The following is a 144,179-nucleotide window of genomic DNA, read 5'->3' as shown; positions in this document are numbered from 1 at the left end:
AAAAGATGTGGCATTTTTGCATCATATATGTTGCATATATTTTTCTTCCAAGTAACACACCAATATAAAAAAAATAAGACTATCTCTCAAAACTAATGATTATTTACTTTCCATTTCCTATAAAAAGGGTTCATCAGGAAAAACTTTTTAAAAAAACCCAAAATTTCACACTGCTACTACTTCACACTGTAACTGCTGTAAAAAACTTTCTGAATTTATGTTTTGATTTTGTTGTAATATGTTGAAATGGATATGTCAGCAGGGGCATTTTTCTTCCTAGATTTGAAGCACAGTAGTTTTTCAGGCAAATAGCATGGGTTATTGGAAAATTCATGCTGGGCTATTTCACATTGGCTAACTTTGCATGTCATCTCTGATGTTTGTGTTGGCTGACAAAAAATGGCTCTTAGTTGTGCTTTCCATTTTCTATTCTATTATTTCTACTGCTTTTGACTCTTTCTCTGCAAAGCACTTAATCTAGTAGGCTGAAAATGGGAGACTTTAAATATTAAAAGGAAAAGACAATGGTTACATTGAATGCAGGCAAACTTCCAATCATGCTGATAAGATGTGTAAAACCAATGGTGAAATATAACTTGTTTGATGATTTTGAGAAATATTTCATCTCTGAGAAGACTGATAAGTGGATAATTTATTCTTTTGTGAGCACAAATGAACAAATACATTTTGTATTTTTTATCTTGGCAGTTCTATGAAGCAGAAAATACACTATTGCAATCTTGTTGGGGTTCAGATTCAGTGTGGAAAATCCTAAGGTGTCTTCAGAGAAAGTTCTGAAAAGTTTGCTATTTATGCTTCTCACTTGGTTGTTCTGGAGACAATACTGAGGTAGTCACAGGAAAGACAATATCCTCACTGAAATTCAGACCATAGGTTTATTTTTGCTGGGTTATGACTATATATTCCTTCTTTACAAAATAAAATCTGAGAAAAAGTTTTTGTTAAGCCCTTACAATTGTCAGCTTTCAACCTTTACCATTTGTAGGTTAAAAATATAATTTAGTGACACAGAACCTTATTAGAAGTGTGTGCTGCAGATGTTTCTCATGGATAAGTCTTTCCAGTAAAATCCTCAATGTTCCAAAATACTGTTTTTTTTTAAAATGTTCCTCCTTTAAAAAATCAAATCGATGACTCCTTCACCACCTGTTCTGAAGATAATTAAATTGATAGAGGCTTTCAGAAGAGTAGCCAGAATGTCTTTCTCTCTCTCAGTCATATTTTGAATTCTGTATATTGCATTTCCTCTTAATTTTTTGATGCAGAAAGTTTACTACTTTTTTTTTGAAATTACAATTTTGTATAAAAAGTGCTTCAATTTTTCTTAGCTGCTCCAAAAACTGCATCCCTTCAAAGTCCATAGCCCCTGGGGGAATGGTCTGTGTCATGGTTTCTAGTTTTTCTTGTGGGTTTAATTTTAAAGGATTTGTTCATATAAGAAAAAACTGCCCTGAAAGGTGGTAACAGATTTTTAAAGAAGCTGTATATAATTAAAATGGTAAATAAGAAAATTTGCTGGAATGTCATTTGAGAGTATTTTAAGCCCTCAGTCTGGTCACATCTGAGCACCTGGGGAGACCACAGAAGATTTTATCAGCTTGTAAAAGTGTAAAGTGGCTGTGCTGGGAAAGCAGATGGTGCAGGAACACAGTGGGTGGGCTCCTGGATAACATCCACCCAAAGCACACAGCCCCAGGTGTACAGAGCTCTGGGGAACACTCAGGCTGGCATTCCAGTGATACTGGAGATAATTTTGGGCTGACAGGTAAGGGCTAAGGTTGCACCTTGCTCCTGCCAGGGCTGAGATGAGGTCAAGGAAGGGTTGCAGGAGCCAGAGGTGCATCAAACTTCTGGGTTCTCTAAGCACACAGGCTCCAGGATGGGAGGAGGTACAGAGGTACCTTGTCCTGCAATTCAGCATGTGATGGACAACTTGTTCAGTCTGCCTTCAGTGAAGCTGAAAGGTGTGATGCAGGCTAATGAAAATATTAAGTGATCACCAAGGAAATATGAGCTTAGTACTTCATTCTCCCTCTTTGAATTAGATTCATCTGTCCATTTCAGTCTTTTTCCATTGATGACAAAACAAGATTTTAAAATACACCTTAAAGCAGCAAGGCATTTTTCTTATTATATATTTATAGAGTGTGTTCATGACCTGATTTAAATTTGAGGAAATTTTTGTTGTAAATGTTTCTGTTCTATGTGTCTATTTGTCTACTGCAGTCTGGTAACTGGAACTGCTGTGAAATGTAAGGAAAAGGGCAGTTTAGGATTAGTGCAGATGTAGAGACCCACATAAGTTATAAAAATCGAGTTAGGAGCCGATTAAACACTGAAAAAAGGAGCCCATGCTGAGGTCTGGCCTCACTACAGTAAAGTAAGAAGTGCCTGTGGTTGTGTTAACCAGTTTAAAATTAACTTTACCTACCCACTGTATTGGAGTTGCAGCAGTGACCACAGCAGATGTGGTTGCAAGTTTCCAGGAGAGGTCTACTAGAAATCCTTGGAAATAGCCAAATTATAAACCCCTATGTTTATTTTTTGTGTTTTTCTGTAAAAATTGGCTTCTTGTGTCAGACTACAAATATTTTCATATTAATTGAGTGAAAAGTCAAACATGCACCAGTAGCATCATTTCCTCTGCCTCACAATGCTCATGTGAAAGCAGCACTCTGACAACACTTCAGAGGGTGGTAAGCTTTTTCTGAGAAAGCTAATTACCTATATGTTGTTTATTTTATTAGCAGCAGTCTCTCCCAGTTCAGTTTTAAGTTGGCCAAAATATATCAGCTTGTTATAGCCTGGACATCAGACTGAGACATTCATGTTTATCTGAAAGTGAGGACTCATATTATCAACATCTTTTTATGACAAGGTTGCCATTTTTTGCTTTATTTTAGGGTGGGCATTTGAGACATTTGATGCTTAGGCTGTTCTTTGTCATCTGAAATGCTACTGGAATACTCCAAGTGTCCATCTGACCTGCCTGGTCAGCACAGGCACCTGAGCTGGTCACTGACTGTTGCTTTTCTCCCTCTGTCCATCAAATAAGAATGTTCAGGAGAATTTAAACTTCTTGTGAGGAGATGGCATTTTTGTTGCTTAATAGCCAGATATTTCAAAATTCTATTTAATCTTTCTTTTCAACTGCACAGGAGCTCTGGAATCTTCCTGAAGTCTCCCTTTCACATCCTGACATAGATCACAAGGATAGATTTATCCATCTATGTCTGTCTTGGACTTCTTGTTTTGGGTGTTCTTAATGTTGTTATATCTTGCTGGTCAGGACAAAAATAGGTTTTCTGTCAGAGATTCTTTCTCATGTTCCTACTGACTAGGAAGGAACAGTTTTATTAGGGAAGGAGAGGGTTTCTTTGTCTTTTTTGCCTAATTTGAGAGATGACATTGACATTTCTGAGCACTGATCAGTTCTGGTATTTGTTATACTATTGTTTCTGATTTTAAACACTGGCATTTAAACATATGTCAATACCTTCAGTTTATTTACAGCTTTGTGTGTATTAAGATGGATATAATATTTCAACTTTTAGTGAAGCCTTAAAAAAATTGTTTAAATGTTGAAGCCATGTTTTACTGTAGCATCTTTTCTAATGCTGTTAACATTGTTGTGGTTGACTGAAGTACAAATTCCATTAATAACAACAGCAAATCCACCCCTCAGGCATTGCTTCAACCTTTCACAGGATCAATGCATCAATTCACACTGCAAGTGTGATCCAGGTGGCCAAAGCTGGGCAATCTCCTCTTTCCTCTGCATTATCTTCAGGGAGTTCAGAAACCAGTGCACCAGGGGACCCTTGGGTGGACAATTGTTCTGTGCAAACAGATAAATAGGTGCTATTATTTATTATTTCTCATGGCCCACCTAAGCAGTACTGAGGGGCAAACTGTGCATGTTTTACTGCTGGGCTCAGTGTCTGACTCTGCTTGGCCACTGCCTTTCAGAGAGGGCAAAGGCAGTGGTGGGGGAGGAAGGCTGGGTTACTTCTGCTGCTGGCTGGCTTTTGAACCAGTTGGAAAATGCAGGAAATGAAATTTTTAGAGACAATGTTTGAGGGGTTATGTTTTCTGCTTCTCAGAGTCTGAGCTCTGGTTGGTGAGTGCTTCTGCTGGAAGACATGAGAGATATGATATGTTTCTCATTCATATGAGTAACAGACTGGACAAAAGGAAAGATTTCTGATATGCCTATTTTTAGGCAGTTTCCTATCCTGATTGAGGCAATATTTTGTCTGGTTTTCTTAAGAGCTAAAAATAATCTCTCCAAGGCATGGTTGCCCCCAGCAAGGACTTTTACTGTACTGTTCCAAGCTCAAGGAGTTCAACCTTCTGAAAGTTTCTAAAATGGCATCTAAAACTAAGGCAATAAAGCAGATTCTCATTAAAAACCCAGACATTTAATAACACAGTGGGGCAGGAATATCTGATGTAGGTGTCTGTCAGTTGGAGGCTGTTAAATCACACTTGATGCCAAAAGGGGCCCAAAGTCACTGAATTAATGAGAATCATTTCAGTATCCTCAGGCCACACACTCAGAAAAGAAATGCCCCTGACTGGGCCAGGCTGCTGAGTGGCAGTGATTTACCCATGCACATCATTCTCTGACTTCCTGCCAATGCAATTTCAAGGAATATTTACTACGTGCTATCAATTATTGTATTTCTGTCTCACTTAAAAAAGAAATACAGTGGCAAACTTAATTTAGCCCATGAATTGCCCAAGACAAGAAATGAAAATGATATTCCAGCCTATCAATAAATAAGTAGGAAACAGGAGGCTGAAGACACAGAGGGTGTCAGCACCTCTGTGAGGTGAGCAAAGAGGGATCCCTAAACCCAAGGTTAGTTCTGGGCTGCTTTGCTGGAAGACTGAGGTGCCTCAGATACATTTTTGGGGTATTTGTCATGAGATATTCCACAGGAAAAAAAAAAGGAAACATTTGTGGGGTGATTTTCTTTAAAGATCACTGGGTTCAACATTGCCATATGACTTTTTTTTTTCTATAATATTGAATATGGCAACAACTACAAGGACTTTCTAAAGAAAGAAGAATGAGAAGGCAACTATGTGTACTCTGCAAAAAGCAAAAATCAAAAAGCATTGAAATATTGTAGTATATTTCAGTATGGTGTGTGGGATTTAATAAGAAGATTAATACCTAAGAATAAATTAAATAATTAAATTAATACCTAAAATAAATTAAAAACTGTAGGCAAAATAAATAAATAAAACCACCCAAACTTACAGACTTGAATTCTGTCAAAGCTAGAATTGCCAAAAATCTGTTACACATACCTGTATTTTAGCTGTATGTTACTTTTTCTGAGTGGCTGCTAATCTTTGATTCTTTTCTTGATTCGAACATGAGGCAAATTGAATTAGGAGTTCTTGACATAAGAACTCTTCTCATTTCCTTGACCCATTTTTCAGTACTGCCTTGGGTTAGTGGTAGGTTTTTTTATCTGCTAACTTCACTGTAAATCTCATTTTTTCATGAGATTAGGTGGATGTAAGTTGGCTGAATCATAATTCATGAGCTGAAAAATTAACAGTCTATAAAATGTTTATTTAATATTTGGGATGCAATGAAGCCCCAAATTGATCTATAATAAACATAAGGAAAAATGTATACCTGCACACATGTTGTCTTGACTTGTCCTCAAACAATGCATGATTTCTGGTTTTGGTAAAACTAAAATACCATCAAGGCCTGTGCTTTTTACTGAGAAATACAAGGCTGGAACTGAACAACAAATAATTCACATTGGGGTAGTTTCTTTTGTCATTTTATGCTCCTTTCCTATTGATTCCTGAACACTCCAGTGTCTTGCCAGGTGCATTTCTCACATAGAGGAGCAGCCTGTGCAGAGGACTAATGGAAAAATCAAGACTGGTAGTGATGGCATGGGAGAGTCTTTTCCCTGGGAACAGAAAGGCACAACTTCTGTAGGAATGGTATTTGTAGTGGTACTTTTGCACAACAAATACATAAAAACCAACCTGGTAGCAACAAATGCTTCTCTAGTTATTGTAAACATTTTGTGCATACAATTGCACTCCTGTATTTACACAGAAATGAAATTGATTAAGGGCCGGAATGTGAATATGTAAAGGTCAAATTCAGAAAATGTCAGTTTTTAGAAACTGCAAAGAAGAAGAAATTTCTCGAATAGTTTAGGAAGGTTCATTTTGCTTGGCAGAGGGAGTTGTTTTAAAGAGATTTTATTGTTTTGTCTCATGGTAGAATTGGTGAGGCTGTAATTATATGACAGTCACCATTCTGGCTTCCACTTGATGGATAAAAAATTTACTTTCTTCATGGTACTGCTAATAGAGAATGAGGCACTTTTTGAAGGGTTTCACATTTTAAATGCAGCAGTGGTTTTTCTTCTCCACAAAAGAAAATGATTTATTTATAGTGTCATATTTCATGTTCTCTGGTACAAATATAATAACTAACAAGCTGAGGGGTGCATGCAAGACTATCACAAGGTATCAGTGAAATATAAGTAAAGTCTGATTTTATTAGGTCAGCCAGAGATTAATGACTCCAGGACAACTGCAAAGGTCTCAAGATGTCAATACTTATTCTTTTTTTAAACAATGAGAAGAGGAAAAAGCCCAACACTAAACCACTAAAGAGAGTACTGCTGCAGTTCAAATGCATTTCTTTGTCTATTTTTAAGGAGAGGCATTGTGGTAATACTTGAAAATGTGCAAAATAAATATCTGCATAATTCTCATGTAGATTTAGACAACTGAAATACTTTAGAAGTTCCATTATTTTGCTTTGTTTTTAAGTTTGGCATAAACCCTAACATCTGAGTGAGGTGACAACAGGATGCCCTTGGTATGTGTCCCTATTGTTTAGAAAATCTCAGATTATTTTGCCATTCCTCACAAATATTGATGTAGCAGAGAGATGACCCTACCATTGATGACCCCCACTTCCCTGTGGATGTTTGCTCCCAGGATGAGTTCGGACTCTGGTGGGCACAGTGACACACAATGCAAGGTGCGTGTCTTTCAACATTTTCCAAAGTGCTACTGTAACATGTTACATACACAGGTATTTAGAATCCAAAGTCTTAGAGACAGATCAACAGATCTGAAAATTTAGCTCACTTATGAGCTACTGAATTTTATATCATGTGCTGTGAAGCTCTTTGGTCCTAAAGGTACTCATCACCTGAATAATTTTATATCCTGAATTCATTTATGTGCTTCAGTGGAGCAAAAATCAATGAGAAATACATTTTATTCCACTTCAGTGATGTAGCACAGGTCCTTTACTGGTGATCATGGTAGCTTTTAATGAAAAATTAGGTAATAAGTAAGTGGAGTGGAACTCTGACATTATCAGTGGGGTTAAAAATAAGAACATCCGAAGGCAAGGAGAATACCTGTAAGAAACATAACTGTACCTCTGTGTATGTCTGTACATATAAATAAAAGAAGCTTAGAGGGATTTTATGGAGGTTTTTTTGTTGTTTTTTTTTTTTGGTTTGGAGTTTTTTTGTGGTTTTTTTTTTTTTCTTTTTTTAATCTGGTACCAAAGATACTGTGACGAATTTCCAGAATAGTGAAATAATTTTGGTCATTTTACTGCAGTCTTAGGAATTTGCATTCTGTTTTCATTTGGCATAATGCTTTTAGGTATTTTATTTCATGATATTGAAAGAATTGCTTTATATTACTTTCTGCTAGAATACCATCTATGTTCTTTTTCAAAAGTAATTTTCTACTTTTTATATATTTCCTCAGATGAGTGGCATCTTAAGTAATGCTGAAAAAAATTGCTCCAAGCCGATTTTTGCCTTTTATTGCATTTATAGTAATAGTGATTGTCCTGATGTTATACTGGTCACAGATTTTTGGAAACAAATCTATGCCAAAAAACCCTAATTTTTTTCAAAGAGCTTTTATGAAGCTTTGAAATTCTTGGGAATGAATTGACCTGAGTCTTGAAGGATGGCAGCACTTCCCTTAGTGTAGGATGTGCTGTTGTCTTCTTCCCCCAACATTTGGGGCTAATCAGCTCTTACAAACAGGAATGAGACTCTCCTAACAAAAAGGAAATGTACACTGTAACTCTGTTTTGATATTTCATAATGTTCCAGGCAAGGCTCACTTGAAAGCCAAAGGAATAAAATGCAAGTGCAGTCTTGTTCTCTCTGAATTGCTCCCTGTTTACTTCTCCAGATATGTTAGGGTATTTTTCTGTTTTATCAACTGTCATTTATTTGAGGTGTATGGTAAAAAAGGAAAAAAATAACTTTGGAAATGCTTTCTCCTGTGGTTTTCCCATTACGTTTCAAGCCATATTTTAGGTATAATTGAATGAATAGTTTCAGGATAAGAAATTCCTTTAAAACTTTCCCATTTTCCCCCAAAGTGCACAAGGGTTTTGCTATCAGTTTCTGTCTGCTTGCTCCACAAAGACACTGCCTGTGTCTCAGGACTTTTTGCTTGCACAGAACTATGTGCTTCTGTCACAGGTCTGCTGTGGGTGCCAAAAGGGAAATTGAAAACCTGTTTCTGACCTGGAGATACTGGGCAGTGAGGAGGTGATGAAAGTGAATGCCTGGCTTTCATGGAGCTGTTACCATCCTTTAGCTTCTACTAAAGGAACTTCAAAATAGAAAACATTATTTTAGTTTGTGTGGTGACAGGATTTTTAGAAGAAGTGTAAGTGCCCTGAAGCAGGAAAAAAAAAGATTTAATACACTGAATATATAAATCTCTCCTTCCCACAGGTTTTTGCACAGATGGTCTTGGGGCAGTGCCAGGAACCTGCAGGTGCAGGAGGCCTTCCCTTAGTCCTCATTCCCTTCAAGCAGCTCTCAAACTCACAACTTTTTGAACCCTGAAAGCACATTGCTTTTTCCTTCTCAACAGATGAGGTAAAAAGGTTTTGCCAGCCAGCTAGAGAGCCTGTAGCTTGAAATGCTTTAGAACACTTTGTCTTACTGGGTAAGACACAGCAGCTGAAGGAGGAGATGCACAAGTTATAGCAAGTGTCAGAAGTGTTCTGGTTGCCAGTGCTTTGCCCTGCAGGAGGAGGTGAAGCAGCTCTGCGGTGCTGCTGCAGGAGCTGCAGCTCCTGAGCATCATCCTGAGAGATTCCAGGGCCAGGAAGGCACTGCAAAGAGTGATTAATGCTGCTGTGTTTGTAAACATTTTATCCCACTGATCTGAAGGAAGCCTCAGGAGGTGATCTAATCCATAATTCTGCCTGGAGGAAAGGTGAACTCCACTTAAACCATTCCTTACAGACATTTGTCCAACCTGATCTCCCCACCAGGGATGCAGAGTGAGTAACATCCCTGAAGGATTTACTCCAGCACTCAGCTAATTTCTCTCTCTTTGATCTTCAGCTTCACATTGCCTTTTGTCATGTCACAGCTCCTCAGATTTTGTGATGTCCATATTTGTAAGGCTTGAACTGAGAGTAAAATAGGGTGGTTTGGACCTCTTAGATTAATTTAAGATGTGAATGTGAGCACCAAAAGAAAAGACTTATTTGTTTTGCTTAAAATTAACCAAATGAGCTCTGCTAGTGTGTGGAATGGGTTAAATAGGGTTACTGTGCTTCCAACTACCTAAAGAGATATGAACAAATTCTGCTTCTGAAGCACATCATGATGAATAATTTAGGGACTCTGGGACTGCATACTATACATAAAGGTATTACAGGGCATAATATATCATTAGAATATCATTAGAATGTATAGAGGCTCTCTGTAATTTGAAATAGAGAATATATACAGTATCCTAGCAGGAAATAATGTGGGCTTCATGAAAATTTTCTGTCTGAGAATTAAAGTCTTTGTCAAAATGAGAGATCAAAACTCTAATGTGAAATTTATGTTTCAATAAAATTAATGGAGCCCATCACTAGGACTTGAGAAAGCAGCTCCTGATGCTCTGATGGTGTAGTGGTCATAAATAAGCAGGATCAGTTTCCCAAGATCATCTAGACAGGCAGAACAAGTCTGCATTGCAGCACCTGGCAGCCTGGAGGGTGCTGGGGCTGAGGGGCCTGGCAGCACCCTGCTCTGCTTCTGTGAGATGTGATGCACACATTGCATGTGGGATGCAGCTCCTAAAGCACAGAGCTGCATCAGCTGCCCTGCCACAGCCCTCTGCAGGTGTGCTGGGCACAGCTTGCTGTAACTTGGAGTGTTCTCAGGCCATGCTGCTTGTGGCTTCATTATTTTAAACAAATATTGCCTTGAAAATATTTGTATCTCTTAATAAGCCAGTCAGTTTTGTGTTCCTCAGTGCTTGTTGCTTCCAGGAGTGTTGTGCTAAGGTTTTTAGTAGGAACTGGGAAGATGAGTCAAGGTTTTCCATGAGGGAAGATCAAGACACATGTGATTCATCTGTCCCATGTGAAATATTGAGTGAAAATGCATATGTACACCAGGTAGGAAGAACATCTCATTTGTTTAACTCCCTGGGAATAAACCATTCACCAAAACTTCAGACTTATGTCAGTCAAAACTAAGCTTCCATCTGAGCTGGTTCTCACTTTATGACCTTTCTATTAATTGATGTATGCTGGATTTGACCTTAAAGCATCTTTATGCACACTTATTATTCAGTGCTACTGAGTTCCATTACAATTCTAATGAATACTGTAAAATTACCTGTAAAATGATGTTGCTCCTGAAAGTTATTGCAAGCAATCACAATACTAAACTTAGTGCCACTGAGTTCTGGTGCCAGTTTTAAATCTTTGGTGCTTTTAATGGTGAATATTAGGAAAACTGGATGCATCTATATTCATAGCTATTTTTGTGGCATCCTCTTGTCAGCCTACACAATGAACAGACTAGAAGCAATACAGTTCCACTGGTAACCTGGACTTATTACTACTTTCTATGTCACTGCCCTAAATAAAGAACTTCTCTCAAGTGAAAATCATAATCTATGATTTCTGTGCAAAACACTTTATAAACAAAGGGAGGACACTGGCTGCTTTGAGTTACCTCTGTTGAATGGTACTGGGATTTCATTTTGTTTTATGAAGTTCTGTGGAAAAAGGTTGGCATGCCTTTCCCTCATCCTCCAGAGAAGTATTTACTTTATTCAATGGTGTGGTAAGACTAGGACAGGAGCTCAGGGCATGACTCTCCCCACCATGAGTGATGAACACATTTATTGAACACACTCGTATGTCAGGATGCCTTCAGGAAGCAGAACAGCACCAGAGCTCCTGAACAACTCTCTCAGTTCTGGGGCATCTCCAGCCAGAGGATGACTTGGCTGTGTTTCTGTTCAGCAATGTGTGTCTTTGAGCTTGACAGTGCCTGGTAAAAAGAATGAGAGACTGTCTGAAAAGTGCAGCTTTATGCAGATTGCATTTGGTGAAAAGATCAGTCCCTAACTCCCCAGGTAATTTTATTTTCTAAGATATGGAAGCATTTCTGTAGTGTTTAGGTTTGGGGAATGGGGATTCATGAGGACAATTGGGTGTCACTAAACCAAGAGATGCATGCAGAGGCCTAATCCTCTCTTGTGTTGAATTATGGTACAAACTGGAGCAGTTTAACAGGAGAGTGGTTAGATGTCTGTAGCCCAGAGTTTGGGGCAGACTCTTTGGATTGAACAGCTGAAGTTCATATTCACACTCCAGGACAGACACTTCGAGCTGTGGCTCCTGGTATGATTTGTGCATGAATTATGGGAATGGTAGGATGTTGAGGGGCTGAAAATAGAGGGAGATGGTAAGTATCTCTTTTCTTACTTTTTCCTTGTAAATCCCTGCATGGACTATTTAGAATTTTTTCTCTTTAAAAAAAAATCTGCAAATGGAAATGTTTTATTTTGGATAAAAATAGGTACCGTGTTGGTACTTTTCACTTCTTTTTTCATCAGTTTGTCACTGATGACTAAGTGATGGAGTTCTGAAAAGTGTGGTTTTGGTTTAGCTCTAGAAACCCATGCAAGGTTTTCTCTTCAGCAGGTAACATGAAAACATAATTTATTTCTGTCCCTTGGTTTCATCTGCCCATCTGTCCTATCTGTTTAGCCTCTATCATTGCAGATATGAATTTTTTCCAAACATTGAACATGCCAGAATTTCTGCTTCTGTTTTAGGCTGAAAGCCTACAACATCTGCAAATTAGAGCTGGCAATAGGAGAGAATGAATTGGAATGAAAATCTCTCTGTGGCTGATGTAAATCACAGTATGCATCTTATACCCATCTGAGGTAGTTGCACATGAAAAAGTCTTCATACAGTTCTGTTAATAAATTACTTCTTTTTTGAAGTCAGACTGGCTTTGATCACATCCAGAAAGGAAAATGGGTACAAAAAAAAGTTTTTAATTTTATGGTAATTCTAATTTGAATTTGAATTCTTAGCAATAAGTGTTGTGACTATTTCTAATTGTTTCAGACTCACAGAGGTTGTTCTAAGCTGTACTCCATAGAATATTTTCAACCCTAGAGTATCAGCAAACTACCAGAAGATCAAAACTGGTACACACAAAAAAAAGTCAGTTTTCCCTATGATTGGCATTAGTTTTATCATGATTTGATGCATATAAGAAGGGAATTAATAATTACACAACCAACTGATCATTTGCAGATACAGAAATGTAGTTTGATGAATATGCAAACAAAGGAGAAATGCAGATTGTGTTTTCCTGTTTGCATATGTTGCTGTCTGTGTATCTATTTCCTGGGCTTTGAGTCCTCACTCTCTGGGGTGCTGAGGTTAAAGAGCAGTCCCTGGGCTTGGCTCCATAGCTGGAATTTCCAGATGGCTTTTTTGTGTTTGAGCATCAATTCAATGAAAAAGATGGTGTAACATCCCTGATTTTTTTTGAATGGAATGCAAAACAAATCAGGCATATTTACCAGTCCAAACTTGGAATAATTAGGTTTGCAAATTTTCAGAGCTCTGACAGACTATTTTTAGCTATAGCTGGAAAAGATGTCAAGCATGGCAATGTCTTTTCACTACACAGTATGAATGGGTCACTCACAAGAAGTTTCATCTAAACAGTTTGGTTTGCAGGACTTTATTACAGCTTTTGGAGGGAAAAAATGGATTTCTGTTTCTCTATAAATACCGGAAAGATAAATTACTTTGGCTCTTATCAGTACTTTTTATTCTTGTCTAATATTTCTGTTATCATAATTAATTCATTCTGTGCTTTCGGGAAACTTATCAAGATTCCATCTTTTCACTTCTCTGTCTTTTCTTTTTCAAGTTCAACACCAGACTGATTCCCCTCTCCTCTGTTTTCTTTCAGTGCCTCTTCCCAGCTCACTTGACCAATTCAGTTTCTGTCAGCCTTCTTGCCAACCATGACCTGAGGTACTTGTGCTCTTTGTGATATTTTAATGGGTTTAATTTCTGCTCATGCTCAAAAATTCATTAACTTCCAATTTTTTTGTCAGATGCAAGAGCAGTGCTGCTTCTCCTTTTTTTATCTTGTGCTTAGCCTAGCTCTGATTCCACAAGTCAAAAGGCTTGTTAACATGCATGGTGAGTGGAACAAGGAAGGTTTTAGCAGGTTACTGACCTGGTGTCAGCAAACCAGAGAGCATCAGCAGGTCCCTGCCAGGCAATCCTTTCTTCTGTCCCCTTCAGTTTTCTTAGACTGATTTTTATAAAAGCAACACCACTTTTTTCATCCCTTCATTTATGACTCCACTCATTTCCAGTTTTGATCTTACTTTGAATAGCAATTGTAAAAGAATATTCAAGCTCATATTCAATGTCTAGGGATTTAGCAAAGTCATGCTAGAAACAGTTCAAAATGGCTCTGTATGAAGTTGGATTCAAATGGTGCTGATATGTTTTTAATTTATCTTTGTGGGAGTAATAGAAGGAAGGCACTTTATTATGCAGGTGCTGGTATCTGAAATGGATTTACATGGATGGTTTAGTAGATTAATGACAGGTTTTCAGATACTCATAGTTGTGTGATTGTTTCTAATCTTTCAACTGGGTGAATTCTGAGGTCTTGTTGACCAAAGCAGCAGCAAAAATTATATTCTGAAAACTGCACACTGTGGAGCCTCATACAGAAACATAGATGTCTGGATGGTGGCTTGACTTATGGGAATTATGTGATTTTTCAGATTCCTAGGGTGTTTCATGGTATAGATGGCTGTTCTGTACCAAGAAATGGGTTGTGCTGTCTACATCAATGTTACAGAGACAATTTAAAATGATGGCAATGAGCCTGGGCTGGAAGCAGACATGTTGCTCATCTCCTTTTGACTGGTGGAAGAATGAGGCAGTCTGCTTAAAGATGAGAACTTTTGAGGATATTTCCTTAAAACCTTTAATTGCAGAGGGGACACCTTAAGTAACAACTTCTAAGATTTGTGCTCCTGAGAGCCTGAGGAGACCAGCAGCTTTGCAGGTGGCAGATGAGGCAGGTGAAGAAAACATGACAGTGTAGGAGACAGCAAGGCAGATGTGGGGTGTCTGTGCAGCCCAGCAGATCTTTCTGCTGCAGAAGGTTAATCCAGTTCTGCCTCTCCTGGGGGCTCCAAGGGGAGGAGTCCCCCATCTAAAACACAAATGGCTTTCCAGGGAAATGCCTGGGTGAGGGCTGGGGCTGAGTGCTGCTGGATATTCTCATGCCTGAGCTTTGGGAGCAGGGGAGCTGCACTGCTGGTGGTGAATTCCTCTGTGACTCTCTGTATGACAGAGATCAAGAGTTAACTGCAAGGGTAGCTGCTGGGACCTTTCCTTTGCAGCTTTTGCAGACTGTTGCAATGTAGCCAGGTAATAAAAGCCTGTCTGGGTAGCTGGCTGAGGTCTTCAGGAATTCCTCGTTATCTCTCTGAAATTTGTAGTAATTCTTTTGTATGTGGGTGCATAATTCTGTGTGTAATTTCACTGCCATGGGGGTGAGCTTGTCCTGGTGTTATTTTGGTAGTGCACTTTGTGAAAGCAGATTGCTGCTGATAATAAATATTTCATTTTGTTAAGACTACTTTTAAAAATATCAGAAAAGGTCACTATTTTTGAGATTATATCTGAAACATATGCTTCCAGTTTTGTCAAACTTTTCCTATTTAAGTGGAAAGTTATTTTTTGCACAGATCAGAGGACATTATGAAAAATGTTGATGATGATGACTTATTTCAAGTGGCAGCAGTGTTGTGACTCACTCTTTCATGGGCATCATTCCCTACATTCATAATGGATTTTGAAAATTGGAGCTGGCTTCTGCCAACAAATGGAATATTAATGAATGCAGGGTTGCATCATACAGTTTTTGCATAGTGCAATTTTTCCAAGGAAATGAAATGGCCACCTCTTAAAAATAAACTGGGGGAAATGCTTTATAGTCTTATATTGCCGTGAATCAAAAGGTATTTGAATATTTGTGCATTGGCATATTTGTTATATACAGAGGCTCTGCAGCTTTGATGCATCAGATGAAACTCCTAAAGGTAGATTAAATGGTTTATTACAATGACTGCTGCATTACTTGTAATCACTTAATCTTACTTTTGAGTGTGGAGCAGTTCCAGATCTGTTTAAAAGTATACACTGCATAAGCAAGGGAGTGAGGATGCTGAGGACAGTGGAAAACCAGGAGTTCATCAGCACACATAAGTAAATATTTACTGAAAAAAATGACATGGAGACTTTCTTCCAGACAGCAGAAAGAGATGCTTGACTGGTCCTCAGCACTTGTCAATCAATCTATGCATCAATCAAATTGTATTTTCAGTATGGATTAAATTTAATCTCTCCTTGGTTAATGCCTAACCCTTGAAATGACAACATTTCTGTTTGTTGTTACCTAAGGCTGTAAGTAGGGATTTGGGTCAAGGCATTCAGCAGCAACTTGGGGAAAACAACTGGATTTTCTACAGCCAAGGGGAGGGTAATAAATAATAGCAAAGCCCATTAATCCTCTTTTCCATTAGTGGCAATGTCAGATAAAGCTGCTTAGTGACTCTTGAGGATTGTTACATGGATGTTTTATTGCATGTGTAGTTTTAGATGTTAAGAGTAATTTTGAAATGTGGGACCTCTGCAGACTCTCCAAGAGATAGAGTAGAATACCAGCTGAATTACAGCACCATATATGGGGCAATTTCTGCATGTCTCTTCAGCTGATTTCCCAGACTTTTCGGTTAGTTCTGGCTCCTTTGAGTGGATATGAGCCTCATTTGCTGCAGAGGCTGACAGGACAACAGGACACTTTGTGGTAACTGGAGAATTTAGAAAGCCTCTGTCTTTGATGATGCCTTGGAGAATGGGTTTCATTTGGTTATTTTTCTCCTGCCTGTTTGCTGTTTGACATATGACTATTTATAAGAATGCACTATTAATAAATTAATTTGCCTACTCTGCATTACAGTTGCAAAGAGTAGTTATGGTTTTATGAATATTTTGATAGTGAGGATTCATTTTAATGATGCATAAGGAGGAATATTTACCCTCTATTGAGGAGTGGACTAAAAATGAATGAACTCTAAACTTCCATCTCTATTACAATATCCCTATTGATTTAAAAATGCAAACTGCTTTATGCTGGGAGGTGACTGTTCCTCAAATTCTCTCCATTGCTGTTCCTACTCCAGCTGCATTTTCTTCTGGGAGAAGACTCGGCCACTTTTTTTCATTCTGCTGGAAATTCACTGCACAGAGCAGGAATGTGAGGAGTGCAGTGCACCTGCAGGCTGGATACAGCCACTTGGCAGAGCATGACTCAACCCTCCATCCTCCCAGCCTGGCATTCAGCTGGATTTGCCTTGTGTTTGACTAAGAAATAATCTGCTAGGTTCTAGACAAATACATCTGCCTAACACTTATTAACTTGATGTTTTATTTAAGGCTTTAAGATGCATTTATGCCTCGTTGTGGTTTGCTTAGATCTGCACTGTGATTGTGCTTTGGCAATCACTTTAAAACTGTGCAGTGGAAGGCAATTGAAGATGAACACACAGGAATTATTTCAAAAGTGGTTCTTTTTAAAAAGAGCTGTTAAACAGGTTAGTCAGAATGGTGAGTCACCCCAATTGAGTCATGCTCACTTTTTGGTGGCTATAGATGATCAGGTTTTCCTGTTTCTCCACGCAGCTATGAGTAATGCTGTGGTAAGAACTGTACTGCTTTGGAGAATGGCTTTTCCCTGCTCTGCCGGAACACATTTACCCATTGGGCAGCTTATAAAGTCATTTTCAGCCCATTCTCTCAAAACACTCCAGTGGCTGGTTGCATGATACAAGAGATGTGAAATCTGCCAAGTGTTGTGTTGGGGGGAGAGAAAAGAGAGCAAGGGCCCTCACTACCAACCCATGACTGGCAGCACCTCTGTGGGGCTGGCAGGAAATAGCCAGAGTTATCCTGGCTGGCATTATCCCCTGTGCACCCCCAGGGGCTGAGGCAGGAACTTGGTTAGTTAATCAGAGCTGACAAGATCTGTGAGGAGCAGGAAAAATGAGGGGGTGGGAGAGGAGAACAAATGTGCCCTGAGATGGTAACTGGGTTGGTGCCTTAATAACTGTCGGAGCTGAGTTTGGGTGTGTTGGAGGATTTTTTTTCTATATTTGTAGAGAGCATGCATCAACACAGCTGTAGTGTTAGGCATAATCCCAGAGCCTTTACAACCATCATCCCAGACATGAATTAACAGTGTGTGTACTGGCCAAGGACTTTCAGCTTGGTGGCTACCTAAAATTAGTCTGAAACTGTGTAGGTGCTTAAATGTGGGTTTGAGAGCCTGGATTTGGGTTAGAAAGAGTAGGCTGCAGTTCTTCAAGCTTCAGCAAAGAGAGGGAAGATACTGTAGCTCTGAATATTCCTGAATATGCCTACATTTAGACTACAGTATTCATTGCTCTTTTTTAATAATTACTGTCAGCATTTTTGTTAATATAAAGGCAGGATGTCCTTTCCTCGTAATCTTAAAAAAAAGAGAAAATATTACAGTCAGGTTTTAAAGGATTAGTTATTGTTTTTCACTGGCTCTGCTTCTGAAAAATTTTATGAAGACTCTAATTCTCTCTAAAAATGGATAGCTCACCTAGAAATAGAACATTTTTCTGTGATTGGTATCTTTCTGATTGATGCTGCAGAACTGCTAGACGGAAAATATCATTAAAATTAGAATGAAAATGTCTTTCCTATATTTACAACTCTCTGAGTAGTGTAAAACCAAAACCAGTTTTGTCTAGTTTATCAATGGGTCAGGGGACTTCCAATTTGAGATAGAAAATGTGATCATGTCATTAAGAACACTTGATGTGCTTTGCAACAAAAGGATTTAAATGCTTCAAAAGGGAGAAGTTATGTACACTGCCCTTCTGCAATAGATAGCAAGGTGGTAAAGCTTCTTTCTGCATCAATTTCTTTTCCACATGGTCCTGCTCCCTTTCAGCAGATCCATACAGGAAATATCCAAACCACAAATAGTTTGCATTGGGACCAAATTTATGTGAAGGAGGTCAGTGTCAGCAGCTGTTGTAAAGTGGCACAAGGTCTTCCCAGAGAAAATTTCTGCTTTCAGATTCTTTTTGAACCTTAAAATCTGTCATAAACATGGCATGAGAACACATTCAAACAAATAATGTACTGAAAAGGAGAAAACTGAAGGGCTGAGTGCTGCCCTCTATGTGCTGCAGCATTTCAGAGCTGATTGTGGAGACCCCTGTGAGATGCTCTGAGCCAGGAGAAGAAAGCTCTTCTGCAAAGTCTTGTGCAGTGAGGTTTGTCCTGGTCCTTGGAAGAGCATGTCCTCATAGGAGTTGCAAACAAGTACTAAATTTATTCCCATGAAGATAGTTGGCTGCTGTTAGAACCTCTCTGTGGTGCCATGGATGGTAAATCCCCTGTGGCCTGGCTGTGCCAGGGCTCAGATCCTGGTGTCTGCGGCAGGAGACTCCATTCCCTCCCCTAAGGAGAGGAGATGTCCTGGTGGCCCTGGCATGGGACACGTCTGCAGCCAGGCTTGGGCTTGGTGCTACCTCAGGACACCCCTGAGCCAGGCAGCCAAGCCAGCCCACCAGATAAACACACACATTAAGCAGGAGGAGTGCAGCAGGAGAATAAAAAGGCAAGAGCACAGATGGTGTGTGGTTATTTCCTCAGCTTTGTAAAGAAATTTGGTCCATGTTCCAGTGACTGCCACAGGTTGTTCTCCTCCCCAAAGTACCACTCTGCAAAATAAAATCCTTCTAAGTCTTCTCTTCTAATGAGAAAATAAATTTGAATATGTGTATCAGACATTTGTGCTTTATGACGTGCCATTCTCTTATATTTTCTATAGGATTCTGACTCGATGCCACAAAGTTGAATATTATGTAACAGAATTGTATTATTTAGTTTCTATAGAGTGTTGTGACCAGTCCTGGCTGTTTTACTGTGTTGCAAGACATTGTGCTGAGAATGGACATTTGGGTGAAATATAGTTTCCTCTGTCTTCCCCTCAATATAAAAGAAAAAAATACTGGGAAAAAAAACCCAAAACCAAATCCAACAAAACCAAAGCAACCCAAAATATATTGAAAGTTAAAAATATTCTCAGAGTTTGGGAGAACAAACTTATGTCTGTGCTGAGGAGCTGTGGATTGTGCTGGTAAATTAAAATAGTGCATGGTGGGACACAAGCACAGATCATGATCCTGCACAGAAATAGTAGCCAAACAGAGGAGGACTTTTCTAGCAGAAGAAATTAAAACAGCAAGGGGGAAGCTGAGCAGGAATTGACCAGTGACTGTGGCTGCTAATATTTGACGGCTTATTCACAGCATTTTGGTGAAATACAAGTGTAGGGCAATATGGTATAACTGATGAGATGTTTCTGATGTCAATTGATCATGATATTAGAAAAGCTGATGGCCTGAATCAGTGGGTTTCAAATGTCATTGACTACATATTTAGTGAAAAGTAATTCAGAAAATATCTTGAAAAAAAATGTAGGATTTGTTACCATGGACTTTTCATGGCAGAAATGAGAATGAGCAACTGGAGCTTTATAAACCCCCACAAAAATGGATGAGTTAATGCCCAGAAGGCCTCCCTCAGCTGCCCATCATAACTGTGTTTTACATTGGGACTGTTTGATTCTGGATTTTGCTTGTGCCTTCCTATTATATTCCCCAATGTAAGCTTTCTTTCTTTTGTCCACCACATTCTTTTCTTTTCTGACATGTGGCAGCTTTTCCTTTCCATGAGATTAAGATGGCTGGGAAGAAATATTATGTCTGAATTGGCAGCCAGGAATAAGTTGACTACATGGAGTTCTTTGTAGGATTTTTTTCCATGGCTCAGAATGGGCTTGAGAGGGGCCTGTGAGAAGCTGGATCTGTCTTGGGTTTATATTTATTGATTTAAGTTCAGAAAAGAACATAAACACATTACATCAATTTTGACTAAATGACATCAGCTTCTTCTCTGACCATACTAGCCCCTGAAATTAATAAGCCTTTGGCAGAAGAGTAACAAGATTTATATGTATAGAAACTGACTGCAGTGAATGGGGTTAAAAAGCTCTCTGTGGGATCCTGTGTCTTGCACACTTGTATCTGATGTGGGCAAATGGAGACTCTTTGCTTTTCCCTGTTTTTAAGGTAGAAAGGAATATTATCTTCAGGTTTTCACACATTTCAAGTGTTCAGAGTAATGCAGAGTAAATCTAAATCCACTGCTAAGCATAATGTGTTACTGTCTGTATTTCCTTTTGTTTCCAAAAGAAAAGCAGTTCTGGTTATTTATTATGACACAGGAGACTTAAGTTACAGGTTATACTTTTGTAACTGCATTTATTGCTATTCTCTTTCTCAACTTCAGTCACACAAACAGTAGTGATTATTCAGAGTTCTCTGAATGTGATCTAAATGCATAAAGTTGTTGTTAAGTGGCATAAGCTTCACATAATGGTGTAATTTTAAATTTCGTGTCCTGGGTTAGTTTATACATTAATAGTTCATAATCTGTCTGTATCAGATTTTCCTGCAGTGCAACAAAAAATAGAAAATAGGAAGTAAGCTCTTGAGAAAGAAAATATTCAGGGACTTGGAGAGTCTGTCTTCATACCCAGAATTCAGGCACGTGTGGTCATAGGGATCAGTCCTACTGGGCTATAAATACTGTGGCAGCATGCTTGGGCGGTGTAATTAGTAAAGCTTTGCAGGGCCCCCTAGTACAGCTGCTCACCCCTCTGAGAGCAGCCTGTGGGTGTTTTCTGCTGGTGGTCAGAGGGTAGAAATACCCAATCACAGAAAAAGGCATGAGAGGATTCATGGCAAGTCTGGTTTTGATGTTACCTGGCCTGTCCTCAGATACCAGTAGGACTAATCAGTGAGTGTCACGTTGTGCACAGTGATGCTTGGGGGGAAGGCAAGGTGTCCTCTGAAAACACATAATTGCTGGTAATGGAACTCTTGGACAATGCTGATTAAAGAGGTGCTTCTGTATGTCACTGAGAATGAGCTCTGAAATTAGACAGCAACTGCTTTAGGTAGGTTTTGATACATGTCCTCTAGATTGGTATTGATTTTGTTTTATATCATTCTGGCTTCTCTGCTGCTGGGAAGATAAAGCTACAGGTGATGAAAGGCAGTATGAACTGGTCTGAGAGTTACCTGGAGGGGAGGGAGCAAGATCTGCAAAGTACCTCATAGATAAGTGCACTGCTGCAGGCAGAGGTGAAAAAAGCCAAGTACTGAAGCCTTTCAGGTATATGATTCTGTGAATAGATGTTTGGAAATTAAAGATATGTGTGTAGTTTTCCTCTTCTTGTACTATTGAGAGAAAAAACTGGTTATGAATTAGTGCTGTGTTGAACCTAGCCTGACTATGGTGTAAGCCTGCTGGAAACAGTTTTGTCATCTGTGATGGTATGAAATTATCTGCAGGGGATCACTGCAGCTGAGTAGGAGCTCAGTCAGTAGCACCACTTGGGCTGGTACAGCTGGGCTCATCATGCAGCTCTGTGAGTGCTGGATGATGACTCTGGGGCATCTCTACAGAGATTTTCAGCAGAGCTGATGGGTCTCCATGAAACAACTTGTTCTTTAATAACAAAATTAGAGGCATGGTTCTGTATTTCCAGCTTAGCACTCTTCCTCAGACCAGAGACCTGTATGAAATTATCTGATGATGTTTGAGCAGGACACCAAGAGTGCTGTAGCCTTCCAGCAGAGCTTGGTGTGTGCTCTCTGCTCCAGCAATTCCCTGTGCTGGTGGCAGCTCAGGCATGTGTACCTGGGCTGCAGAAATGTGATCAAGCTATGGGACTGTAGTGGTCCACAATCTGCACAAAATTGTGTAGCTCCATGATATTTTTCCCTTTAAAAGAGCAAGGATCTGTGCCTTTTGAGTTACAGGGTAGATGTGCCCCCCTCAGTGCAAACTTGAGTCTACTATGGGAGTGTGAATGGGGTTCATGGGCCTCCTGTTTATAAGGCTTGAGCCAGGAATTATGTGCAGTTTGATTGCACACTGAAATATCTTGAGAAAATATATATATTCATGCCCTGAAGGTCTGTGCAGGTGCACCAAGTTTTACCCAACCCAACAGAAAGGCACCTTATGGAATTTCCCTGGACTGGATTATGATAACTGTGTCTGCACCTATGCTCAGCTGGAATATCTTCCTGCATGAGTCTGTCAGTTCATTTTGAGACACACAGCAAGATCAGCTGAGAGCTGTTTCCCCCAGGTTCCCTTCTCAGATGATGTCCTAATTAGGTCACAGAGAAAGACAAAGATGTAGAAGCTGGACTGAGTGCTCACCAGTCAGTTCCTACATGCAACTGCAGTATTTTAGTTTAATTTCTCCTGAGATGTTTGCTGATGTCTTGGAGAATCTTGCCCATAAAAAGGCAGGCTGCTCATCAAGAAAGCAAGTCGGTGAACACATGAATATTTTGAGCTGCAGCATGTAGCACTCAGTATTTATCACTACAAGAGAGAGCATGTGACTCCTCTCTCACATGGCAGCTCCTTGGTTTATGCCTTACAGATTGGAAAACAGCAGAAGCATCCTGAAGGATCACTTTTGGAGAAAGGGCAAAGCACTGGAGCCATCCCCAGTGTTAACATTTTGCTGCAGAATGATTCCTGCCTTTACCCCTCAAGAAAATCCTGTGTGTGGGAAGACAACAGACTTGCTAAAGTCAGAAATGAGTTACTGCTTCACTACCTAAAGAAAAGTCACAAGTGTGGCCTCAGAAGTAGCAGCGTGACCTGCCAAGGAAGCATATTTAGCTGTTCCTCAGAGCAGGGGAGCTGAAGGTGCTCTGTTCATGGCAGCAAACTCTGTGCACGCAAACAGGTGGGACTCAGTGCACCTCCTTGTGGGTACAGCTCCTGAGGGAGGTGAAGGATGGCTGGAGCCCTTCAGGGTATTGTTTCTTGGCAGGAACACACATGCTCCAAGAAAAACAAATTTGCTCAGTATTTTTATGAGTCTCTGAGCTCAGCCAGGTCTGGCAGGGATGATTTGACTTCATCCAGAGAGACAGTAGTGGGGAGATCATTCCAAGTTTCCCTTTATTTGGGTAGTGGAACATGACTAATTCCTTCCCCGAGCTGGAGGGTGCTGCCCTGGGCTCCTCATCCTGCAGTGTGAGTGTCACACTGTGCCTCTCACATCCTTCCATGGGGCCCAGGGCAGCTCCCTTGTATGGCCTGACTGCACTGCAAAATATGATGCAGCAATCCCAGCACAGGCACTTTGGACTCTGTGGAATAACAAATAATAATGAAGAAAATAGTCTGGCAATAAATGCTGATCACACCCTATAGGCTTGCACTGAGTTTTTCATTAGGTAGTAGATATTACATGCAAAATAGTAACTTTCCCAGAACTTAGAGAGCTTAGAGTTCTTTGTAAATGTGTAATTTTCCCTTTAAAATACAGTTTATTTCTCAGTGCAAATTCTTCATTATTCTGTAGTTAGGGTTGAAAGGCCTCATCATTTGTCTGAGTCAGAAATGCCCCGAAGGGAAAACAGTCATTTAGTGAGATGAGCAAATTCAGGAAATTGAGGCAAAGGTTCTGCTCTGCAGGTGAACCCAAAGATCCACAAGGCCTGCAGGGATGTGGGTGTGGGGGGTGTGTGACTTTTTAGACAGCTGCAGCTTGGAGACCTTCACTGCTCCTCCTTCTTTTTTATGGCATTTTGATTGCTGTTCCCTCCTGTTCTGCTGAAGCCAGAACTATTTCTGCCCACTTTTGCCTCTCTCCTTTTGCAGACTTACATTGCCTTTGTAAGGCACTCACTGCCAGCTAATGCTGAGCTTATGAACATATGATTTATTTTGAATATGTGTCTCTTTTATGTGCAAAACCAAGCTGGATGCTGTGATTCCTGCTTCATTCTCCTTCCTGACACAGCAATAATTCTCCTGATGGAACAAACCAAATAAAGAATGGAATTTCTATGCTAATCTATTTGTCAGCCATAAATAGGCAATATATTAGTCAAACTTCCAGAAGTGAATAGCAACATATTTCTGAGTCTTGGTATCTCCAAAATGTATGTAGATGTTTGCTTTGGGGATCTCTGGCATTTTTGTCATCAGCTAAGGGCTGTCATGTGATGTTTATGTTGGTTAGAGCTGCACTTGGCAAAAGAGGGTAAGAACAAAACTGAGTATAAAATGGCCAGCTTTTCTGCAGAGAAAGTGTCTTTTCCTAGACATAGGATTTGCAAAAATATGAATCACTGAAGCTGTTCTGAAGAAAAAAGGAAAAACTGATTTAAAAGCCTTTCTTTTCAGAATTTCAGAAATACATGTTCTGATGAATTCAATACAAAAAGTCCTTAGAAGTTTACCTGTTATTCAGTGGGGAAGTTCAAAGCTTACTTCACACATAGGTGTAGCTTTATTTTCATTGGGACTTCAGGACATGAGAAGCCTGGCATGACATCTGAATGTGGTGATCCAATACATCTGACACTGAGAATTTCAGTGTGCTAAAGAGTGATGTTCTATAGCATTATGGACCTAACTGGCTTGCATGTCACTATTGAAAATAAGGAGGTAATAGCAGTTTTAGGTTTTCTCTGTGCCTGGAACTTAGAAGGAAGCAGAGATGCAGGTTCAAGCATCTTTGGCTCTCCCTTGTGAGAGGGACCAGAGACTCTTTGCCTGCTCTGGTCACACCCCTCACTTCCCATCCATTCACATGGATGGGAAGCACGTGGAAGGAGCTGGGGTCAGCCAAGAGGGCCCAAGCCAACATTGTTGTTGAAATGAATTTTTTCCCCTAAAGACAAACTACTTCCATCTGGTAAAAGAAGAAAAGTTACTGTGAGTCTACTCTAGTTCCTCTCTTGTGTTCCCCAGGAGAAGAGCGGCTCCATTTATCTGACTGGGGCATTGCTCTGAAATGGGCTCCTGAGTTTGCCTGGCCTTTACTTATGTACATTTGTTATTGCTATGCCTGTTTTACATGAAATTTCATTTTGTTGAATGGTTTCACCACCTTACAAGAAGAGACTCTGCACTTACACTGATCAGTGCTATCTTTAAAACTAGTGCAACTTTAGGAGTGAGCTGCAATGTAAATGCTTCCCTAAAGGAGATGTAGCAATTGCTGTTCAGCACCAAAGTCCAGACAAGCGACAGGAAAGTGATGATGCTTTAAACTTGGCCTCAGTCCAAAGCATCCCTGCCTTATAAACTGATCTTCAGTCCTGTTATCTTCCCAGGAACAACATCAAAGCGCCGCAGTGCATTTGCACAGGGAATGAATTCACAGAGAATTAGACCTTGACTTGGGCACCCACAGATGGAGAAGTCATGTTTGTAAGAGCTCCCTTTCTTGTGGGGTGTGTGTAGGTACCCAGTCCTTTAAACTCTACTCTAGCCAAGCTGTGATGCTTATCAGTGGGATTTTGTGATAAAATGTAGTGATTCCTCCATGACACACTTGAAGTGCTGGTTGTGAACCCAGCTTAACAATTCCAAATAAGAGTCAAGTGTTCACTTGGGCATTCTGGAATATATTTCTTTTAAAAAAAATCACTTATTTTTAATGGCACTCTACTTATTGAGCATGTAAATTAAGCTTTTGCTTCCCACATCATCTAGAAGAATACCTTTGTTCAGTTGCTGTCCTGCAAATAGAACAGCAATAAAGAACTTTGTATTTGTATGGTCAGAGCAATAGAACTGGAAACAGGAGGAGAAAGAACATTTCAGTTTTAAGGCAGGATTTAATTACTAACCCTTAAGTTTAGGTTTTTTGCTCATCCTTCTCTCACAAAATGTCCTCTCTGAAGGGCAGAGGTCCCTGCAGGCTGGCTGTGATGTTCTGATCCCCAGGTAACATGCCATTATCCACACTGGCATATATGTACAAATATAAGAAGGAACAGAGCAGGCAGTGTGTGTGAGAGGCAGGGAGGCTGGGAAGGGGGAAGATGTGATGCATTGTCAGCGCTGCTGGTAAAGGAAAGCCATTGTCAGGCTGTGATTCCTGGCTGCCACTGCTGCCTGGGAAATGTGTGTCAACACCACGCAGAGGCACAAGCTGCTGCTGGGGGAGGAGGAGGAGGAGGAGGAGGAGGTGCCTCTCTTTATCCCTGCTCGGCTTGATGCTGGAGTCTCAGAGATGCCTTTGTCACAAACAGGAGTGCTCACAAGGCGTTGTCTGCTTTGCTTTCTCTCCCCCAGCCCAAACAACAACAACAACAAAATCCCATCTCTGCTGTGTAGCAGTGAGATTTGAGATTGTTTGCTGGTTGGATTTTTTTTCCCTTTTTTGCTGCTGTAAGATTTCAGGATGATCCAAGAATGTTGTTCACTGGATTTGAGGGGTGTTGTTGGAGGGGGAATTCCACTGCTGCCTCAAACCCAGCAGTTTGGAATATCCTGAGCTGACCCTGCTGAATGTATTACATCAGGTCAGAAACATTTTGTTGCGGGAGCACAGCAGCCTATTCCTTTCACAGGGATGGTTTCATCTACTTCTTGCTGTTAGCTTAATAACCTCTTCCTACTTGAACTGTCCATTCTGCCAGATTTTTTTTTTTCATAGAATCCCTTGTGTTTTGGCCACGAACTGAGCATGTAAGAGACCACTAAACAAGAAAACCTCCAGACAGCTAGCTGGGCAACCCCAGCTATTTAAGTAAAAAACCCTGCATTTGATGAGCCAATTACACAGCAAATATAAAAAGGACAGAATGCCAAATACTTGTTTGCAAACCTAAGCCTTTATTAACAGCACAGCTACAGTTATAAAAGATAATGATCTGAGCCTCACAGTCTACCTGTACCCCTGCCTGAATCCTGGGTGCTGCTGGCTGGGCTTTGTGAGTGTTGTAGGACTAATCCCTGTGGTTTCTTGATTATGAGCATGTGCAGAGCAGCCCAAGGTAGAGCCGTGCATGCAGAGCGAGCACACAGACGTGCCTTGCTATGCCATGTTTGTGCATGTGTTCCTACAACTGAGGAGGATACAGGGAGCCTGCCTGCCTTGCTGATTTATCTGATGTTTTCTTGTTTCTGTTTCAGCATTCAGGATAAGTCCTTCAACACGACAGCTTTAGCAGAGTAAGTGAACACTTTAAAGATGTCCTTATTTTTAAACAGGAATGATGAGTTTAGTTACCGTACAGAATAATTGTAAGTGGTATGCCAGAAGTCCCAAGCTATCTGTCATATATTTAGATTGGGTTTTCTGTAATCTAAACATATTATTGCCTGTATGGGAAGGATTGCATAAAGCAGCTGCCTTTAAATGCTCTGTGACTATTTAGCAGTGAAATCCCTTTTTTGGGAGAATATATGCTGGGTGCACATCACACACGTTTAAGTGCATGATTTGCAGTGTCGGATGAACCTCCTGTCAAAATATTGCTCATTTCTGATACTGATGATCCTGTCAAACACAAGCATGTCTGTTTTCTAAGGACACATGGTCTGTATTTACCACAAGCATTGTTAGGAAAAAAAAAAAATCATTAGGAAATATTTTGAAAAATCCCTATACATTATTTAGACAGGCCAAGTACCAAAAACGTCATTTCTTTGTTATCAATTCCATAAACTCCTTAGATGGCCTTTTGTATATATCATAATCATAAGGATGTATATGTTGATTTTTCTTGCTGTTTTACAGAGACAGCAGAACAAGGGAGGACATTAGAAAGTTAGGAAGGCAAACCCTCTAGGAGCTATTGCAAATGAAACGGTCTTTGTCTTATTTTAGTCTAAACCACTTCAATATTGGAGTTCTGTGCATTTTTAATTTGCATGCTTTTGATTGTTTCAAAAGCTTTTGGGGAAGATTCTGCAGCAGTAAGGAGCCAAGCTGTTTTTCAGAAGGAAAATGATGTATGGATTTGTTTGTATATTAGGTGAGCTTTACACTGTTAAAATGCTCATAATCTAAAACACCTCAGCTGGACAGTGAACTGTTTGCTGAGTGCTGTGGGGACAGGGGACACTCTGAAAGCAGGCCAAGTTATAATCATCTGAGCCATCTCTAAGTGCTATCATAACCTCTACAGGAGAAGTAATATTTCAAAGGGATCTAAAGAATTTCCCTCTCTTATATTGCTTTGCTTTATTTGCTTATATTTCCTTGCTTTACTTAATATTTAAATTTAGTCAGACTTTTTGTGTGACTGGGGCAGATATGGAAAGATTAAACTGAAGTTAATAAATCATGGAGGGATTTTTGTTTGCTTGCATGCTTGTTTGTTTTCATTTCCTGTGTTCCTGTTAGTTATGTGATGAATTTTGGTCTGTAAAATTATGGGTTGCTCCCCCTTCACAGAAAGATAGCCAGATTACAGATAATATATTTTTCATGGTTTTTTCCCTTTCCTCTGTCCCTAAGTACATCCATTGTTTCCTGTAGAGATTCCCCTGGAGCAGTCCCTAAGCCTGCTTCCCCCCTGAGGTTTCTGGGACCCAGAGGTGATGGCTTTTCTCTGTGGGGCTTCATGTTAAACCAGGAGGGTATAAAATCTGGGAGTGTGGTGCCAGCCCTGCCCTTGGGGAGATGGAGAGGGGTCGGATCTCCCTCATTTCAGCTGCTGTTGGTTCTGGTTTGTGAGATTTCATGTTTCATCTTATATTTCCAAACAAAGGGGTAGAAACGTGCTTTTAGAAAGCAAAGGGAGTGAACAATGATATCTGAAAAGCATTGTCCCATTGAACAAACTTGGTTCCGTAAGTCTCATTCTTCCCTAAATCTCATTTGGAGATGTCCCCCAACACCTGCTTTAGAGAGCTGCTGAGGATACACAATTCTTACTGATTTCAGCACTTATTGCTTGTGTTGACCATCTCTGAAAGCAGATGAAAATAGATTGACTTTTATTTAGCAGATGAAAGAGGGAGCTTGCCATGCACATCTAGACATCCTCATTTAACAATTTCTGTCTTTATTTGTGCCAAAGGCAAAGCCAGGGCTTCCTGAATAAAATCAAGGCAGTGGTAAAACACCTTCAGGAACATTTCTCCAGACAAGGAGAGTGCCTGGGGGTGCCAAGCTCGCAGCAAGCCATGCATGCAGCCTGGTTTGGGAGCTGCTCACATGAGCTCCTGAAAGGTCAAGTCAGCAGAAGGCAGCAGTGCTCACTCTGGTCTGAAATGGCTCCTGTGGGAAGGTGAAAATGGTAGAAAGTTAAAGAAGCTGGTCCCATTAACCCAGAGACCCTGGAAGGAACACAGAGACAGACTAGCCAGAGTCAGAGCAGCACTCCCTCCAGGCTGGGATCCCATCTCTGACCTGACTCTGGCCTGTGCCATAACATCAATAATGGATGTACTTACTTATAAGTGATATCCATCAGTCAGTAGCTGGATTGGGCACTGAAGGGAGAGGATTCACATCACTGTTTTTGTTAAAAGACAGCTCTTACCCAATGTAAGCCTCAACCCATTTGGATTTCTGACCTGAAGCTGCTGTGGAACATTCTCTGTTGGTTTAGGAGTGAGGAAGATGCTGCTGCAGTTTTTTGTTGGTGAAAAGTCTCTCTGTCTCTCTGCTGCACACAAACTATCAAAAAATATACCAAACTCCTGAATATTACCCTACCTATTAAATACAGGGAAAGATAAGCAACAAGATTTACAAGCTACTGATAAGAGGAAAGGAAGGTGTGCGTGTTTGTTTTGGTATGTGCAGGCAGGTGGCATGAACACAGAAGACACATTTCTTTAAGAAATCATGGTAAAAACACTCCAGGCTTCAATGCTGGGTATTTGCATTATATGACAAATTCCTCTTTTTAAAGGTCCTGCTATGATCCTAGCCTCAAACACTGTCCTGTGTGAGTGAGCTCTCAGCCTCCTGGCTATTATTTATTCTTGCACAGACAAAAATTTCTGTTGGAAATTTTAGAGTGTGTTGTTTCTGAACCTCCTCAGGATCTTTTAAATTTCATGAAGGTCATTGCATTCTCTGACTCATTATTGCTTCTCTTTCCTATCTGCTGCCATCCAATTACTCAAATACATTTTGCCACACTCACTTATGTTTATAAGTTGTGTCTTATCTTATGACTTCTGTCAGCTGCTGGGTGCTGAGTTAGGAGCTCTTCCTCTTGAGATCACCTTCTTAGGGCCAGCCCAGCTCCCCCAGTTCAGGAAAGTGCTCCTTAACTGGACTTGGCTTGGCCACTGGACTTGCTCTCAGCCATCCATTGTCCCTCCAGAGAGTGTTCCCCGTTGCCAAGGTGGTCTTTCAGGAGGCTGCCAAGTGAGGTTTCTGGTGAGAGAAGAAGGAGCAAAACTGGTGGCAGAGCTTCTTCCTCCCACCTCCTCTCTCTGAGGCGCACCCAGGAGGGAGAATGTGTTCCTTTAGGGGATTCCTGGACTTTGCTGGCCATGGCTTGGCCCATGGTGCACACCCCACCTGGTGGCATCTTCTCCTTCTCCTGTGTCTGTGCTGGGAGCTCTGTCCATCCAGCTCTGACCTTGGCACTCTCTCCTCATAATGCATTTTCTTTCTGTTGTTTCATCCCTCTGAAATATTCCTTCTAGTTCTACAGCCAGGTTCCTGGTACCTTTCACATTGGGCTTCCTGATTCAAACCCCCAGTGTGTCCTGTGCCACCCCTTGTTACTTCCTGTGAAGCAGTCAGGTATTGGCCAGAGGGGAAGGCGTCACTGGCACCCAGAGGCAACCAGATTTCTACAGTGAATTTTCTTTCCATTTTGCACATCAAGCCTGGTCTTCCATCCATCATCCCACTTTGCCATGTGGGGAAAGCTGCACTCATTGCAGGAATATTGTGTGACTAGGGTGATCTGCCACTGTAGTTCTCTGCTCCAGTTGTGAGCAGCAGATGCTTTCATGCATATGCTGATGTATTCAGGAAGTGTAAACACTTGAGTGGCCCTTTAAATATTTTCTGCTGCAGTCTGACTTTTGATATAGACACTAGCAGAAGACTGGTGGGGAAGAGGAATATATTAAACCCTTCAAATTGCAATGCAGAGCTATGAGTGTGTCACTTAATGTACTCTCTTCTAAGTGGGGCAGTTCTTCTCAAAATTAAACAAGTCAGCAGAAGTACAGGCTGCTTCCCCCATAATGAAGAGATTCCTCTGCCAGAAAACTTCAAGGGATCCAGGCCTCCTTAGTGTCTGTGCCCTGTGAGTATGAACTGAGGGTGAGGAGAGGGGCCTGACTTTACCCCAGCAATACCAGGCTCTGTGTTTGTATATTTTGGGAGTGCATGCTTATGGATGCGTGTTTATCTGAAGAAAGGCTGCTCATGGGCTTTGCAGGTTAAATCATCCTGCAAAGTTCAGCCATGCAGCCACAGTGTCATGTTCAGCTCTCAGTGGTTGTGGTTTAGCATATTTATCCAGACTTCTCTTCTGATTAGGCAGCCTTGGGACAATTCTTTTGTTTGTAACTTAAAGGAAGCAATTGATTATGACTGTTCAGGCATCTTAAAAAATACTGCTAGTTCACTTTTTAAGACTAACTCTCACTTCATAATAATCAAAGAATCAGGGGATTCTTTTTCCTGCTGCATAAAGGATGACCGGTCTATCACAGTTAATATTTTTGTGAGTTTGTGAGAAAAAAACCTCCTTAATTGTGTCTAATTATTTCTGAGGTTAATGTGAAGTATACTATAAGCAATTAGAATACAGAATTTCTTGTAATTTTCCTGTGATTTTTATGGTAACATCTGAATTCCTTGTAATTATTTCCATTTGTCGGAAAATGATATACCAAATTGTGCACACTTAACATCTCAAATCCTCTTCCTCTGAGATTTGGACTATCATGGAGCAGTTATGGCATTAAATGACCCTGTCTAAAGCGTGAGGAGAAGAAGAAATGTGTTTATAGTTTGAGCTGCACTGTAATGTTATTAAGAGCTAAGTTTCTGCAGCTGGCAGAAAACCAATAATTATCTTGTGTTCATTTTCAAGGTGTGACGGGTATTCAGACTCTGTGCATGAAGATCAAGCAGGCAGCTCCAGTCCCAGGTACTCTCCTGTAAACTTTGTTTGAAATCCATTGGGAGCAAGTGAAACTGTGACTGCTTCTGTTACACCATTAGAAAAAAGCCTTCATTCTCAAGGGAATGCAGAATTTCTGGGACATTACCTGCAAAAGCTGTTAGTATTTCTGGGAAATATGTATTTATCTCATGCACTTTTGGGTGATCAATATGAAGATTATTTACTGTTGCTATTATATATGTAAATATGTTATGGTCTGTATTCTTAACTTCACATCATACTCCTGTCATTCAGAGGCAGCTGTGGTGCTTATAGACTGAATTTTACTGTACAGCAGCTGGTGCAAAGCAGTAGTAAGCAGAGTTTTACAACTGTGCAAGGATATGCTCATTGCTGAGTGTGTCTGGGTAAAGAAATCCTTTAAATTGTAATTTAACTGAAGTATTCTTGAGGCATGCCTCTCTCATGGCTGCTAGTACCTATTGATTGCTAGCGTATGCAACTTAACCTTTCAGGAAGATCTTAAAATCAGAGGATACCTTAAAATTAGCAGCACTGGTGCACACTGTTGGGGTGCCTGTGGACTATAAAGCTGTACTTATAACAACTGCCTTGGAGCACACTTGCAGAAGGCATGGGCAGCAATGGTGTTCAACTCCACAGGCACCCTGCAAGCATCCATCTGGATGCTAATGGGCCACAGATGGAAAGTGGGTTTGGCAGCTCAAAATCCTTAGGAGAAAACATTGAACTAACAAGTTATGCTTTCTGGAAAAAAATAAATGAATCTCAGGGGGATTTAATTCAAATAGCCCTTGACTCCCTCAGCTGTGGAAGTTTCACACCAGGAGAGAGGTCATCTCCCAGCTGACCATTAGGATGCTGCCAGCTGGAGCTAACACCTGAAATCCCACCTGAACACCAACTCCAGCCAGGGGTTTGGGAGCAGCAATGCCACTGCCAGCTCCTGAGGCAGCCCTGCCTCCTGCACTGTGGTAACCTCGTGGTGCCACCGAGGTGCTCCCCGTGGAAGGCATGGGAGCAGGCTGAGGCTGGAGGGACCGGCTGTGGGTGACACTAGCATGGTCTCCTTGGACAGAACTTGCACATTGTAGTCTGGGTGGGGATTGAAAATGTCTCTCCCTGGTCCCAGATTAAGCATCCATGAGCAACAGTGTATGATAAGCCACCAGGTGTTTTACACAGGAGGATGTTTTCTCCAAACACATCCCTGGCTGTTCAGACCTTGTTTTGAGTGGCTTCCTCCTTCCCTCTGTGCAATGGCCCTCAAAGCTAGAGACCAACAGAAGGGAAGTGTGCTGTTGAGAGGAATTATTGTCTGTGATGATACTGTGAATCATTGGGTGGGGGAAGTCTTCTGCATGAAAAAGAGAGTTTCAGATTTTATCTGGGAAATGAGAACTGTAGGTCTGAAGCCCAAGAGTGCCTCTAAAGCTATCATTTAAGTAGCTTCCCAGTTGAGTGTGTAATAATGCTAACTTAGATCCATAACTGATGTGTAGACCACTAAATTTAGTAAAAGCTATATGCTATAAATAGCTAAGAACTTGTTGCTCTTCTTCCCTCATAATGTTTTGACAGATGTCTGAAATCCTGCCTGATGCATTTCAATTTTATTTTCTTACAGAGACGATGATAACAAAGAAAATTACCCGGACAACTCTGCTGTCTTAGAGGAAAGGCAGCTGCCTTTGCAAGACACCCAGCAGCACAAGCAGCAGGTTTTAACTGACTGTGCTCTAAGGCCTGAAATGGGCAACTTAAAGCTGAGGAAACCGAAGCCCATTGCAAAGCTAGAAAATGGAAAAAGCCATGAGGAAAGTCAGGTAAAAAATTAAACTTAGCAGGGGGAGGCTTGCGGCACAATGTCTAAGCAAGTTTTGAAATGCAAAGAGGGACTCCCTGGTAATTCATGGTGGGATTTGAGACCCCACTAATCCACCTTGATTTCCAAGGACCTGCAGCCTGCAACCCTCCTGTAATAACAGTTTCTTTCTGCTAGGGAATTGCAGAGAGGGTTGTGCTACAACTGTTTTCAGAAGCGAGTGGAGAGTATAGCTGAAGATATGCAAATATTTATTTAGACAGTTTCTGTTTTGTTTAATTGATCAATGATTTCCTTTACTGTATTTTGGCTGCAAATAGAGGGATTTCACTGTTTTTCCTTCATCTTAATTTCTGTTTTTCTTGTATTTAAATAGTAAGACCATAGCAGTGGAGTAGCACACTGGTAGCAGTGCTATCCCCCACCATCTTCCTAGGTGGAGCTGGGGGGAGCAGAACTGTAAATTTTGTAAAAGGTGCTAAGGAAGACTAGACATGAGGAAACTTCTGCTGCTGTCTATGGTGGTACATTTGCTCTGTTGACTCTAGAATTCCACCTCTCAGCAGCTGCTGAAAATGCCTCTGGTGCTTCCCAAGTTGTGTTGGATGTGCAGTGCATAGGGGTTGAGCTCTGGTGCAGATTTAACCCCTCAGATGGATATATTCTCATATCCAAGATAGTTAATATTAATGTTGGTAGATTTGTTGGTCTGCAGTAGGCACAAGGCCTGACATCTGCAGATACAGATGTCTGTATTTACATAAAATTGTGCATACACAAATACAGATGTCTGTATTTCCATATCTTGGCTGTATAGCATATTTGGCTACTTTTTGTCTCTCCTCTCTTCTTGCTTGTGGATAGAAATTTGCAGAGCTCTTTCTGAAGTACTTCAAGCCTGTCAGAAACTAGGAATTATTTTGGACCAAGTTAGAATGGGATTTCATCATTTCATACAGAATGTCTTACCTTCTAAGTGAGAACTTTTTGAAGTTCCTTTTTGAAGGTCCTTTTTGAATCCCTGAAGGAAAATGAAAACCAAATGGCAAATGGTATTATTACAGTCTCTTTTGGAATATCAATGTCAAACTCTTGCCCTAAAATTCCTGTCTGTTCTTCTGGAGCAGATCCAGAAATAAAGCAATAACTGGGAGTTTTTTTGCCACTGCACTGCATTCCTAGGAAATATTATTTAACCTGCAGGGAGATGAGGTGTGCATGTTTATCAGCTGAACAGAAAAAATGATGGGAATTTTGCCCTGTGAAGTGCAAGTGGAAACAGATCAGGAAGAAGAGTCATGAAGAAGCCATAAATGGGGCAAGGTCTGTCTCAGAGGTCATCTGTTGCTTTTTCAGCCCCCTGTGTGTGTCCTGCCTGTACCTCTCACCCAGTGAAAGCCAGCACAGCACAGATTTGCTGCTCTGTGGCATTTTACGTGGCCCAGAGGGGTTAACTGGAAATGGTGAAATTCTTTCATGGGAAACTTTTTGAGTATATAATTAGGCTGCCATAAAACACCAGCATGACTTAAGTATGCAGCCTCTGGAAGGAAAAACGGTGCCAGGCAGATAATTTTCACATGGCTCAAGGGTTGGAGTTAGGAGAGACAGAAGTGGTGAAACACTGTAACTGCATCAACCTTCCTTGGTGAAACCCCTTGCCACCAAGCCTCTGGATGGGGTAAATGATGTACTCCCAAGCAGCTGATAAACAGCACTTTCTGAGCACATGCATTTATGAAAGAAAAGCAGGATGCACTGCACATCATGATTGAACTGTTCATCCTTGCTTTCCTGGGATTATTGGCAGAGTGCTTTTTCAGCAGTCTCCTCACTTCCCCAGCTGACTTCTCTGCAGCATCAGAAAGAGTGACACCAGAGCAGTGACAGAATCTCTGTTAAAGGTGTTGCTCTGATAAGCCAAGGAACTCTTTGCTATTCCCTCTTATGTGTTATAAGCCCATAAGTTTCTTTTAAAGAGAATTGTCCCCTTAAAATTAGAAGAGGCTGTTGGGAGATAAGTTTGCTGCATGTATTGGAAGGATTAAAGTCTGTTTGGATGGGAACCATTTTTGTGTGCCTTTCTAGTTGTGAGAATCCTAGGGGTTTCCACTGTAGAAAGGTCAGTGAGAGGGAACAGACAGCTGTGATCAAGTAGAGGGAAGATGGGATTTTGAGCTTCACAAGACTTTCAGCTGAAGTGTGATTCCTGTGTCTCTGATATTTTTGGCACAATTGTAGCCCTGTGGTCTCGTGCCTTTGGTCTTCATGAAGAAAAGGTTATTAGATTTACACTGATGATTAAAAAACCCAAGTGTAATAAAAGAACAGCACCAGGTGACTTCACTTGACCACTTATCAGATAGCAAAATGTCACCAGGGTAAAGCTGTACTTTGCATGTTGCCTGCAGTTATTTCCCTGGGGGCAGGAGCTGCCTCTGGAGGCTGCTGTAACCTTTCCAAAGAGAACATGGGAGGAGAGGAGGCTGCTGGAATGTGACTCCACCACTGTACTCCAGATATTTGGTTTCATCTTTTCCATGGTTCCATCAGCTTCCTTAGCAATGCTGCAGCACTCACCTATAGGAAATCAAATTAATTAGGATTTATTTGACTTCAAGAGGTGAGGAAGCATATGCCCAGAACATACTCCAGGGAGTCACTGTTGGGAACAGATGGTGAGGAATAGAAAGTCTGCTTTCCTTGCCCAATCCTTTCTCCTGTCACTCACCTTTGGTGCACAGTCACGAGTATGGATTCTTGAATGAGTCATCCTCAAACTCCCTATTGATACTGGGACATATTTACAAAAGAACACCAAACTTCCTAGCTAATAGGCAGAAACAAAAGCTAATAGCAGAAATAAAAGTTCAGTTTTAAACTCTTATTATCAAGGTAAATAGCTATAAAAATGGTGGCCTGACAATCAGTGCCTAAAGATGACAATGCTGAAAACTGCTGAGTAAAGTTTTGTATTTTGAGTATAAATGAAGTGATCAAATTGCTTGTATGTCAAAGAACTTCCAATAATTTGACATTAAAATTATGATTCTAAGTGCACAGTAATCAAAAAGCCAGAGCTGATATTGGCACATCTGCTGCAAAAACACATGAACACATCAGGCAGTCTGGAAGTTTTGCTTTGGTTTCTGGGTATACTCTGTTTATGTTTATGATGCAATTTCACTGTCGAAGTCACCCTCTTTAGTGAAAAGAAACAAAAATGCAGTAGAAGATGGGGCTCTGCTGTAGGTGCCTGTGACACATCAGGATTTCACTGCTCTTTAAAAACAGAGATTCCATCAGGGGTGTTCCCCTACTGTAACTTGTTAACACCCTAATGACATGATTTTTGAGCAGCAACAAAGACATAAAAGAGAAAAAAAAAATACAGAAACAACCCAAAGTCACCCAAGTCCTCTAACATAAAGCCTGCGAGCAAGGGCTTATTGCCAGTGCTCTTGTCCTCAGCTTTCCCCTTCATCCAGCAGAAAGCACCTGGAATTGCTGTGTTATCTCTGCCCTGCAAGTTCCCATCTGAAGAGTCCTACCCAAACTTTTGACTTCCATGCATCCAGCCAAGCTTTGACACTGGAGCAAAGTCAGGTACATTGCTTTAGCAGGGAAGGGAGCTCTGTTGTTTTGCAGAGCAAATTGTATTTTAATTTTTTACACTATTAGACTAAAATATTTGATTGCAAAAGCTAATAAAGAGGTGGAAAAAAGTCCCACTTTGATTATCACATTTTCAAAGATCTTAATTAACTTGTTTCATTGCAGTGAAAGGAAATACTGCAACTCATTTCATAGGTAAGGAAATGAAGAAGTACCGAACACATCTTTTCACAGCCCTGCAACTGGTTTTCAAAAGCTTGGAGTTGAATGGATACTTTTCTCATTCCTATTCTATGACTCAGTTTTTTGGACTAAATTGGCTTTTTTTTTTTCTGTGCCTCAGATTGGGTGATGTGGCTTTTTTTCCCCTCACTGCCTTTCCCTCCTCACAGAGTAATGCTCTATTCGTAAGCTACACATATGTTAGGGAAGGGAAAGAGACAAATGGTTAAATTTTACATATTTTATTTAAGTGATATTTAACTGCACTCACCTTTGTCAGCCAGATTTTTTAATCATTCCCAAGTAATAAAGTCTTACTGATATGTGAGTAAATAATTTCAAATTAATTCTTTTTATAGAACCTCAGCTCTGAAGCTGAAATCTGTGATACCCAAGTAATAAAATCTTACTGACATGTGAGTAAATAATTTCAAATTAATTCTTTGTATAGAACCTCAGCTCTGAGGCTGAAATCTGTTATTTAAGTAATAAAGAGAAAAGTTACAGTCTGCTTTGGTTTCAGAAACTGTTTTCCAGTGAAATAACATAGTACTTTGTTTAGACTCTTCTATGTTCTCCAGTTGTTTCAAGATTATTACCAAAAAATAACTAAGATCCTCAACCAGCACCTGGTCTCATGGAGCATTTTTTCCTGAAGCAAAATACTTAGCCGAGCTTGGATTGGTACTGACAGGATACATGCAGCTTTTCTTTTTGTTTCTCCTGTGCAGGAGCTGGAGTGTGCATTGCCAGGCCTCTCAGAGTGGCAGGGGAAGGCTGGATGCTCAGCTAATAACTATGCACAGAACGTGGCTTTGAAATGCCAGGAAGCAGTGGTGAGATTCCAGCCAAGGTAAGACTTGGGATAACACAGCACGTTTCACTTCTGATGAACTGTAGGAAAGGTTAATTCATCTGCTGCCTACTGCATAAAATATTCAGACTCCTGGCTCTTGTTGGCAGCGTATTCTATATTTATACGTCTAGGAATGTTTGGAGAAAGTGAAAGGGATAAAGATAAGAATGCAAATTTCATCATTCTTTAAACCCCTTACAGCCGAAGCAGAAAGAACATCCTTAGTTTAGAAACTTCAGTTCCTCTGTGCCAAGTTTCAAAAATACTTCTCCACTTCTTTCCTTTTCTCCCCGGTGCTGAATTGCCTCTCTTTCTCAGAGCTGCATTCTCTGAGCAATGGGAATGGGAACTTCCACACCTGATTATAGCAAGGATATCCATTTATGTACAGTTTAGGCTCTGGGTGTTGTGGCAACTGGGCAACTGTGTTTTTTCTGGTGCTGGAAGGGCACTGTGTGCTCAGGTCTGGCATTAACCATGTCCTGATGGCAGGTAACTCAGCTGGTAATGAAGTAACTCAGCTCTGGTAAGTATTGGAAGTTACAGTTTCTACTTTCATCCATCATGGCCTTGCAAATGGCTACAAATGGGGTTTCAACTCACCCAACTCACCAGTGAAGGTGTGTCCTAAGGATAAGATTTAGTCCTTACTAAATCTGGGGCACAAATTTCTCATGTTGAAGTGCTGGTTTTGCTGTGCTTTTCTGTGCACAGAGTGTTTGTCAGGTGAGCCAGGTCTCTGCTCTTTGCCTTGATGTGCATGACAGCCTTGGTGCCCTGTGGCAGAGTTTCTGGCTCCCTTTGGAGGGTCTGAAGCAGCAGCAGCAGCAGCCCATCCCAGGGATGCTCAGTGGCTCAGGGCACAGCTGGCTGACAGCTAGAGCTCAGTGGATCAAGGTTTGTTTGCAGTCAGGAGTGGGACAGCAGTGACAGCTGCCATCCAATGGCACTTTGGTGCTTTATGTGACATCAACTGCTTGCTTTCTCCAAAGCTTTTAGGAGGCAATGTTGTAAATGATCTTAATTTGTGCACTCAAGGGAAGGTTTAGCAGAATGAAAAAGCATTTCATTAGCTTGGACAACAAAGTGCTTTTGCCCTCCAGTGCCTGTATGTGCAATTGAAACACTGCATCTCAGGAAGAATTTTTAATTAGGAAACCTGCCTTCTCTTCTTCTGACATTCCTTATGAGAGGAAACAATCCCATGGACTAGTAAAGAGGAGCTTCCTGAGTATGGTATCAGACCTACCCAGTGGCTCTGCTAGTGGGATGTTTGTGTATGGGTAGGTAATAAATAACTGGTTCATTTCGAAAGGAACATGATGGAAGACACACGGACTTTAAAGACAGGAACCAGAGTGGAGTGTGCATGAATAAAACAGCAACCACAGCAAAGTTCCCCTGCCTACTTCAACTGTTTGGCCTTTTTAGTCTGCCTGGCATTAAACCATTTTTCACTATGCTATTTATTCTTGTTTAACACCATGCTAGCTCCTTAGAAAGCCTGGTATCCAAAAGGGCTAAATCTGTAAAAGAAAGATGCCTGGATTTACCATTCTAAGTGCTGTGCAAGCACAGTGATCAAATCTCAATTCTGGCCATGTTTCAATTTGATTACATTATGAAAAAGAAAAAAGAAAGTATGTGACTTTACTCTCAAATAAGGAACTTCAGACATAAACAAGCATTGACATGTGGTCTCTGGCCTCACTCACACAATGCACTGTTTGTTTTAACTGACCTTGACCCAACACTCCCACCACCCAGGGCACTTCCACTCACCTATGCTGAAGTTGCCAGCTCCAGTTTGAGGATTGCTGTGTCTGGTGACCCCTCCTGAGGGTCACCAGCAGCTGCCCCCTCCCTGTGCTGCCTTGGCAGGGCCACAGCAGCTGACAGTCCACGTGTCAGCTCACAGGGCTCCCTGGTGGCTGCACCAGGCTCACAGCACTGACTCCAGCACAGGCTGGGACACTGCTGCCAGGCCATGATGTCCTGCCTTGTTTTCTGCCTTCTCTGCTGTGGGACATGCAAAGGTTAAGCATTCAGTGTTGGCAGCAGGCAGCAATCATAGCTAGATTTGGGCAGAACACATCTGCCAGCACCACAAACCCCAAGTTTCACTGTGTTCCACTGGTTTTGCTGGGCTGCTGGTAACATTAGCAGTGCTTTGGGACACAACACCTGCCTAGTGTCCCTAAGTCAGACTAAAAGCTCTCTGGTGTTTGAGGGGAGAGGAGAGGGAGACACTGCTGCAGGAGTGTCCCTGTACACCTCTCTTCATATATCAGATGTGTAGGGGGAGGACAGGAGAAGAAGGATTTATTTCTGTCTCAAATAAAGGGTCAAGGTTGATTGTTTCTAGTGCATCCTGCTGTTACTTCTGCTTTAATGGAATTGCTGCAGGGGGCTACCGCTCTGCCTTTAGTCTCATTGGGGATTAAAGGTCTAAATACCTCTGAATTCTACAGAGGTTTTTAAGAAATCTGTGAGGCAGCTAAAAACCAGATCATTTTAACCTGTCTAAATATGGATTAAAGACTGCTGAAATATGAACAACTTTTCAGTACAGTTCCTGTTAAGCAGAATAATCTAAGTTTAGGATATTCTAACAAGGGATTCTCATAAACAGATGTGTGACAGAGAAAAACAAACCAGGCCATGAAAGAGCAACAATCCACAGAATTATGATTTAGAAGTGTGTATTGTTTCTTTGAGGGGGTAATTTCATTTTATGGTAATCACTGAAACAATAAAGGAGAGTTTTGTGGGATTTGAGGGAAATGGAAGAGTAGACTTGAAGAGATTTGCAGCCCGAAGAATAAGGGAATAGTGTCTTGTTTTTGGCTAAGCTGTACCTGACCTGTGAAGTAAGGGTTTCAACCTCAAAACGTGTTTATCATGTATGATTTATGAAAATCAGCATCAATTTAGTAGATGAAATGCCATCAGCATGGAAGGGAACCTTTACACCCTTTTTCCAGAACATGAATTTCTAATACTATTGCCAGTGATTACACTGAATACTGCTCTGGTCATTGTGTGTAGCTGGGATTGGATATGAGTGCAATATAATTTGCACCTTGATAGAAGGCAGATAAAAGTTATAAACAGGTCCTGGGAACAAATAAAGGAGTTGCCTTTTTTTTAACAGAGACTAGAAAAGCCAGTGTGGAACAATACACATGATTACAACAGCTGCTCTGCCAGCTGCCTTCTCAAAGGCAATCAGCAAAACTGGAGTGGGCTGCAGGCTGTGTGCAGGTACCTGAGCAGAGCCTGGTGCTTTCCTCAGACGCCTGCTACCGAGAGAGGAGGCTGAAACCAAGCACCCCTGGGCAGTGGGAAAGTCAATGCTTCAGCAAAGGCTGCATGTCAAGTCAGTGTGGAATTCAGAACTACAGTTTGGGGTGAAGTTTTCTGCCAAAGAAAAATTCCTGAAAGTTCCCCCTCTTCATCATTCCCCAGATAAACTGGGAATGAAGTGGTTTCATTTATCAGGACTTACCTGGTCCCAGGGCTGGTCCCTATTCCATGATTCTGTAACTCTATTTTTGACAGAGGCTGTAGGGTGGCTGTGGCTGTCAGACCTGTGATCATTCTGCAGTAGAAGTGGAAATGCTGTTAGCCCAGGGCTGCCCTGGATCTTGGGCTCAGCCAGAGCCTCTTGAGGTTTCTGTGCTTCCCTGAGGGGAGGCCAAGCTTTAGCAAGGCTTTCAGTGTTTAAGTTTGCAAGGTGAGTATATTTTGAGGCTGTAGCTCAGGTGGGAACTCTTGAGGTTTCCAGGCTTTCTGCTGGACAGCTACAACTCAGAGATGAGTGGGAGGCAGCAGGGAAGCTGCAGAAGTCCTGATGTCCCCAGGCAGACCTGCATGGGTGAGGCAGAGCCTGAGAGGTTGCATTTCCTCACCTGCACAGGCAGCCAGGTGAGCAGGGAGAAAGCTGGGAAATGATTGATTGGTTCCTAAGAACAGTTTCATCAGAGATGGTGGTATTGATATACTGGTGTTTATGGTTCCAGTGATACTTCTTGTACCAAGGCAGGGAGAAGTGTCTGAGCAAGATTTTGTGTTGCAGTGCAATTAAGGAAAAAAAAGCAAAAGGGGGGATGAGGAGAGGATAGAGGAGGAAGAAGATAAGAGCAGCTCTTGCTGCAGCCCCAGTAAGGACCACACCTGCTGACTATGAGAGCTGCTTGTGGTAAGAATAACAAGGGCTGGGTGGGTCCTTACACAAGGACAGGGACTTACACATGAGGTAAGTCCTTACACAAGTCCTTACACCTGTCCTTACACAAGCACAGGTCCTTACACATGAGACAGGCACTGCTACACTGGCTGTCTGTCTGTCCTCCCATTCCAGCACTCAGGGACTGCCCTTGGGCCCTTCCAGGTGGATTTTTCTTTCGTTGCAGGTGTGCACTTTATGTTCACTCCAAAGCTTGTTGCAGTTCTGCGTTGCTTTTTAAGGAGTCATAGGTGTGCTTTTGAAGCATCCACCTGCAGCAGTTTGGATTTCATAATGCTTTTTGCCATTTGGGAAGTCTCAGAAAGGAGCCTCCTGTTTTCTGGGTGCTGAGATGTGCTGGTGGTGTGCTCTGCTGTGACTCTGGACAGGCTGAATCAGTGCCCTGCCAGGGAGCTGAGGCTGACACTGATGAGCTGTCAGCCACCCAGGTCACCCTCCCTGGCTCCCGGACTGGACACCGGGGAGGAGAGTTGGGCCAGGATAGACTGCAGGTGACTGGAAAAGGAGTTTCATCCCACACAGTACCGTGAGGCTGAGGGGCAGGACTCACTCTGGCATTACCAATGCCAAGGCACCACATATGTGTGGAGTTGTGGTGCATAAACAAATAAACAGCCTGGGGATGGGGTTTGTGTGACCAGAGCTGGGCTGGAGTGACATTTGCAAGTTACAAAATGTAATGCTCCTTTCTGGGTTTCACAGAGGAAATGTGGTGGGGATTTCCTTAGGTACATCTTCCACAGCTTTTAAAATTATGTGGGTTTATTTGAATTTTATGCAAGTTTAAAAGTGATGTTGTGCATAATTCAAAAATTCACATGTCCTGGTCTGTATTTTAAACAGCACAGTGCTCATGCAAATTTATTTCCCCCTTGAAGTCTAGTAGAAGCTCTGTTATGATAATTAGAATTTAGGTGGGTTTTTTCTTTCTTTTTTTTTCTTATATCCACAAGCCTCAAATGTACATGTCACTTATTGCATCTCTGCCATCTCTTTCATGGAGAAAAGGATAATTCTGCCAAAGCCAGTCTATAAAGCAGGGTGAGAGACATATATTTGAGTAGTAGCCACAGAGAGAATTTAATTTTCATTATTTTACAGGATGTAAATTATACAAAATAAGGGTGCCTGCAATTATTCAAAATTTCAGCTAAGGCCTGAAATAATTTTAATGTACTCAGCACAGATGGAAAATGAGGGCTTGTTCCTGCTGCTTTTGAAGTTAATGGATGTTTTGTGATTGACTTTTAATGAGAGTAGAATCCAAACTATAGTTATTAAATTGTAAGCCCTGTGTTGCCTGGTGACAATCAGAAAACCTGCATTTGCCTAGCAGAGCAATTAATCTTGGAGAAAATTAAAAAGCACACCCCAAAACTTTCTGTGTAGAGTAAGATGAGCTCAGCACACAGGAGACTGAAAATGTAAATGCACATCACCCAGAAATGGTTACTCATTTTAATGATTTCAGTATCTCCAGAATCCAAATAATGCATAAATAAGAGCATCTTACTTCAGTATTTCTAGTGTAAAAGGGAAAAGTAAAATGAAAGATTGAAGGCATCCTAAAACAGCTGGCAAGAACATCAGCCTGAATGAGATGTGGTACCTCATGGCTGCTGTAAACCTTTTACTCTCCAGAGTGCAAGACTCGGGAGCGATACAGCTGTGAATGATGTAGAACTTTGCACAGTTCCTTACAGAATTTCCTGCTAGCATTTACTGTTTGTTTTTGTCCTTAAAAAAAAATTGGTTTGTTTTTATATTATTAAGGGGAGTTCCCACTGGCTCTGTTATCCACCCTGAAAGGAATTATCCAAATGAATACCAGAAGTGTGCAGGTCTGACACATGTTGTTTTCATCCTTTCCCTCATGTCTAGCTCTAGTTCAATGCAATAAATCACCTTAAATATTTTTTCTTCATTAGTGAATTAGTTCTTCAGCTGTTTGTAGCCTTGCAGCTGCCTCCTTACGTGTTATTAAACCAAACTATAAATATTTCACTCTTTCCTATTAAATTAGTCCTTTTGCTGTTCTCATGACTCATTTCTGTTCCTATGGGAATTGCACATCTTGGATCCTGTTTGGAGCCAAGTGGTTTTTCACCCTGGTGTAGCTATCTAATGTGTCTGCTTTGGTAAGAGAAGTGGCATAGCCATCATTTCAGTCATTAAATGCCTCACAAATCCAGGAAGAACTACAACAAACACCTCTGCATTTCTCTGTTCTGATTTGGAGGTCTATAGAGGATTTTACAGCTATTTCTTTTTGCTGGGATGACTCTATGCCCAGAAAAATACAAATTATTTTATGCAAAGAGATCTGGGTTTTGTGTTGGGTTTGGTCACATCTCTGAGTGAGTCTCCAGGGTCCAGCAGACATCAGCACCTTTTCAGCCCTGACAAATCTCATTCTCTGAGACAGCTGCAGTTTTCTTGCTTCCCCTGAGTCGAGTCAGCTTGTGGTACACCCATGTCAGGCTCTGAGATCAGGTGTGGGAAGCCTCAGCTCCATCCAGGGGATGGACAGAGGGGTGGTGGGAGGCTACTGAGGCTGCTCAGTCTGTGGGAAGCTGTTTCCAGGCTTGAGTTTCATTCCTTGGTGTAGTGAATTCGTAGCTAACCCTGAGGCTGGGAGCTGGGTGGGCCGTGTCTGGCTGGTTGGGGCACAGCTCCTCAGTGGCCACAGCCAGGGGGAAGAGATTTGCCCCTCACTAGTCCAGGGCCTGCCTTTCCTCTTCCCATGTGGAGAAGCAGCAACACTGAGAAAACCAAAGGTGTGGACATCTCTGATGGCAGCCAAGTGACACTCACTAGAAAATGAGGACATCTCTCTTACAGGATTTCCAGGCACCTGGGGCCTTTCTGAAATTAGCAAAAGCAGAAAGCTGAAGATTGGGAGCCTGAAATGCCATCAAATTTAAATATGGAAAGATTTATTCTTTATGGCTGTGATATGGGAAAACTCTTGTTCCTGATTTAAAGCATGTGGGACAAATTGTGCTTAGATTTAAGCATGTGTTTGAGCTTTTTCTTGGCGTTAACCCTGTTAGCTCAACAAGTCACAGATCATACATCTGTAGAACTTTTTGACACGACAGAGTGAGCCCAGATATTAATGTCATAGTTTCCAGGGCTTCATTAACAGTTTAAATGTATTATTTAGGATTCCAATAAAACCACTGTTGTTTTGAATGGGTTAAAAAATAGAGATGTTACTTTCATAGAAATGCTGTTTCTTAAATAAAACAGATTAATCCTGTAATTTATAAATTACATACACACATGATGAAAAGCTCGAGATATTTGCAGCACAGATAGGCAACCTATTGAATGATTTTTTAAATTTTGTTTTGTAGAATAGATCAGAGCACAAACATTTCACCAAAAGAAGCAACTGATCAATTTAACAGCTTAAATGAGGTAAGTGTAACCAAAAGTTGAAATATGATGTTATAAATTTTGAATAGATGTTTTGGTTTTTTGTTAATTTCAAGGTCTTAGAATAATGTAATTGCTTAATAATCTTAGATTAGCTTTTTAATGAAAGATTAAAAATGTTTTTGAAGAAAAGCTTAAAAATGTGATATGAGACTGCTAAAATAGTTTGAAAGCTAGAGGCAAGATATTTTAAATTTTTTTAAGCCAATTTGAGATTGCTTTTTGTTTATGCTCAGAAAAGAATCACTCAATACTGACTGAGTGAAGGGACAGCTTTCAAGAACGTTTGATTTTTTCTCCTATTACAGCTCAAAACAGTTCATCTGTTAAATGTGAACTGGTTTTATGTTATATATCATATGTTTATATTATATGCTTTTATGTATTTATATGTTATATGTCATATAAATATGTTTTGTTTAAAAATAAGGAGTTCTCAAGGTTGCTGCATCCTGCATAAGTAAGCTAGGAGCAGTACAATGGAGTCTAAAAGGTGCTCTGGTTCTAAGATGGAAGGAGGGGAGAGCTGAAGAGGGGAAGCAAGGAAAGCCAAATAACACCAGTGACACTTGGAACAAGCTGCTTTCACAGGGATTGTGCCAGGAGCACAGTGTGGGTGAAGCACAAAAAGCTGTTGGTGTGATGCCATTGAAAGGTGGATGAGCCTGGGCGAGGTCCTCACAGTCAGCAATACGCTGGGAGGGGCAGGGGGTAAAGCCAAGCTTTGTGGTTATGCAAAGTGGGAAACCCTAGAAAGCATTTCCCCACACATGGGGACCCTGCACCCCAGCACAGAGTCCACTCCCACTGCAAGGACAAGGGGGACATGGGACTTACACAGAGAGCAGTTGGGTTTTTTAGTGTAGGCCAAGGCAACACAACAAAGAAAAGAACTGGGTGAAGAGAAGCCCATTCCTGAAAAACTCTGGGAAAGAAGGCTTTGTTTCCATAATGAGCCAGAGAGCATCTATGTCTATTAATAGATGCCTGACTTTCATTTGGGGGAGACTACAATGTGTCCTTTTAAAGGAATTCAGACCTAATCTTCTCCTTGCAGTGAATTGTTTCCTCTGCATTTTGTGTCATTGTTGTGCAGCTCACTGTAGAAAATCTCAATGCTGACAAGCAGGGCACATTCAGTGACAATACAAGAGAGTACACTCAGCCTCTCTAGAGCCACCTCAGGCCCTGGGAGAAATCATTAAGATATTGTTTCTTTTGAGAAGCCCAAATGCAAATATTCACTGAAGCTTCCGCTTGAAAGCTTCCATTTAAAATCCTTGCAAAGGATTCCTTAAAGGCTAAAAAAAATATTGTAATAAATCAGGGTAAAATAACAAACCCAATGATTAGCTTAGAAATTAAAATAAATTGTTAATAATCAATGAGGAATGAGCAAGGGTTACAACCTGGTGCTTTCTTTTGCAAAATCTTAGAATTTTTTGTGTCTCAGGTCTTTTGCAAACCTGTGCCATAAGAAAAATTCTCCTTTTGGAGTAGAGAAAATGGTGTCTCTCTTCACTGCTCACCCGTGGCATTATGCAGACCCAGGGCATATCTTGTTCTATCTTATTGTTGCTTGTTTGTTCCCCATAAAGGAAGTTCTGAATTGAAAATGTCATATGCCTCAAGGCACAAATATTGCCTTAACGGATACTGCAGAGATTTATTTATGTTCACATAAAATGTGCCTATCTTATTTTAACCTGAACTCTCAGATTAAAAAGCTGTTCCAGTGTGACATATAAAAGCATTAATTTCCTTAGAGTGAAAAAATGGAACAGGTTGAATTTTGCTCAGTTTCTTTCCAATATGAATCACTTCAAAGGTTATTAAATGCTGAAAGCTTGGATTACTCTCCTTCTCTGCCCTAGCTGATTTCATAAATCCAGTAAATCCATCAATAAACTGGATATAATAGAATAGCTGCCTTCCTGTCTGGGAGGAGCAGGAGCAGGCCCAGGGGCAGGCTGCAGGCATCCTTTCATTCAGGAACACCGTGTGGAGGTCAGGGTAATATCATTTTATGCAGGAAGCACCAAGCCTGGGCTTTGCTCCTCACCCCTGCTCCTCACCCTCCTGGCTGAGTCTGAGCAGAGCTCATGGCTGGGGCACACCTGGGTCCTTTCCTTTTCCCTCAGTTCTTAAATTTATCAAACCTTTGGATGTCCACAAGAATGAGACAAAGGATGTTGATAATGCTAATCCTTCATCTGGGAAATAAATTCTTTCTAAGGGCAATTTTTTTCTCATTTGTCACACTGTCTCCTGTCAGGCTATGGCATCCTGGACATGCTGACCAGCACATCCCACAGTGCTGATCCTGCTGGGCATGGTCCTGTGCCATGCCAGGGTACTGCCTCTCAGTGCCACAGCATTTTGGTGAGGAACTGGGAGAATTTGTTCTTTCAGTGTCCCACTCTCCAGAGGGACATAACAGTGTGTGGCATTCATCTAGGTGTGAGAGATTATCTGTTATCTCAGTGATTCCTTGCCCTAAGGCCTCCCCTCTTCATTTTCAGCAACCACTGGTTGGAAGCAGTGATGATCAGTGGGTCCAGGCTTAGTTGTTTGTAGAGAAGGTGTCTCTACTACATGCTGAGCTTCCTCTGGCAGTGGCAGTCCTTTTGTACTGTGCTTTCTCCAGCAGACAAGGCTATGGCACTTCAGTGACTGTGTTTTCTTAAAGTATTATCAAAAATAACAAAGGCTGAGAAGGACTACACTGTTTCTCTTCCTGTCTTTCTCTGACTTCCTAAAAATTTCTTCAGTTTACCATTATTTGTAATAATGTATCCTTTAGGAGAATTGGCTTAGTTTAAGATCTTTGAATTGTCAGTTGCTTTAAGAGGACATAAGAAGAGATAAGAAACCTTTGTCCAAGACAATTATAATTGCTTCTTTTTCAAACTTTTAGGATACTCTTCTTAAGAGAAAACAATACGGTTATTTTTCCAAAGCAATTTATGGATCCATTTGAGATAGTAATATGTCCTTTCATTTGCATTAACATGGATCAGGAATTACTGCATCAGAAATCCTCATGTTAGGCACCATAATGAACCTGGAATTAACACCATATCTGATGTATGTGAACTGAGATCTTAGCTGATATAGGACACCATAGCTTAAATGATTTCAATTATACTGGATTTCCATGTGGGGGCATTCTCAAATTGATGATGATGCCCACCATGGCCTGACTTTTCCCTCTGTGGGTTTCAGCTGTTTACACTGGCTTCTAACATGTTTAGCAACTTCCTTTGACCAGCCCTGAGCAGAGGTGGCCCAGGCAGGCCCTAGGGACAGGTCTGGCCGTGGCAGAGCTGCTCACAGCATGAGCACAGGCTGCTTCTCCCCCAGAGCAGATGTGCTGCCCTTTGCTCTCAGCTGTGTCCCCTGCCACGTTTCCTGGTAATTTGTGGTGACTTTCCTGGACAGTGCAGTGTGGCAGGGCTGTAACACTCTGCTGTGGTTGAGGATAAGATGGGATTGGTGGTACATTCCAGATTCATTATCTCCCTGGTAACATCAAGACAATCAAAGCTATTTAGTGTTTTTCTCAAATCCCTGTCAAGGGCACACTCATGAAAATAGATAAGGTATTTCTATTATCATTATTATATGATTTTCTTTTCGTGTTTTGGCAGTGGCTGGAAATTTGCCATCCACCCACCTTCCCCAGATGGGTGAAAAATATAATTCAGAGCAACCAAATATAAACCAGCTGGTGAATAACAGCATAAGCATTGCTGAAATACAGTGTTTAACAATGTAGTCTGTGAGAATGCTTTTACACTGAATTTCCCATAAATATCAATGTGTCATAAGGAATAGTGATGCAAAGTGAATGTATCTTCTTGAAATGGGATTTTACTTGTCAAATGCTTGAAGAAACAGTCAATGAAGGTTAAGTCCTTTTATTCACTTACATTTTCCTTACTGACACATTCCTATGGGTTATCATCTGTGTTCTCTCTAATTTTCATCAGCTGTTCTCCTGGTAAGGACCATGCTGACATCAGAGTCCTCACTGGTTTGTAACTGGTACAAAGTGTCATCTTTTGCTAGATGACATTAATGACTGTAAAATTCTGCCTGTCTGTGATAATTCCACAGCCACTTTGTTTGGGTTTAGTTGGGATGACAGACAATAGGAAATGAGGACTTCCCAAAACAGTGCCATATGTATGATGCAAGTTAGCACTCTTCCCTTGACAAGGAAATGCACTGCCCCCTGAAAGCTTTTAGGGGCAAGACGGTTTCCATAATTTTCCTGAATTTTATAAAAGGAATGAAAGGATAAAGGCAGAAAGTCATCCCTGATCTTCTCAGACAACCAAGCTGATTTTTTTTTAACCAAAAGATCAACCAAAACCTCTTTAGTTTTACAAAAGGGGTGCCTTACAACAAAAATTATGCAAAGATGTATAAAACTACTTGTCACATAGGTGATGTATTCTCACACAGAGGAAATCAGGCCAATAAATTAATTCATTTTTCATTAAATGAATCAATAAATTGGTTTCAGGTGTTTGACAGAGTGAGGAAGAAAAGACTTTTCAGGGTATGAATTTGAGGATTTTTTTTTTTGCATCTCAGATAATTTTCTTCAGAAAATGTCCTTCATAAATATGTATCACTTGAGTGACTTAATGTTATACGTACATTCTGTGTGTGCCAGCTGTGTGCTTATTAGGACAGCCTTGTGTGGTTTTGTTTTATGTTTTGAGCTGTATTTCCCTTGAGATGGGGGAGCTGGATGCGTGGGGTGTGGGGAGTGACTCATTTTGCCCAGTCAGATGGTGATTAGGGCTTTCACAGCATTTCCATCACAGCGAGATGCTTGTGTCAGATCGTGCAGCTCAGTGCTGCATGCAGCATTAGAAATTCAGATCAGAGCTGGACCACGCATGGCACAGAGGCTGGAAGTGAGGTGGCAGATAACTGTCCCTGTCATTGATTTGCCTGCAGCCAGTGACAATGATGTGTTGATTTTACCTTTGCAGCGGATCACAAATGATCTGCTGTCCTGTAGAACTGGCAGCAGTCCTCATAAAAGCCCTGTCTACATAATGAAGTACCTCTAAAACAGCCAATTAAAAAAAATCTCTCTCCCAAGAATCCCTTGAGTGATCGTGTTGTCAGTAACTCTTTGTTCACTGCTGTGCACTGCACTCACAGGCTGGAGAGGGAGATTTGATTTTTTATGAATGGTAGATGGGGAGGGACATAATGTCATCAGATCGTGATGTCAGCCCAATGAATGAAATACTTCCTTAATGTATTGCTTCAAGCCCAAGAGGAGGGACACCATCTCAGCTTGGCTGCCTGGAATAAATCGCCTCTTGCTGACAAAGTCATCTTTCCCACGTGCCATGAATAATCCATGTAAATTGGGACTTAAATAACCAGGAGTCAAGAAACTCATGGAATAGTGCACGTTTGCTCTCCCCACGTCCTCCCGGAGCTGGCAGTGGAACACCCCTTTGCAGGCGCTGCCGATGGGCTCCGGGAGTTGAAGAGCATTGCTGATCCCCGTTGTTCTCTACCCAGCCCAATGTTCTGCTTTTGTCTGCAGAATTCTTTGTTGAAGCTGCAAGCCCTGGAAACTGATCTGTGCTCTGCGTTTCTGCCAGCCCAGGAGGAAACTCCCCAGCTGCCGGCACCCAAGGACACAGCCCCTTCTCCAGCCCACAGCAGTGTGCAAGCTGATGGGGCCAGTTGTGGAGGTAAGCCAGCGTGCCATGATGTGCTCTCATTTGCAATTATAAGAAAGCCTTGTGACTTGCACTTTAAAATCAGGCTTGCAGCCCTCTGGGAAACAGTGCAGAGCTAATGCAAAGCACCATTTCCTCCTGCAAAGGCTGTGTAACGTAAAAAGGGGTGATACCTGGTAAAAGAATGGAAATTAACAGCTGTAACTCTCCAGTTTTCTGAGAGGGAATTTTCCTTTTCAGAGAGGTTTTAAGAATCCCAATTATTTTATTTTTTAGTTTTAATCTGTTGTTTTTCCCCAAGTAAATTTACTCTCTTTACTTCCTATGTCTGTATTGTGTGATCACCTGCCATATCATGTAATTCTATTTTTGTCATTCTTTTTGTCAGAGCAATATCACTTCATTTCTCCTATTATTGATTTTAATTTAATGCATCAGCAGAGAGATAGCGAAGGTGAGTTTTACAGCATGTGGATTTTAATCATTCATGATCCTTTATTATTACCCAGCTGGGCAAACTGTGGTGTGTTATCTCTCCCTCTTTCCTCAATAGAGAAATAAATAGCCCTAAGGCTCAGCACTGTTTTTGTCAATTCATGGCTTGTAGTCACAGGGCTGGCAGAGTCGTGATGCTCAATAGAAGAGGAGTCACTGCTCGTGAAAAATAGGTCAAAGGCAGTATGACTAATACATCTCACAGACAAGTGACATGAATACACAAATACCTAAGTCGTGCACCATGTACGGTTCAAATTAAGGCAGGTAGGTCAGTAATCCCTTTGCAATTGTTGTTTCATATAAAAAAAAAAATCTGGGTTAAGAAGAAATAATTTTAGGAGCTGCTTGCTCAGCATTTTCAGCAAGAAATAACATTGAGTTATTTACAAAAAAATATTATAGTGTTACACAAATGATAGTGTTCCACTTAAAAAATTTCAAAGTTTGAGGTTGGCACTGGAAAAATCAAGGAATGATGCATGTAAAAATCAAATTATTATTAATATGAAGGAATCTAAAAATGCTAAATGTCCTGTTTTTGTTTTCTTTTTAAAAAGAGGATGTGTTAGTCCAGCCAGGCAAATACTTTAATAGCCCTTGAACACGGCTATGGAGCCTGGAGTGGGGCTAACCTTGATGGGGATCTGAAGCAGAAACAGGTCTGCAGGTCAGCATTTGTGTGCTGCACAGGAAAAGACCTTCTGCAGCTTACCCAAAATCTGCACTGACTCCTTTCCTTTGTGTCAGGGTGGACAGGACCTTGTAGTTTGCTGCATTATTTTGCTCTGGTGGTTTCATAGTTCATTGCTAGGATGGTTCTTAATTGTTTCCCCTCAATAATTTTTTGCTGTTTTGATTGGATTTTCTTTTTATTTATGCTGGTGGTGACTGCAGCTTCCAATCCCCTCTCTACTCCTATTTCCCCTCTGCAGCCACATGGGGAAATGTTGCATGATGTAGCATTTCTCTTGCTCAGTTTCAGAGCATGCTCTGCCACTCCAGCAGTTCAAACTCGTGCTTTAGTTAAAGCTTATCTATTTAATGGGTTTTAATGTGCCCTCATTCCTGTTAACATCTGCTTTGTGGTTTGTGGCATTTTTAGTAACTTGCCATTTTGCACAGACAGAGCTGGTCCTAATTCTGTCTTTTAAATTACTGCTGAAATCTTCTGATGCATTGAGCTGTCACACTTGGCTATTTGAGCTCCACCTTGGCTGGAAGTCCAGGGATTTGTACCAGGCTGAGAAGGGAGTTTCTAGAGGATGTGCCATATGTGTTCCATCTTTAGTTATCAGCCTCTCCTTAGTGGATATGGGAAAATTAACACAATCCTTCCATTTGCATCCCAGTCAACAAATTTTAGAAAAGTATACATCATATGTATGGAGAATGAAGGTACAACAGTCTAGTAAGATGACAGGGTGCTTCAGGATGTCAGTTTTAAGGGGATGAACAGTAACTTATCTCTGAGCAAAGTCAGCAATTTCCAGTTTACTCTTGAATATGTGAATGCTGAATTTGAGTTGCCAAAGTGAGACTGTAAAGAGTTGAGATGGGTACCTAAATTAGTTTTTTAAAGGGGTAATTATAAAAAAGTAGGGTGCAATTTCTGTAACTTTTGGATATGAGATTGCATCACATAAGTGCCTGCAGCAATGAGCAGCTGAACCTAACTACAGGAAATGACTTCTAAATGACTTTTAAATTAAAAATTCTGATAGAGGCATTCACAGGTGTAATGTGTTTAGGACTGAACACATTACATCTGAGTATTATTTTTTCTATACAAGAGATTTCTGTGTGTTACTGTTTCACTTGAAGAATATCACAGGCATAAATACAGGCTTGTACCATAGCACTTGTCATATGAAGTCCACCTGCTGAACCATGCTGCAGACTATCAGACACTAGAATTTGGCTTTAATTCCTGTGGTGTTCTCCTGTCAGTGCTAAGCTGCATGGAGTAGATGGGATGGAAGAGATGCTAAGGGGCAAGTCACTTGCCTGGGTAGAGGTGGCTTTAATTCCCAGTTTTGGCAAAAATAGAGGCTAAAATTAGACAAGATACATGAAGACAGGTAGAAGTTTGGTCAGTTAATGGGCTACCCTTAGGATAATATTTAGTGTCTTGTTTAGGTTCCACACAGAACTGGAATCAGGATGATGGCCTTAAGTGTTAATTTAAAATGGAGTTGGTTAGAACTTGTTATCACTCTGAGATGTCCTAATGTTTTAGTACTTGTGCCACTGAAATTAATCAGTCTGAATTATTTGCTGACTACTTCTGACTATTTGGTAGTAATTTAATGCTAATTAATACTTCTAATACTACTAATACCTCTAGAAGAGTTGGAACTAAACCCTTTCTTGGGCCATAGCAAAGTTACATGAGTATTCAAGCCTTGTGGACTCTGCTGTCAGAAGGCCAAGGAAATGAAAGTGCCTTGGCTTTTGGGAAATATTCCCAAATTATAAACAGGTGGGTTGTCTCTCTTTTGTTTGCTAGCAGAATAAAAGAACCTCCTTGAACTTTATGTGTGGGTTTTACACTGGAGCTGCATCAGCCCCTCCCTTTCCTGTGTATTAATCTTCCAGGAGTGCTAAGTCCCGAATGTGTGCATTTCTTCCATTTCTGATCCTGGGCTGGGCCTATGAAATGGTCTGGCTGTAGATGTGAGGAGCAGCAATGTCTATCACCATATGGTTTAGCAGTGGTACAGGCTGTCTCCTGCATGAAGGACATTTTTAGGTCCATAGGAAGTCAGAGTTCAAATGTTGGAAAGTTATTTCCTTCACTTATCAAACACAGACTGGCTGATCTTTTTATCACGTCACTAGCTGATTTTTTATCACATCATTTTCCTTTCACAATGAGGGCACTGCTACTTAATACTTATTCCTTGTAATAACAGAACATGAAAAACTGTGCAATTGTTCTTAGTCAACCAATTTCCCAGTGATTATGTGTTTCTTGGAGTTCAAAGATGGTGAAATTAAAGCAAGGGAAGTCAGGTTCTTCTCACTGACAATACTGTTCTTCAGAAAAAAACAACCCAGCAGCAACAACAGATTAAAACCCAAAGGTATTAATTTTTAAAAATTTTACAGGATGAGGAAAGAGGGAACACTTTTGTTGCAGGACACCAATTATTCCAGGCATTGTCACTGCCTGTTGTCAGTGTCATGATTGCCCAGGACACCTCAGTGCTCCACCCCTGCCTCTCCCAGGTGCCTTCCTGGGGTCTCTCTGTGGGAGGATTTGAATCTCATACAAGGTTTGGGAGATCTGGGTGTTGCTCTGGTATCTTGGAGAGCTGAATTTGACCTACAGAGTGTGAAGTACTTAGAGGAAGGATGCAAGGTTAGAATTAACAATCAATTACATTGTCTCAATCTGAAAATGCTTAACATAATTATAATTGATGATGCTGGTAAGAATAGATGAGCATGTAAATACAAGAGTCGTGTATCTTTTGCTTGACAGACTAAACTGTGATTATACAATATACAATAGGAATTTTGTTGTTTGTAAAGCAAGAGCAGTTTGATAGTGTCCAATAAAATTATATTTAAGCCATTGTATTTTCTATTTTTCAGAGAAATATAGGTTTGTTTTTTTGTGGTTTTTTTTTTTTTTTTTTGAAGGGTGTCATTCAGACCTGGTTTTTCACCATTGTCACAGTGTAGCAATAGGGATTTGCAGTTTTGGTATTTGTTGGAAAGAGGGCAAATAAAATGTACTACAGAGGTTCATTCAAATCCTGGAAAAAATACTCACTCAGCGTGGGAATGTGATGTCCCATGTGCAAAGCAGAAAATCAAAAGTGAAGGTAAAAGAATTTACCTACACCTACCAGTTCTTCTGTGAGTAAACTCATGTACAGTTGTTTCTCAGGGCAGTTTTAGACTTCCATTGAATAAAAAGATTCTGTGAAATGTATTAGAATGCATGATATATGGCAAATATATTACTGATTAGAATTGACACATGCTGCCTGGAAATGCAAAATAATAGATATTAATTAAAAAGCTGTATATATGAATGTGCTTAGAAAAAAAAGAAAATAATGTAGCTGGTGCAAAATATAATGTACTGTGGAAACTGCTGTAGGAGAACCTGAGTCAGGGCACAAACTTTGCTTTAGCAAAGCAAGAGAGAAAAAAATTTGAGCAAGAACTTTTATGAGATTGTGGAGTTTTTCCCTAGAAAGTATAATCTGCATTAAATCCCAATAATCTGATAGCAAAAATATTGATTAAGTTTGATCATCATCATGCATTTCACCTACTGAGGGTGAGGAAGAAGATTCAATATTGAATATTGAATATTCCCTTCAATGGACTCAGTTAGAGTACAGGAAGATGAACCCCTGATGTTCCCTAGGTAGGCCCTGTAATGTGCCATTATTTCTCATACTACCCATAAGCAGAACCTGTGTGATGAGGTTCATCAATTCCTACTTTTTCTAGCTTGACCATCACTAGAAAACAAATTTTACCTTTTAAGGCATCTGTGTTGAGGTTTGCATTTAAAGTCCAAGACATTGTTAACACAGTACCACAAGCATAACTCCTCCAAGAAGCAGCCACTGCCCAGACCTTGAGTAAATAAATTGAATGTTCTTGGTTGTGGTTGTTATTTTCATATCTTGTGTTCTTTGAGCCAAGGATATGTTATTGTTATCCAACAAAATCCTGCAGGATGCTGCAAGCAGCCCTGGAGGTTCTAATCACCAGGACATATTATATTTTTGACCTTCCTTTCTCTTCACCAAGGGACTAAATGAAAAAGCACAAAATAAAACTTTTTGTGGGCAGTCATCGTCTTCTTCAGGAAAGTGGCTTTCAAAAGCAAACAGATCTATGAAAATACAAGTAATGCTTCTATTCTGGGAAACTCTCCATCTTTACTTCATAGTTTATAAATACACCCATCCACCTCCTCCTGTGGAACTCAGAAGGGATTTATGTGAAGCCAGTGGCAGTACTTCTATTTTCTCATCCTCAGTGCTGTGTCCACCCTGCATGCAACACTTTGCTGATCTGTTTGCTGCTCACTTTGAATACTTATGCTTGGAATACTTCTGTAAAGACAAATTTTTATTGACCTAGGTAGCTGTACCCCATGTGAGTGCCCCTCAGTCCACAGTGATTTCTACTCTCTTTCTAGAGCCTGTGCCAGCCCACAGGGACTGGCAGAATGACATGGAGAGCAGCCCACAGGAGCATCACTCCCTAGGGACCAGCCGGCTGCTGTATCACATCACAGATGGAGACAATCCTCTCTTGTCACCACGCTGCTCTATCTTTAGCCAAAGCCAGAGATTTAATCTAGACACAGAGTCTGCCCCTTCTCCACCAAGTGCTCAACCTTTCATGATGTAAGAAAATCTATTTTAATCCTTATGCATTTTTAAGACTTTTTCTGCAATTCACAACCTTTGACTCTTCGTGGGTTTTTTTCCGTTGTTGCTATGTAATAAAAAGGAAATGTTTTTATTGTGGTGTATTTTGAAGTGGATGATTTGCAACACCAGAAATAGGAACTAGTGTTTCCTCAGTCATAACAGTGTACAATATTTTTTTGAAGTCTTTGTTAATTACAGTTAGCAAGGACAGTTTTAAATGTTAGTAATTAGAATGACGAGTGAGCACAAGATAGAGAGGGCTCTCTAGGTATAATACTAAAAAATTCAGCTGTAATTGAGCTGTAGCTTGAGTCACTGATGAGAGGTGACAGTGGCATAAAGCATATGAACAGTCCTTCTATGGGATTTCCTGAAACCAAGCTGTGAGTTTCAGAGATAAATTAACTTTCTTAAAAGCTGATATGCAGAGCTTTAGCTTCAGCTGCATATGGATAAGAATCAGCTCTATTGACTTGTAACTGTAAATAATCAGAAACTAAACTGTCTTCCAAATGATAATGTTCATTTCCAGTAATGAAAAACTCCCTGAGCTTACTTTTACAAATCATGTCACCATAATCTCATGTTATACTTGAAAGATTTGTGAATAAAGGTGTGGGTGTTAAATGTAAATACTGGATCAAGCTTTTGCCTACTAGATTAATTTTTTGAAATATATTCAGAAATCCCACGATTAATTTAAAAAAAAAAAGAGAGAATGAAAGACAGATGGTGAACCCATTAGAATACTCTAGGGGTACCTTCAAGCAAAAGCAATTATTTTATGCTTACTTTATAAAACTAAGTAGTCTCTATCCAGTGAAAGAGTAGAATAGCCATGAATTCTGGAATGCTAAGTGTGAAGTGTGCCTGAAAACAAGGCAGGGTCCATTATAGCCAGCTCTTGGATCCCACAAATCTGCTTTTGGCTTTTGCAGGCCAAGAAGTTCTTCCAGGTGTAGCTGTGAAGACTGCAAAGAACCACAGACAGTAACACAACTTACCAAGCATCTTCAGAGCCTCAAGAGAAAAATTAGGAAGTATGAAGAAAAGTTTGAGCAAGAAAAAAAATACCTGGTAAGACAATAATTGAAAAGGTAAGTACTCCAAGATGGAGGCAAGAATCCCAGTATATTTAAACAATTATTTATTCAAAGCAATGTGAGATAGGGTATTTCTGGTAAAATGAAATAGGAAAAACTTCAATGAATAGCTTTTCAGCATCTTTCAGTGTATGCAGTAGTTCTGAGACTTTTAATTTTCTTTGGATTACCTTTGTTGCAAAATATCCATCTTTGAGAAGTGTGAATCGGTGAAACACCGCTGACAGGCTTGTGAAACAAAATGGTGCAAAAGGTGGAAAGCTACTTATTTGCTTTGTAGGAGTCATTTGCCTGGAAACTTGTTCTGCTGTGCAGATCCCTTCATTCAGGCAGGCTCCTATGAACCTCCAAAGCCTGGGGCTCTGTACAAGCTGATGGTAAAAATCAGAGAAATAAAACTTGTGGGGGTTGTTTGAGGTCAGTGGTGAGTGCTGTGCTGGGAATTGTGCAGTATAAGAATATTAAAACATACCTGATGCTAAGGAGGTGTACAACACAAATCAGGGAAGTTTGTGACATTTTCTGACTGTATTAAAATTAAGCAAATTATATATTACCTTTTAATCCTGTTAATGGCCAAAACCTTAAACTTGTGCACTGTTTGGCTCTGTGGGCATCATAAGCTCCTAGGAGGACAATTTCATACCTAAACAACTCTCACAATATGGTCAGAAAAGAAATTATTTCAGAAGGTGGATTTTGTGAAACTGTTTTGCAATTTTATATACCTGAGTTTTGAAGATTCAGTGTAAATTCTCTTTAATTTGCAGGCAATTTCTAAATGCAAAATAACCCCTGATCTACAAAGCCTTTGTTGTTTGTTTCTTTTGAAATCACTCTTGCACAGGATTTTTCATTTGATTAATTAAGCAGATCAGTTGAAGTTCTGAAAATGCTGCTTCCCAAGAGCATCCTAGTCTTATAGTAAGAGTTTATTCCTGCAAAGGACAGAGAGCTTCAGTTACCATCCTGGAAATCACTTAGGAACTTGACTAAAATTAGGTATTTGATCAATCCTTTTGAAGTCACCGAGGTTATTTATCCAATTAGTCAGAGACTGAAACATTCAGTGCTGTCCTTTTTGGGATCAGAGACATAACACTCAGATCCTTGTGGCACTGTGTCACAATGGGGAGAGATAAGCCATGACAAATTAATGCCATGATCAAGCCAGATGCTCTGCATGGCTCTGATAGAGTGCAGTCAGAAGTACAGACATTTTGTAGCACACTGGGGGTGGGGAGGGTTTTATCTGTTTGATCCTTTAACTGTCAGTTCCTTCTCTTTCTTTACATTCTTTACATTTTCCTTTGCATTCAGCCTTCTCATGGTGACAAGACTTCCAATCCTGAGGTTCTGAAGTGGATGAATGCTCTGGCCAAAGGTCGGAAGCAGCTCAAAGGTACGTAATAGAGTGTTCTGTCCCTTTGCTGCTGAGCCTTTTGGAAAGGGGAGTGTACCTGGAACCTTTTCAAGTCAGTTTTCTAACCTCACTGCTCTGCTTATTTTTCACAATGTGTGGCAGTAAGTCTCCCAATGGCAAGAAAGATATTATGTGATATGCCTTGTCTTGATTCCTGAAAGCAGGGATTAAAGTGAGCCAGTTCAGCCTCCATACCAAGGCTGGAAAGGGGAAGGGGGAAAAGCCATCATCTCTCCCTCATCACTAAAAACATTCATGCAGAAGGCAGTGTTGTTCTGAGCACTTTCATGAGGGTCTAAAACACAGAAGTTAAAAGTTTCCTTGTAATAGCACAAATGTAGGTGCAACTGTTTCTTTATGACAGAGGACACACATCACTAAGGATTTAATTTATTTTGATCATAAAAACAGATCTTTCCTTGATAATAAATTTGCCTTGAGGGTCAGGTTTTGTCCTTGACTGTCTGCATACCACTCCATTAATGTCTGTGGGTGTATCAGATGCTTTCCCTTGGGGAGTCTGTAGCCAAGAAGACTGATTGATTTTTTTTTTTGAAGGCTATTTATAATTCACTAAATCCTTTTTTTTTTTTTTTGCCCTGTTATAAATGGATTCTCACTACTAAATAAATTGTAGTATTATCTTTCATCTCTGTTCTGGATGTAGTTAATAATGTAGATATAGAGGATGTGATTGTGGTAAATGAAGAAGTAGAAACTCGTCTTTCAGTAAATTTCTTCTGGAAATTCCCCCTTGAGTACCATCCTGTACGACTACTAGATGATGATGATGATGATTACTATTATTATTTCCCCTTGAACTCTGTGTTGCAAATACAGGAAGGGCAAATGCAAAGAAATGGCCAATCTGCATGGTTACTTTTCTGAAGATTGTATCTCTGATTCAACCACTCAATCTCCTGTCCAGTGGGTCTAGGTTTCATAGATCAGCCTCACCTTCACACCCCAAATGCCTCAATCCTGTGACAACCCTTGATTGTTATTATCCTGGATAATGGTACTGCTTTTAAATGAAGCCAGATTCATGAGGTTCACATGCCAAGTACAACTGAAATGGAAAACACTCAAATGTTTGTAGATCCTTCTTTAAATTTGCAAGGCTTGTCTATCCTTTCTAACTCTATGGGTTTACTAAAAATTACTGGTTTTCCCCACAAATCTGACCTATATCCTCAGACTGTCACAAATAAAAAATTATGCTACTGTTTCTGCATGGATTTCAACAAATCTAACACAGTTGGAGACATCAATCTCCTGCCTTACCCAAGGTCCTTCACCAGACAGGCGTTTGCTTGGAACATAATCTGGTTTTATGGGAGCTAATTCAGATTATAATTCAATTTCCTTGTTGCTCTGTGCAGGTCCCTGGAGCTCCAGGGGCTTTGGCTTGGTGTCAAGTTAATAGAGTCACACATGCTTTATCACATCCAGGCAGGCTGCTGACTGGGAAGCTTCTGTCTTCAGCTGGGGTGCTCAGGTGCTCTTCTGCCAAGGGAAGTCATTTAAGAAAGGGGTGGCTTCTCCTTGTGAGGACCACTTGAGCATCTGGGTTGGCATGGCAGGGTGACCTCTGGAAGGGAGAGGGACAGTTTAAATTGCTCTAGGAAGCAAAAGATGTTACACATTAAAGTGAAGTATAATTACTTTCCTACATGCCTGTGGTATGATAATAATTGTTAGCAAGGAGTAGGAAAGTTTCAGGTTTTTTTCCCTAGTAGTGTCACAGAAAACTCCTTTGCAAATACTTCTCATCTATTTACTTGCCATGCAATTTGCCTTTCAGAGCTGAAACTCAGAATGTCAGAAGAGCAAAACTGTACGTCCACAGTGTCCCAAAGAAATGAGCAGTGTGAAGGCAGTGGCACCTCTAAAGAGGCTGGCACACAGGAGGCCACCAGCATGGAACCAGCTCCCTCTGTGGAAGAAACCATGGACAGTGTGTTGAGACGACTAAAGGAGAAAAGACAACACTTCAACCTTCCTGAGACTATTAAGGTATTTAAGAAGCATGGCTGTTCCCTCAGAATTCTCCCCTGAGGCAGATGTTAGTGTGGCTGGCTCAGGGTGTGCCAGGGAGCGCACATCCTCTGTCTGCTGGCACTGCAGTGCATTTTCTCTCTAGTGAGGTGGCAACTCTAGTGCAGTTTCCAGAAGTGACTCTTCTGAGAAGAATTGCTGAGGTGCAGAAGGCTTTTTCAAGTAGTGCTAAGCATTTTCTGCTCAAAAAACTGAGCATGTTTCTGCTCATGTGAAACTGTTTGCCAGGCACTGCAGGAACCTGCTGACTTGAGGCTGTGTGCCCAGAACTGCATATCTGGTGTTCTGAAAGTGGTGGCAGCACAAGCACCTTGAGTCCACAGAAACTGTGTGGCTAAAAACATTCCTGAAGGTATTTGATGATAAAGATCCCCTCTCAGCTGAGAAATGCTGAAGGCCTCTGCAGAGTCAGTAGCGTGCACTGAGGTGACAGGGACAGCACAACTGCTCAGACAGCTTTGCTCTCCTGACCTTGTACATTTGTGCTGATCCTGCCTCTTCTTTCCCATGTTCTCAATTACTCTTCTGAATGAAGGAGCAATATTCCATGGAACATGATTGCTTGGCTGGGAAATCAGGTTTTTTTGTTTTAAAACCAGAACATACATTAAATTTTTGCTGTGCCTTCACATTCCTGGCACAATATGGGGTTCTCTAAAACAATAGGTACCACCCAAACCCCCACTCTTCTGGGGGCTGTTTTTGCTGTCAGAGGATGTTGCTGTTCTGATGCTATTACCACCAAGCAGGACAATAAATTCTGCCCTCAAAGGTACCTAAAGTCTAAGTGTTGACAGTAACATTTAGACTTTGGCTGGTGAATTAGAAAGGTGAAGGGGTGAGAGGGTGAAGAACTAAATGCTAAACTATGTGAGAACTAAGAAATTATTCTGGGTGGATTTCAGTAGCAGAGAGTACCCAGCAGAGATAATTTTTAATTTTTGTTTTGTTTCTATTCTTGGTTCTCAAACAAGTAATTGCTATATAAAAACCAGGACTATGCATAACAATGCCATGCTTCTCAGATCTTGGGCGCTGCATACATGACTGATTTTTTAATTGTTTCTTTTTCTGTGCTAATTCTTTAGAAAGAGAAATGAAATGGAAAATGTGTTTCATAACCAGAAAACAAACAAAAAAGCAACAAAACCATGCGATTCTGTATATAGCTCTAACATCCTAACAGCACAGACTGTAGGATAATATTTTCAGTCATTAATTTTTTTATTAATGGGGTGAGATCAGATGACACCAAAACAAATATCTCTGACAAAATCCAGTTCAAAAAACTTTCTTATAAAAATAAGTGGGTATCTGTCCCACTCATTTTTCAATTTTTTTGAACTTCCCTGAATTTTCCAAGAGAACCTTCTAAATTTAAGAAATGGCAATACAGGCTTGGAATATTCTCACAAACAAGGAAGCAATATAAATTAGATGTTTGCACATTACAATATTTTCATTTTTTTTAGAACAAATCTTATTTTCTTTTTGTTTTCTTATGGAGAGAACTTGTGTTTTAAAAACTATCTGTTAGCAAAGGTGCTTGGTAATAGTTATCAAAACTGCTGGGGAACAGAGGCTTGAGCAGGAATAACATGAAATCAAATTGATCTATTCCAAAATGATATATTTTAGTAGCTCCCTAAGCATAACATCAAAAAAGATTGGATTTTGATTATGAGTCATCCTGGACTTTTGGGGGAGAATGAGGTTTGTGGCACCAATGATGTGAAATGAATCAAGGATGTCTGTGGTAACAGCAAAGATCAAAGGCTTCATTTCAGCTACAAACAACTTTGGTGTTACTGTAGATATATTTTATATGCAACATTTTGTTTTCTATATAACATTTAGATCCTGCACTAGAATCTGAGCTAGATTAATAGTAAACTAAGCAGCAGCTAAACTTTTTTTTTTTTTTTTGATATTTAGTTATTTTGGCCAAAGATAGCATTTCCATGAAAGCCTGCCAAGTTCTCCCCTGAAGTTCCCTGTGGAAAACCTCTAAAACCCAGCTGAAATACAAGTGGGAGCACGTGTGTCCTTAGAAAAGTGCAGAGTAAGATCCCAGTATATCTAAAGAGTACAGAGCACAAGACCTGAATAGGAAACAGCAGAATATGGTTTCCAGAACCAAACACCCCTCCTGCAAAAAGCCTGTGAGTAAAGTCATTGAATGAGAAGGCGAAGAGAAAATTTGGGTTGGCCTGTGCATGGCTCAGTACCCCACAAAGGGGTGGCCACCTGTTATTGTTTGTATTGTTTGTATACCATATCCCAGTATATTACTGGGAGATGGTATTTTATGTAATAGCTCATCTTGGGTTTAGCTACAAGGCTTTAGGAAAAAAAAATTAGGTTAAGAGTACAAATGTAAGAGTTCAAGAGATAAAAGGCAAATAAACACAACTTTAGTAATACTGCTGAAAAAGCTGCACCAAATCCCCCAAAAAACAAATCCAAGACCCAGCTCCCAGCTTGGAATCCAGTGTGAGTGTTGGGTGGCTGTGACTGTGCCTCAGTGCCCCGGGGCAGCAGCAGCTCTGTGCTGCTCAGCTCTGGCTCACAGCCTTTCCCAGAGGAGCAGGGCTGGAGCTGGCCTGATGGGAGCTGGCACTGCTCTATGGAGGTGTCATGTCACTCGTTGCCTTTCTTTATACTTTTTGTTTCTAAGTTTGTGTTAAATGCTGCTTTGTAATGAGCACCACACATCCTTAAGTGGCAGACCAAGGCCCTGGGAACCTGACTCTGTGCTTGCATGGAAACAAAGCACTGCCTTTGACAGGCTCTGGGAAGGCCCAGCTCTCACTGGACTGTCTGTCCTTCTGTCCCCAGTTTGTATTTTCTGTCTGGAAAAACAATAGTGAGCTTCAAGGCATAAGCATGCAGGGAACAGAACAGACTAGTAAGGAAGATAACTGTACACAGCATTTTGTGTGCCTCTGTTCCAAGTTATGAAAACCAAACTACTACCTTATCTTTAGGAGAAGTCCTCCTTTTCTTTCTTTATATATCACAAATAACTTTTGCCTGCTGTATGAATGTTTGCAGCCTGTCCCCCAAGGCTTTTCTCAGACTGGCTCCCTCTATGTATCTGTCTTCTCATCATTGACCCACTTCAGTTCATATTCTCCTTGGCTATGAAGCAGTGTTTCTATTTAATTAGCATTGAATCTCCTGCTGCTGTATGTAGCCTACAGTCCTAAGATGTCTCAGACAATTCTGTAGTTTGTGACTCCAGCTGCCTTCTCTCATTTTGAAATTATCAACTATTTCCAACTTAGCTGAATACCAACCTGTCTTGAGATTGCTAATAAAATGAGCTTTTGAAATAGGCTCAAATGCTAAGCCCTCTTGAGATTCTTTCTCTTGTGTAAAATCAATATTAATGATCACCCCATTTCTTCCCAACCACTCAGCTGCTCCAGGCTTAATAGTTTTTGAAAGAATTAACCTTGTATTAATTGCAGAACTAGCTATAAATAAACAAATTGGCTGATTTATAATATTCCTGCATTCTAGTTAGCAGCTCATTTCTTAACATGAATGACAGACGATTTTAGAGTGATTAACTCATGCAGACCTTTTAGGAAAATGTGATTAGTAGTTCTGATTAATGGCTCTGTGCTGTTTTTGCATTTGAGCATCAAAGAAAAAAGGTTTTGCTCCTGTTGAAGTTAATAGCAAGGTGCTCTGATATTAGAAGAGTGTCACTTCAAGGCTGATTTATTTTTAAAGGTAGGATCTAATTGGTAGTCACTTTTTAGTTGTCACTACAAGCCCCCTTGTCATCAGCTCTCTGCAGAAAGCCCCCCTGTGTGTGTGCCCCAAGTCCATGGTTCTTCACATGACTTCATCTCCCCCAAACCTGGGAACACCTGGCCCTAGCTCATGTGGCTCTGTTGTGACCTGGCAGAGACTCTGGGAAGTGCCATTCTCTTCCTGTGTGCCTTGGTGTTCTGGCCCAGGTGAAAATAAGCAACTGTCAGGAGCAGGTCTAGCTGGGGAAAGGAGGAGACAAATACCTGTTACACTGTGTGCTCCCCACAGCACACACCTGGACAGATACTGATATTCACCAGCACTGAGATTTCTCTGAGATTTCAGTGTTCTTTTGGTACCAGTGATTCACACTGCAATCTTTGAAGAGAAATAAGCTGTTTGCCATTACAGGTTGGGTTTGCATTATTAGATCTTTATGTTCTACATCTCCTACCAGCCAAGGCAAATCTATTTCTCTTTCTTGATGAATAATTAAAAATTTGAGGAATGCTCTCTATGAATTTTTTCAGCTTTCTGAGTATTTTGTCTAGAATGGTGGTTGTTCTCATTTTTACAACAAAACATACTTAATATATATGTCATGTAATTTTGGACTCTGTTCTTGCTAAGTTAATGCCAAGTCCCCATTGACCTCAGTGCAGACAGAAATAGAATTCATTATTAATGTTTATTTGGGAAGAAGAGATTATTAAACAGATATGTACCTGTACCCTTGTCATGAAATCCTGACTCATAACCTTATAAATAACTTTTTTAAATAGGATATGACAAAAAAGCAAATGGCTTTGGAAAAAATCAATCTTCAGAAATGTCTACTATATTTTGAGAGTATTCATGGACAACCTGTAAGTATGCCATGGAAAGACAGATAAATTAAAAATTATCTAACTTCTCTCACCAATATTTTTGGTATATTAAATATATTTAGATGAATTTTACACAATTAACATAATTTTAGTTATTTGAAACTAATTTTCTGGTAGAAGTGTTGTTTCCTGATACTGATGAATTTGGTTTATATGTTAGAAATTAAAATAAAATAAAAAGTGGCTCTGTATCTCTCCATGATTGGAAAATGCAAGGTTTGAGGATTTAATTGGAAGATTATATATTCACAGGAGATTTGGCTCTGTTATCATGTATGATTAAAATGCTTATCAGCTGAGGAAGGTTTTATACAGGGCACCATCTGAGATATGACCTACAAAATTACATGACCTGTTGTATATGTTTGCCTTTACAACACAGCAGGACTTAAACTATTTCTTAAAATCTCTTCAAGGGACTTCATTGCTGAATGTAGGTGCAAAGAAAAAAATGCCAAAATTGGTGAGATGATGATTTGAGAATTCCACAGCTGAGGAATTTCTTTTTGATATCAATGTCTGTATTCTTGTGAATGTCTGTTTCTGGCTAGTAGTTGTTGTGGTAGAGGAAAATGGAACTTGCACCACTGTTTGTTGAAAATTATGCCAGCTGTTAAAATTATGATCTGTTTCTGACCTCCTTTTTGCTTATCTTCTTTGGGCTTGGAATGAGAGCTGAGGGATGGAGTGAGTATGCAAGAAGGGTATGAAGAAATTATATTTCCTAAGAAGGAAAACAGAAAAAATAAATTATTAGTGCCATGTAGAGATAAAAGAGACTTGATTCAGAAATAGGAAAGAGAATAACAGGGTGCCTTTGCTGCAGAGGGTTCAGAGAGTGTGTTCTGAGGACTGAAGCAGCTCTGTTACAGCAGCCTTGAAACACAGTGCAGTGTGCTGGGGCTGATATTTGCCCTGTGACACCTGGTATGGCTCAGCAGCATCTTTATCCAGAATTACCTGACAAGGTCAGACACAGAGACCACTGAGCAGGTTTAAAGCAAAACAAATTACCTCTTCTGGCTTGTTTGGCATTCCCTGGAGCTCTTACGCGTTGTAGATAAATGGAACATGATGCCTGGGGAAGAGAAGTGGGATAAACAAGCCCTGACATTGCACAGTGAAGGGTGGCTCTAGAAGCAGTCCCCAAGCACTCCATCAGCCAGATGTGTGCAGAGTCACCAGCCTGTGATTGTCTACTGTCCCCCTTGCTCCTGCTGACCAGGCATTTGTCCGTCTGAGCAGCTCTGGACTACTGTCTGTGCCATCAGCCACTCTGTGTCTCTTCAGACCTGCCATGTGTTCACTCATCAGAGCTGGGTGCACCTGGGCCTCTCTGCAGTGCCAAAAATCAGTGAAATTGCACCCAGGGGGTGCTCATAGGTGTGGGAGCTGATGGGCAGAGGCTGATGGTGGACTAGGGAGCAAATGACCCTGTTTGGACACTTTACCACTGAGAAAATTGTTATTTTGGGGGTGTAGGGGTGTGGTGGCATGGTGTGGTTAGTTGGCTGGCGGGGGGGGGAGGTGATTTGTCTTGTTTTTGGGTTTTCTTCCCCCTTGTGGAATTTACTTGCTGCTTTTTTTTTTCTTCTTAGTGCAGTAAGTCAATCAAGTGCACAGCTAGCTTCCTTAAGGCATATTTTTGTATTTGTGAACATTTGTGGCTGGATCAGGCACTTAGCACCTGATTTAAAATCATATTCCCTTCCAAATCAATGCTCCAAGTGCTCATGAAAGGCCAAGAACAAAGTAAATGAACAGATGGTAAATGCCCATTGTGGAAGGCAGCTCAGGTGAGGAATGCAGACAGCAATCCTGCATAGAGGCAGCTCCATGTGCAGCCTGCAGAGCCTTGTCCCAGGCAGGCTGTGCCATTCCTGCCACTGTCATCACAGCTCAGGAGGTGAGCTGGCAATGCAAGGCACAGCAGCAGCACACCTGAACTCCTCCTGCTCTAGCAGCAGCCTCAGAGAGAGAATAATTTACCCTCTGCCTGGGCAGTGTGGCTCAAGAAAGTGAGAAACTATACTGGGTATTCTCCATTAGAGAATAGATTGTCATTTTCCTTTTCAGAAATTGCATTGATTAAATTACACTTCCCATGGAATATCTATTGAAGCAAAATACATATCTGCTCATACTCTTCTAATACCTTTCTCAGCTTTACAGGAGAAAATGAGAATCTTTTAAATGTACCTTTTTATTTTAATTTTTGAGGGCTATGTTTTGTTATGATTTCTCCTTAGGTCACTAAGCAAGAAAAGAGTCTCATGAAACCTCTTTACGACAGATACAGAATTATCAAGAAACTTCTGGCTGCTCCATCTTTGATCACGACAATTGTAAGTTGGAAAGAATTCATCCAATGTCAAGGAAACATACTAAATGCTGGGTTTGATTTCTACCTGTATGTTCATTTAGCAATAATAGAACTACTGATACCAAAAATCCTGCTCATTGGTTAATACAGGGTGTTGATACTTCAAAATGCTCTGTAAAATTCAACTTCTATGCATGCTAGAGATTCCAATGTACAGCAGCAGTTTCTGAGGCAAGAACTTCACTGGGCTGGGTAAGACATTGAAGGCTGGCATTAGTTTTCCATTGTGGAAAACATCTGCAACACAGAAGGAAACCACTCTCTTTCCATGAATGACCCTGCTGTCACTATATCTTACTTTTATATCTTATCAACAATGCTTTTATCAATCATGTAGCACATATATGAAATTTGTAGTACTTTAATATTATATTGGAGCAATGGAACAGTACTGGTCTCATAGTGAGTGAAGACAGTGGAAGTTAATAAGCATGTCTACCAAAAATACTAGTCTAATACTAATTGGGGCTAGGTCAATTAAAAAAAATATTATTGTCTTGTTAGATGACAGTGTAACTTTACATTTCTTTGAAAAACCACAGTGCAAAGCTTGGCATGCTTGCACATGGGTATTTCATTGAAAAATTTCACTGAAATTCCCCCTAAGTGGTACTTGTTAGGACCTTTGCCCTATGGAGTTTTTATGTTTAAGCCCTAGTTTCAATAGCTCAGCATTTTTTTCTGAGGGTGGAGGAATGTGAGCAAGACACCAATATCAGTCTACTCCAGTAGTTAACACTAGTGGCTATAAAACTGTGGAATCTCTTCCTCCAACTCTTTCTACAGGCAAAACATCTGGATATAATATACACACAGGAGATGTGAATATAAGAGGAGTAGAAGTTCCAGCCAGACTGCATTGTTTACATAAATACAGAATGTTAGTTAAATCTTTGCTACATGTAAAGGCTTTTGGGCAGACAGAAATAAATTACTGGCTAGAGATACTTAGGAGCAGGGCCACCTTCTGTCCTTTGCACTCCTGGTAGGCAATGCCACCCAGTGACCCCATGAGTGCTTTCATGAACAACCTCAGGCAGACCTGGTAAACCTTTCAATATGTGTGTTCTGTTTTTAATACATCCAGGAAGTCAGATCCTAATTCTTTACACTGTCAGCCTATTACTGGAAGTATTGTAATGTAAACAATTAATTGGATAATGTTTTGCATTTCCCAAGCAGGAGGAAGAAGACTCAGATGAAGACCATTCTCAAAGCAGCCATGAGTTATCATCTGGCCCAATGTCTTGCTTCCCTGTTGAAGAGCACCTGTGTTACTCACAGGAGGAGAGTGAGCCTGCACATATTTCACCTCTGGATGAAAAGAAAGTTTACAGGCAAACAGCCTTGTCAATGTCCAATTTACATGAGGCAACAATGTAAGTTCTCTCTTCCCCCCCCCCCCCCCCCCCCCCCCGACATGTTTTAAAACATTTCTTTTAGACTTTGTAAGTGAAATATGAGCCTTTAAAGAAATATGAGCCATACTTGTTGCAAAGGTACATTCTATACAAAGGAATGATCTAGTGCTTTGTCATGGGAGAGAGGAGGCAGAGGAGATTCATTGTTTGGGCAGTACACTGGTGGTTTGAGTTGTTTATTCAAACAACTTTTTGAAGAGAAAGGTAACTTGTGTCTTCCAGGAACAGATATGTTCTCATACCTTAGGGGATGGTATCTTTCCTTTGATTGAAAGGTCTTAGATGCATAAATGAAACTAACTAGACTCTAACACTATAGAAATCAAAAATTACTTAGATTTCTATGTAACTCAATTATGTCCTCAATAGTTTGCTCATAAATGCTGGGAAGATATTTCTGTGTATTTTGTCACTATGCAAAAAAAAAAAAAACAAAACTAAAAAATTACCAGGAGCAAATGTCATAACAGAATTCTCTCTCTGATTAAACCCTTATTCTCTGAACACTAGCTAAAACATGGCCTCCAAAAATTATGCCTCTGGGTACCACTAGCATTTCAAGTGCATCACAGTAATGATTGGGAGCAGCTGCAAATAGGAGCAGGGCTTGCATGTTGACTGTAATTCAGTTGCAGCATTTCCTCCTGTGAGATACTGAGCCCTGTCAACTCCATGAATTCCACAGGGAATTTAGGCCAGTGGCAAGGCTCAGTCCTGAATGCTTCCCCTCTTCCATCGACCAGTCTCTCTGCCTTCCTTTATTAGCTGGAACACCAGTAAAGGGGAAGGAGAACTGAGTATGGAGTGTGATGGAATGTCTTGGGGCTCTGGTCAGTGCCTGCCAAGGGCCCAGAGCAGAAGGTCAAATCCAGGGCTTTACAACCCTCCCAAGCACAAGGGGGGTTCATGTTCCTGTCTCTGTTCCACAGGCCAGTTCTGCTCGAACATCTCAGAGAAACAAGAGCTGATAAGAAGAGACTTCGCAAGGCTCTCCGAGAGTTTGAGGAGCAGTTCTACAAACAGACAGGAAGGTAACTCAGCAGAGCCCTCTCCTTGTCCCCTTTGGCTCCTGTTTGTCTCTGTGAGGGTGGACACTCTGGGGTGAGCAGGCCAAAGGGGCTGCACCTACGGGCAGCAAAATACCCTGGAGATGTCTGGTCTCTGGAGATGTCCATCTATCTCTCTGCTTAGCTCCTTCAAAATGTGGTCATCCATGAGAAAAGCCAGGATTTGGGGATCTTCCAGGACATGCCTGCAATGGGTTTATACCTCAGCAGGATATTCCCTGAGCTGAAAGGGAGGCTGCTAAAAGTCTCTTTCTGAGGATGTCAGTCTGCAGGGAATAGACTTGGCAGTTGGGCCATTTTTAAACATCCAGATTTTAAAGCCAGAAGCCACTGTTTTTTTATCCAGAATACTGGATATTTTTCACTCTGTTTTTCCTCCTCTTCTTTTAGCAAACATTTTTGTTGAAAACCATGTTGGTTTCATATATGGGCACTGTTAACAGTGGTAACTGGTAACCATTTTCAAAGCATTATTATGACTTCTCCACATATTTGAGAATCAAGTAATTATGCTTCCACAGCTGTCAAGAAAGTTGCCTATTATATGAAAATTCAGTGTTTTAAAGATGACTTTATTTCTGTATATTAGAGCTTTTTGGTCCTGTCAAATTATCTCAGTCATTTACAGTCAGTAAAAAAACCCAATCCTCATTAGTTGTTGCGGAATTAATTTTTAAGATTGTTCTCTTCTTACTCATAAAAAGTGATGGTGCTTTTATTTGTTTTTCATAGGAGTCCTCAGAAAGAAGATCGGGTACCAATGGCTGAGGAATACTCTGAATACAAGCACACAAAAGCCAAAATCAGGCTCCTGGAGGTTCTCATCAGTAAGCATGATATTTCCAAAACAATTTGAAGTGAATGCAATGCTGTGGTACCGTTCTCTAGGGAAAAAATATCCAAGCAAACAAACAAGTAATGAAAAAGAGAAAGTAATTTTACAGGTCTTGGTCTGCTGCACGATTATTTGACACACTGAGATTTTTGATGCACTTTACCAATTATAATAGCTGTGATGAGAGAGGACAGCAATATGCAAGAATATTAAGCACGGGTGAGTGGAATATAGTATATATTTTTCCTTTTGAAAAAGCCTTGAAGTGCACTGTGAGAATGTTAAGAAATTAAAAGGATGCTGAAGTAATGTAGATTCTCAGTTTGACCTGCTCTAAAAGTGTGAGGAAATGTTCTGGAGGTTTTTAGTACATCTTAGTACATGCTAAAGTGCCACACGTTTGTTTCCAGAATTAACATGTGTTATAATTAATTAGTAACGTTGGCTATTAGGGTACTGATTCACTACATTGAAAGAAATGAATTTGAGTGAGTGAAGGAAACACTTAGAACATACTCTAGCTGTCAAGAAAGAGCTGCCATTCAATTCCAGTGGCTTCAAAGAAAGGTGCATAGGAAGAAGCAGTGCCAGGGATGGGAGCAGAGCAGTGATGCTGCTTATGCAGCAAAAGGCCAGAACGAGACTGCCAGACAGAACTAGTGGTGTTACAGGAATAAGAGAAAGTGCTTGGCAAAATGAAACAGCTGCAGGTTGCTGAGAGAAGATGGAACAAATGTACTGGCTGCTGTCCTTTTCACTAGTTCACAGGACATGGCTCACAGAATTTAGAAGTCAGTAAATAGATCAGCTACATGCTAATTTTGATTTCTCTATTAACCTTTGCACTTTGGTTTGCCTGACACTATAACATTTGCTTCTCTAACTACCAAAGCTCGTTTAAACGCATGCACTTTGTAAAATGTTGAAGTACTTCTTGTGTTATAAATTGCCACATATATATATATAAAACAGGACTAGATTACTGCATTATGCTAAGATATTTTGGATAGATAAAGTACATGGTATATAAGTGAGTGTCACAGTTATCTGATGAGGACTGCTAGACTTCTTGTTTACTGAAAATAAGGTTAGAAAATGTTATTTTTCCATTGGAGTTATGCATCTTTCTTAACTTTCAGAGCACCACACTTTGTAATACTAAGGAGAATTGTCACCATTTATGGTAGGCTATTGGTGTGAAAAGTGGGACTAGTAAGAGAAAGATTATCAGCAGGTTTTGTACTAGCAATGAAAAGCAGGGAGTCTGGGAAATTCCTACCCCAGACAGAAAGGAGGAAAGAATTACTTAAAGAAAAAATAAGGGACTGGAACCAGTTGAATCATGTTTAGTGTTTTGCTTTACCTGTCATTTTGTATTGACCACATAGTATAAGCAACCTGTTTTTTTATCTTGGTAAGAAGAAGAAGATTTTGATTTTATAAAGCCTATTATGTACCAACCATGTTTGTATTTATCTAGTATGTAATGGCATGATTTGGAAGATGTACACATCTTCAAGTACTAGGGAGGAAAAAATATGAACACTAAAAAAAGGAATTTTTTATTTTTCAGCTGTTTGTTGTTTCAGTGTACCGATTTAATAATTTATAACTTAACTTTTATGAATCAGAAATGGTCTTCATAAATCTGTTTTAATTAAAGTCATCTAGAGCAACAGGAACAGATACAGAGCTATTTGAAGTTTACAAACTACATCTTTGATAAGGGAAAATGATTTAATGACATGTATACAATTGATATTAAAATGTAATCTATATATTCTATATGATTGTATAATATTTTATACAACAGTACAAATAAAATATTTTTCTATTATATTTATTATGTCGAGACACAGTTTCTGTTTTCAGTTAGCTAATATAAATAACATAAATAACACTGTCAAACAACACGTTGGAAGTGCTGACATTTCTAGGCTCTGAAATTCAAATCATGCTGCAATTACAACCTTTCATGCTGTTCAGTTATCCCAGTACTAGTTCAGTAGTTAAAATGAATGCATATTTAAACACCATTTATAAGCCGTTATTTTTATTTTGCTAAAGCAGTTTATATAGGATTTTGTTATGTTTGGCAAGAAACAGAAACAATTTTTGCAGCATCTAGGTATAAATGGTTGCCAGAAAGAAATCCAGGACTTCTAATCATTTAAAGCATCGGGGGAACAGAAGGGAAAGAGGGAGAGAAGAGATCCTAAGAAGGCTATTGGAGGTTTTGAAGACCGGTAGTTGCTTTTGGTGACAGCGGCATGTGCATGCTTCCGACAGAACTGTCTGACTATGGAAATGGGCAACAGAGGTTTGAAGGCTCCTAAGGAACGAGGGCAGTTTTAACGTCCAACACTGATATTGCAGGTCTTGCAGCTGGGATCTTTCTTTGCATTTGCAGTAGACAAGCTCATTAGTTGGTGACCAGTAATTTCAGCAACTGTGCCAAGGGAGAGATCCACAGGATCAGTGTAAATTACTTCCAAAATAACATCCTGGGCATGATGGTAAACCATGACCCCGTCTTCTTCGTCGCAGGTCAGAAATTTGTTATCTTTGATGTTCAGCTGGGGAAGGCGCTGCTTACAGAACTCATCTCCCGGTGACCCCACCGGGGCGATCACGAGGATGACGTAGTGGTAGGCTGTGTACATGCAGTAGAAGTCTCCAAAGTACAAGTTAGTATTTGGGTTGAAGAGTTTTTCAGCTGCAATCTCATACCTGTATCTTCCATAGGGTGAATCTTGGGGTGGTTTGCCAGTGTTAAACTCAGTGTTGCAGCTAAAGAAGATGCCTTCCAGCTTCCCACTGATCGGAGAGCCATGGCTGCCACTGTTATCCTTAACAGAGGGCTGCATAGCATTCCCATGATGCTCTCTACAAATGAAGCACTGGTATTGTTTATTTTGTAACACATAGTAAAGAAAAAGTGGAAATTTAGGACATCATGCTGTTTAGAAACAGGACTGAAGGGACACAAAGGAAAACCATTAAACTGGAAGACAGGGTCTTTTTTGTGTTGACCACATAGTATAAACTGTTTTTTATCTTGGTAAGAAGATTTTGATTTTATAAAGCCTATTATGTACCAACCATGTTTGCATTTATCTAATATGTAATAGCATGATTTGGAAGATTTAGTGTCAGGGTCTTAGGACCAAGAAAATCAAATGCCATCAGACTCGGGAAGAGCTAGAATAATTCCTGTTCAAGGGGAAAATCTGCTTTTCCAGCCTGCTTTCTCTGTCAGCGGTCTGTGTATCATAAGTGGGCAAAAAAAAGCACAACAAAAAAGCCCCCAGTCACAAGTATCTTTAATTAGCTGATTTGTTCAGACTTACACTACATTTCTAACAATAAACACATGTTGACTATTGCAAATCAGTCTCCATATGCTGAATATACTGTTTGTTAATATGTATTTTTAGCATAGGCAGTATATAGTTCATGTAGAACACTGCCAGTGAAAGTTATTTCTGAAGGATGCTTTTTAGAGAGGTTATAGGAAAGAATGTACTGTCTGCCAGTATTTTTTGTCCCCAGATGATAATTTCAAGTCTAATTGGTCTACTGCTGACTTCAATCAGTGCAGAGCTGGGCACAGAGAATTAGGCAATTTGGTTCGTTTCCATTTTGGTTGGTATCCAGCTTCTGCAGTCACTAGTCCTAAGGGGAAAAAAAGACTAACTTTTTTTTTTTTTTTTAAACTTAGCTCAATTTTATCCAGTGAAAAGAAATATAGAATGCACAAGTGAATTTTTAAAATCCCAAATCCCAAATTGCATTCAGCAGCATTAGGCTGCAAAATTTAGGAGAATACTCCAAAACACCCCCTCTAACCCTCCTTAGCACCTGAGACTTTAGGTATAGCAGGGCATTCCCCAGTATTTGTGTCCCACCCAACTCTGGACGTGCTCCAGTGGCAGCTTTGGCTCCCTCTGCACCTGCAACCACATAATACCTGAAAGGGAACCATCCCCCTAAGGAAGTCCTGAAAAACACCATATCTGCTAGGTACAGGTACCCTTAGAACAATGTCTTTATACTCACTGACATGACAGACTAAAAATGCATGAGGGGCTGGAGATTCTTACGATTTTTATATTCCCCTCTTGCTTTACTTTTACTTTTTTTTGGTTTCTTCTTCCCTTCTTTCCTTCTTTCAGGAAAGGGAAAAATAGCCAAGAAAGACTGTTCTCTCTCTGCTTCTAACTTGCAAGAGGTCTGTGTAAAATGGTGCTGTGTGGGAGAAGGTTTTGCTTGGTTAAAGTGGGAGGTAGCAGTCAAAGCAAACAAACTCAGTGTATACATTACAAATCAGCTCTGAATCAACTCAGTAATAGCTCCAGATGTGATTAGTTTTTCATTATTTGTAATCTCCTCAGCAGCACATCTTTATTTTACTCTAAGATACATTTCAGAAGTTTTCTGAGCCATTCAAATACTACCTACTTATTGTCTCAAGCCCAATTTCATAAGACATTGATTAGAGTGGGGGAGTATAATTAGTATTTTATGACTGAAGAGGTTAATAGGGAGGGAAAAAAGAGAAAAAAAAAAGGCTGAATAAGCTTAAATAACCACCTGAAACCTCTGCAACCTGAAAAGTCAGGCTTCATTCTGAGAAAGTAGGTTCCATTTCTGTGGCAAGATACTGACATCCAGTGGCCAATTAGGCTAATTATAGGTTGCCTTTTTGGGGGATCTGAGCTGCTTTTGGTGCTCCCAACCCTGGCAAGCTGCAGTGACACAAACACCCCTTCTGAGCTCACCTCAGCCCCTCCATTAGGGGCTGCTGCTTTAGCACTAGGAGCAGCTGCCAGTATGCCAATGCTACCAGAGCTTTTCCAGGCTGTGTGATGACACCAGAGACCATGCAGGCATGGGATGACAAGGAATTTTCCCTAATAGGAAGCATGTGGTTAGGGCTTTTAACATAACATACAGACAGGTGTACTGGGGAAGGATTAGCCCTTGTGACTATATTAGTCTGTTTCTGATCACAAGACGTGACCATCAGCCAGTTCTGGTAGTTTGGCTTCCCACTGGCCTGGTAAAACAGCTTTTTGTCTCCAGCTCACTAACAGAGGGAAAACAAACCCATCTCTATTGGTGTCAAACCAAGAAAGAACTTAGCAGGAAGAAGAGGAACAGATAGAGTGCAATCAATTGGAGTCACATTTGGCAGAACAAGTCCAAACCCACAGCTATAAATGCACCTCAGTGGCAATTTTCAGCACTAATGGACACAAAGGCAGATGCACTATGATTATATAGCTGAAAACAAAGCAATGTGAGGATCAGAACAGCACAGGCATTTCCCTTCTGTGGTATCCAGCCCAGGATGGCAGCAGTGGTTATGGTTATCGAAGAACCTCAATTTATTCTCTACCTCTACTGAGTTTTGCAGCTGTGTCCCTATGAGCAATGAAATAATCCTTCCAAAACACAGAAAGGGAAGAGCAAGTCCATGCTCTGCAATATCCAACACACTCTAGGAATAAATTAGATACCCAAGACTACAAAGTGGGAATGTTTCCAAATATAGTGGAGTCTGTTCTTTGAAGCTGGATTGCCTTGAGTTGTTTTAAAAATATTCCATTCTAGGCAGGTACTAGTGGGACACTCACATAGAACTGAAATTATGAGGCCCAGCAGGAGCCCTATCTCCTGATGAATATTAAAGAAGTGCAGTCAGTGGTGCAGCCTTCCAACACACTGCTTACCTCTCATCCATGTTCTTCTAACAGGAGAAGGTTACTCTGTGTGGCTGTTCCTGCTCATGCAGCACGAGCTTTGACTCCTTCTATCAAAAAGTCTGCTTTTCTCTTATCCTGATGTTTCCCACCTTGTGTGGAGGGGACACTGGGTCTCCACCAGAACAGGGAACCTACATCCAGCTCTCCTGTTTTGTCATTCCAGCTGAAGCATGGTGGTTTAACACTGTCTAAACATAATGCCCTTCCCTCCCCACATGATCTAAATTAACATTCAGATTGCAGAGTCTGTATAACTGCATTTGGGCATGGAAATAGGATGGTTGTACATGGGAGAGCAAATATTTGAGATGGAACTCTTACATGCAGGCAAACGCCTGTGCATATGGTTGTACACTCCTACTGTCAGTCACCTCACTCTTAATTTCTCAGTACAATGGAAATATTTGGCTACTAAACTCTCCATTATGGTTACAGATGCTTTTATGAGGTTGGAGCCCGTGTGAGTACCTCAGTTTCTGCTTCAAAACAGACTTTTATTGCCTAATGGAGGTGCTGAGTTAAGCAAGGAGAAAGAAACAAGTTGTGTTTTATTCTTTGCCTTCCTCTGAATGGGCTATAAAGCATTCAGGCATTCTGCTCTAGCTTCAGCACAGCTGTCTCTATTTACTTATTTTCATTACTCCTTTAATGTGCCAAAGGACTTTGAATATGTTTAGTTTCTTACCTGATATAATCAAAGTATTCTTTGTGCTGATTCCGATAAAAAACAGACAGTTTAAGCATACGGCCTGCAATCACTTCAGCTTTTTCCAATAGCTGTGTTAGGTGAACTTTTGAATAATCTGGAAAGGAAAGACAAACTGCTAGTACAGGGGGCAGGAAAATCCACAACACTCTCCAAAAGCCACAGACACATGAAGACTGAAAACTAGGTAATATACATCACATCATGCCCCAGTTTTCAACAGTGGCAACAAGCAAATCAGATGGCAGGAGCAGGTGTTTGTGATTCTCCCCACTCCTTCCTCATGAAGACTCTGCAAGCTGGCAGCAACTTTCAGCTCAGGATTTCCTATGTTAGAGCTGGTTTCCCTGTATTTGGGACTGCAGTGCAGCTCAGGACTGCAGAGGAGCTCAGGACTGCCCTCTCTGGCTCATATCAGTTGATAAACTATTTGCTACAGTATACCTGGTTGTGAGCCAGTAACCAATGACAGTACTAACAAAGCTTGCTTAGGACCCAGCTTAAATCCTCAGCTTTCACACAGGCATGCACAGTGACAGCAGGTCATGAACATTCAAAGGAAACCTTATAAATCAAAGATAGGCCAAAGTGACCCTCGTGATGGGGTGTTGATGGTGCTGAGGTTTTGCAGCATTCAGAGAAGGCAGAGCAGCAGAATGTCTTAAGCTGTCAGGGAGCTGCCCTTGTACCTTTACCCCACAGGTGCTGGTAGCCAGTGACACGCACACAGGTGGCCCTTTCCTAGCCTGGGACAAGCAGTGGTGCCAGGCACAGCACTTTGGGAGAGCTAAGCTATGGCACAAGCAAAGGGTAGTCCAGCTGCCTCTGCTTAACGGGCCAAACCTTGGCACATACAAAGCCTAAAGTGTGAATTCCAGTTTCCAGGGGTGACTATTGAAGGGCACCAGCACAGCTGGCACTGGCAGGTGCCCAGCCCAGTGTGGGAGCAGAGGCAGCACTCATTGACTGCAGCCTGTGGAACAGGATCCCTCAGCTGTTACCTGCGGTGCAGAACTCGATGATTTCGCTCCACTCGGACACGACGTAGTCGCCATCGACCTGCTTGGAGGCCGTCTGCACCGCCACCGTGTACTCTGTCCTGGGGCTCAGGAACCAGTGCCCGCGCACCGTCATGGGCAGGGGAACGGCCTTGGCCACCAGCTTGGTGGGCACATCCTGCACAAACAAAACACCAAAGGACACACAGTCAGCAGTGAAACCAAACCAATCTGCCACCCTTTCCTTCACTGCTTTTGCAGTAGTCCCCAACCCTGAGATGGCTCTCATCTGCAAAATCGAGTTATTTCCCACAGTTTGTTGGTGCAGCAAGGTGAGCAATGACAGAGGATTGTGGTGTAAGGCCTGTTCTAAGAGACATGGGGATAACTTGCATGGATGAATTAATTATTTGTTCCAAGTGACTGTAGAGCAATACTATTATATATAGCCCAAATATGTAATTCTCTCTAGGGTCATTTATGCTTATATATGCAAACAAAGAAAGACATGCTACTGAGAACAAAGGTATCCTAATTTAAGAGATTCTTGTGCTCTCACTGTTTTCCTTTGGCCAATGTTATCAAACAAAATTCCTCCTGCTGTCAATCAGTCCAGCTACACTGTTGCTGCGACCTTCCAAACTAAATTTCAACAGAGAAAATGAAACACATTGCAGAGTAACTATGGCTGGTTCGCATCTTTCAAAATACCCTTCTGTACAGCAATGCCCAGAAGAAGCAAACAGCTTGAGCCTACCACTGAACCTCCTGCTTTCCCCTCCACTGCCCCTTCAGAGCCTCTGTTTTGCTCTTCCAGTATATCACAGCCCCAGGGTACAACCAAGAAAAATAGCTGCTTGCTGTAGTTGAAATACTTGATTTCTACAGTATCACAGACTTTGGTACAGACCACCAAAGGACAGAAAAAATGGAAGAACAGGACATATTATGCAAGAACTGTGGAGGAAAGGACTCACAATGGAGTTCAATGATTCTCAGTAGTATACCTGAGGAGCTGCAATAGAATGAGAAATATTTATGATTGAATATTCACCAGTAATAACAGAATAGTAAGACAGCTGCCATGTGAAAAGTGGGCACTGTAAATGGCATCCTTAACTGTCCACCTATAAATCCTAGTCCACAATCATCTACCTATATATAGCAGTACTATACAAGGACTATAGGTAGATGGACTACTGTAGTAGTTCTATAGCATAGTAGTCTTTAAAGGAAAAAAGGAATAGAAGAGGGATATTTCCTGGTCATAATCACTAAACAAGATCTGAAGGATTTTTCCCCCTTGTCTTCTATTATGAAAAAAGATCTTTCTCCTTTTGTTTTCCTATCAACAAAAAATTATCTTCAGTTTCTGTATTAAGAAACTAAAATTAGCAGCTTGGGATATTACAAGAACTGATGTAATTGAGTGATAATCCAGGGTAAAATTTTGTTGTTATGATTTCTCTTTTGCTAATTATCATTTAAATCAAATAATAGTTGGATGAAAACTTTATCTGAAAAGGAGAGAGCTGTGCATGCTACAATTCATAATATGTAGAGAAAAATTACAAAGAAAAAAAACCAAACAAACACCAAATGAGATTTAAAGCTACCACCCCAAAAGGCATCCCACTGGACTGAGTCTGCTACTGCTAATGCAGTCAGCAGGTGCCACAGTTAACATCATTGGTCTTCCTGTCACCTCTTCTTGGGTTATTGTAAAAGAGCTCCCACCTGAGTCAGATCTCTGTGCTCACACCCCAGTGGTGGCTTTTTCCCCATCAATTTTGTCAGTTTTCATGTAACATTAAAAGCCTTGTTGCCCCTGGTGTCAAAGCTTTACCCTCCAGCTGTGCATCAGCTACCTCTTTTTACCATACCAAAAAAGGGAGAGACTGCCAAAACAAAAAGGGTAAAAAGAAAGGGGCAGTCCACCACAGACCTTGCACAGCTGGAGAGGAGGGGCAGATGTGATGCTTCTCACAACTCTAATCTGCTGGTTTTTTCCTAAGCAAACACCACGTTTTTTTAAAGGCCACAATAGAGAAATATTCAAATGTTCACATTGAGGATCCTCTGGGGATTCTCCACTTCTCCCTTTCATCTTCTGCTCAGCTCTCATTCCTGGCTGAGCCACCAAAGAAGGGCAAAGCAGGTACTGTGCCAGCTCAAGGAGAGCCAGGATTCTAGAGTGGCAGATGGCTGCTCCACTACCAGCACCCACCAGACAGCTCCAAAGGTACCTAGATGGCAATAATTTCTAAGAACAGCCTGTGAGCTTTGAATAACTAAGCAGCAAGGTGTATGAGTCTCTCTACTCTCCTTTTTAGGAAAAGAGGCAGCTTGCAGTCTTCAACTTTCTCCCATTTCATGTTACCCTTCCCTTTGCCAGGTCATCTCGTGGAACACATTGTGGGAACTCAGCACACCCAGATTCTGGTCCCAGGTTTGTTAAATATTTGAGTATTTTTCTTATTACATGGGAGTAATCATATTTTCATATTTTAAAAGAGAGGAGGTATGCAAAATTAATTGAAAAGAAGACAAAATCTCATTGCAATTCTAGTCTTTGCACACCACTACCAATACAAACCTTCTCCTTCACAGAGATGATGATGATAGTCAAAAATAATAAAAATATATGCACCCTAAGTATGCTGAATATGCTTTATATATTTGCCAACAAAACAGTATTGGAAGGTTGAATCATTCCCAGGTACACAAGAAAACAAAGAGCTCCCTTTCCTGAGGTACAGCATGGATCTATCAGGTGAAGTCTATATCCCAAGTAACTTACAGCCACCTGAGCACACTGATACTTAATGTTAATTCTGTATAAGTTAGAAAACGAGCTGGTCTCTTGCATTAAGACCCATGAGAGAGAGGGGCACTTGCAGTGCTTTACCCTACCTATAAGCTAGGTAAGGATGGATTCTTCTTGCACAGGCCAGGCTGCTGGATGGCTCCTAGGAGTAAATCCCAATGCTCTGGTTTGTATCGAGGCAGTAGGGCTCATTGTTTTCTCTCTAAAAAAGCTCTGCTAGGAGAAAGGACAGTGCTATCCCCCTCCTTTATGCAAAAGCTTTGTTAGGAAGTCAGGGGATGGGTGGGGACTGAAAACAGTTTCCTGCTGTGAGGATTCAGGGCTGGGCTATCAGCTCCTGTGGCTGAGCTTCAGCTGGGAAACTCCTATGGCCAACCTTAGAGGGAGGAAGGATGTTTGTCTTGAACCACACCTGGCTTGCACATTTGGAATCTGAGCACTTCAATTATCAACCAAAGTTCATTCTAGAAGTTGTGCTAAATATTGCTTAGTACTAAAGATGCATGAAAGAGAACACCCAAATGCTCTGGCACAGAGCTGGACTATTCAAGCAGTGCTCTACTATTGTCCACCCTCTCTCTACTCTCTGGATCTCTGTCATTCAAGCTTGGGAACAAAACCATAAAAAATCACAGCAAAAAATCTTAACAAGTCACTAACAAAATTAAGAGCAATCAATTTTTAGTTAATTCTGACAAGGCATCCAAAATATTCATCATTTTAATTGATAGATTTTAGTCTCCTGTTCTTAAAGCAATTACCTTTGTCCTTTGACTAAATACTACTGCACAATAAAAAACTAGGGAATTGGTGAGAAATACAAAATAAATCTAATAGCATTTCTTTATTTTACTACCAATATCCTTTCCCCCCTTCCATTGTAAGTCTAGTCTCATTGCTGTGATAAAGATTCTGAAGTGTATGTGGTGTTTGCTCTACTAGGATGGCTCTACTTTTCACAAAAATAAATGTTCCAAGTATACACCAGTTAGCACATGAGTGAAAAAAGATATAGAATAATAAAATAAATGAAATTAGAAAGAATCCATCCCACTTTAGAGAGTATATTAATTCCTGCAGTATAAAAAGAGAATTTCAATTCAAAGGCAGTCAGTCCAAAATTAGTAAGAAAAAAGCAAAAGTACCCTACTTTATTTGCTATTACAATTAAAAATGGGGAATAATATGTGCCTATTATAACATTAGGTTTAGTAGTGTTTCACACACTGGTTCCTAGCAACTGCAACAACCTGGCCAAACATGTAAAATTCTCAATTTCAAGAAATAGTAAGTGATTTTTCGTTACTCTTACTGCATATGTTACTTCCAACCAAAAACAACAACAAAGGTCAAATAAGAAAATTATACACCTGCCATTAACAGAAATCTCATGAAAAATACTCTCACAATAAAAAGCCTCAGAGAAATTGGTGGGAATATCTTCTGTTTATCTCACTGGCTTAGAAACCAACAGTTATTTAGGTGCTGAGAAAATTACAGCCTTTACATTTGTTTGGACAGTTATTTGTGCCTTGGCAAACCTTATCTTTTAGACAATGCCAACATTATTTTTAAATTTGAAGAATGTTCTATCTCAATGTTTCTCTAGGCATCTCGGTATGTCAATTGTTCTGAGGTCAAAGCAAATTTTGCTGGATTTGGTAAGTAAGGCATTTGCAGATCCTGCAATGCCTTCAATATGTTCCTGCACCAGAGGCTTGAGGAAAGAGGCCAGATGAATATTCAGGTCACAGTGCTGAATGCTGCAAACTAAAATTGCTGGAAGCCTTCCTGAAGTGCATTAGAATTTGTGGCTCTTCTGTTGAAATGATATGTGTTGCTCTCAGGAGTCTGTCACTGAACAGGCAGAGAATACACACACATTTTGTAAATAATGATAAAGAACCAGTCAGGAATAAAAATGGCAGTCTTGCATTACATTGTAGAGGTACCAAAAATACTTTCAAATGAAACAGAAAAGGTAATGTGCAGTTCTCTGTGAAACAAATGTATTTGTGTGTACATGCACACAGGCTGGAGACAGAGGAGGTACTCTGAGTAAACAAAAATTCCATCAGATTAATCAAAACCCACCTTTGTTTGATATCCAATTCCTGTTTCCCATGGCTTTGAAAGGTTAATAAAACACAGAGATTCATCTGTTTAAAATCAAGCATTTGTGCCTTGATTTTTAAATGAAAATTACCTTGTGTTTGAATTTGTTGGAATTCTTGTTTTCTTTCTTGTTGAGATCGATGAAGTAATGAGTAATGCGATCCTTGGATTTAGAATCCATGTCCCAAGAAATCTTGAAGGAGTCACACGTGATGTTACTTATTTTGATGTTGTGTGGGACTGGAAGCTCCTCCATCTCTGCAATCCCACTATCTTGTGATTTATTCCCTGCATGGAAAATAAGCATGATTTGTTCAGTGAAGGACCCATTTGATCAGTGTTTTGTGTGCATTCAGTACCAGCACATCCCTGAACAGCCTTTCACAAAGGCTCACAGGGGGTCCCCAGCAGCCACTGGGGTACAGTTACACAAATCTGGGTGTCAGTGATGGAAAGCACTGGAAAGGGATGAAATTCCTCAGGTGAATAAGCACTAATAACACGGTGCACAGAGTGGCTGGCATCACCACTGTGTGTGCTTGCAGGCTGACAGGACAAAGCACCTGGAGCTATCAAGTGCTCCAAGGTTCAGTTAGGAAGCCAGCAATGCCCACAGTTAACATAATGGCACCATTCATATCTGTCAGCCACTTAAACACAAGCAGAAATCATATCCATCCTTAAACCACCTTCCAAGCACAAAACACAGGCAATCTCTGCAAGGTTTATAGATGGTGGATTCATATACACATATGAGTACACATATTTAAAACAGCAACTCCTTTGAAATGAAACAATTAACACTTTGATGAGCCACAGCAAAAGGAGCACACAAGCAAACTTCATTTTCTGTTCTTTATTCTTCCCATTTTCCCAGCTGAGACTCTGTAATTTTCTTGGGAAGTTCTTTTCTAAGTACATAAGGGAGATGAACAAATGACCATTGACCCCAAAAAGAATCACTGATTCTAAATTTAGGTCTCCCCTTAGTTCCCAAGGCAATTTTACAGTTCAACATTCTGTGAACATTAGAATTCAGAAATGTTAGGTGTTCTTGCACTTACATAACACTCAAGTCAAAAGTGAACAAATGAAAAAAAAAAACAACCCAGTAAGATGAGAAAAAATACTGGGTAAAAAATGAAAAAATCTATATGATGTAAGAGAAGAAGTAAAGAAACAGAACAGAAAAAAATGAAAATTGAATATAGATAAGGACAGATAGAACCAAAGCTAGTGTCTCTATAAGAAACTCAGGAAAGCTCCCAAATGATGAAGATGGGAAACTCATGCAGGGATGTGAGGCAATGCATTGTCAGAATTATTCATAGTAACATCTAATTATAGAAAAAGATAGTATTTATACTTTCATCATAACTGATAAAAAATGATAAAAAACTGAACTCAGAGGTGTTTGGGCAGTAATAAAAGTAACAACTTTACTTGGAAAACATTAGGAACATTTCAGTCTCTCATCATACTCTGCCGAAGAATTATTTCAGCACTTCAATGCAGGAATATTACTGTTGGCCTGATTGTTCAAAATTCTGCTCATAGATATGTGAAATTCAATCACAGACTCTGCAAAGTTCATAGATCTCCAGCTAGTATTGTGAATAATGTATTTTTACTGATGACTTCAAGAACTATTAAAACTATTTTTCAATTTTTTGTCTTATTTGACGCATTTACATTCAAAAGGTTGTCTATTCAAACATTCTATTGCTTTTTTTTTTTCTTTTTCAACTAATACCAAAATCAGTTAGTGCATGGTTTTGCTCAAAATGCCCCTGATTTGTGCCATACACAGTGACATTTTCAACAGCTGCACTGGCTGCAACACACTCAGAAATACCAGTCATTACTGAAAGCTTTCTCTTCATATGAAAGACATGGTAAGTGCTTTTCCCAACATGACATTTCAGAAAGCCAGCAGGGAGAAAAGTGCACTGCTTTCTTTTGCAAGCAATTTGTATTTGAAAGATGACTGAAAGCTCTGCCAGGTACACTGAAAAGGCTTCATATGATTGGCTCTTCCAAGAGCAGAGCTCTGTGTTTAAGTAGAAGATGGAGTGTGGATGCTGAGGTTCTCAGAGCTGGAGAGCTGGACAGACTGAGACACTGAACACTGTGTAGCACCCTGAACAGACATGCAGCCAGGAAATCCAAGCCATAAATCCACAATAGCTCAATGCGCAAATTATTAGCCTAAAAATGAGTTTCTGTTTTCCATACCCAGGGCCTGAGCTGTGTTACAAACAGCCAAGGTGGTTTCAGCCTCAGGACACATGCAAAGCAGTAATGACCATTGACAAAAAGTCACAGAGAGAAAGAAACATTTTGGAGAACACCAGTGGCAAACAGCAAAAGTGCTCCTGGGAAATAGATATCATTTTCTTTGTGGTTCTTGGTATTAATATCTGGCACACATCTTCAGATATCTGCACTCCCATTCCTTTTCATTTCTTTGCTTTTGAAGTGAATAAATAGCTGTAAGTAAATGTCAAGCAGAAAATCTCCAGGTAGTTTTTAGGGTTAGGGTAGGGGTTAGGGTCGAAAGAGTCGAAGAGCCTACAGTTTCAGGAAGACTGGGGTTCAAGGCACACCAAGGCTATTCCAGCAGGGCCCCAACATTCCTGCTCCTACATCTTTGAGATCTGGAATCCCATGGTGCTGGGTTAAGGGTAGAGTGGCGCTTAGACAGAAAACCTAGGTGATACAACACACATATTTTAGGGAAGACAATAAAGAAATCTAAGCACACCTAACATGCCAAGCTCCTGAAGAACCTCCATCTCTAACACTGGCCTTTTCCCCAGGACTGAAAATTTGCTACAAAAAAGAAAGCCCAGATTCAGTGGTGATTGCTCTGTTCACCCAAACCATGTCTGTCTGCACTCAAGCACCTCAAAGCAACTTCTAGGTTGCTGCAATTTTTTATGGTGTGTGAGACACCCAGAAGCCACTGAATGAATTGGGAAAGACAAAAGCACAGGAAAGCCCTGGTGATACCCCACAAGCAGTGACTGGGAGGGAAGTCAGTGGAACCGTGGTGACCACAATATCCTGTGTGCCACCACAATATTCCCCTACACTGATGTAATTTCACTCACTGGGGCTGCTGTCATGCAGGAGAGGGTGCACCAAGTGCTGGGTGTAGTGTCTGGGAATACACACAAGACATTAACTCCTGCAGCTACTTCTGTGAGCTCTCAGCTCCATGAAAACCCAGCAATGTGATGAGGGAAATGTGACTCAGGGTCATGAGCCAGGAATAAGCGAGACTGTACTCACAAAATACAAAATTAAAAGCTAATACTAGATTCTTAATGCATTCTGGGAAGATATCTGAAAATCAAAATATGTGTAGATGAGGATGAGAAGCAATTTTGAGACCCTGAAAGACTAGGTTTTTATTTATATATCTATAGATAGATAGAGAGATAGATAGATACCAACAGCACATGTAATAAACACATTAAAGGCGAAATAGAATTTTATATTATGAATCACATTTTTAAAAAGAAATCTCACCTTATTTTAAATGCATGCACTGGGGAAATCAGACTGTGGCTTTCTCAAGGTAACATTTTCAATACAATGAGAGATATTAACTATAGTATTTTGAAGAAGAAATGTTTGATGAGAGGGGATCAATGTCTAAGAGCACACATGTCTTAGGTACCATGACATAAGAAATCCTCTTATAGACGTGGATGCTAACAACTGAGAACAACTCATTTACAAACAGGAACTCCCATAACATGAGCAGAGAAATCCTTATTCCTCCTGAAATACAAAAGTTTCTACATTTTCTTGTCTTGATAATTCAATTGATAGGTTATATATCAGATCTATAGAGATAAAATATTGTAATTACAGAAATCTGATATAGACTGACAACATTTAAGTGCTGTAATTGAGAGTGAATTCTCCAGTTTACTGAGAAAGTATTTAATTTCCTCAAAAATTCAACAGAAGGGAGAAAACTTCATTCTGTATAACCATCAAAATGACAGGGATGTGCCAGGAAATTACATATTAGCTGCTACTTTAAATTTAACTAAGCAAAATACAGTCTCATATTTTCCTCCTGTGCTGAGGAATGAATGGCTCCCAGTCCAACTGCTGGCTGTACAGAATTATTTTACAGAGCCAGGACAATATGTCCCCACCAAACAAATAATTAACCTGAATACCAACATTTCAATGTTCACAGCAACACCTTGTTCAAGAGAGACAGTGAAATTACACAGGGGAAATACAAATGCAACAACATTCAAAAAATATTAAATCAAGGCTGTTATTTGTTAGGCTATGTAAGTGCATTTCTCTAGGATAGTTACTCTATTTCAAAGCTCAATTTTTTATCCATAACCACAGAAGTAATGTTGATGTTTTGGTTGTGCCTCTTTTCCTGTACAAAAAAAAATGAGTGAAGAGTCTCAGACTCTTAAGTATCTCTCTTCTCTCCCCCAGAATCCTGGTAAATGACCTCCCAATAGAGATTTTTATACTTATATAAGCATATTTAGGAATATTTTCTAAATAAGTATCCTTGTAAAACTAATTCCTAAATTAGATAAAGAGAGAATGCCTGACCCTAGAAATCCTGTTAGAGAGATAAACCCCTCTAAACCTTCTCCTCACTTCCTCCCCATTGTCTGATACTACTGCTGTGCATTTTCTAGTATGAAATGTGCACTGTGTCCAAAATATTTTAAAAATAGTTCCAAGAATAAAGCTTTACTTAATTAATATGTGTATCTATACTGAGTGGTTTTGAAACGTGCATATACATTGAGATTCTTATTACATGGTTTTAACAGCTTAATTTATCTGTTTCCTGCTAATCTAGGACATTGACTTCAGCAGGAATATTCCACACACAAATCAAAGAGAACACAACTGGACTCTGCGAGTACAAATGTGCCTTCAGTACAGGCATCTTCTTCAGCTGAGAATGCCCCCCAAACAGTGCCCACATAAACAAAGCACTGAGCAATCTCTGGAGTGCCTGGTTTCTGTGCTGAAAATTTTGTCTCAGCCCCTTACAAAGGACTCGATTCTTCCTCCTTCTCACACGGAGGATGAATGCACTCTACAACTGGCGCCGTGATTCACAGCAGCAGCAGCCCAATCCCTCACTCCTGCCACTGCCAGCCAGGGATGTGCAGGCTCCCAGCTCCTGCTCTCTCCAAGCCTGGTTTCCCAGTGCCTGCTGTCACCAGGGGCCGGCAGCCCTGCTCTGCAGGCTGGAGGTGCAGCACAGCAGCGGGGGGACCACGTGTGTCCATGGGAAACCATGGGCTGTGAGCCCCGTGCTCCAACACCCACCCAGCCCAGGTGCTCATTTGAGCAAAATGCCCCTGCACAAAAGCAGATGGGACTTCAGGGGCTTCATTTCCTCAAACCTGTGTGTTCCACCAACACCACTGGGAATACAAAAGCACGAGTGGCAAACCTGACAGCTAGCAGCAGCCAGCAGAGGTACCCTGGCAGATTTGGGATGTGGTTATGCTATCAGAACTGAAGGGCTTTGGTTTACAGCTCATTCTCTCAGCAGGCACTGAATACAACATTATGTTCAATAGGAAATTAAGAGTATCTGTACTGAGAAGGTTACTATAATTAGTAAGCAGAAATTAAATAGTCACATTATAAGATTTCTGTGGAATACATATTTTGGCATAGATACTAGATTCTCAATAGTGGATTTGTTGGGCCATATGTATTCCTTCTAAGTCAATAATAAAACCTAAATATTTCTTAAATATGACAGCAGAAACAGTAACAAGAAAAGAACCAACAATATTCACTCCTGTGACAAGACCATAGATATCTCGAATTACACCTGGAATAACTTTGATACAAAATGTGCATCAGTTAAAACAAAAGCAAAGGCAAATCTCCAAAAGATTTTATGCCTATGACTTGCAATGATGTTTAGGTACAATTTTCATATGATGTACATAAAATATATACATGAATTTTTACATAAGGCTCCTCAGGCTCACTTTGCATCCAGTGAAGAGAGACAGTTTCCTAGATGGGCTAATCTGAGTACCTACAGGTAGCTCTCATTTAACTTGGCCCTGGAGGAATCCAATTCTTTTCAGAGAGTAGAGAGGGAGGTCACAGAAGCTAAGAGCTAGTTGAAGTTACCCTTTATAATAATTTCCTAAATTACACTTGTGAATTTGACTGATTGTCATGATGCAACAGAAATTTGCAAGATTTCTGCCAGAGAAAAAAGAAAAATAATGGGGATAAATAATACGTTTTACACTGTAGCCAATTTCGGAACTCCTTAGCAAAGAAATCTATGTGTCACTGACTCAGAAATATCCTTTGACTAATACTTTAAAAGGGATAAATTTTTCAAGAATAATTTTTCTGAATTTCTGTGTCAAATACATCATTTATCCCCACAATATTTTTTTCTGAAAGCACTGATAGGATCAAATATCTCAGGACCATTTAAGCTTGAATATGGATGAATTTATAGCTTGCTAACTTCAATTATAGACAAATTATTTAATAACTGTAATTTATTTTAAATAAATAGTGCATTTAATTGCATCATTAAACTAATTCCTCAAAATAATTGTTTCCTCTCTTGCTATTACCATAGAGAAAATTCAGATATAACACCATACATTGTCGTCTGATGCTATCAGCCAAATGGTCTAAATCAGCAACAATTCTTCCTTTGATTTTTGACCTATCCTTACTTAGACCAAAAATTTAAGTAATGATTAGTAACATCTTCAGAAATAGCTAAATTATTTGCAAAAGTGTTATTGAAATCAATGGAATCTAAGCTGAGTTACTCAAGAACTTCTGAAAACATGATTGCAACGATGCACACAAACTCCACAAACCCAAACTCTAACTGCAAATCAGATCAATGGCTGAATTGGCAAGGCTGCCCTTATTCTTTCCCTAAAATTTAATTGTTATTTGATATCCTGAAGTTATTTGACAACTTGGAAGTATTTAATATTTATACTTGACTCATTCAAAACTAAACCACATTTTCAGAATGTTGACAGCAGCCAAACCCCTAGACTGAGTACTGAAATGGAAATAGATGAAGTCTCTGTTGATATAATTACCTTTTTTAGAGTTCCCCTTACTCCTATTAGATATTTTTTGAAGAGTATTTGTAAAAAAACTGGAGGTCTCTATGCCTTTATAAAGTACTTTTATGTCCCACAAGGTTGGGCCTTTATTATAGAATTTTTCCTCTTTTCTTTTTCCAATTTTATTACAAATAAGTTGAGGAGTAATATGCTAAGCTAAATACACACAACTTCATACAAAATTTAGTTTTCACTGTGTCAAAAATAAATGGAGAAAATATAAAAAAGGAGGACTTTAATTTTCAGATGGAAATGCGCAACTGAAAGATTGTAAATAATCCTGTAGGTACATTTTTCTTCACTAAGCACTAGGAAATCTGTAAGGCTGAAAAACCACTTGGGCTAGAAGATTAAACTGCCATCCATGCTATCATGAGTACTCTCCCCTGTATCCAAGATATGGAGATCTATTGAGATCCTTTGGCCCTACCATGCTCTAAGGACTGACCAAATCCCTGGGTGGAGAGCTGAGAAGTGCTCTCCACTTATAATCCATGAATTCCAAAACCAAACAAACTGAATTGGCCAGACAAGCTGAGACTGAGTGCAAATGTCACCACCATCCATCAGCACCTTGCTCCTCATCCTGGCTGCCGAGTGACTCTTGTATGCAAAACAATTTATACCCAGTTCCCTCTAACTTTCTCAGCCTGCTTTTACTAAACATGGCTTCATTTTTTACTGTACCTTGTCATGTAAAGCTAAACAAACTTCTCTATGGCCTTCTGTGAAAGGAGAGTTGCAGTATGCAAAAAAAAAAAAAATCTCCTACTGGCAAACCATTGGTTTTCATGGCTCTGCCACCAGAGCCAGGCAAGGGCAATTTTGTCTTCTTGAAACCAAAAAGGACATCATTATTGCAGGCCACAAACACTCAGCCACCACAGTATTTCCTCCTAATTAAATACTCCCATTTTGTTCAGCACAGCAAGCCTGCAGTACATGGGTGGTAAGTGGCTCTTCTCAGCATGTGTTGGCTACAAGATACATTTGAAAAACAAATTTTAATTAAAATGTGCATTTCTCAGTTGCTGAAAGGGAAAGAAGGTAACAAGGGATGTAAAAGGCTCTAAACCACGATCTTACTTAATTTAAATGCCATTTAAAAATTAAAATTAACTTTACAGTCCTTACACACACAACTAGTATTTGAGTTTAATGCATACCATCAGTCATACAGAATTCCAGACTTGGAAAGTAAGTATGTCGGAAACTACTACAAAATCTCTCCCAGATCATCCTATCATATGCACTTCGTTCAGATCTCTATTATTACCTAGCCAGTGTGAAATTCTGACCACACTTCAGACTGCAGGCCCATTTTGTGGTGCATTTTTGTAAGGATGCTATCTCAGTGCTGTTCTGCTGAAAATGGGAATAAAAATTTTTCAGCATACTCCCACCCTGTTGATTCCTAAAGGGGCAGATTTTGGAGCAGGAGGGATACAAAGCTTTTAATGGTATGAGGTTTGTCTCTTCTGGTGAATAAAATGTACAGCTGTGTCTGAGACTGTGGGACTGCCTATGTCTCCAGGACTAACAACAAAGGAAAACAGATCTCAGATGAAGGCTCTGACTGTGTGACCCCAGACAAGTTGCTTGGGGCCAGATTCCGATCCAAGTGACACTGCTCTGGGTCACTGGCCTAATTGCTCCAGTGCTCTTCAGCTAACAGTGAAATTGAGGCAAAGCACTGCCCTCAGTTTTCCGTTGCTTTTAATATTAACTGTGTATTAGAGAAGTGACTGGCCTTTCATGATTTGTGCTTCCACATGTCACTAAACAAAGGAGAGAGACAAACAGTTCCATTTTAGCTTATTACTGTGAACCTCATTCACATTGGTTTACCTCATTCTTTGGCTGGCAACAACTTGTGCCATTTATTGCAGCTGTGTCTTCATCTAAACCAAAAAAGTGTTCTCTACTTCAAGTTGAGTCATGTGAGTTCAAATCTAGCAAGATGAGGCAGCCTTGTATTCACATGAGCTTAAATGTGACCTGCCAGCTTCCCTGAAACTGCAAGTGCCTTGATCACAAAAGGATTTTTTCATTTAAAGTCCACTTCCTTTCACCAAAGGGAAGCCCAGACAGAAAGGCAAAACTTGCCACTTGAAGGGCAGCAGAGAGAACTCAAGGCTGGGGAACACAGTTTTACTAAGCATTTTCCTTGGGAAAGTAGGGTGCTCAGCATGAGTGGGCTTTTGTAACTCTCTGGGTACCCTGGCAGTCTGCAGCATGAATGAGCATTTCTTTACTTCAGTGCATTGGCAATTGCTGGGTGCTTTTCACACACATCTCTTGTAAGGAATGGGATTTGGCTCTGGTTTCCACTAGTTTGTGCTTTTTAGCTGTGATTTGAAATGTGTTACATATTCACAATAGTTCAGGAAATTCTACTCTGTAACTTGTACTGTTCTATTTTACATTTAAATTGTATGCACGTTTCAGAATTGTATGCCTGTTTCAGACTTTCAGGCCCTAACAAAAAAAGGATATAGGGGTTTTGAGTCCTTTTTTTTTGGCAGGAGTTGTTCTGTTTCATTTTTAGCTGGTTTCCTAGGGAAACTAAACATTGCCAAGGCATTTAGATGTAGGTCTGCCACTGGTTGACTGTTTCTAACTTTTGAACCTCTGTCAAGAGCAGAGAGCTCAGAGATAACTTAGGTTGCTGCCAGTTTCTTTAAGGCAGGCAAGCATGCAGAAATGAGAGGATCCTGCTAAACACTCCTTATCAAGAAGAAGGCTACAATGAGGTCAAGCTTTTCACTATTACTAGAATATGAAGATGACACAGTTATGAATATTGTAGCCAAATGAAATCTTTCAGCAGAGTCTTCACCACACTGGAATTCACCCCTCACTCAGACACAGTATAGCATACTGACCGTGCATATTTATTAAAAGTCCCAGCTGTAGCTCATCAGCTTCCTGTCCTGATGGCATTTGTGACAGAACTCTCCAGTAGGTTATCTAATGAAAATTGTCTAATGGAGAGGAGAAAACTCAAAGCCAAGTTTTGATGTAATTAAGTTAAAAGAAACCTACAACAATTCTAAAAACATCAGATTCCAATCCATGGTCCTCAATAACTCTGAAATTGCTCTTTAAAAAAAGCACAGCTCAGTTGGATACCTACAATAGTTCCCATTATAAACTTTTCTGTAGTCTTATTATGCAGGCTATCAACAGCCATTGGACTGCAACAATGGCACTAATCATGATCAAGACAATACAAAAATTGATTAGCTATAGAGGAATAGCTGCACAACCTTCTACAAATTCACAATGCCAAACAAGTTCCCTTGGGTACAGTACTTAAAAAGAATTCATATTTAGATCAGTTTTTCATCTTTTGGATTTAGAGCATTTAAAAGCATCTCAAGGAATGCTTTCCAGTTCCCACTCCCTACTATATGAGCTAATCTAATAAGCATACTGAGATACACTGAAGGATTTAGTTTCCCTCTCTGGCTTCCATCTCCAGCACTGCATGCTTGCACCGGGGCTGACAGCCCCACCAGGCAGCCTGGGGGGGCTCCCTGATGGTCTGCTTGAGGAAGCAACACAGAAACCAGCTGAGCATTACAGAATACACAAAAATAGAAAAAGGAGAATCACTATACATGGAGATCATGGTTCTGTCTTCCCTGCACTTGTCCAGTTATGAGAAAGCAGAGTACTAGATATGTTCCTACCACACAAGCCATGCTGGGCCACCTGGCTACCTGATGTGCCACAAAACCTGAAATTAAACTCTCATGCTCTAGAAAGGCTGCTCTACTCAGATCCCTGGATATCAAGTATGATTTAAGAACTCCATGGTACCTAAACAGTGACAAAGAGAAGTACAGAAGTGACATATTCCTTGTGTCAGGGTCCCAAAGCATGGCACAGAGCTGTTCACAGACAGAGCAAACAAAGAATTGTACTCAGAGATTCAGGTAACTCCATCTATAGGGGAAAGAAAGCAACCTCTACACATGGGCAGAGATGAGACAATCACAATAAATGCCATGAGAAATCTTACTGCCCAAACCTGTCCTTTCAGGAGGAGTAAGGTGGTAGCTGTGTCATCACAGCACAGGTAACACTGCCTAAAATTCCAATATGTTCCACACAAGAGGGACATAAATTCCCTGTGATCTACTGGAATCAATCAGCAGCCTGAGAGGATTTTCAGTTACTGTGAAATATGGAACATATTCCATATTTAGAGATATGTCTTGGAATTGCACTGGAAGTGTAAAGGCTAGAAGTTCATCAGAAACAGCATTCTGAAAATCACATGCTTTCTACTCAACATCTATATTAAGCTACCAGCATAAAGTTCATCACAAAAGTGTAAGTATATAGTATTTACCTTATGTTGTCACATGGAAGATGTTCCTTAGTAGCATTAGAAAATACAATCTGCTGCACGTCCTGGTTTTAATTTTATCCCTTCCTTTATATAAACCCACATATAATTTCCCTTTACATAAGTTGCATTAAAAAGAACAACACAGCATGAGTCACTCCACAGATACTTGTACACTAGAACTTCCAGCTGGCCAAGACTGAAAGAGCCTTTTAACATCTTTTTATCCTGCTTATTTTGAAGTCCAAATGTTTTTGACTATGAGTACACATAGAAGTGAACTGTAAAAAAATGCTCAAAATAATCTTTAAAAAATGTTATTTCTAGCCAGAAGTGAAATGCAGATTATAAATACAGGTTAAATATATAAACAAGTATATAAATCTATCTTATTAAAAAAGACAGAGTAAATTCAGACAAACTGTAACCTATAGTGACAAACTCCAAATGAGATGCCTATCTGCATGAAATAAGCTAGAGCACACACACCAAAGACTTGGAAAATACAGCACTTGTAAGATCTTAATCATGCCACATTATGAATGCAAATTGGTTTTTACACGAAGTCTTACTGAAGCCAACGGAATAGCTCAGGAAATAAATTTATGGGATGTTTCAGATCATTGCAAACCAAAGAATTCTCCTAAGAAGAGTGTTTGGATATACAAAGGTTAATACTGCAATTCCTTCAACTGTGCTTCTCCTAGAGCTGCCAGCTGGGAATGACTTTGTCCCATATCAAAGAAATGAACTCCAGACTCCACTCCACGTGAAACTAAGAGTGCAACCCTGATAATACTTTCTGTCACTCTGCAGGAATGAAAGAGCAACACCAAACTAATTTTAAGGCCTCCCATTCTTGGCAGCAGCTACACCTGTCAAGACTCAGAGGAACACTTGTTAGGTTATGAAAACAGTACAGCTAATCATTGCTTTTGGAAACATCCATGCAAAACACCTTGTTCATTCAAGCAGAAATCAAACAAGAACACTCTGAGAACAATAAAACAAAACTGACTAATGATTCAGCTACAAACACCACTGTGAAAACTGATTTGGTTACAAATGCTACAATGAATTCTAAGCAAATCTTCTGTGCAGAAGGAAAACATTTCAAGGTCAAATAAAGAATGCTCCGCTGTGGAACAAACCCTAGTGAAGAAATCACAAAAAGTGATCCTGGAGCAGAGTTTTCTTTAGTTCCAACTGCCTAAACACTGTCTTTGTACTTTTCTATAGCAGCGACATATTTTATACACATATCCTGTACTGGAAGCGTTAGTATTGTTTCTCCAGTTATGTTTACAAATTTTTGAAGAAAGTGGTCTGCAAGAAAAATGCTGAAAAATTGTGTCAAAAGAGAACAGAAGACATAGTTTAAGCCTGTGTTCAGCCAGAATTAAATATAGCCTTCAGGTCACAAAAAGCACGAAAGGCCGTGCATGCTGGCAGAACAGAAGATGTACCTACTGTCCTGAGTGGTCTAAGAAAAACTCAGACTGGGAGGATTTTTAAAGATTACCTCCTCAGTCAGGGTGGAAGATAACACGACTACTTCAGCAGCACAAGGGGACTGAAAACTACCTTATTCAGAAAAGGCAGAGCCTTCAAACCTGCTGTTTAGAAGCCACGAATAATAAAAGATGCAGGAAATTACAAGGAATGGGTAAACAAGGAGATCTTTCTAGATTCTAGGGGAAAAAATGGAAAAATAATCAGGCAGAGAAGTCCCAGAATGAAAAAGCAAGGTCAGGAAGACAGGCTTCAGCAAGGCTTTGGAGACAACAGAACACAACAATGCCTGACCAGAACTCATTCAAAAATCAATGATGAAATACTAGAGACATCTAAATAAGAATATGATAGAGTCTTTCCTCAACACACCTCACACGACAGAAGGGATTCTCTGCCTGTTCTAGAAACGATGGTTCTGGGACCAGGAACCTCACTGGGAAGCTGTTGGAAAGACTGAATTGGCCTTCTGGGTGTACTCTGACCCAGATCATACAGGCAGAATGGCAGGAATTTGGAAACATGAGCTCAGAACATTTCTCACAAGAGGTGGTAGAGCCACCAGATTAGTAGGCTGAGAAGAAAATTGCTAGTAGAATAGAAAAATCTAGTTTAAGATGAAAGATGAAAGAGATGAATTAGATAGTAATGGCTTAACTCTTCCTCAATAAAAACAGCTCAGTCTTTGAGATTTGCAGAAGATATATGAAATTTTAAGTGAGGGGTGGGGTCAGCTTCTTCTTCTAGGGGACTGCTTCTCAGATGCTGGAGGGGTTAGAATTTCTCTCCCCTAAATGATTCCTCCTGCCATTGTACTCACTGAGAGCTGCTGATCTGCAGGGCTGAAGCAGGGCTGGCAGAAGTGAGACTGACATATGGAAAAACAGGTAAGGAGCTCATGTGCCCACTGGGCTACCATAGAGCCTGTGGCTGGTTCCAGGCTTTGTGTTTTTGTGAGTGATCTAAAGAGAGATCACATTTTTGTACTGAGGACAACATTAAACAGAAGGAGCTGCAAGCACAAGATGGCTCACAAGCATAGGCAGGAAGTGCTACAGTGGATTCTGTTACAGAGTAAATAAAAGAATGCATCTGGGATCTCTAATCTGAAACAAACACAAAGAAGAAGGAACATACACAGGAGACAGTGATGATTAAAATGCTTTAAGTATAAAATTGACTAGAAATTAACTACAAAAGCTATATTATATGTTTGAATTTCAACCCAGCCATATCAGCACTGGGAAAGAACAGTGATTTTGTAGGTGAATCTAGCATAATTACACATCAAGCATTTCAGTAGCTTTATAAAGGATCTCGTAGAGTTGCAGTAAAGAATAATTGAATGAAAAGGAGATGAAATAGAATGGCAGGCAAAACATAAACAGCTTATATATATAATTTGGTCATTGCCATACAAAATAACTCATAATCAATAATGTAGGTTTGGGCATCATAAAGCTCTAAAAGAAGATAAGGAAGAAGGAAGGAAAATAACCTTCAAAATTCATGAATATAAAGGAAGAATTTGGATGACTACATTTCTTGACACCAGGATGTTGAATAGCCAGTTTCCAGCAAAGCCTTGCTACTTAGTGACATCATTACTTATGATATAAACCAAGACAGGGTGAAATACTTGAAGTGGAAAACATAGGCAAATCATTAGTCATCTTCTCTTCCACAACTCTAAAGATCATTCATGGAGACTTGTTGCTCAGCTCCATTTAGTATTTTTCTGTTCTAACGATGAGGAATATATGAAATCTTAGTCTCTAGCAAGAATGTAAAGCTAAAACATTAATTAGCATTTTTCGTTGCAGCAAGAGAGCTTTTGAAGTGATACACTAGATTTTAACTCCTACCTGAAGCAGAATTATCATTTGTCACCAAAAAAAACCCCAAAAAAACAAAAAAACAAACCAAAACAAAAAAAACCTCACAATGTTCAAGTTCAGCCAGTTTAGACGTCATTTTATGGAAGAAATATATCAGTGAATTTAAATCTCCAAATTTGCAGCCAAGGAGAGGAACAAAACAACAATAAGCATAACCATGAATTTTGTGTCCTATCAAAATATCACAAGTACAAGCACTTCTCTATTATTCTGGATATAGAACATATGAACTGTGCTCAGAACTGTCATAGTAAAAAAAAAAAAAATGCAACAAAACTATTCAACAACAAAGATTCAGGACACTAAGAATTACTGTGAAATCTGGATCTCTCCGTTGTCCCTCACGTGGGAGTCTACCTAGATATTTGATTTTTTCCCATCTCTCAGACATACATGATGACATTTCAGAAATAGCAGTGACACTGCTCCATAATGCCAAAAAGGGGATTTGAAGATTTCATCCAGAGACTGGATGATGTCACTTTATCCCTTCTGTTTGAAAGGTGAATGTGTACACAATATGGCAATGTAAACCACAATTAATGAACTCCAGAAAAATATTTCTGAGTCCTCCAATAAATCCAGCGTGGTAATAAACTCCTGAAATAAATTAGAAAACACGAGACATGCTCAAATAACATGAGGAGTCAAAGATGCAAGCTGTTTATATAAACCAGAAATGACATCTTAGTTTATATGATGTAATGTTTTTATACAAGCCTGGTAGACTAAACAGTTGTGATGGTGCCAAGTGTTTGGAAGGTGATGAAATTGATTGAAACTGGCCAAGACACCAGTTCCAGCTCTGATCCTGATGCCTAAATACTATCTTCAAATATATGAAAGCAAAGTGAAAAGCACATTAGTGAGATTGTATAGCTCAAGCCATCAATGCTTAGAAATTACCAGAATAAAGCATACTTGAATAATCTTACATTGGACACTTTGTTTAGATTATGATATAGCCTTTAACTGCATGATTATGTACTAATTTTTCCACATAAATTCTGATTCATTCAGCATACATAATGAATAGTGCGTTCATAATGAACTATTTTTCTTGTAACAGCTAGTTGCTTTTGTTCAATATGTAGTCCCAGGACTTATTTGCTACACATTATTCATATTCTTCTCTGAAGACAAAATTATGAATTTCATCATGGGTTTTTCCATGCACCTCATGGGTTTTCCAGGCTACTACAGCGTCTGTCTGATTAACAAACATTCATCAGTTTATTTTGAAAACATTGCTGTGAGGGGAGGCAGCAGTATGCTTCCATTTTACACATGGAAAACTAAGGCACAGGAAAATTACTTAACATGCTTGATGTTCTCTTCAAAGCCTTTTTTTTAAAGTCCTACTCTCACAGAAGTGAGCAGCAGCCATTGACTCTGAGTACTCCATGGCATCCCTCTCTGTTGGCAAATGCACAAGGAGAATTTGTCATCTTGGGGTCGTGTGTGGCTTTGGAAGATGTCATGTGCTGATACACATTGACCTTTCTCTGGCAGTCACACCAAAGCATGGCCTCTTCTGCCCTGTCCCTTGAACTTCTTCCTGCCCCTCTTCCTTCTTCTTTCCCAGTCCCACTTCAAAAGTCTTATTCTTCATTCCTAAGGCTGTCCTTTCAGTCCCAGTGTCTCTGCTCAGCAAGTCCTAGTTCCATTCTTTTACTCCTGAGCTCCGTGGTTCAAACTGCCCAGTAACCCTGTCTTCTACTTCCTCATTCTCCAAATTAATCTGAGTGAACATCCCTCACTTCCCACTCCCATTCTGGGTTATTTTGTTCAATTCCCATTTAACCTGATCTCCATCTTGCAAGTCTTTCCTGTTCTTCCACCCTTGACCAGCCACTGCTGTCTGTTAGCACCTCCGGGGCCAGTTTTCTTGCCTCACTCCCTCATCTGTGTGCCCCAAGTTCCAGCATTCTGTTTGAAGGTTTGCTTCTGTGCTCCTCTCCTTTCTGCATTCTGACAGGTGTCATTTGGGTCGGTGTCTCCTGCTTTCCCTCTATATGTGCCAAGGAAGGGCAGGGCAGTGGATGATGGTGTCGCCGCTGTCGGCCCGGTGGGACCCACAGGCACGGTGCATGGTCTGCAGGGGGAGCACAGCCACAGAGGAGCTTCGGGACATTCAGCTGCTGACATCCAAGCTTGCTTTTCCCCAAGACTTTCTGACATCAGCTATATTTCTATAGCATTGGCATGCTCATGACACAAAAGATATCCCTTCATCTACTCAAGGTTTAATCTCCGCGTAAATACAAATTTTAGAAAAAGGTCACCAGAATGTTCAGCACTGATTAAACATTCATTCCTAGCCTAAGATTATAGAAGTATGGCTACAATGTTCAAATAATGTTCAAAGAAAGATAACAAATGCTACACTTTTTCCTATACACAGAACGAGTTCAAGAGTTCTGAGGAGCTACAGGTTAGACTGTGCATCAGACTGAGCTGTGCTATTGGACCCATGTAAAAGAACAAGAGCAAATAATGCAAGATGCCTTTGAAAATAAAAGCTCATAACTGGCTTTATAATGTTGCATTCACTTTGAACCAAATCTTATCAGGAGTTTTTACCTAAAAAGACATCCTAAGTGCATATATTTCTTATCTCTTATTTAACATTTGCAAGTTTTTAAATTGCTTTGATTTGTTGAGAAAGATGACAATGCCTGAAAAAACAACACTGAAAGAAACCCAGAAAAAATCCAAAAAAAGATGAACTGCCATGATATTATTAATTGCTTACTCCAATTTCTAGATTCATGGCTCCTGTATAAACCTTCACAGAAGGTATAACCCAGTTTGCTGAACATAAAACATCTCAATATTAATCCTCTTGTCTTAGAAAATAAGAAAAATATTTTGCTAGCTACATAAATTTTCCATTACTGCTTATGTTTCTACTGCAGCAGTGCTTGCAATTCCAACTAAGTGCATTGCAGAATTTGTCATAGTTGGATGTATAACGTTATGGTTTCACTGGCTGTGTTTCCAGTTAGTACAGCTTAAAGACCAAGGACATTTTCAGAATGTGAAAATCTAGCATAATTATAATTTACTATGTGTAATACATTGCTATTTATCACAAGACTTTGTTGGACCTCAATGAAGCCAATCACCTTAAGAACATCACCCTTTTCAACAAAGATACTCTAAAATAAAGTGAAAGTATTTACAATACAAATGTACCCATGTGCAGGGATCTAAATGTATGGTGTGTACATTTGTACACTAATCTCAAAGATGAAAGCTCTAACCTTTGCTTCCTTGTTTAGTGTTTCCATTAAAACAAGCTTTTTGATGCATAAGTGCCACCTGTAGGAAATATTGGAGTATGCTCAAGAGCAGCCTTGTGCCAACTGAGGCACTGAGTTGTCTCCCTGCCATCCCCAATACAGGCACCTCCTGTGGAAATTCAGACATGCATTGAGGAACAGCCCTGCATGATGGCAGCTTGCTCGATGAAGGTTAGTTTGTAAAGCCACATCTACAGCAAAGTTGTTGTTTTCCAGTGAAGTCTAACCAAAAAGGAACTGAAACAAAACTACTACATTTTTCCATTTGCTGGTCTGTATGACATTAATCCATAGGAATCAAGCAATCCTTTTCTATTGTGTGTTGATCCAAATAGAGTTTGTCATGATTAACAAGGACTACTTCACTACAATTACTTAGGGTACACAGATATGAAAGATTGCATAATTTATCTATTTCTAATTATAGCTACTATTAATTAAAAGGAACTTATGTGAAAAAGTGTTTTAATGAAAAACCCAGTGTAATCTCCACTACTATAAACATAGTTCAATTTCCTGTGGCAGTGAGTAAGGCATGAATGGATGGAAGTGCACATATCTTAATTCCAACATTAAAAGAAAAAAATCAAAGAATTTCTAATGTAACTATAAAAATAATACTGATAAAAAACTGATACTGATAAAATAGTCTCTGAGACTTTTCAATGCCTTATCTTCCCCCCCCCCCCCCCAGTATTACAAGAAAAAATAAGAGCTTACAAAAATTCAGGTTCTTAAATGGTAGAGTCTACCTAGGTCAAAAAAGTGAAGTATTTAATCCCAATTTGTAAAAAATAACAGAGAAAACTGGCCTGACTCCCTCTATAGCCATCAGCTTTAACAGTTATCCTCCAAAAATACGCTCACCACAAGGAAATAGTTTCATTAATTCAGCCGTACCAGTCACTGATACAGTATCCCCATTCCTTGGTACATTTACTAGGTAACAAATTCCACACCCAAAGCACATTTTGCATCCAAGAATGAGAAGTTATTTTTAATAATTCGACGTGAAACGACAAGATAGAAATTATCTCATACATGAGAAAAAATGATATGCCACTCTACGAAAAAATATTAGTTCATTGTTTGACAGCCAGTGAGTGTGTTTAGTTTTGTCAGTCACAGTTGGGTACAAACGACATGTCTCTCTTCTCCCCTAGTCAGCCGTCAGCGTCGCTTCGAGCACGTACACTTGTTTTGGCTGTCCCCCGTCACCACCTGACATTTATCTGCTTGCTTCAACACAGACAACCTTTAACATCTGCCCCTGCTACTGTGGAACCAAACTTCGCCTGCCTGCCGGGGAACAGACGGGCGGCCGGACTGACAGCCGCTGTCCCCAGGGCACTGCGGTCTCCCGCGGCGGTGCGGGCGGCAGGCGCGGCGCGGCGGGAGCGCGGCTCGGCTCGGGGTTCAGGGCTCGGGGCTCGGCTCAGGGCTCGGGGTTCGGGGCTCAGGGCTCGGGTCTCGGGGCTCAGGGCTCGGGGCTCGGCTCAAGGCTCGGGGCTCAGGGCTCGGCGCGCCCGGGCCGGTCGGCGTGGTGCTATCCGCGGTGCTGAACCGCCTCCCGCTCGGTCTCCCCCCGTGCCCCATCTTGCGAGCCCCAGGCTCGGTCCGCTCGCAGCCTCATGGCTCTCACGAGGGACCGGCAACAAGTCTGGCCGCTTGCCCACGGCAGCCGGCATATCCGCCCGTCTACCTGAAACACGGGAATTGCCCTGGAATACAAAGGACTTTGGAGACCCCGGGCAATAAAACCCCACCAGGGCCGCTACCCCGTCCTAGCTCCGGACTCTCCGCAGCTCGGGCTCTGGCTCCCGTTGCTGCCTCTCCCAGAACAAGCCCCAGCGTCCATTCCTGGCAGGGGCAGGGCTGTGCATCAGGCTTGCCCGGGGTAATCGCGCCGCAACGCCAGGCACGGTTTAGGGAGCGGTGGTTTTCCCTCCCTTCCCTCCAGCAAGGTGCAACCTTCTCCTCTTCTTTTGTTCTCAATGGCAGGAGGGTGGCGGCAGCGGCGGGAGGGGTGGGGAACACTTGCACCTACAAATTCATGGGGGATAACAAAGGACCATACGACGCGCGGATTAATTTGCATTAGCATCCATGAGGGCAGCAGCATCTTACGTCTGCAGGGATTAGCCGCGCCGAGCCCGGGCTTACCGTCCCTATCGCAGAGCTGAATCGCCTCCAGGCTGAGGTTCTTGATCACCTCCTCGCAGGGGCTCGTGGGGCTGCTCATGGTGTGCGCCAGGCGCGGAGCCTCCATCGCGCCCCTCGCCGCTGCCTGCTGTGGCTTGGCCGGGGGCTGGGGCTGGCCGGCTCCGGTGCAGAGCCGCGCGGCAGCGCTTCCCGGCGCCGCCCGGCTCGGCTGCGAGCGCTCGGCGGAGGAGGCGGGCGAGGAGCGGATTTGTCACCGCAGCGAGCCGGGGAGGGGGCAGCAGCGAGGCGGGCGGCCGGCGCGCCCCGGGATCCGCGTTTAAAGGGGCCGCGGCCGCCGCCTCGGAGCCGTCCCTTCCCCCTCCGCTCCTTATGTAACCGCAGCCGCGCTTCCACGGGAAGCTCCCGGCGAGTCCAACACCTCCGAGTCAGGCCCTGCGAACGGCCGGTCCGGCTTCCAGCAGGCCCACCTGCCCACCGCCGCGGCGTGGCTTGTTTCGAGGTTACTCCATAACCCGACAGAGTCCCCAAGGCAAAACCATCCCCAAGCCACAGTTAGCGACTTCCCGTTCCCTAAGCGCACAGCTCACCATGACCGCGCTGTGCAATCATACCCAACTGCAAGGGTCTGCCGTCCACTCTGATCCTTCCTGATTATGTAAGAATTTGCAGAAATAAATATTAGCCTTTCTAAATATGAGAAAGAAATGTTTATCAATCTAAAACCTAGAAAAGCTGGCAGAAGGTTATTGATTACAAGAGAGGGTATGGGAATGAGCCATTTCTTGCTATCTGCCCTGCACACTTCCTACCTGCCCTTTTTGTGGGAAGGAGAAATAGTCCACATGGTATTGGTGCCATTCCTATCAAGGCTTTTTGAAAAGTACTTATTTATCAGTTTCCACTTTCAAACAAGAATGGGGCCAGAAAAAGAGAAAATTTAAAAAGGAATAGGATAATAAATTCAACTTGTGAAGCACTGAGCCATCATCAGGTGTGACAGCTCAGCTCCCTCCCCACCACAGGCCTGCAGGCTGGGCAAAGGAGCAGCCTCTGGGCCCCAGGCTGCAGCAGTGCACTGCTTTCTCCAGGTTATGGACTGACTTTGGGATCAAGCTCAGCATGCTGGGGTGGGATCACCAGTTTCTAGACAAAGTGGTTTGAGCCCATTTCCTACCACGCATTACAACAAGCATTCCTGGCACTGGTTTGTTGTTTCACCAAAATGAAACTGACACTGTTTAGCCATTGATCATGAGATATCAACACTGGTTGCTTTGAGAAACAGCAGTTCATTTCATGCAGGCTCCCACCAAGACTGAGGCTGTGATGTTTCTTGGTCAGCATTGCATGACAGCAAGTCCAGAGAGTCCCTAAAGCTCCCATTTCCCTTTTTGCAGTCCCAAGACCACCCAGTGTCCTCCCTCACTGATCTGGCACAGTAGCAAGCCCCATGCACAGCTGGATGTCTGTCATCCCCCTAACACTGGACTTTGGGATCCTTCCATTCTTTATGATGGTTTCCAGGGACACTAATCTCAGAAAATTAACTCTGCTGTTGCCTTTCACAAGGCAAGTGCTGTAGCCTAGAAGCAAGAAATAGTTTTTAGGAGCCTGGATTCCTCTAACACCTTCAAAAATCTGTAGTACATCCTGGGGAGAAAGAGCAATGCTGAGCACCCTTCAGGGACCATGTACTCTTTACAGCCCCCCACCCTCCATTCTTTCTTGTTTATCTTTTTTTTTTTTCTCCCTGCTCTTTATTTCTCTGATGTTTTTCATCATGATGTAAAATGTGTGCAGAGGGGTCAGGCAGAGGAGAAATGGAATGAGTGGGAAGGGAACCTAAAGGAAGAGAAAATGTAAAGGAAGTAATAACAGGAAGGGAGAGTGTGAGTCAATGGGGAGGTGGGAAGGGAGAGGAATATATGAATGAATGCACAGACAGAATGAGGACAAATTTAGAATCAGAAAGAGAAAAAATTAAAGTGGGCGAGACTGCATTCATCAGGTTTTAATTTTGTCTCTGACAAGCATTAATTCCCTGTGCTGAATCAAAACCTTTCTCCTTGATGTTGCAACTGTTCTTAGCACACAGGCATCTCCTACGTAAGGCTGGAAGATTTCTTTCCCTGAAGATGGTGTATTTAGTCTCTCAGCCTTATGTTCCACATTCATTCCCTTCCACAATGTGGCAGACACTTCAGCAGCTCACACAATCTTGTTACTTTGCTATAACATTATATAAAGTCCATTTGAAACAGACACTGCTCTTGAATACTGAGAGAATTCCCAATTTATTCTCTCTGCCTCTATTTTATACACCTTTCTCTCCTCTACTTCTTATTCTATGCAACTGAAATCAGGGTTTTAAGAATGGATGGATTTTGCATAGCTCTTTGAAAGCAGACAGCTTTGGGGGTGTTCCCATTCCCCAGAGGCCTCTCATTTCTCAGCTACCTTGTAGCAATAACCCCTGTCTAGGCTTTATCTATTTCTTTCTCCACACCATTACAATTTTTTTTTAAGAAAAGACTGATTAACTCTCCAACTAGCAGCAGACCTCAGTGTAAGTGTAGAGCAGAGAAACCTTTCCCATAGCTCTGCTATTCTAAAGCTAGACTTGCCTGAGACAGTATTTTGCAGAGTCACACTTCAGGCTGCATGCTTCCTTCAGCCTATCACCACTCCCATCACCTGGGCAAGGGATCAACATTTTTTAAAGCTCAAATTCCTCCCAGATGTGATTCCATGCAATCACTTGGCAATGAATTGAGTCCCAGGTATTTCAGTCTCAGAGCACACAATGCTCTCATGGTGTTTTTTTCACCTGAGAGAACTATACTCTGCTTATCTTAACAAGGATTATCATTGTCTGAGGCACAAGTTATGTTTGTGCTAAAGGATGACAGTCTCAGCATATAATCAGAAAGTTTATTCTGTGACAGATTATCCCTGACAGTGTTTAGCAAAAAATGTCACATATCACAAATATGGGTCAACATTATGTAATGGAAAGTCTGCCAATGGCAGCACAACGTTAGCGACAGCAGAGGTTCATGTGCTTAGAACTGCAAAAGCTTGCAAAGAATTTACCACAAAAGCAACCTCTCAGACTTCCAACCTTTAGATAAACAGAATCTTACCAACTTCTGTAGCTCAACAACAACTGTCTGTTATTACAGTAACCTCACACAAGGAGAGCAAAGCAGCATTTTCTAGCGTGATGCACACACCCAGAAACGTGAGCTGTGACACACAGCTCTTGCCTGGCAAGGTCCAACAATCTCAGCTCTCCTGCCTCAGCCTGGCATTCACAGTGCCCCAGGTAGGTCAGCAAGATCTTGCTGCAGGGCTACACTCTACAGCAGAAAGGCAGAGAGGCTGCCAGCCAGCTGGAGAGGTGTGTGGCTTCTTTCCTAAAAGGCACAACCTCATTCATGCCATAAAAACAAGGGGAAAAGGGATTCCTGTGTATTCCTTTCCTCCCCCCCTACACAATTACAAAGTTCAGCCCCACCTGTGTTGCACTCTGTTTTGGGAAAATTGCTGTGCATTAGCAGCAGAGCACAGCACAGAGCTGGGCAACCCCATTCTCACTATTTGAAAACTCTTTTGTATTTCATTGTAGCAGGTTTTTATCTGCAAGTTATAAAAGAAACCCCCTTTCTCAGACCTCAGCAAGACTCAGAGTTCCAGCTCTGCCTTCCCACTTGGGAATAAAAAATGACTTGTGTTATTGCTCAGTGGACTGTGCAAGCAGAAGGCAAAAAGGCTACAGACATGGTTTTCAGGAAAGAAGAAACAGGGAGGAATTGAAGACAGCATTTTGAGATTATTTTCCTCCTAATTATATGTCACTTTTGATAAGAAAAGCAAAATAATAAAGGACAAATAGAAAGAAGGATGAAAATCAGTATTAAGGATCAGTCCTAAAAGATGCATTGGCTAAACTTAGGAACTAATCCCTGAAGTTTCATGGAAATAAATTCTTTGCCATTTCACAGTCATTCTCTGTCTTTAATAGACATATCAACTGTTTCAAGTGTGCAAAGGCACACACGTGAAAAAGGATATTTTGTGTGCAAAATATTATTGAACCACCATAGAACTGAAGTAAAATCCACAGACTGGTGACAGAAAGACAAAACACCCACCCCAAAACTGAAGACCCTAAGTGAAAGCCATGACTCCATAGAGTTAATGTGCAGTGTGACACCTCATCCTGCTCAGACAGACATTCGTGTATGACAATTTAGAGCACTGGGTACAGTATCTAACCAGGAACCTCTTTGTTTTTTCTCAGATAACAAAGCAAGAACCTCCACAAGTGCTGAAACAAGGAGGATGATGGCAGAGGTCCCTTTTATACTCCAGGAAAATCCAAGGCATAGGAGCAGCATTTGTTCTTAGCTCCAGAGTGAGTCTCTCTCCCTCTTTCTGCAAAGGTAGCAGCACAGCCAGGCACCCTGACACCAAGTCCAGCAGTGAGGCTCCAGCTCTCCTGGAAATGTCTCTGCCTGCTGTTTTCTGCTTCAGCATTGTTTGAGATGCTGGGAAACCCCACAGCTTCTGGGAACTCTACAGTGAGGTGCATGCAGTGGCTCATACATCTCTCCTTCCCTGTTCAGAGGGCTTCATTGCAGCAACTGAATTCAGTTCATGCATTCAGGCTTCTCTTGCAAGGCCATAAAGCATACTTTGAAACATCAAAGATACAACGCTGAGGCAATCTTGTGACTTCTGGTCCCAGGGAACCTACTCATGAATCTGGAAAAATGGCTTCAGTGTAGGCAAAACCAGTCTACAATTTGCAGAAAAAGGTAATCAGTCCATGAAAAAGACAACCAAGGGCATATAAGATAGAAATTTACCAAAGCACAAGTGGCACAAATGGGATGGCCAGAGTCTGACTCTGCCAAGTCTCCCAGTACAGGAGATAGAGGGTGTCAATTGCAGTTAATAGCAGCAGCTTCAGAGCAAACAAAAGGATGTGGTACTTCCTGCAATGAATGTTATGGTTGTAAGACTAAAGGACAGTGCCAGTGCTAGAAATTTTTGTTCATTCAAGGGAAGGCTGGAAAAGTTCATGCAAAAGGAATCATTTAGAGTTACTACAACCACAAGTGACTGAGCCCTAAGCTGAAAACCAGTAGAGTCCAGAGAAGAGTTACTGAAGACTGTAATACGTGCTTGTCACGCCTTTCATCTTCTGTAAATACCCATTTTCAGCCACTGCTAAAGGGACTGCAGTATCCTGGCTAAGTCCTGGGTCTGACCCAGGACAATCACAGAACTGCCCTGCTATGCAACCCTTCATTCCTTACCACCTACTACTGCCACACCGTCCTCATTCATGAGGAAAACTTCAGAGTATGGAGCCCTCTGATGGTACCAGTTGGGTGTGCAAATCTCAACCTAATCTAAGCAATACAAACAATCTAAAGGGAATGTTCCTCTCTGAACAAGAAAGATATCAAGCAAATTATCATTTTATTAATGCTGCTTTCTGAATTTGAGTTTTCTGATTATACAGTCTGAATAAGCATCTAAGAAAAACAAATTCTTTCATAAGCAAAAAAAAAGTATTTGTAGTTCATAAAATTTATTTGTCCCTTAATGGGCACAAAGTGCTGTTAATGCTTAGCATTATTACTTATTAATTTCATTTTAAGTTTAGCCTCCCTTTATGAGATCCAGAGTAACCTTAGAGAACAATCTGAACCTCTCTCCTCTGTGCTGTAAATCAGTCTTCCAACTTTTGTAACCACTTTCACATTTAATTAATGCCTTATCCTCCAGACATGGGACCATATCTTGACCTTTAAAGGATACTACTGTCTGCTTATCCTTGACCATGCTGACTGCTATTCAAATTTAGTTTCTGTCTGCAGTTCAGTGGCCAGCTTTGATACCTTTAAGTGAATGTTAGCCCCAGCTGACTTGTTTCAGTAATTTCCTTAAGACATTATGTGGCACAGCATCAAATGTCTTTGTAAATTCTTGATGCTGTTCTGTCCTCTGCTTATCTTCTGGCTTCATTGTAAAAGATGTGGACGATAAATATTCTAATTGGCCTGCCTTGGTTTGCTGCAGTACACCTGGGCCATAGCAGGGTCTCATTACACTATTCACCTCCATGTAAATACATTGCCCCCTTCAGCTTCACTATTTATAGTATTTGTTTCAATTTGGAGCCATGCCCATAGGACAATAGTTTCCATAGTTACTCTTAATTCAGTTTTTAAAGACTTCTGGCATGCTGACACTTTATTAGTCTCCTGATATTTCCTCAATTCTCTGTGGGGTTTTTTAGCAACTAGCTGTTCCATCAGTTCTTTAAATATCTGAAGGGACACCTCAGATGCATTTGTTCAAGTGATGATATTTCATTATGTATTTCTTAGTTACTTTTTCCCAGCAGTTCATAATTACATCAATGATTTCTTAAGCAAGCCATTATTTAAAGTTTAATCTCCTTCCCAATAAACTTCATGGCAAAAGTCCAATTAGTCTTAGGGAGAATAAGAACTGGTCTCAAAATTTATCTTCTTATTACAAATTAATTGCAATTAATATTTTCTTAGTCAAGTAATTTCGTGTTATTGTGCCTTCAAGACTTATAACACAGTCTTTCCCTATTATTTTTAACCTCTTGGCAGCTGTTTCAGTGTATCCTCATGCTGTCCCTGTTTTTCTCCTGTGTACTAAACTTGGAATGTAAAACCCTGTTTTGGTGACCCTCCAGTTTTCTGTTTCTAGCACAGTTCACATTTTAGTTTTACTTGTTTAAATAGCCCACAGTGACCCATTCTCTCTTCAGTGTTTCCCATTTTCATTGGAACAAGACACATTTCTGCTGGCTTTTCATTACACTATCCTCTCATGTTCCCCCTACTGCCCTTCCCCTTTCCACAAAGCCTTTTCTGGAACTCTCTCAACTGATCCTGTGAATGAGATTTTCCTCATAATACTACACCCTTTCACTGGATAACCAAAACTCTTCAGCTGGCCAAGAAGAATGAACATTAATAAAGATAATGAAGAAAGTCTAAGTAATTAGTTCCTCAGTGTCACCTCATGATCTCATTTTCCTATAACTGTAGCGCTATAAGCATTTTGCATTAGCACAGAAGATGGGATCTAGGTTGATGCCACTGCTTTTGTACCACCACAATCTGCTGTGACTGAGGTGATGTGGCAACACAGGACTGACACCATTGCATCATCTCCCACTGCTACCATGAACACAGTCAGTTAACCACTAAGGAAACACCAGGAAGGTTGTGTTAAATCAGTGAGAGCAGGAACACCAAGGCATTCGCACTCCTTAGCTCAGAGACTGGATGAGTAGTGAGACTAATCTTAAATTTCTTTCATTTGATTCAGTCACTTACTAGAAGCTCTCATACTGTTTTTCAGGTCCATGATTATTTATATGCATGTTTTGCATTGACCCAGCCTGGATGCCATGTGCCCACCAACGCTGCTCTGTCACTGCTCTCCTCAGCTGGACAGGGGAGAGAAAATGTACAGAAAAGCTTGTGGCTAGATCTAAGGGCAGGGAGAGATCACTCAGCAGTGACTGTCATGGGCAAAATGGAACTGACTTATAGAAAGGAATTGAATTTACTACCAACCAAAATCAGAGTGAGATAATGAGAAGCAAAACAAATCTTAAAAACGCCTTCCCCCACCCCACCCTACCCTAATTTTGGGCTGCACCCCCTCCCCAACCAGTGGTGTAGGGAGATCAGGAATGGGGATATGGGCAGTTCATCACAGATTGCTTCTGCTGCTGCTCAGGGAGAAGAGTCCTTCCCCTGCTCCAGCAATGGGGTTCCTGTCACAGGAGACACAGACTTCTCCACAGACCCACAGACTTCCCCAGTGTGAGTCCTTCCCACAGGCTACAGATCTCCATGAACTGCTCCAGAGTGGGCACTGTCCCATGCAGTCCCTCAGGACCAGTCTGCTCCGGCCTGGGTCCCCATGGGGTCACAATCCCTGCCAACAAACCTCCTCCAGCGTGGGCTCCTCTCTCCACAGGTCTGCAAGTGCCTCCCAGGAACCTGCTCCAGCATGGGCTTTCCACGGATTCACAGTGTTCTTTAGGGCATCCCTGTGCTCTGGCATGGCTCTCCATGAGCTGCAGGCTGGTCTCTTCTTCCCTGAGGATTTTCTTGGGCTTCTGAGGGACAATCTGCCTTGCCATGGTCTGCACTACGAGCTGTAGGCGAATCTGCTTTGGCACCTGCAGCGCCTCCTGCCCCTCCTCCTGCACTGACCTTGGTGTCTGCAGAGTGTTTCTCTCACATATTCTCAGTCCTCCCTTCTCTATCTGCAATTATTTCTGCACAGTAACTTTTTTTTCCCTTCTTAAATATGTTATCACAGACGCATTACTGCACTTTCTGGTTGGCCTGGCCTTGGCCAGCAGTGGGTCTGACTTGGAGTTGGCTGACTTTGGCTCTGTTGAACATGGGGGAGGCTTCCAGCAGCTGCTCTCTTAAGCCACTCCTGTCCCCTCCTGGCTACCAGAAGCTTGCTACACAGACCCAATGCAATATCCACAATTAAACTGTAAATATCACTTTAAATTGCGATCCAAAATTAAAATGTCACAAAATTTCACAAGAAATAATTTCACATTAAAAACATCAATGAAGAGCTGTATTTTCCATGGGTTTGCTCTGGTAGGAATGCATGTCAACTTTGCACCAATATACAGGCAGATTAGATAAAGAAAGTAGGGTAAGGAAATAAACAATAAAATGAGCATTTGTCTGTAGCACTGTTTCTTTAACAGCATCCACAAGCATTTTAATTAAACCATGTTGTGCCCTGAATTATGTCCTACTGCTGTTACTTGTGTTCTGAATATATGTCAGCCCTGCAGTATGTTATTTATTGGTAGAGTAGCAATCCTTACAGATTTCCAGTTGCTGTACATACACGGTGCCCTGGAGTGTTTAAAGTCAGTGGAGGAGCTGTGGCTTTCTGTGAGCCTTGAAAATCCTAGAACTGACTCAAAATCTGTTAGTGACTGATTCACTGCTCCTGCTTCTTAAACCAGGCTGCACAGGAGGATAAATGCAAAGGCCATCTTTAGCCTAAGGAGTTTATTTGCCTTAGGATCTTTCTGCAGTCAGTGGAGAGTAGAAAAATCCTCTTCTGTGTCTCAAAGGGAGTTCATTGTGGGTGCTCAGAGTTGCTCCAGAGGAAATGCTTCCTCTTGATTCTACAGGAAGCAGGGGGAGAAAAACCTTCTGAGGCTAAATTTAGCTTTTGTGAATGCCCTCTAAATTGTTCCTATGTGTGTTTGCAAGAGCCATCTTTGATAACCTGCACTGTATTCTGGAGTGAGAAATGAGAGCAGCAGACAAATTTGGCAAAACTCTCTCTCCAGGGCTAACACAAGCTCTTCAGCTCCTTCTCCAAGGTTCAGGGGGCTTAATCTCCACAGGCTGATAGGGACAGGGCTGCCTGCAAAGCAGAACAAGTGTTCATTTATCCAGGCACAGCTGCTGCCTGATGACAGAAGTCCAACGGTGGCTCCTGTGTGATGGAATGTGGGTCTGTGTTCAGACTTGTCTGATCACTGCTTATCTGAGACCTGCTGAACTCACATCAAATGCTCATCATTTGAAATTCTTTTCCTCTAATTTCCTCTATTTCTTCCATGTTAACTGCTAACCCAATATCTTGCATTAGTTTTTAAAATCACATTTACTAGGGTTATTTATCTAATTTTTCTTTTTAATGCCAGTATTTTTCTTCTTGATTCTCTCTGTTCTTATTTTATCCATTTTCAGTCTAAACTCCCCTACTCCCATCTGTCTGAGAGCCAGCTTCTGATTAATGTATCTCCACAGAAATTCAATTTAGCCATCGACAGTACATTTTTGGGGTTGTCACATGACATCCACCTGGTTATTTCTGGGATGAGGAGGGAAAATTAGGTAAAAAGTAGCAAAATAAGTTGCTTTCTGCATTGAAGCATTTGATTTTAATTAATGAAATTAAATTTTACTTGGTTTGCATGGCAAAGTTTTGGTTGCTACAGGGAGAAGCTGCTGAAGTTTCCCCCAGGTCTGATGGAGCCCATTCCAGCTAGGTCCAAGGTGGACCCATCCACATTGGGGGCAGCACCTCTGGGATAACAGATGTAAGAAGAGGGAAAAGACTGTGCAAGAGCAATCAGAAGGGAGGAATATGTGAGAGAAACAATGCAGCAGACACCAAGGTCAGTGGAAAAGGAAGGGGAGGAGGTGCTCCAAGCTCTGGAGCTGAGATTCCCCTGCAGCCAGTGGGAAGGACTCGTGTTGGATGAGTTCTAAAGGAACTGACTTCCATGGGACAGACCCCATGCTGGAGCAAGGGAAGAGTGTGAGCAGTTCTCCCTTGAGAAGGAAGGGGCAGCAGAGAAAATGTGTGATAAACCAACCAAACCCCAAATTCCCCATCCCCCTGTGCCACTGACTGGGGAGGAGATAGAGAAAATCAGGAGTGAAGGTGGGGAAGAAAGGAGAGGAGGGGGGGAAGGTGTTTTAAGATTTAGTTTTTATTTCCTGTTATCCTACTCTGGTTTGATTGGTAATATATTAAGCTAATTTCCCCTAGCTGAGTGCATTTTGCCCATAACAGTAATTGCTGAGTGATCTCTCCCTGCCCTGATTTTGACACACAAGCCTTTCATTATATTTTCTCTCCCTTACCCAGCTGAGAAGGGCAGTGACAGAGCAGCTTTGGTGGGCACCTGGTACCCAGCCTGGGTCAACCCACCACATAAATTTTCTGGTCTCTTGTCCTTAGCAAGCTACTTACAGTTGACAACAAGAAAGTTGTCTGTGTGGATTTTATCAATCTTATAACATATTGCCTGTCATGCTGTGGAAGTATTAATTTGTACACATAAGTGACAGTAAAGTTTTCCAATACCATATTGAGCACAGCAACAGAAGTAAGGGTATGAGGTGGAGCTATACAGTTTTGTACCTTAAATACCAATCTAGATTAGCCCTACTATTTTGTGTGGGCAATAGCTAGACTACTGCAATGTAATTTCTTACATTTTGAAAACAGTCATTATATTTTTAAACATATTTTAATGCCATGGCTCCATCAAATTAATTTAGAGGTTGCACCAGCTTAATTACACACACCCCTACAGTGATATAGCTACAGTTCACCAAATCTAAGGACAGCCTTCACCCTTAATTTCTGTGTACCATCAAACTGCTCCTGCCAGGAATGAATTAGACCTGGTATTAAGGCAGTACTGAACCCTGTATGGGTTTTTGGAGGAGAGCCAAATTTTCACGTATATTAAAGTCTCTAGAAACGTATTACTACATATGTGTTTGCATTCATAAAATTTATGAAGCAAAGCTATTCAGAAAAGAAAGATATGACACAGAGTTAGCCTAAGGAGAGATTGAAAATAGAAATATTTTATCACTAACCAATGACTATTTTCATTTGTCTAATAGTGCAATAGAAATGAGTGCCAAATCCTCCATTCTCTGCAGACAGTTTGAGGCCTGAGAAAAAAATCTTCATTATCACTTTCTTATTGTTCTTTCTTGAAGTTGAGTAATATATCACTATAAACTAGGGGAGACAAATGAGGTATAAATCAAGCTAAATTCAAGGATTAATGAGATTAGCAGCTATCAGATCCATAGGCTGTCTATAAACTGACCACTAAGTCTTATGCCCTCAGGAGTTAATTACAGAGATATCACAACCCTGAAAATGCACATGACTGGCCTCTACCTGAACTGCAAACATACCTTTCCAGTCCCAGCACAGGAGCAGTGATGTCTGACAAAAATGTGGCAGCAAATAATTCAGAGACAAAAGACAGAAAAGTACTCCATAATGTCTTCAGGGCCTCCTCCCATGCTTAGGAGGCATGAGGGATGCTCAGTGATAAATAAGACAAAAATTGGGAAGCCTAGATGTCAAAGCAGAGGTTGGTCCCCCCCACTCCTCTCCCCAGAGAGTTCAAAATTGCCTTTATAATTAACACTTGTAGGAAATGATTTAAAAGTGTGCAGTGATCATGATGGCTAAGGTGGGGAGACCTAAGCTCTCTGGGCCTTGGCTCTGTTTTGGTGCAGAACTTCTGCAGTTGAAATGGTGCCATGCAGCCCTTTTGGGAACAGTTGCTGTCAGGAAGCATTATGAACTCACAGTCAGTCTGGACAAAGATGCTCATTCCAAATGTGGCTGTTTGGCTGCAGGAGGCAAATACTGGGAGTTGAGAGGAGTGTCAATAAAGAAACAGGAATAAGCGGTGGGGTCAGACTACAGTCACTTTGGGGGTTTGAGCACTCATTAAAATGACTGCCTGACAGCACTGTCTAAATGGAAATATTATGCAAATGGTGAATTCATCCTGGAGTAAAATCTCCTTCCTGTGTCTTGCTGACCCAAAGCACTTTTCAGGCTGAAGTAGATCATGCAACCAGCTTTAGAGAGAACGTGTAAATCTTATCCCTATTTTCTCATTTTGGATTTCTCCACCCTCTCAAGGGAGGGTGGTCTGAACTCCTTATACTGTCAAACTCCCACTGACCTCAACAGAAAACAGCTCATCTCAAAACCCAGCTGAGCAGAGCAGCTAGCTGCCTTTGCCTGAGCCAGCCATTCCCAAACCAAGGCTGCAATACCACATGCAGCTGCAAGGCAGGCAGTGAGATCAGGGTCAGTTCTCCAGCCTATTATGTGGTGCTTCCACAGACTGTGGGAGCAAAAGCTTTGCTACAACAGTGATCATGGGTATCTTCTTTCACTGCTTTAAAGTTGTTTTCCCCTCTTCCTCCCCCTCAACTACTGGTGGAGTCTTATTACTGCTTGATCCAGCTGAACCCTAAGGCAAAGTTTTCAGCACTGGGCACACTCCTGCAGAGAGAGTTTTGTATGAATTATAAAGTCAGGGCATTCAAATACTACATCAATTCACTTCCCACAGGCTGTCTTCATGAATGCTTATTCATCTTGAAATGATGGTACTCTAAGAAGTCACTTAAGCTCTTAAGCTTTCCTGATTTCATATCACAACTTCAAGAACAATCAAAAGGAAAAACGCTTGGAAAAGCATAAAAACAAAACCCATAGTCAGAAAAATTTGTTGCTGCAACTTCTGCTAAATAAAGAGATCACTCCCTGCACAGATAGAGCATAACATGTTCTGCTGTATAGCTCATAAAAAAGTTTGATTCAGTCATTTCTGTCACCAAAAGATTATTGCTGTGGTGTCTTCTTTGTTTTGGGACATAGACAAACATAAAAGCCCCTCTGCACACACCCTTCTAGAGACTAAAGGAGGAGCAAAGAGATGCTCCTCCTGCTTTATTGGGGGAGGGCTGGTGGCTATTTCTGACAATCAGATTTTCATTCTGCCAGAGACACCTTAAAAATTATTTTTTGCTGTCATTACACGTAGCAGTATTGGTAGCCTTTACAAAGCACTTTTGTGTTTCAAAGATAACATTATCACACAAACACTGGCTGTGCACTTCCACAAAGGCTAAGCAACACATTTCTTAGTGCCTTCAATCATGTCTTCCAGTCCTGCTGGAGATCAGAGGGGCTGGCACAGGGGAGCAGCTAAGTGCAAGTCACTTGTAATGTTCTACCTGCTAACTAACAAGCAGACAAGCCCTGGCAGGCTGGCTGGAGCTGCAGGCACACAGCACTTGCTAGAGCTCATTTCAGAAGTGTAGCACTGCTTTCCTCTCTCTCGTGCCCTCTGCCACATGCCAGCAAGCAAAAGGAGCACGGGAGCAGCTGACCACTTGTGCTGCCAAGGACTGAGTGTGTGCTCTGTAACAGCCTGTGCTCACCAGCCCTGCTCCAAGGAAACCAGAAGCCAGTGTTCCTCTCAAGCCTTGGCTGAGGGCAGGGAAGGGAGGGGAAGGAACTCCCCCCATGCTCTTTATCCTGTTGTGGGAGCTGCAGAGGAAGCCAGGTTTAGGAAAGTGTGTGAATGTGAGACCATGGCAGGTTGTCCCTTTCCACACAACACAGCAATTGAGGGAGTGCTGTCAGGGCCATGGCACCAGCTCTCCATGCAGAGTTCACACAGTCTGGGAAAGTGGGCAAGGTGGAGGCACAGGAACCCCTCTGCATCCTGATGCTGTTCCTTCCCTTCCTAGGGCACAGCACAAGATGTAAACACAGGGCAGAGGTGCTCTCACAGAGTCACAGAAAATGCTGAGCTGGCAGGGATTCACAAGGATCATCAAGTCCAGCTCCTGGCTCTGCACAGGAGCTATCCCCACTCTTAAAATCACTCTGCCCTTTTTTTCCCCAGAGTGCTTTCTCCTACTCACTAGGTTCACCAGTGGTTCTCAGGAAAAAGAAAGAAAAAGGAAAAACCCCAATGGGCAAATAAAACTTGCCATTTCCAGACACCAGCCAGGACATGGTAGTGATGCTGCTCTCCTCTCCCTGACCAGGGACATACAGAGAAACTCTAACTCTGAGGAGTCAGGAGACATCTTCTCACCATGTACATCCTGACTGAGTGTCCCCTCCCCATGCTGCCACAGCACTGGGTCTGCAGGATCACTGAACAGCAAGAGGCTGGTGGGGAGACTGGATTCTACATATTTCCATTGTTCAGAGGCAGTTTATCAATTATGTGAGGACCTGTCCAGGTCAAGTTTCGTTCTATTTTCAGAGCTGTGTAATGACTGTTGATGACATCTGCCCAGGACTGGCAGCACACATTGATGAGTGCTGTAAATGACCAGTTTCCATATGTACAGCCACGTGTTTCCTTTCTGCTCCAGGCTGCTGATAAAGATCCACTGGTGGTAGCTGCTGTTTAATATGGTAAATGATTTTGGAGATTACAGTCTTCTCTTGTGTAATCTTCTTATGTAAGGACTGAGAAAGAAAATATGTGAAGTGCAGAATTTGAACACCAAAACAGCAGTGGATCTGGAGCTTAACATCTTGAAAATATTTTCTGACTATTCCAAACTAATAAAAAGCCAGTAGAAATAAAGTTCACCCTCTTACATATATAAGAAACTTAAATAAGAGCTGCACCTCACCATAGAATCTTGTGTGCTACTCCACTATGTGGTACTTACTAATCAGATGTTCAGTGAATAATATGGGAGGTAATTAAGCAAGTCAGTTCTAATCTAAGTAAAAATTAATAAAAACGGAACAAAAAGTTTCAAAAACTGGAGCTTAGAGATTGTGAATGGGTTGTTCCTAGGTTTAGGTTGGAGAAAAACACGTTGCTCTTCCTAACCAGCTACCTCATGGTGAAACACACATTTTGAGACTTTTTGCATGCTGATCTATGGTTTCAAGCCATGGTATTCCATTTGGTCTCCTCATGTGCAGCATCAGCAGCTCCTGCTGTGTGTTGCTTGTAGCTCCTTTTGCTCATTCCTCATAATTTATGCTTGTAGTAAAGACAGAGGGACTGGCTTAAAATGTTTTAAATCTTGGTGGCAGAGAGTGAGGAATGTAAAAAACCAAAACAAGATAAAGAGAATGAAAAAAAAGTGAAAGTAGCAGAATGGGTGGAAAATGCTGAGAGGCTCTTTTGTCCTTTTCATTCCTATCGATTACTGTCTGCTCTGTTCCTTTCTTTATCTTCCTTTGCTGTATCATGTGTCATACTGCAAGCTTTAGAACACTGTGCTCAGATACAATGGCAAAGAGCCAACACACGCAAGACCTGAAAATACCAAAGAGATGAACAATGGGCACGGGTCAGGGCTGTTTGCATAATGTGAGAAATTTCATGTCTACAGAAAAAAGGTCATGATCAGGAGAGGGTCTGTCCTGTCTTCTGAGCATGAGGGATAGAGGGCTCACAGATTTACAGAAATCAGGAGGAGATGGAAGTTTTTCATTGCTTTTAGATGAGAGTTGTATGAGTTCTTGAGAGAGCTGAGGAAATACTGGAAAAACCCTCCACCAGCATTTGCTCAAACTTTTTAATGAATTCAGTTTAGCTCTGTTTGTCCTTCATATACATTCTAATGAACAAATATGCTGGTGATGAGACTCATATCCAGTGCAATCATTATGCAGATTATTCAGTGAAGGATTTGGAATAAGGCATTGGTTAAGAGTGGATTTCTAAAAGACAGAGGCAACTAATGAAATTTCACCTCTTCCCTGTTGATGCACTCGATATAAACAAAAGGCCTTATCCAGAGAGGTTTTTCTCCTATTCTAAAAGCTGTAATTCTGAAATTGTTTAATATTAAAATGTTTTTCCTGCTGGACCTGATCAGTCTCTCAAATGGAAAACACAGCCTAAGCATGCATATTTTATCAAAAACTTTTCATTTTTCTTTCCTATTTGTGGTTTTTTTTTTCCTTAAAATGCAAAATCTTGGTTGGGTTACATTTTCTTGCCAGTAAGATGAAGACTGAACTCTAGGAAAAAATTGTTAAAGCTCCTAACATTGACTTCACAATAAAAAAACACAGACATAAAAAATCCAAACACCATAGATGCAGACATCTTCTCATACTCTGCAGAATGGCTCTTGTAGAGAGAAAGCCCAAAAAGAGAGAGAATAAGGAAGAAAAAAACTCCAGACCAGGGGAAAATCTATTGCATGTTCTTGTTTCATGGTGGAAACAAAGTAATGACCCATTGATAATCTCTAGATCCACTCAGTTTAAAAAATGAGAGTTTCCTGTGGTTGTTACTGAATGAGAGCAGTAAATGAGAGCAGCCCTGTGAGCACTGTGGCTGGTGGACGAGCCCCACTGGGCTCTGTCCCTGCTGCTCTGTGCTGTCACTGCACACATCAGTGCTGCAAGTCTGCTTTGCTGGCCTGTGCCCACCAAGTGAAACTGCTCATGTCTCTCACAGGTGCTACACTGGCATCCAAGTTCATCATTCTTTAGACAGACTCCTCAAGATAGTTTTGGAGAGCTGGTAACTAAATCATAGCGTAACATGCTTATCTGGAATTTCTAAAAGAAGTGTTCTTTGTGAGGCAGACAATGATAGCAAAAACAAAACCAAAGCCAAAACCCCCAATGTTTTAAAACTATTTTGCTCTCATCACACAAAAACACAGAGCCAGGGGAATTTCAAGAAGCTAACTTTTTTCTCATATCTATCTTTCTTATTAACAATTTTCTATAAACTATCCCTGTAATTTTCATAATGTTCTTCTGGTGCTCCTCTTCCTTCCAGTTGCTGTGTTGTTTTCCATCCTAAGCAGTAAGGTGGCTGTCTGGCTCTCTTCATTCATTGTGACATTAGGTACTTAAGCCTAAGGCACCAACAGCTCTCAAAAGGTTGTGCAGGGTGGCAATGCTTTGATTCAGAAGACAAAATGCATCCAGGCACACAACTCTGAGTTTCACTTATTTCTTGACCTGTGCTGAAAACGTGCACTCTTTTCCCCTGCACTCCTAGGAGGGAGACATTCAGTCATCCAAATATTTGTTTTGGACACAAATACAGCTTAGTTGCAAAAACCACTGAATGTATATCAACTGCAGACCTTATTTATAACTGCTGTGTTCTGGATGTGATTGATTGCTCCAGGAGGGCTCCTCAGATGGAGCTGAGCTGTTTGTGTTGGAGGCAGTGGCTGCAGAGCAGTGTCATTTGGTGGTCACCAGATAGCTGAGCTTTCTTAGTGCTCCTATGTACATACCCCAGCATACACTATTATTTTAAAAGTTGCTAATAGTGCTTGCTAAAATTCTGAAGGAAGATTTTTTTTTTCTCTGGTTCTGCAAAGTTTTTGCTTTTCCTTTTGCACTGAGGTCATAGTTCTACTTCTCCTCTCAACCTTCTTTTGCCAAGTTGCCTTTTGAATTAATTCATCTAATAACATAGCATACACAATATAATTATTCTTTATTTATATATAACACCTAAATATTTTCCAAGTAACAGAGGGTAAGGAAAACCATAAAGATGATTCTCCTATGAAGTCACCTAAGACAGAGATTATGTTCTTTCTTCCCAGAGTGACAGCACGAAGGAAGTTCACTGAGTCCAACACAAGAGATGAAACAGAGAGATTCAGCTCAAATACACTCAGTGGATAAGCAAAAAAAGGATTTTCACAGGAAAACATTCTACAAATAGATCTGGAAGTTGATGGCACTGTATTTCAACAATAATGATGATACTAATAATAATAACAACAACAAATATTACTTTATACCTGTTATGACACCACCTCAAGTAATTAAAAAATAATATACCCTGAAGCTATAAACAAATAATTTGGTGATTATCTGGATGAATGCTTTTAGTGCAGCAAACCCAGAATAAACTCAAGGAATGAAGTTATGAGAGAGTCTGAGCAGCAGAAGCCCTTCTGCTTTAAGAGATGCACATGTTGATGTCTGTTTCTATACATTTCTTCTAAGCTAAAAAATGTCCCTAAAATAACATGACACCAAAACACAGATTAGGGCAGAAGGAAATGTTGGCAAACACCATCACAACACAGAGATCCTCCAGGCCTCCACTTAAGAGTAAATAGTTCCACGCAGCCATGAGTACCCAATGGGAGCTGCTGAAAGGATTAATTGTGCCCTACTCAGGTTTCATCTCTCCAGTAAATGTCCTACTGAGAGTAATAAAATACTGGATAACTGTAGATTACAACATCAGGAGTTCTGAAAGCATTCAAAGAGTGACACTCCTGAAGAACCCCTCTTGACACTGTACATAAACTCCACATAAGAATGGTACTGGTGGCATTTTGGAAAGATGCTGATACATGATTTAGATGTATTTTTGTATTCTTTGCTTCTATTTATAAGTATTTGAAATGACCATTAAGTTCTGAAAGTATGCACATAAAAAACTGGAGCTTTTTTCCTCACATTTTGATGATTAGTAAACCACAGTATGATCTTTACATGCTTCCTATTCATCACAAGTCTGAGGAACATAAAATCCCTTAGGAACAGGAAAAAATTACTATGCAATCACAGAAATGGTATACTCCAAATTAGGTTGATTTATTTGGTTTTTAAATGTGAGAAATATAACTCCATTAGAAAATTGTGTCAACATCCTTAGGAGTAAAAAGGAACACAAATTTAAGTTTTGAATATACCCTTGCAGCATATTTTGGAAGCAAGCAGGCAAAGACTATCTTAGATCTGAAAGAAATACTTCTAGAGATGAAAACATATTAGAAATGATCATCACCTCCAGTTCTGTGCACTCAGGAGGGAAATGCAGTTCCCATGCAGTCTTGTTAGGGAACAGACCATCCTGCGCTGGAGCAGCACAGTCCATGAACAGAAGGGCAAAAACCTTGTGTGCAGTTTAGGTACAAATGGTGGTTATGGAAGTCACCTTATCTTGTTGCAAAGCAGCCCCATGGCTGGAGGAGCCTTCTGTAGCTGCATGTGTCTGTAGTGCCCTAAACACTAAACAATGTGTCCTCCAGCAGCCACTGCAGGAACCCATCCCCTTGGGCAGGATGGGAGGGATGAGCTGGGCAGCTGCAGGAAGACCTGTTCCACTACAACTAAAACAATAGCTGTCTGCTATATGTTCTGTGTAAAAGTGCTCATTTTAATTTGCTTTAATCTCCTCAATCTCTACACTAATCCTTGGTTCTCTATAATAATATTCCCACAGAGGACTCCAGGGTATTTTCTAGCAACAAACAAGTCCTAGCTGCTGGGTTTGTTCTGGTGTACAGACTCCTGCGTATCCATCTTTATATTCTAAGAAATATGTGAGGCAGCAAAAATATCACTGTTTGAGCATTAATTGGATGATAATGGCAATTTATGGATTCGAGGAGGAGAAAAGGTGCCACTAGAGTGTGTAAAGTGGGCAGCTGGCACAGTAGCTTTTGCCAACATTTGTGTCAACGTGGGAGTACAGCAATATGGTAGCTGTTAACGTTGCACTCAATAAATATCTCCCCATATGTGAAGATGTGACTAGCCTTTTGGAGGAAGAAGCTGAGTATTCTCTGTATCTGTGGCAGGATTTTAAGTGTAATCCTAACAAATCTCAGCAGGCCTTCATGTGTGCTCAAATATTGTACACATAAAATTGCTTTCTTGAAATGTAGCGTGTAGGGAAGCAGTGAAATAATAATGTAATAATTCATACATTGAATTATCTGGAGAAAAACAGTGTAATGCTCAACATGGCACTTTTTCTCAACTGGTTCAGGCCTTAAGGAAAAATACACAGGCCTGTTGTCCAGTGCATGTGACTATTTTTGTTACTAAGTGACTTGGATTCTGTATTATGTATTTGTGCATCCACAAAGGCACTTAAGTTATTTCCAGCTTTTTTCTTTTTTTTTTTTTCCTGTTAGAAATAAGAAGGACATTAAAATTATTATTTTAGGACCAAGGAAATTGTTTCTGTTACACATGAACTTGTAACTATTGGAGCTAAACAGCAAAAATGATACCGTAGATAAAAATGGCACTAGACCTTTTTGGGGTATTTTTCTATAGATATTTCTTGCCATGAGGTTTCCTCCTGTGGATTTTCTACAACACTTACACAATGATTCACTAAATTCTTTTAATAGGGGAAAAAAATCTGGTGTTAGGGTTCTGTCCTCTAATCATGTTTTGTTTTCATTTTGCCATGACATTTCTCTCTGTGAGGAGTATGTCCTTTCTCCACCTCTTCAAAAGCCTTCTTTCCCTGCCTCTGTCCACCACTGCTACTCTTCTGTCATCCCTACACAACTATTAATTCTGAATAAATCCCACAGCCCCATTCCCTCACAAGAAAGTTCTCTATAATAAAAATTTATCTTGACATCAACAACTGAGACATCATCATTCTGAAGAGTCAAACCCACTGAGATTTTAAAGGATTTTTGTCTGTGAAGCCTCAAAAATCTTGATTTATAGATGCAAGTAAAACAAACAGACCTGTAGAAAATTCAAAATATATACTATGTAACAAACTGTCCAACCAAACCACTTGTAAAATCAACTGGCTACACAGGTAGAGAAAATTTTCCATTCAGTTTTAATGATGCTTATTCACTTTTCAACCAGCCAACAAAATGAGGATTCTACCCACAGAACATCACCCATGCATTTGTTTTTACATTGGCATAAGCATAGACTGTCTTTTATGAAAGGATTTGGGAATGTAAGGTGGTGTAGGAAAAAAGACAGTATTAAATGACAGTGCTCCTTCAAACTAAAATGACAAAATGCCTTACTAAAGTGCTTTGGGTACTCTGATGGACAAAAATGCTCTTTTATGCATAGGAAATTAAGTTTTATAGTTTCACATGCAAATATAAGAAGGGTCATTTACACTTTCTTACTAAAAAGCTAATGACTTTCACATTTCCTAATAAAAGACTTTCAACAAGCCTCATTAATGCAGCTATTTACATCCACAGTTATTGGCATAAACACACAAAAAGGGAAGATACTTTTTCCACCCTAAAAACTTGAAATTTATAGCTGTGGAAAGCTATCAAACAGCAACACTGTCTCACAGCAAAACTCAAGCATAAAATAGCACCTTCTGAATGGAAATGAAGATCCTGGAATGTTGCTCTGGAAAGTGAGACATCAGCAGGCTGATTTTAGCAGCAGGTGGCCAAGAAAGGCTAAGGCAGAGGTGGGTATAATTTTTTCCTGCCAGCATGGGGTCAGCCCATCACACAGGAGTGAGGAGCTCAGGGGAATGGGTGTGGATCTTCCCCAGGAAGGACAGAGGAGTGGGGAACCTGAGCACTCTGCAAAGTCACCACTTCTCTTACAGTGGAAGAGCAAGGCTGTATTGTGTTGCTGCCTCATTTGTATTTACCAAAGAGGTGGAAGAGCAGCCTCATGCTGCCATCACTAGACTGGTGGGACAGCACTGAAACTGAGGGGTGAATCTCATACTTGCTGTGTCCTGTGGTGTTCCAGTGCCCCAAGGAGAGCAGGAATTTGTGCACTCACACTTTGATCAGAGGGGGCTGAGATCCATCCCTGTGGCTGCTGCTTCCAGCTCAGAAAGCTCTTTTTGAGCAGATCCTACCTGCTGAGTTAGGCCTGGCTTGCAGCCAGTCCCTGGGTGGAGATCTGTCCTGTGGATGCTGCTGCGTGGTTAGTGTGTTTGATAATGACAAGATAAGGCTGCAGCCATGGCTGTGCTGGCCAGCTGTCCTCAGCCTGCCTTCCAAACACCAAACAAGACTTGGGACAAATACCACTGGGGAAATACTGTATAACTGCATTTTGCATGGAGAGTACTGTGCCATGACAGTACTCACAGCACAGACAGTGCTACTTTGGAAAAGTTTCTTAATCAACAGTAAATAATCTTGTATCAAAATAAAGACAGCTGGGACTTAATACTCTACATAACTAATTTTCCAATAAGAATTAAAATGAAGGAAAAAAAACCCAGTAAATCCAAGCATGCTGACCCATGTGAGATACATGAAAATGGAAGGTTATATTTATGAAATTTATAAAGCCAAGTACTATTTGTTTTCAAGTCAATCCCTGCTCTGGTGGGGTTTAGAATGTTAAGGGAACTTGAAGCAAAACCACTTCAGCTGCAGAGTAAAAGCACCTATTTCTTAAAATAGGTTTCAAAATAAACAGTCTGGCATCCCATCCTGTAGAGTAGAGCATTTTGCACATATATAAATGAATGTATAAAATTCCACTCAGAAAGCAAGGAACAAACAAACAAACAAGCAAATCTTTATCCTAGAGCATCTGTGATCCAAAGACATTAAAGTCCAAGAAAACAAACCATATTTGAGCTTTGTACAAATACCAAAGAGCAGGTCTAACCATCCCTTCAGGAAAGGGCACCATCTCCTACATCTTATTTCCAAATCACATACATGTTCTTCCCTCTTCCAAAAATAAATTTTGAAAAGTATTCATTTCATGGAAACCACCAAATTCTTTTAAACAGATGGGAAACCTGATGGACTGGGATGCAGTGAATCCCTTATTTGCTGATTTCAGGGAGATATTTCTGATTTTGAAAATTGGTTTTAGAGAGCTTTCTGACTTCATGGCTTGGGACAAGATCAATAATGTAGAAAATACAATTGTATGTTGATAAATTCTGGAGATTAGTGGGAATGAGACAAAATAAATGTAAGTCACGTATCTGAAGAAAAATACATACTGTAGTTGTCTTCATAACATGGATATTCCCACTCAACTCCCTCAGTCACTACATACTCAGGATTGCATCAAGCCCTTAATTGTACAGTAAATTCTCCTTCTCCTCCCCATAGCATCACCACTCCCTAGTTTCCTCATATCTGAGCATCCTGTTGAATCTTATTTTCCCTTCAGGCAGTGGATCCAAGCCCCTCCATCCCAGTTTCCCTGCTCTCTTTAGCCCCTACCTTTCTCAGCTGCTCACGTGTCTCCCAGTCCCTCTCCTCCCTGTGCCCCAGCAGAGCTGTACCTCGTGCCCAGGGTGCCCGTGGGATGGTGGCTGGGAGAGCTGCTGTCACTCCTGCAGGAGATGGAAACTTCTCCTGGGCCCTTCCCATCACCGAGGGCTCCGCACTGCCCTGCTGCTGCTCCTCCCCCAGCTCCTGCCAGTCCCCTCGTTCGGACTCAGAGAAGAGAGGTTTTGTTCAAACTTGTGTTGGGGCCTCATGAGGGAATGGTCCTGCCCACTCTGGCCACCTGCCAGACTCCACAGACACCTGAAGGCAAGGGTCAGTAAGGATCTGGGATATTACTGCTCCTGTCCCAAAGTCAGATGGGCATGAGCTGTGAGCTCTGAAAGCACAGTTCCTACCAAAATCCTTGTGCAGCCAGTGCTCCTGGTAACCTCCCGGTACCAGAGCTGGGGAGGCTGAGCAGGGGACAGGAGGAGGTGGCTGCACAGCCAGGCTTCCCCTGCTGCCACTGTCATCCCATTTGCATTGCAGGGAGATGATCTGGCTGCCTTTGTGTGGCCCTTTGGCTGGAGCCCAGCAGCATTTCTGTGCCACTGCTCACATTGTACTGCAGGAGGATAAACACAGGCTTGTCCACAGTGCTCTCAACAGCTCTGGAGGAAATCCATGATTGCCCAGTGTCAAATAGGCCAGAGAAGCTGGGCTTTCTGTACAGCAGCTACTGTCCTTATCCTAATACCCTGTCTCTTGTAGGAATGTGGAAATTTGCTGGTATGAGAGAAATAGGACAGCATGATGTGATAAATATTCAGGGCTTGATGCTACAAAATTTTCATTAATGCTCCACTATTTCTAAAGACTCAGACTGGCCAGTGTTTAACATTTCTCAAGACCATGCCAAGCTGCCACAGAGATAAATAACTGAGGCAGAAAATATATAATATTTGAGAAGAAAAAAAAGAGAGTTGTTTGTGTGAGAAGAAAAATTATTTTGATACCAGAAAATAACATCTCAACCAATCCTTTCCCTACACTATAAATATTTAAAAGCGTAAACTGTGTTATCAATACTGTACTCCTTCCTGTCCAATTTCTCGTTGACAGAGGGAATAATCCTGGAAAACATAAAGACAAGATCTTTCATCTACCTAGAAATCTTAGTACCCTACTGGCTAGGCACTGTATATGGGCTACTTATATGAGATACTGGACCATTATGCTGATTTTGCATGGATTTGTGTGAGCACACAAATTTCCAGGCATAAGAACACAAGAAATAGATCAGAAAAAATCATCAAAGTTGGTCCTCTCCAAGCTTTGAGATCTTTAGGCTGGAAATAAATTCCACTGCACTTCCTGAATTTAATGCACTAACTTGAAACCCTCTGGCCTTCCTGGCTGATCTTTCTGCCTCCTGCAGCCCCAACTGGACAGGCACTGGTCCAGTCTGCCACAAACGTGGGGTGTCCACCTCCCCCTGGGCAGAGCTGGAGCTCATGTTGCTCCTACAGGGAACTCTGGGGAAATTTAACAGCTTTAACAGAAGCTGGTGTACATGTTAGAGCCCCAGATGATGTGGGCTTTTTTCATTTCTGTGTTATCACTCAGGCAGAGCTGCTTTGCCCAAGGGAAGCCCTTTCCTGTCTTTAGTGAGTGGTATCTAGGAAAGCATGGGTGTGCAGGCAGGACCTCCATCTGCTCCCCTTTGCCTGTCCCACAGTGCAGCAGGCAGAGGAGTGAGGCACACACAGGAACACTCTCAGCTGCTGCTTCACTTGTCTGAATCACAACATGGCATTTCATGAATAACCCCTTTTCCACAAGGACAAAAGCAGGATTTTGCTGCTGACTTCCCTAATGCTGCAGAGACCAGCTGATTAAACTCTTTGGAAATGCATGTAAATTATCTTTATTGCACTGACTTCAATGAAGCTAGACAAACATACACCCACTAGGAAACTTATCCTTATGTATTAATTTCCTGCAATGTACAACTGGACAAAGAAATACAGCTACAAATGTAAATAAGAATATGAAAGAAAAAGAATCTTGATTTTTCCAAGAAGCTGTTACCCCATCAGATTTTCACAGGACTGTAAAAGTCTCCAGGCTACAGACTTTATTCTCTCTACCTTTCACCTGAAATTCATGTTGTTTTAAACAAATGCAATCTTTATAATTTTTTCCTATCCCAATTCAGTTACTATTTCCTGCTCTGCATTTAATTCCTAATAAGAAATTAAATATGTACCCTGATTTTCCTTTTGAATTACGCAAATGTTAAAACTCTGCTTCTGTGGCAAAGAGATGGCACTCTGATGAACAGAGCCATCTACAGAAATCTTTTTGATAATGGTGTCCTTCTTTCAAATCCAAACATTTCCTTGATGTAGAATACAAATTGAGCTCTAGTGTATAAGTCAGCTAGGATTTCAAAGTTGGCCTTTATACTTTGCCATTAATTAATTCCGTCCAAGAAATTCAAACAAAGATACAAACAAAAAAGTTCTCTAAATACATTACATAAGGCATTCAGAATATTCTAATTCATTCCCCTCCAGGAACACAGCAGAGTCAAAGAATAGTGTACACAGCATGTTTGGACTGTATAAAGAGCACTAGAAACTGTAAGAAGAGTTTAAAACCCATTTATTTAAAGCTCTCCATTATAAGAGCTATTGTAGAGTGTTTGCTAATCAATCTACACTTCTGAGTTCTAAACAATTGCAGGCTAAAGGAAGTGTGCTTTTCTTCACTTTCAGATTCAGGAACAAAGTTTCCTATTAAAAGGGAGGAAATGCAAGCAGAAGGCAGAAGACCTCTTCCAAAACTTACTGGAACTTCTGAGTAGTTTAAATATTGGCTAGAAAGTCAGAAACTCTTGTTTGTGATCTGAGAAAGAGACATTCTTTCCCAGTACACCCCATGAACAGCTTTAAGTCAGGCAGAACAAGCGTTTTCTCTGATACAATGAGGAAAGCCTCCAAAATCAGGGGAAACTCATACAATTTACTTTGAAATTTTTTAAAATCTCATTTTCTTGGAATTATCACAACATGGCTAAATCAGAAGCTGAGAATATGGGTCAGTGGTCAGTCAACATAGTGAGATCTTCCAAGCTGAGTAATCAAAAATGGTTTGTGCTTAGGAGTAAGTACAACAGCATGAAGTGAGAACAGAGCAGCTATGTCTGCTCAGCCTGAAAGTACATTAAGAGTTTTCTTCTTCTCAAGATTCACTTAGTTCAACTTGTATAGAAACACAAGGGATACTTATCCCCTCACACCTTTGGTACAAAACTTCGTAGTATTCATTCACCCAATCTGTTAGATGGGGGAAGAGGCAGAGTCACAAATGCAATGTCAAAAAGTAAAAGAAAAAAGAAAGTGAAAAGCAAGCTTTGCTGTGCTCCCCACTAGCCCACAGATGACACCTCCTTCCTTGTCACTCCTGTGTGACAATTTCTACAAAAGGCCACAGAGCTTAGTTGATACCACAGTGCTATAAGTACCATTAACTTCTGAGAGATTTCCCTAGGCAATTATCTCCTACTTTTAGCTGATTATTCCCTGGAGCCCAGCTCACAGAATACTAATTTGTGCTAGGATCTTGTATGGTCATTGTTTTTGTGCAGCCCATTTCATTATTTTCCTGTAATCTTATTTACTGTCCACTGAGACCTAGGAAAGTCCCACATCAAACTGGATACTTTATAGGACTAAATTCCTAACACTTAATTGTGAACATGCTGCATGACAAAGCCAATATTTGACATCTTCTTCACTTTTTATTTTGTCACAGACCTACAATAATGCACAATCTCAAAAGAATTTTAAGTTACAATAATTTGCACCATTGCCTGAGACTGAGAAGATGCAGCTCCTGTAAAGGACAGAGAACAATTCCAGTGCCTATATGGGCATAGAGAAGCATAAATATTTCTATTTTTCTTTGATCATGTTTGATAACAAAGACTATATTTTCATCATGTAAATTTTGAGGGATTTGAGGGTTGTGTTTAACATGCACTATAATTAGTGCAAGCTGTTTAAATATTCACCAATGCTCTTTAGGCACTGAACCACAGGCACTGAAAGGCAAAAAAAGAAATAATTTCACTTACATATTGTAGGAATCAGCTACTGGGAAGAATTTAAATTGAACTGGGAACAATCTAAATCAAAACCAAGAAAAGATCAATGATTTCCCTCTTTCCTCCCTATAATAAATGCCAATGACTAAATCCAATGTCTGGATTAGTGTTTTTAGTCCACCTGGAAACTGAAGACACAACTAAAACCATACTGAATGCATTTTCTCCCTTACCTAAATATCCCAAACCCAGAGGAAGCTGATGCCTGCATTCTCAGAGCTTATCTATCTGCAGGGCTTTGTAGTCTCTCATTCAAGAATTTGGATTTTCTCTGAGATATGTGGCTTGGAAATGAGTCTGGCACAATATAATCTCTTTTGTTATGTAATTGGAAAACTTCATATCTTCTTTTAATATTAACATGGGTTTCAGAGGAAAGAGTAAATTCCACTTTTCTTAAGGAAACAAAGCCCATCTGATCCCACATCTTTGCAATGTACAGACAGATATCCAGGCATGAGGAGCAGGCTCTGCTGATTGTCCATGAAAAGCAGCATCATGGGATGCTATCTGTATTTTTGTTGTGACTACAGTTTACAGACACATATTCTGGTGTGGTGACAGATGAATAGTTCCCCAGCACAGCGTGGGATGATGGCCCATTATACAGCTAAGGGTCTGTAAGGAAGGTTTCCATGACAGCATTTTGTGTATCACTGGTATTTTGGAAATAACATTCAGCTTTGATCTCTGACTTCTACAGGTTTTACTGTTCCCATGAAACTTTATATTCAAGCAAAAAAAACCAACAAAACAAGCAAGGGCTAGCATGAATATTTTACATAGAGCCAGGGATGCCTGGAAGTGATATTCCTGTGATAAACTGTAGAGCTAAGTTATAAACCACAGAGCTATTTGTTAAATGCACCTATTAAATATCTTTAATTACCTGTTCTACTCTCTGGCCAGTAACCATTCTGTCTTGGGACTTATTCTAAAGTTTTATAGTCCTTAATAGGTTCAGACAGCTGGCATTTCCAGCCTTCTGTCTACATTAAAATATAGGATTTTTTTGAAAATAAAATCTGATTCAAAGCCCCAGAGAAGTTAGCTTCAATCCTGGGCCGAAAAAATGGCTTTTCTATACATTAAAACATGATGGTTTTTATGCTCCACAGAGCTGAGGATGAGTTTAGCACTGAATGACAGGGGAGAGTTGGGACAGGAAGGGCCTTAGGAATACTTCACATTCAGATGTTCATAAAAGTTGTTCCAAGTAAAGTTATAATCTGTTCTGCAGCTGTTTATTCCTCTACATTTGGCCAGGAATTTCCAAGGGGTCTGAAGGATCTAGATGCCCAGTTCCTATTGAATTTCAGCAGCACTCCACCCCTTAACTCCAGTGGGCTGCTCTGAAGGCTGTGAGACATGAAACACAGCCTCTGTAATGAGTTTAAACAAACAGTGGGGATCTGTGATTTTTCAAGAACAAGGCCACAATCCAGGTCTTATATGTAGCACAGGGAGAGGTCCTGTGCAACTTTCTGCTGGTTTGGAAATGAAGACTTTTCTCAATCCACACATGACTCTGCTAAAGCAAAATACACTATCACTTTATGCATATCTGTCTGTAAGCATTTACTTACAATTTATATACAATAAAGTATCTAACTGGCTGCAATCTGCTTAAGGAGCTTTTCTCTTAACCATGTGAATTTCAAAGCACAGAGAAAATTGCAGAAGGATTTTAATTGTATACAAGATCTGAGCTTAGATAAACCACCTACATGGCTTTTTCATCTTTTGTGGGCAGCCAGTTCTTCTTAATCAGTGTAAAAAAGAATTCAATAATAAACACAAACACTGAGTGACAATACAAAAGCATGGATTTTCTAGCACATTTGAACACATGGCAAGAAAAAAATATCTCTGATAAGGAAGAGAAGATGTAGTGTTTCCAAAATGCAGCTTTTATTAATCATTTTCCCCACATTTTTAGATGATTATGAGTAAAATCTGAAGATGGAGAGAATGAGGTGGTCAGAATTCCTCAGCTGTGCTCTCATGGACAGAGAGGAGACCTATTCACATTGTCCATTCCTAAAGTAAATCCCAAAGTGTTTTTCTGTATCAATGTCAGGCAGGAGCATGAGCCTCTGGTGTCCTACTTTTCTGCATGCTCCTCCATTTCAAGCTCCAAATAAGCCAATAAAATATACCAGTGAATGTTTCCATCCTTACAAATATTTTCAATTGTCCTGCATCCTGTCAGGAAAGCAGTTTTGCTGGGGCAGGGTAAGGAAATGAGCCTTTTGCTCCTGTTTTAAAAAATGCACTGATCTAACTTGTGAAAAAGTTGGGTGTAAAGGATTACCTGATGTCCTTTGATAACAGGCAATGAGAAATCAGAGCTTCCACAGGAATCAACAAGAGCAAGATGCACTGGTAGCACCACAGTTAACCCAGCACAGAACTTGGCACTGAGCCATGGCACTGCCTAATGATTAACACAGTAAGAATTTGTGTGAGACACCAGGGCTGGGAGAAAGTCTAAGGCCCTTAGCACAACCCTAGCAGTGAGGGTACTACATGCGATAGAAATTTGTTGCTTCTCTAAATTTACAGCAAAGGAAGGGGTGAGATGGGGGAAAGCAATGTTTAATCTTCCTCAGGGTTGGGTAGCGTGCTCAAGAGACACACTTGGCTCTGGTAGCTTTCTTCAAAAGGAAATGTTGTTGTTCTGAACTTGTAGCCAGCTCTGCTCAGCTACTCACCTGCTTTCTATCCACAAGTCTCATCTTAGACTTGTTTCATATTCTTTGAAAAGGTCTTAGGTTAGACCATGGCACTAATAATGCCAGGGCTGTGGGTTCAATCCCTGTATAGGCCATTCACTTTAGAGTTGGACTTGATGACCCTTGTGGATCCCTTCCAACCCAGAATATTCTGTGTTTCTGTGATTTGGAGAAGTTTGGTCTGAGGAAGAGGCAGTCTTCAATTTCTGAGGAATGCTAGTAGTCACAAGAAGAAGTGATGGTAAATTACTTGATGGGATGCACCAGGAATCTGTGTAACTGCATGTAGGGCTGTTCATTGCTACCTCAGCTCATTTATCATGTCCAAGCAGCACTCACTTTCATAGGAAAAGGTTGTTACTTTACAAAAAAGAGCAAATGAAGAGAGGAAAAAGGCTGCTCAACCACTGTCTTCCCTATTTTTCTCACCAGGCTTTTTTTATTCTTTGACAGTGTTCCCTATCCTCATCTTAAGTACAAGATAGCCAGGTTGAGGACGACATGCATGTAGGCATTTGCAGATTGTTTGGGCTACAGAAGCTGGAGAATTTCCCAGGTAAGCAGGCACTCTGAGCCCACAGAGAGGGCTGGCACTTTGCCCTGCATCCCAAGCTCCAGAGACCCTCCTCACATAGAGGGGCGTGTGTTACGTGCCCTACAAGTCTGACAACTGGCTCCTCTCTGTTCCAGTCTTCTTGGCAGCATCACTTTGGAAAAAGCATGGTACAAAATGTGGGATGACAATCAAACAAACCTACAGTCAAGGGCAAAACAATAGCATGTCCATAGTGAGTTTTGATGATAAGGTATTCCCAACCCAGACAATCTGGATATGTAACTTGCTCAAGCCAAAGTCAGAAAATAAAAATGAGATATGAATTAACAAGCTGTGAAGGAAGCCAAAGAGGATTTTTGACTTTCTGCCTTTCTTGATCTCTTGGCAGCTGACAAGCTTTTGGGTTGGCAGAGGCTGCCTTACCTACCAGGACTGTCCAGCACAGGGAGGGCTGAAGGAAAGCTGCAGAAGGCAGGTACAGGAAAAGGGGCAGAAACAGCAGCACTTTTCAGCAAATTAGAGCATGGAAGTGTACAAAGCACTTAGATACCTAATTTTAAAAATTGTGTGTCACGGGGAAGTGAAGATAGCTATATCTTGGGAAGAGTTTTACTTCTGCTCTGAATGTGTTGGCAGCATGATATTGTGCACTTGGCAAGTTTCCCTAAAATCAAAACCTTAAATCAATGGGCAATGTATGCCAGTATTTCTTCAGCTCAGAGATGGACTTCTCTTCTAGGTTTCCTTTTTAACTCTTTTCTTTACTGATGAAAATTTCAAGGAACTTGGGCTGTAGAAAATACATTGCAGACCCCCACTTTTATACAGGTGCCATTTTATAGAAGCTGGTAAAGTCTGGGGATCCCTGGTTGTTTTGCTTTCTCTCCCTGACTGCAGTGAAACCCAGCTATGTAACATCTGATGCCTACAATTCACTCATCAGCAGCTATTCTGCTTTTTTTTTCTTCCCAAAGAGAATGCCAGGCAGCTCTAATCAGAGTTGATGTAGATCAATGTGAGCTTTTACTTTCATTATATTTAAAGGGACATACGATTTATTGATTTGCGTATCAAATTTTAGCACACGTGTTTTCTCTTTTGTCTACAGTCAATGCAGCAGATCTGTAGATCCAAATGTCATGCAGTACAAAACCAGAGTAGTATCACGAACATGATTAGGCAAAGATATTGGCATAGGACACATTTATGTTATAATTTCAAGTTTTCAATATGCAAAGATGACTGCTTGAGTGCAAAGCTAGAGCCCTGAAAAAGCATTAAATCTGAATGCCCTTGCTCTGTGGGGGTTTATAAAATGGCTGTTTATTTGATTTAAACATTATGCCCTATTTTTAGATATTTAAAAATGATTTAAAATTAAAAGCTAATTTATCTTGTGGGGTTGATAATTAGTTGAAAAAAAACAAAGAGCTGTTTTTTTTAAAACAAAGAAAAAGCCCACATACTGTGCTCCCATTTATCCTTTCCTTAATATGCCTTTTTCTTCTTGTTTTTCCTGAACAATATGGTCCAATTATACATCTGACATAAGCTTATAACTAGAGTCAGGAATTAGGTAGTATTCACCTCACTGGCCATGAACAGGCATGCACATGTTAGAGATTCCGTCTGACAACTGCCTAGGCTCCCTCTACAGTCCAAGAAGCGGGAAAGGCACCTCGTTCTACTCCATCCCCAGCTTGGGGTCCAGCTTGGGACCAGCTCCACCTACACAGCTGACCTTGGCTACTTAGCTGAAATTTGTAAAGCCAAATACAAAAGATTTGGGTCCCAGCTGCAGTGAAAGCTGCTGCTTTTACTTAAGATCAACCCTGCTTAATTTCACAGGTCTGACCCAGCCCCAGTGCCTCCCTTCAGCAATGCATTACAGGTTACTTCCGTAAGATTAGAGCATTCTTACTGTCAGGCAAAAGCAAAAGGGACTTGCTGAATCATGTCCTCAGTCTAAAAGAAATACTGATGTTCACTTGTTAAACCCTATAAATTATATAACATTCTTTATGGGGTTAACTAACACAGTATTAAGGACAGAGCAAACTGACAGCTGTAGTGCCTCTAACATAAGAGAGGAGCTTTTAGCACCTTTGACCTGTCCTGCTCCTTTCCTTGAACTGCAGAAATATCATTCATATTTCATTCCCCTTGGAAGCAGGGAAAAAGAATATAGAATATAAGTTAATATTTATGAGTGACAGCATGATTGTCCACTAAGGAGGCATCATCAGGCACTAGTAATTAATTTTTTCAGGGCATAATGTACATCTATCATATGTCTCCTGCATATTAGCAGAGCTGAAGCTGGGGACAGAGAATACCCAGAGTTTTGCTTTTGCTGTGTGAATAAAGGCATGATCCAATGTGAATGACTCACTGCTGTTGTGTAAGCTTGTAAGCATCTTTGCGTGAAAGATGAAGGCATTTTAGATGAGCCTGCTCGAATCAGTGCCATCCTCCCAAGCTTGAGAACATCATTCTGAAGAACACAGACTTGAAATGCAACAAGATCTGAGCTACAGTATTACTGGAAAAGAAATCCACCAAAGATCAGCTAAGAAGTATTCGTTAATTCAATTTAAAATTCAGCTTGGCCATGGAAGTGCCTCTGGTCAGGATCCTTTTGAACCACTACGCCAGTCATGCAGCATTTCTGAGGAAAGGTGTGGTCATTTTAAGTCCATTTTAGGGAAATGGTAGGTCTAAAACACACACTAAAGGGAAGTTAAGTTTCATGGTAATATTTTTAAGAATTTGTTTCAACAATAGCAGATTGATCACTTTCTTTAGTTCTTATTTGCAGTTTTAAAGGAAACTTTCTTTCCCTGCCTCCAGTTTTCACTGAACTTGGCCTGTCAGGATGAATGTGTGCTCATATGAAACCCCACAGCATGGCTGTCATAGTCTGGGTACCAGCCCCTGCTGCTGCCCTCCTCTGCTCAGCCATAGCAGCTGCTTGGACAGCCAGGAGAGGAGAGGAGCTAGCCCGGGAGCCCACAGATGCCCTGCCTACTCCAAGACTCCCTCCTCTGTCTGTGCCTGCTGGCTGTGCCCCCATGTGTTGCCTGATGCATCTAGAGGAGCTACTTGGCTCCCAGGGTGGCACACACCCTTTGCCTGGGACATGATGGTATGTACAGAGCCTGGGAAACAGGGAGGGGTAGAGGTGTCCCATTTACAAGAGCTAGTACATTCCTTTGTCACAAGACTGAAAGTACATATGGCCTTTATGCACTTAGAGCTGTTATTTCTGGCACTGGTTCCCACTATCTCACCAGTCCTGGAAACCATATTAGCAGGTACTGCACGGATTACATCAATCACAGCCAAACATGAAAAATCTTGCAAAAAATTTATCATCTTGACTATGAAGTCTTGCCTAAGAGACGACACAAAGAAGATAATACAAACTTGAGAGACAAAACTTGTTTAGCAGGCCCTTGTTCTTTCCTCATCCAGGACAATGTGGTGAGCTCTTTGCTTCCCTGGGCAACTGCACTGAAGCTGGAACACTTCCCTCACACAGCCCAAATGCCGGTTTCCATTTTTTAGAGCTACATAATTCGATTTGCTCTGGTGGTTCAAAAGGTCAGTGGGGAAGGGCTCCCGTGGAGAGGAGAGTGAGCAGCTCTCACTAACAAATGGGTGCTTGCCTTAGAAAACAGCACATGTCTGTTCACATCATCCAAACTGCTAAAACATCCCACTGAGAGAGAGCCTGCCACAGGAGGAGACTTGACAGATCTTTCGGTCACCAGGAGTTACACAAACATGAGCCAGAAAAAACATTTTGCTCTTTAAAAGGGAATCATTATACATAGTGCTTGATAAAGTTCATTCTACGAATTTGTGGATTTGGGAGGGAAAACAGGACTCAGTTGTTTGAGGAAAGCATTCAGATGTAAAATGTGACTTCAGCTCGGTGGTGGTGTTGTGACAGGATAGAGACAAAAGGATATTCAAAACACACAGCTAGGAAAGGGGGAAGAAAAGCTGAATCCCAGCTGCCATGTAAGGACAATCATGGTGTGTGAGTTGGAAGGGAACCACCCAGGTCCAAGTCCACGTCCAGGGCAACAATTAATACTAAGGCAGCAGTTCTTATAAAATTTCAAATATGCATTGCTGAGGTAAAGCAAAAGCATTTTCAGAGCAAATGAATAAAGGTAAAAAATACATTCCTTTCCACAAACAGAGCAGGTCAAAGTAGTGTCATTCCACAAGCACAATGGATTGCAACAAATGTTTCTCAGAAGTACTGTCCTGCCCTGCTCCCACTGGAGTGAGAGAACTCACTGAGGGAGAAGAATTAGATCTATACAGGAAGCATCAGTCTGCCACAACAATACAGCATCTCTTGTCACAAAGGATTTGAAAGATATTTAACATGCAGTGTTAACAAGACCATTCAGCTACCAATGAATAGGAGCATCTTGATTATAGCACAACAAGAGTCAGCCCCTCAGCCTGAAGGCTCTGCAGTGGTGGGGCAGGAGAGCCCAGGCACATCCTCCTGGCACACACACTGTGCCCACTCTGCTGCCAGTGGTCACCCTGGCTGCACTGGGGGCACCCCAGCAACATCAGCACCACCTGAAAACCTGCACAGAAACCCTCAGTGCTTTCACCTGCACACACCTCACTGCTGAGGGAGAATTGTGAGCATGGCAGATGTTGGCCCTGCTGATCTGTAGCTCCTGGAAGCACTCAGAAAGGAGGAAGGGAAGGGAAGTGCCAAATCTACATTAACTGGCAGACAGTGACGTCCTTGGTGCTAAATAATCCTCCTGCTGACTCAAAGGTACACCAAAACCCAGCTGACCATAAGACTTTTGTGAATAACTGCCCTCTGGACATGGTTTATAGAAGAACTGTGTGGAATGGTACATCCCAGAGCACCATGCTGGGCATAACCTACCAAAGAAGCTGCACTACCTGCTGAGATTGAGCAGACCCAAAGAAATTATACCTGAATTTACCTGTAGGGCACTCTCAGCCTTTTGAGCCCTGTGCTTAAAATGTCTGTTTATGACCTGTTCCCCTCCCACCCAACACAAGAGGAGATAATTAGTATGAAAAAGACAGATGCTGGTAAGAGAATATTGTGAGGTCAAAAATGTTTTATACATGTGGCTGAAAAAATAAAAAGCAGTTACTAAACTGTGGTTTACATAAAGTGCTCTTGGCATTATTTTTTTTAAAGGCACAGCAGTCCTAGAAATACTCAAGTTGGGTGGTCAGTATTTTTGTTTCAGTTTCAAGCAACTGGTGGAAAATAGGAACAGACAAGCCATGAAAGAATTAAACCTAACTTTGGCTGCTTTTCTGGCAAAAAATAACTGTTCAGCCTGAAAATGTTGCTATAGTCTACAAGAATAAAACTGCAGATCAAATGGTATCTCAGAGTATGTGTCAGTTTTAATGTAGAAGGTCTTTATCATGAAGCAGAACTAGGAAAAAACCCCAAAACCACTAAGGGCATTGAGGCAATTTTTTTTCCCAGACAGTAACAAAACTCCTGAATGGTGCTATTTGTGGTTTGTGTCTCTGCATCAGGAACATGTGAATTTTGGCTTGTAATTATTCAGACACAGGACAGGGAGTCTGAGCCAAGGATAGGTTTTATTTCTGCTCTGAAACTGCCTTTCATACTTTCTTGAGATTGTTGAGGAATGGCCCTCAAATCCTGGAGTGATACTCTGTGTTCTTAGATCAATGTGCAAATACATTAGGAGGAAAATTTTGTCAGAAACCACCTTTAATCACTTCACTCACTTTCAATCTTGCACTTCACAACTTTACAAATAAAAAAAAAAAAAAGTGTTTCTAACAGCAGGGATAGCAAAGTCCTTGAGAAATGACCCAGGAAAGAAACACTGCAGTGTTTAAAGAGAAGCTTAAACAAACATATATCATAAATGTGTTTAAAGCTTCAGGAGCTCAGCTGGAGCTGCTGCTTTGCAGCTGGGGAGGCAGAGCAGAGGATGGCTGTAAGGCTGTCCAGGCAGCACTTGAAGGTGAGGGAGCCCAGTATCTCCTTTTTCACCCTCACCAAGGCAGGAACTTTGGCTCATGTGCTGGGGGAAGTCCCAGAACTGACAGCCCCTAACCAGCCTAACCTGAAAATTTAGCCCAACCTAGAGGTGTTTTGCTCATTATAACAATAAAAATCAAAGGAAGATTAAAAGGAGAGGAATCACCTATCACCACAGGTTATGGGATGTTCAAAAAGCTTTGTAGGTTCAATTGAGTTCAAAGCAATGTTTGCTACCCTGCTGGCACAATTGGTTTTCCTGCTTTCTTGTTTTGGGTATTTGTGCTTCAGCTGCAGCTCTGTCCCTTTCCTGCACAGTGGGCCATCTCCCTCCATGGCTGTATTCCAACAAAAAGAAAGCATGTACATGGGAAAAATGACAAAATTCTATCTTGTCCCCACAACCTTTCATCTAAAGTCTTGATTGTGTGCAAGAGGTACCAAATGCATCCAGGCAGCCATTTTCTGCGCTCACAGCACAGTCAGGGCTTCTGGGTTTCTAGAGTTCAGCTGTGGTTGATTCTTCATAAATACTGCTGAATTCCCTCCTCTGCCTGCAAAGGGACAGCTCTGTGTCCTCATTTTCACTACTAGGATGTTTTTTGAAAAACTCACCATTATTTTGTACTTTGAAAACATGTTGTCTCTTCAAGCATAAAATTTTGGCACAGATAGACCCTGGGGCTTTTATACAGTAAATTGATCAGATTATTTTGTTTAAAACTATTGTTCTGAATACAATTAGAATTTCTGGCTCTTGGACTGTGTTCATTTTGGCCTCATCACAGCTAAAATTCTGACTTGAAGCCCATATAAATATTTGCCCTTTTAGCATTTATTTTGATTCTAATCATACTCTTAGTTTGGTTGCCTTTTTTAAAGAAGAAAATACATATAGGTCAGATTAAATAGATCACTTTGCTACAGTTTTGCCATGAATTTCTGTTCTGCAGAGCAAGATATCAATGCCAGATTTTTCCAGCAACCTCTGTAGACATTTACTCTACTGTCCTGTAATTGCTTTAACATGTATTTTCCTGCACAAGCTAACTATTCACCATTAATTTTATTAGCAGGAAGACTCTGCCTAATGTTCAAACTCCAGAAATTTCTACACTCATTCGTGTTTACTTAAATAGCCCAATCAGTCTTAGCAATTTTGGTACTGTGCTGTGCAAACAGGCTGACCTTCAGCACCAGAGCCTTGCAATGAAACCCCAGCTGGCTTGAGGCACGTACCCCAAGCCTATTCAGAAGAGATCCATTTCAGCCTTTAAGCACAGGAACCTCTGACACTGATTTATC

General features: G+C 40.9%; 2 protein-coding genes across 8 annotated transcripts; one reads left to right on the top strand and one right to left on the bottom strand.

The window, feature by feature from the left end:
• The first annotated feature begins 27,447 nt into the window (after positions 1-27,447).
• FAM13C (family with sequence similarity 13 member C) lies at positions 27,448-75,075 on the top strand. 4 transcript variants are annotated; one of them, XM_066554363.1, is made up of 16 exons: positions 27,448-27,553; positions 32,407-32,463; positions 34,088-34,286; positions 38,854-38,975; positions 46,587-46,650; positions 52,250-52,400; positions 52,777-52,842; positions 58,057-58,267; positions 59,233-59,371; positions 60,718-60,799; positions 62,625-62,836; positions 67,426-67,509; positions 69,780-69,875; positions 71,093-71,292; positions 72,264-72,365; positions 73,134-75,075. In XM_066554363.1, the coding sequence occupies exons 1-16, from the start codon at positions 27,492-27,494 to the stop codon at positions 73,255-73,257; spliced, it is 1,971 nt and encodes a 656-aa protein (XP_066410460.1). In that variant the 5' UTR covers positions 27,448-27,491; the 3' UTR covers positions 73,258-75,075. The 4 variants fall into 4 exon arrangements, with proteins under 4 accessions (XP_066410460.1, XP_066410462.1, XP_066410461.1 ...); XM_066554365.1 differs by lacking the exon at positions 52,777-52,842 and having other exon boundaries at positions 71,096-71,292; XM_066554364.1 differs by lacking the exon at positions 52,777-52,842.
• PHYHIPL (phytanoyl-CoA 2-hydroxylase interacting protein like) lies at positions 74,776-129,571 on the bottom strand. 4 transcript variants are annotated; one of them, XM_066554368.1, is made up of 5 exons: positions 129,393-129,571; positions 85,742-85,938; positions 80,712-80,886; positions 79,690-79,807; positions 74,776-76,122 (listed from the first exon to the last, which is right to left on the bottom strand). In XM_066554368.1, the coding sequence occupies exons 1-5, from the start codon at positions 129,523-129,525 to the stop codon at positions 75,588-75,590; spliced, it is 1,158 nt and encodes a 385-aa protein (XP_066410465.1). In that variant the 5' UTR covers positions 129,526-129,571; the 3' UTR covers positions 74,776-75,587. The 4 variants fall into 4 exon arrangements, with proteins under 4 accessions (XP_066410465.1, XP_066410467.1, XP_066410468.1 ...); XM_066554370.1 differs by having other exon boundaries at positions 129,438-129,570; XM_066554371.1 differs by having other exon boundaries at positions 129,376-129,491.
• Positions 129,572-144,179: the final 14,608 nt, after the last annotated feature.

Source organism: Molothrus aeneus, chromosome 8 (genome assembly GCF_037042795.1).
Source record: "Molothrus aeneus isolate 106 chromosome 8, BPBGC_Maene_1.0, whole genome shotgun sequence".
Classification (NCBI taxonomy): domain Eukaryota; kingdom Metazoa; phylum Chordata; class Aves; order Passeriformes; family Icteridae; genus Molothrus; species Molothrus aeneus.
Note: the sequence above shows the minus strand (reverse complement) of the source record. Positions and strands in the feature narration are given on the sequence as shown.

Coding starts and splice junctions, on each gene's coding strand:
- FAM13C (XM_066554363.1), top strand. CDS start 27,492: ATGTTTTCTTGTTTCTGTTTCAGCATTCAGGATAAGTCCTTCAACACG. Junction 52,401..52,776: donor TGATGGGGCCAGTTGTGGAG/GTAAGCCAGCGT, acceptor TCTTTTTGTCAG/AGCAATATCACTTCATTTCT. Junction 72,366..73,133: donor TTCTACAAACAGACAGGAAG/GTAACTCAGCAG, acceptor TGTTTTTCATAG/GAGTCCTCAGAAAGAAGATC.
- PHYHIPL (XM_066554368.1), bottom strand. CDS start 129,525: ATGGGAAGGGCCCAGGAGAAGTTTCCATCTCCTGCAGGAGTGACAGCA. Junction 85,939..129,392: donor GGAGAGGGACTGGGAGACAC/GTGAGCAGCTGA, acceptor TTTTCCATGCAG/GGAATAAATCACAAGATAGT. Junction 79,808..80,711: donor CATCGAGTTCTGCACCGCAG/GTAACAGCTGAG, acceptor TTTCCTTTCCAG/ATTATTCAAAAGTTCACCTA.